Source organism: Lethenteron reissneri, chromosome 31, assembly GCF_015708825.2.
Source record: "Lethenteron reissneri isolate LAM-NWPU_2019-01 chromosome 31, ASM1570882v1, whole genome shotgun sequence".
NCBI lineage: Eukaryota > Metazoa > Chordata > Hyperoartia > Petromyzontiformes > Petromyzontidae > Lethenteron > Lethenteron reissneri.
Window position 1 is genome coordinate 12,606,451 of NC_083809.1, and position 144,179 is coordinate 12,750,629.

The 144,179-nt window shown below is 49.0% G+C and overlaps 3 protein-coding genes across 7 annotated transcripts; all 3 read left to right on the forward strand.

Moving 5' to 3' along the window:
* Positions 1–11,799: 11,799 nt before the first annotated feature.
* On the forward strand, positions 11,800–42,829 carry STAM (signal transducing adaptor molecule). 3 transcript variants are annotated; one of them, XM_061563602.1, is made up of 14 exons: positions 11,800–11,860; positions 14,821–14,905; positions 18,532–18,607; positions 18,983–19,078; positions 19,781–19,927; positions 21,316–21,406; positions 21,875–22,097; positions 27,156–27,250; positions 29,594–29,685; positions 30,819–30,906; positions 32,517–32,571; positions 33,556–33,706; positions 35,738–35,922; positions 37,487–42,829. In XM_061563602.1, exons 1-14 carry the CDS (start codon positions 11,821–11,823, stop codon positions 37,707–37,709), a joined length of 1,647 nt encoding a protein of 548 aa, XP_061419586.1. In that variant the 5' UTR covers positions 11,800–11,820; the 3' UTR covers positions 37,710–42,829. The 3 variants fall into 3 exon arrangements, with proteins under 3 accessions (XP_061419586.1, XP_061419587.1, XP_061419588.1); XM_061563603.1 differs by having other exon boundaries at positions 35,741–35,922; XM_061563604.1 differs by having other exon boundaries at positions 35,744–35,922.
* A 3,573-nt stretch (positions 42,830–46,402) lies between these two features.
* Positions 46,403–81,940, forward strand: LOC133349818 (serine/threonine-protein kinase OSR1-like). The gene is made up of 18 exons (XM_061563605.1): positions 46,403–46,568; positions 49,006–49,118; positions 49,238–49,346; positions 50,742–50,883; positions 50,983–51,038; positions 51,653–51,762; positions 54,738–54,839; positions 56,803–56,936; positions 57,751–57,799; positions 60,435–60,500; positions 62,932–63,054; positions 68,002–68,037; positions 68,643–68,804; positions 70,048–70,118; positions 70,244–70,296; positions 76,668–76,736; positions 78,665–78,729; positions 79,214–81,940. Exons 1-18 carry the CDS (start codon positions 46,487–46,489, stop codon positions 79,286–79,288), a joined length of 1,617 nt encoding a protein of 538 aa, XP_061419589.1. The 5' UTR covers positions 46,403–46,486; the 3' UTR covers positions 79,289–81,940.
* Positions 81,941–84,545: 2,605 nt separating this feature from the next.
* Positions 84,546–113,150, forward strand: LOC133349819 (very-long-chain (3R)-3-hydroxyacyl-CoA dehydratase 2-like). 3 transcript variants are annotated; one of them, XM_061563607.1, is made up of 7 exons: positions 84,546–84,873; positions 87,247–87,364; positions 89,250–89,268; positions 89,592–89,680; positions 107,204–107,325; positions 107,972–108,235; positions 111,984–113,150. In XM_061563607.1, exons 1-7 carry the CDS (start codon positions 84,704–84,706, stop codon positions 112,057–112,059), a joined length of 858 nt encoding a protein of 285 aa, XP_061419591.1. In that variant the 5' UTR covers positions 84,546–84,703; the 3' UTR covers positions 112,060–113,150. The 3 variants fall into 3 exon arrangements, with proteins under 3 accessions (XP_061419591.1, XP_061419592.1, XP_061419593.1); XM_061563608.1 differs by having other exon boundaries at positions 84,552–84,873; positions 107,972–108,150; XM_061563609.1 differs by lacking the exon at positions 84,546–84,873 and adding an exon at positions 85,260–85,808.
* The last annotated feature ends 31,029 nt before the right edge of the window (positions 113,151–144,179 follow it).

Below are 144,179 nucleotides of genomic sequence, written 5' to 3' on the forward strand. Positions count from 1 at the left end.
CGGCACCAGCTAACCAGCCTTGCCCTGATAAGGGCAGCGGTCTGGAAGCTCTTGGGCCGCGCCACTGGCTTACCCGGCTCGGCCCTTATAAGGACGGCGAGACCGGGGAGTCCCAGGGCCTAATCTCCGAGTCTTGGATCTTCACTGGTCAGCTTCGTGTCGAACTGCCTCGAGCTCTTTGGGTTCCACCTTTTATAGGGATCGCCTCCGAGGGCTGGGGGCGTGGGCAATAACTGATGCGGACGTCGGTGTGACCCCCCGTGTATGTGAGTGCCGACAGCCCTGTGTTTGTTGTCCGCCGTTTCTCCCGTAATAACCCCTACATCACCCCCCCCTGTACAGCTCGCAGCCGTCCCGGCTGCAACAATCCCTCAACCCCCAAGAATAAAGATTAACACCGTCAATACACGTGTGCCTCGTAACAGTAACAATAACAAGAACAAGCGTAACATCAACCGATGGTTCCCTAAAAAAAAAAACCCCCCACCCGGAACCGCAACACATATACAGAACGGTATAACAGCACATGCAATCAGCATATCGCGATCACACGCGTACATTGAAGCACAATAGCAAGCAAATCTGCAGGCGACCAACACACCATCAATCCCGTCGTAACTTTTCAACCACAACACAGTTATTCCCTCTCATGCAACGACCGCATCGCACACAGCACCTCGCAGCATAATACAGCCCAAAAAAAACATTTTTTTTTTCAATTAAGCCCATCGCGCACGGTGACCCACGAGATGGTACAGCACAGGATACCCGACGCTCCCACGTTAATAATTAACTTTACCATCAAGATAACAACTCCACGCAGCAGCGCACACACTCCCTTTGAAACTCAGCAACCACAGCAGACTCTCCGTCCATTCCCAACACACGCACACACTTACATGGACAGCAAGCAACAAGCAGATAGCGTGGTCATCGTTATTACACACACATACAACCATTAAAAAAACATATATACAATGAGCGGGTTCCGCAGCAACGGAACACGCGCGGAAAGCTAATCATAACAACCGGCGCGTTTTGGCGCGAGTCCGTGCAGCGGGCCCGTCACAAGGGGCCGGCTTGGTAGAGTCGGTGGCAGGTGTCGCATCAGCAGGTGCCTGGTCGTCCGGTTTCCCGGACGTGCCAGCGCCGCCCCCCACGGGGGAGGCTGGCAGCCCAGAGGGCTTCAGTCCTGGGGCTCCTGAAGACGGGACAGTCATTAGTGGATCAGAGGCTGGCATCGATCCCGCCCCCCCGGAGTCAGAGGACTCCCCACATGTTCGGCCATTTACGTGGGAGGAAGCGTGCGGAGCAAAAAATGGCTTTAACCGTGAAGGGTGCACAAACCACCGACGCTTCCCCCACTTAATGCGCACACATTGAGGCCGCACAACCTGCACAATTTCAACGGGGCCCTTCCATGGTCGCAACAACTTAGCCGAGGTGGCCAATGGCACCTGAGGGCAGTGCAACCATGCTCGGTCGCCCGGGTGCCATTCGTGCGTGTGAGTCCGGCGCGACCGCAATCTCTCGTTTTGTTTCTGGCGAGAGTCAGAGTTTTGCATGGCCGCCTGCCGTGCCTCCGCCAAGCGAAGGATGTTAAATTTAACATGGTCGGCGATTTTCGACTTAGCATGAGGCGCGGCAATCGTCAGCTGAGTCGCGACAGGCGGGTCAACCTCGCGACCATACATCAAAAAAAATGGCGAGAACCCGGTCGCCGCGTGAGGAGCCATCCTGTATGCCGCCAGGACTCCCCCGATCCGTAGATCCCAATCGTTTTGGGACTCAGATACCTGGTGGGATAGCATGGACGTAAGAGTCCTATGCAAGCGTTCCACCATCCCATCCGTTTGTGGATGGTAAGGCGAGGTACGAACTTTCTTTGTACCCAGAAGGCCACATACCTCGTGTAAAAGGGTACTAGTGAAATTCTTTCCCTGATCGGTCAACAACCGTTCCGGAGCGCCTTTGTCGAGGACGTAGCCCTGAACAAAAGCCTCCGCAACGGCCGCTGCGGACTGGTTGGCGAGGGGCCAAGCCATAGGCCATCGCGTGAAATATTCCACGCCAACCAGCAGGTACTTATTACCCCTCGGCGTGGAAGGAAACGGTCCCAAAATATCAAGGGCGACCAGCTCGTTAACCCGGGTGACCGAAATGGACTGGAGCGGTGGACTGGCTCCCTTCGCCGGCGGCTTCCGTTGTGCACACTGGGTACAGGACCGCAGCAGATCGTCCACGTCTCTTGCCATGCCCGGCCAAAAGTAATTAAGCTGGAGCATGGCAAGTGTTTTGAGGGTACCCAGGTGCAGGAGCCGTTCATGAGCAGCCCATACAGCCCTACCCCTCAACGTGGAAGGCACCACCAGCCTGTGACGGCGGATCGTCCCGTCCCAATGCATGAGTAAGCCCTGGCACCACCCCCATGAGTCAACGCCCGACTTCCCTTGACCTGATCCTTCCGCGCGACGTCGTAGCGCCAGGAGGGTCGCATCCTCCATTTGGAGGCGACCCCACTCAGTACTTGACAAGCCAAGTAGGGAATCACTCCCACCCTCCGAAATAGGACCAGCGTCCGAAGGAGTATCAACTGCGGCCGCAAGAACCCGATCCCGGCCGTCACTTGCCGATTTGCAACGGCCCGAACCCAAGAAACAAGTGCAATCCGGGGCGATCGGCAGGCGTGATAGGGCATCGGCGTTGGTGTGGCGAATCCCCTTCCGGTAAGTTGTCTCAAAATCGAAATCCTGCATGATCTCGAGCCATCGGGACAACTGCCCCGATGGCTGGTTAATTCGTAGGGCATACTGCAACGCTGCATGATCTGTACGGACGGTGAAATGCCGGCCGTACAGATATGGCCGGTACTGTTGGATAAAGAACACGATAGCCAACAGTTCGCGGCGGGTGACGCAGTACCGCTGCTCGGCCGGGGACAGTACTCTACTACCATAAGCCACAACGCGCTCCACGCCACCCACAATTTGTGACAGCACGCCTCCAATCCCGGTATTGCTTGCGTCCGTGTCGAGCACGAACGGCATGGAAAAATCGGGGTAGCTTAACGGCGGGGCCCCCACCAGGGCATCCCGAAGAGAGACAAAAGCGGCGTTCTCCACCGGCCCCCAATGAAATTTGACCCCTTTTGACGTCAAGGCATGTAGTGGCTTAGCGATGGAAGCAAAGTCCGCAACAAACCGGCGGTAATATGAAGCAAAGCCGATGAAGCTTCTAACCTCCCCCACCGAGGTGGGAATAGGCCAGGAGCTGACACAACGCGTTTTGGCGGGATCGGTTGAGATACCTGACCGGCCGACGATGTGACCCAAATATTTAACAGATTCGCGCAGCAAATGGCACTTTTGTGGCTTGAATTTCAAATTAGCAGCGCGCATTTTGAGAAAGACGGCCCGAAGCCTATCAAGGTGTTCCTCGAACGTCTTACTGAATACGATAACGTCATCCAGGTAAATCAAACACACCTCCCATTGCAAGCCAGCGAGGACCAATTCCATCAGGCGCTGGAACGTCGCGGGAGCAGAGTGTAATCCCATGGGTAAGCGATTGAATTGGAAGAGGCCGTGCGGCGTTCGGAAAGCTGTTTTGGGCCTGGATTCGTCGTCCAAGGGAAGTTGCCAAAATCCTGAGAGCAAATCCAAAGTGGAAAAGAATCGCGATCCCGCGAGGGCATCCAGCGATTCGTCCATTCGAGGAAGCGGATAAGCATCGGCCACCGAGATCTTATTTAATCGCCGGAAATCAACGCAGAACCTTAGGGACCCGTCGTGCTTTTTGACCAACACTATGGGTGCACCCCAAGGGCTGGTCGAGGGAGAAATGATGTCCGATTTCAACATGTCATCTACAGCCGATTTGACATGATCCTTTTCGGCGGGACTTAACCGAAAAGGATTTTGGCGGATAGGAGCGTTGTCACCGGTGTCAATATGGTGGCGTAGCAATTTGGTACATCCGATATCGTATTTGTGTTTACTGAAGACGTCGGAAAATTCTCGCAATAAGGCGCGTAATCTAGCACGTTGTGCGTCAGACAGGTCAGGTGACTCAGCACACAACGCATCCAGCCAAACCTCGTCAGCGTCTGAGGCTAATCGCGTTTGAGAATCGGTGGCCACCTGGCCAATGATCGGCGTTTCCGCAGGTACCGGAACCGCATGTGCGAACACGGTACCTTGCGAAACCACTGCCGTCCGTGTCCCGACATTGAGGACCGCGATAAACGGGTCCCCATCCCCTTTAACAATAGTCTGGGCCGTCACCAGATCTGGCCCACTCACCCCGGCTCTAGATGGTCCCAAAATAACGCCCCGGTCAGAGACTCCTTTATCGAACGGTCGACGCAAGCGCAGGGGTACCAACATCTGTGCCCCCGGGGGTACACGCACCGTCCGAGCAACAAGCGCCTGTACCGTAGCACAGGCAACACGCACGGCAGGGGTGGCAGGTAGGAACGTCATACGTCGGCCCGATGGAAGCTCGATGCATTGCTGGTCAATCAGAATTTTGATGGGCAATTTGGCCAAAAAGTCTGTCCCCAACAGGCACGGAATAGCCAGCGAGGAGGAGACGAACACCGGGCCAGATAGTTTAATGTCCCCTATCGAAATTTGCGCTCGAATTTGACCGATAATACCCAACGAGCCCCCATTCGCAGCGTAAAACGGTATATCGACAGGGAGCAACGGGCGACTCTGAACGGGCAGGATATTATAAATCAAATCTGAAATGATAGTTGCCGAAGCTCCCGTATCGACCAATAGCCGTACCTCCACCCCGTCAATATGCCCCGCGACAACGGACGACCCCGCTGATGCAGCCACAACTCGGTGAGCCAACTCGGACCATTGGCCCGGTTGGAGCGCCCTCCCCGACATGCCGCATCCCGACGCACCAGCACCCAACCCCCGAGAATTGTGTATCGGACCATGTGATAGGAAAGTGGGTGTGTGTGCAGGCCGAACATGTGGGGTGCCATGACTTGCCCGAGGATGTTGCGAAGGCTTGTGAGGAGGGCCGTCCGCAGCTCCAGGTCTCGCACCGCGCTGTCGAGGAGCCCGGCATCCGGACGCCACGTGGCCCCGGAGGCCACAATTATAGCAGACGACGAGCGTTCCAGAGGACTTGGGCTGGTCTCGGTGGCTTGGAACGTCCCGAGCCGGTCGCTCGGCAGATCGCCATCCTGCAGAACGATCCGCAGCGAAGGCTCCCTCCATTCCAGAAGAGGTTGCCGCCACGGTGTGTCGTGCAGCAGCTTTGTTCGCCTTCCTCCGCTGGGAGATGAGATTGGCGTGAATGTGCCTTGCAGCCCGCAGTGATGACATATCCGCATCGTCCTGCGCTAAGATGGTGAAGTCCAGATCGTCAGCCAGCAGCAAAATTTTCTCGGCCACCATCGCATCGATCCCCTCTTCATCCATACGCGGGAAAGCGTCTTTCGCCAATGACAGCAGGGCCAGTGCGATAAGCGAGTGGCGATTCCTTATCACCCTTCTGCCGTTCATAGAAGAGCTGGCGACAATCGGAGGGCGGCCCATAAACGGTGGCCAGCAGCTGCAGCGCCGACTGAATGGTGGAGCGTGCCGACTTGGGTGCAGCAGTGAGGGTGCCCAGGGCGTCGCCGTCCAATAACGCCGGGAGAGCACACAGCGCCTCGTTGTCCGACCAGCCTGCCATCTCTTGGTGGGCCAAGAACCGGCGCTGGAACCCCCCCCAATCGCCGTCGCTTGCAACAAATACCTGCAGGGCCGGCAGGCGTTGCTGGAATGTCGGCTCCGTCTCCGATTCCTCTTGCAGCGTCTCTTGCAGCATCCGTAGCGCGTCCCCGTACTGTATGGTCGGTGCTGGCGTCAGCTGGTGGTGACGTTTCAACCCCTGATAGGCTGCCACCGCGACCCGCCTCCGCCGATGACGTGGCGGCTGCTGGCTGGGCACCGTCTCCCTGCGTGACGAGCTGGGACTCCTCCCTCCGCCCCTACTGTCTTCGTGGCGGGATTTTCGAGTCGCCCCGCTGTTGTAAAGGCGGGAGTTTCTGGCGGGCGTTGTCCATCTTCCCGCCGCGTCGCTCCTCCCGGCCCCAGGCGAGTTATTTGTTCCAGCATAGCGGCCGCTGCATACAAGAGCTCCGCCAGCCGCGAGTGAGCCAACGCCAACTCGTCAGTCGACGTCCCGGCCCTCTCCGACGGCCCCGCCGATGTCGGAGCCGGCAGCAGTTGTGCAGGTACGTCGGCGGCGATGTCTTGCACTGCCCCTCCCTCGTCGTCATCCTCTCCTGGGTCTTGGGCACGAGTCTTCCGTCTCGTATCCATGCTTGGCCCACTTCCAACACCAGATGTAGTAAGTTGATGAGGAGACGATGAGGAAGTTGAGACACACTGTTTATTAACTCCGGGACAGATACAATAGTTGAAGGGGTATCGGCCCCTTCACCCGTACTATGGGAAACCCACCCTAGTACTAAGCCCTCTGTCCTGTCCCCCAGTCCTCCTCTACTGGGCTACGGGAGGCTGACTGATCTGGCCCTGGCAAGCACAGATCTCGGCACCAGCTAACCAGCCTTGCCCTGATAAGGGCAGCGGTCTGGAAGCTCTTGGGCCGCGCCACTGGCTTACCCGGCTCGGCCCTTATAAGGACGGCGAGACCGGGGAGTCCCAGGGCCTAATCTCCGAGTCTTGGATCTTCACTGGTCAGCTTCGTGTCGAACTGCCTCGAGCTCTTTGGGTTCCACCTTTTATAGGGATCGCCTCCGAGGGCTGGGGGCGTGGGCAATAACTGATGCGGACGTCGGTGTGACCCCCCGTGTATGTGAGTGCCGACAGCCCTGTGTTTGTTGTCCGCCGTTTCTCCCGTAATAACCCCTACATATGGATTGGGTCTCTTATATATGCATTAGTGTATGAAAAAATATAGCTTTTGGCATTTTTTTTTACGTTTCACAAAACCGCGGTGCATTTTTTATAATTGATTTGTCAACGGCTAACTAAGCTCTGGCTTTTTAGTGCAGCTTATTTGGTTGTAAGGGCAGCTAGCTGGCAAAAAAATGGCAGCTAACTAACTCATTTCTGTTAACAAGCTGAATCATATGGTCAGCTAGCTAGGGAAAATTGGCAACTAGCTAAAATAAAGGAATAGCTAGTTATGGTAAGTCAAATAACAAACGGCTTGTCAAAATATGATGCCCTTCAAACTGTCCTGTTATGCAGAATGAACTGACTTCGAGAAGGATCTGGAAAAGGGGCGTGGCCAAGGGCGGTCCTGGCTACACCGCAGCGGATAATATCCGAATCCCGTCTTTGATCGTGGTTGTTCACTTCTGGGAAGAAATCCTGTCTTCGTAGGTCCTTTGTTTCCGGTCTTCACGCACGTGGACCAGGCAGCATGTTGGCTGTCCTGGTCCGATTTACAGTGAGGGAAAAAAGTATTTGATCCCCTGCTGATTTTGTACGTTTGCCCACTGACAAAGAAATGATCAGTCTATAATTTTAATGGTAGGTTTATTTGAACAGTGAGAGACAGAATAACAATAAAAAAGATTCAGAAAAACACATGTCAAAAAGGTTATAAATTGATTTGCATTTTAATGAGGGAAATAAGTATTTGACCCCTCTGCAAAACATGACTTAGTACTTGGTGGCAAAACCCTTGTTGGCAATCACAGAGGTCAGACGTTTCTTGTAGTTGGCCACCAGGTTTGCACACATCTCAGGAGGGATTTTGTTCCACTCCTCTTTGCAGATCTTCTCCCAGTCATTAAGGTTTCAAGGCTGACGTTTGGCAACTCGAACCTTCAGCTCCCTCCATAGATTTTCTATGGGAATAAGGTCTGGAGACTGGCTAGGCCACTCCAGGACCTTAATGTGCTTCTTCTTGAGCCACTCCTTTGTTGCCTTGGCCGTGTGTTTTGGGTCATTGTCATGCTGGAATACCCATCCACGACCCATTTTCAATGCCTTGGCTGAGGGAAGGAGGTTCTCACCCAAGATTTGACGGTACATGGCCCCGTCCATCGTCCCTTTGATGCGGTGAAGTTGTCCTGTCCCCTTAGTAGAAAAACACCCCCAAAGCATAATGTTTTTACCTCCATGTTTGACGGTGGGGATGGTGTTCTTGCGGTCATAGGCAGCATTCCTCCTCCTCCAAACACGGCGAGTTGAGTTGATGCCAAAGAGCTCCATTTTGGTCTCATCTGACCACAACACTTTCACCCAGTTGTCCTCTGAATCATTCAGATGTTCATTGGCAAATTTCAGACGGGCATGTATATGTGCTTTCTTGAGCAGGGGGACTTTGCGGGCGCTGCAGGATTTCAGTTCTTCACGGCGTAGTGTGTTACCGTTTTCTTGGTGACTATGGTCCCAGCTGCCTTGAGATCATTGACAAGATCCTCCCATGTAGTTCTGGGCTGATTCCTCACCGTTCTCATGATCATTGCAACTCCATGAGGTGAGATCTTGCATGGAGCCCCAGGCAGAGGGAGATTGACAGTTCTTTTGTGTTTCTTTCATTTGCGAATGATCGCACCAACTGTTGTCACCTCACCAAGCTGCTTGGCGATGGTCTTGTAGCCCATTCTAGCCTTGTGCAGGTCTATAATCTTGTCCCTGACATCCTTGGAGAGCTCTTTGGTCTTGGCCATGGTGGAGAGTTTTGAATCTGATTGATTTGTTCTGTGAACAGGTGTCTTTTATACAAGTAACAAGCTGAGATTAGGAGCACTCACTTTAAGAATGTGCTCCTAATCTAAGCTCTGTTACCTGTATAAAAGACACCTGGGAGCCAGAAATCTTTCTGATTTAGAGGGGGTCAAATACTTATTTCCCTCATTAAAATGCAAATCAATTCTTCTTGGTTCTTTCATTAAAGTCACGTAGAAGGGAAGTAATAAAATAATAAAAATAAAACATAATAAAATAATTCTCACGACGTTTCGGCCACAACGCAAGCAGCCGTCCTCAGGTGAAAACCAGGTCTGTCGAGGTGACAGCGTCTGAATGAAACAGCACACGTGCTTGGAGCATATATATAAGCTGGGTTGGAAGGGGGGAAAAGGGGCGCCTTGACAAAATAATATGCATATCAATAGGAATTTAGCATATTTATGGGAAAGGCAGGTATGTGATTAGTACTACTTATGCCCGTGCATTATACAGGATTAGCAGCATCAAAGGGAGGGGATATGGGAAATGCAGGTATGTGATTAGTACTACTTATACCCGTGCATTATGCAGGATTAGCAGCATCAAAGGGAGGGGATATGGGAAATGCAGGTATGTGAATTGTACTACTTATGCCCGTGCATTATGCAGGATTAGCAGCATCAAAGGGAGGGGGATAGGGGTAGCATTAATAAAGGGAAGGGGTGTTAATAGTATGTAGCTGCAGTAACTAAAGCCACCACGTAAACAACTAAAGTATAAACTACATAGTATCATCAGTATACTAAATATCCTCTACAATAAGCTGAGTTACTAACAGTAAGTAATACATTACAATTCTACGTCGTAAAAAATATATATGCTTCCATCTAAACTTTATTCTCTTACATCACACGAGTCTACACCGTACTCTATACTGCCCAACATTAAATTATATACTGTATTGCTATAAACCACATTGTAATATTACACTATGTATTATTTTACCCCCCTAATGTATATCACACTGCTGTATATTGACTATACAATTACGATACTATATATTTTGTACATTGTATTAAGCATATAAATGTTATACTATTTGTTATTATACACTGTACCATTGGCCGTCGTGTGAAAGATACTAAGAGGAAGCAACTAAATATGCCAATGGGTGCGTAGTGGTAGGAAACTTGCAGCGGAGCAAATAATCCATTCCCTGCGGAGAATACAATGCCAGTGAGTGGAACGCGGTCTGAAAGTCGCCGTAAACGTGAACACAATCAGTTAAGATCCGAAATGGTTTATTACATCCTTCCAATGATTGCTAAGCCGGAATCCATCTTCTCGGTTGAAATTGTCTCTGTGTTTGTATATGTGGATTGCCTCATGAACAAATCTCTCATGGTAGCCAGATGGCTTGCAGAGAACCTCTGTCTTGAAGAAGTCAATGTCATGTGAGCCCACTGAATTGTAACAGTGATCTGCCACGGCTGAGGTGTTTGTCCTACCGTGTTTCAAGTCTGCTTTATGTTCACGGATGCGGACCGAGACATGTCATTTGGTTTCTCCAATGTAACTGCTACCAGAGGAAACTTAGTTTGTAGACGCCAGGGTACTGTATGTCTGGAACGACATATTTTACAGATGGGACCAGATCACGGATTTTATGTACTGTGTTGAATCGGACCTGGATCTTGTGTTTAATCAGGATTTTGCTAACCCCGAGCTCTCAAACTCTGATGGTGCATTGTCTTTGAGTTGTGCGCCTTTTGGCGTCATCTGGTCCAACACCATGTGAGACGAGGCTCTAAGGAAAGCTGTCTCGGGTGTGGACCAATCAATTTAAAGGACAGTGCATACATTACCAGAGTTGTGTTTTTTGTTTGCATTCCGACTGCAGGTATTGTGGTCTATGCAAACATGACTCCTTGTAAAAAAAGGTGTCAGTTTTGTTGCCAGATAAAAGGGTAAAAAAACAATTATCAAGAGTTGCAGTAGTCAAGGTGAGTGAAGACGAGGGAGTGAACCGGGAGTTTAGCAGCAGAGAGCGAGATGAGGGGACGGATTTGCCAATGCTGAATCGGTGCCAGTGGCGAGTGCGGACAGTGGCAGAGATCCAGTTGTAGAGCGAGAGTTGAAGATGAGCCCGAGGTCGCGGGCAGAGGAGACAGGAGGAGTGAGGGGGAAGGGAATGAGTTGTAGGACAGGGTGGAGGGGAGAAGGAAATTAACGTACATGTATTTCAGTTTTGGTAGACTTGCTGGAGGTCGTCTGCGTGATATCCAGGAGTGGTCAGTGACTCAGTCTGAAATAACATCGAGCGAGTGGCCTTAGCACGTACACTGGGCAACGTTTCGTGGGCAACGGCCCTGATCTATCGCACGTACAATGGCCATCGTCCTGTGATTGTTATTGACCGGCGTCTTCAGCCGTTTGCTGTCTCTGTTGCTGGGCCCGCTCGGAGCCCTGCACTCTGGAACGCCACGCGAGGAATCGATTCCGGAATCGGCGCGCAGTTGATTAACGAAGTGGGATGAATCAGCGAGTTTAAAGGGGAGTAATGCAGTCCCGCGAGGAATGGAATCGAGAGGGAGAGAATCGAAACCGTGGGGGATGCCGCGCCCCCCTGATGCGACGCCACCCGTCGGGAATCGATTCGCGTGTTTAGTCTACCGGGTGGATCGTGATGGGAATCGATGCAAGTGTAACGTCCAGCAGTAGAGAATGTGCGAATCGAATCGTAAACCACGATGACATGGAGGATCGATTGAAGGAATAACAGAATCGATACACTAAACGACAAACTCTACAGTGGGCGGCAATCGATCGGGAATTCGGGAATCGATTTTGCGGGGGGGAAACAAAACCGAGGCTCACGCGAACGCGCTTCTCGAATCGGACGATTGGCTCACGCGCGCGGCCGGATCGTTACGATTTCAATGGGGAACCTGCACTCGCTTGGGAATCGACAGTGGAGTCGGGGCTTTGTTTCGCCATCGATTCGCGGATCGCGCCTGGAGACCCGGGGCTGGCGAGACAAGGAGGAGGAGGAGACGAGAGGGGAGACGACGACGACGAGGAGGAGGGGGAGACGTGGAGGAGAGAAGACGAGGTGACGAGGAGGGGTGACAAGGAGGGGGGGGGAGGAGGAGACGAGGAGAAGATGCCGCTGTTCACATCCAACCCGTTCGACGCGGACGTGGGTAAGAACAAGACGGGCCCTGAGCCTGGCTAGTGGAGGGGGTGGAGAGCAGCACAACACCACCACCACCTAACCCTAACCCACCACTACCCACCCATACGTGTACAGCAACAACAACCATCCCCATACGTGTACAGCAACAACAACACCAACAACCCCCATACGTGTACAGCAACAACAACCACCCCCATACGTGTACACTCACACTTCATAATCAGGGTGATTCCACTCGCACCACTGCAGTGGCGTTTGTAACAACGCCATCCACAACAACAGCCACGGCAATATTGATAACAGTCCTAGCACAATGCTGTGTTATGCACAGTGCGATAGTGTCAGCATGTGTCCGTGTCTCCCTGTCCTCTGGTCCCCTTGCCATGTTTCCGTGTCTCCGTTTCACGTCTCCCGTGTCCCCTTTGTCCCCGTTTGTCCGTGTCCCTGTGTCTCCTTGTTCCCGGCATCCCCTAGTATCCATGTCTTCGCTTCATGTCTCCCGTGTCCCCATGTCTCCTCGTCATGTTTCCGTGTCCCCGTGTGGTTGTCTCCACGTCTCTGTGTTTCTCCATTTCTCGGCGCCTTTCTGTGCTGGCAATTGTCTACGAGGGGCTGACCGTCTTGTGGATGGGATGAATCTTCCATATCGGCCCCACCATTCCCTTGGCTCCAGAACCCCCGACCCCCAGACTCGGAGACACCCGGACCTTGCTTAGGATACAGCAGCCACTGCATCACGCATGCGGTGACAGCCTCTGATGCACAGGGGCAGACCCACGTCACGGGGGTGTGGGGGGTGTGAGGGTCATGGGGGTGTAGGGGGTGTGAGGGTCTGGGGGGTGTGAGGGTCATGGGGGTGTGAGGGTCACGGGGGTGTGAGGGTCATGGAGGTGTAGGGGGTGTGAGGGTCTGGGGGGTGTGAGGGTCATGGCGGTGTAGGGGGTGTGAGGGTCACGGGGGTGTGGGGGGTGTGAGGGTCACGGGGGTGTGAGGGTCATGGGGGTGTAGGGGGTGTGAGGGTCTGGGGGGTGTGAGGATCATGGCGGTGTAGGGGGTGTGAGGGTCATGGGGGTGTGGGGGTGTGAGGGTCACGTGGGGTGTGAGGGTCTGGGGGGTGTGAGGATCATGGCGGTGTAGGGGGTGTGAGGGTCACGGGGGTGTGAGGGTCACGGTGGTGTGGGGGTTGTGGGGGGTGTGAGGGTCACGGGGGTGTGGGGGGTGTGAGGGTCATGCGGGTGTAGGGGGTGTGAGGGTCACGGGGGTGTGAGGGTCACGGGTAGCCCTCGGCAAGGTAAGGTAAAAGTTCAACGGATAAAAAAAACAAGACAAACTTTACCCTACCTTTTACCTTACCACAATACAATCGCTCTACCCTACCTTTTACCCTTTAGCAGGTAAGGTAAAAGGTAAAAAGCAACGAGCCTACCTTTAACCTACCTTTTACCCTTATCCCATACAAATTACCCGATTACAGTGAAATTACTGGGGTACAACACATGAAAAAGGTTTATAACGATAAATGTTAGGTAGAGCGCTTTATACATATAGAATACTCTCGAATCGGGCGTTGAGGCTATCGACGACACCGTCCTCCATAACCTCCTCATCCCAGTCGTCTTGGTTGATGGCGATCTCATCAACAACCTGATCAAGTTCGTCATTGCCATCGTCCTCGGACGAGCGACAGGCAATAAGATTCTGCGCCGCTCCGGCCCAGTTAGACGGAACCTTCAGGCAGCCGATGCTGATGTCCCGACCTCGCTGCCTGGGGCGAGCACGTTGTGCTTCTTGATGTGGGCTTTCCACCCCGACGCGTTCGTGTGGGTGGAAAACCACTTGCGGCAGTGCGTGCTGTACATTGGGATCACCCTCCATCCAATGGTGCGTGTGTTCCCACTGGAACGCATGCCACTGCCTCTTTCGATTGCTGTTCGCAGCAACCCCAAAAATGCCGTTGCTGGTATCATCGTCCTCTATTACCTCTATCTCAAGAACGTGGACCGTCTCCATCTGGTCCGACATCAATTATCGCAATTTATAATGGAGGCCACGGACTGCGCCATGGAGCTTTTTTCGGTAAACAAGCTACTGTATTTACCGGGTAATTATTCGCGCTACCTTTACCCTACCAGGTAATTCTTATGAGCTACCTTTACACTACCCTTTACCTTACCCCTTGGCATGTCGAAACCTTTACCTTTACCATTTTACCCGGTAAAAAATGTAATTTACCTTACCTTGCCGAGGCCTAGTTACGGGGGTGTAGGAGGTGTGAGGATCATGGGGGTGTGGGGGGTGTGAGGGTCATGGGGGTGTAGGGGGTGTAAGGGTCATGGGGGTGTAGGGGGCGTGAGGGTCACTGGGGTGTAAGGGGTGTGAGGGTCACGGGGGGTGTGAGGGTCACGGGGGTGTAGGGGGTGTGAGGGTCACGGGGGTGTAAGGGGTATGAGGATCATGGGGGTGTAGGGGGTGTGAGGGTCATGGGGGTGTAGGGGGTGTAAGGGTCATGGGGGTGTAGGGGGCGTGAGGGTCACTGGGGTGTAAGGGGTGTGAGGGTCACGGGGGGTGTGAGGGTCACGGGGCTGTGAGGATCACAGAAACACCCAGACCCATCAACACGCTCTTCCTGTGCCAACACGACCACCGCTTAGCCACTGGAACCCACGACACTCAGGGGGGACATGAGAGAACCCACGATACTCAGGGGGGGCATCAAAGGCCTAAGTTGTAGGCAACACAATCCATTGTTGTACTGTACAATCCTCCAATGTCTATGTTCCTCACTTTCACAAGCCTGTAATGACCAGCGTGGTGAAGTATGGTCAAATACAATCCACGATCCACGCGGTGTTGGAATGCCCTCATCCAGCAGGTGATTGGCACAATGGGCTGTGCATGTGTGTGTGTTGTCTCATTCATGGGTACCGTGTCTCACTGTGTGTGGGCTGCTGGTTCTGGCCTGTGCAGAAAAAGCGACCAGTGAACTGAATACAACGGAGGACTGGGCTCTGATTCTCGACGTCTGTGACAAGATTGGACATTCTCCGCAAGGGTGAGGGAGAACCGTGGCCCCTTGGGCTCCACATGAGGATTGGAACCGACATTCTACCGCCCACATCACTCACTGGTCAATGCAGTGATCTATGCAATGACAAATGTATTGTATCATTTTGCATCAAACTAGGAGCATACCTGAAAGAAAGGGTCGTTGCCTGTAACATCGCCAGTTCACTAGCATTGATTCAAGGTAAACCTGACTGCTGATGAAACTCTTTCGAAACCAGTCCAGAGTTTGCTTGCATTGAATGAATGCTGCCGAAATTATGCACTCCCAGAAGGCCGAGCGGCCGATGGGTTCTGTAACTAATACCTCTGATTTATATTGAGGGACAGAGATCTGAAGGAGCCATATCTTCTGGGCATGTGTGTTGTTCGACAAGGGCATATTGGCGGTGGCACATTGAGTGCCTCAGTGTGATCGTACTGTATCTGAGATGCGGATGTGAATCCATTTAAACACACGCGTACTTCTAACATTCTACTGTTTTCCAGTCCGTTCCACCACCCAGAGAACGTGCGCTAATTTTCTATAGAATTCCTCCAGAAGAAATGTAAATCGACCCAGAGGGGATCGCAGAGTAAAAACTTGGAGGGTGGAGAATAGATTGTGGTGTGAAAGCCCTGTAGATATAATCAGGGAGAGGAGGTTGCTATGGGTCAGGTTGGTTCGCAGGATGCGGGAGGGTATTTTGAGATGGGCATTAGTAGAGTGGCACCCAGAGTTATCTCCATATATATAAAATGCAAAGTTGTGATTATGTGTGTCTGTTCAAAATGTTTAGCGTGCTTTCCGACATGCAACAAACTTGAAATATGCCATATGGGTACTTTCCAGACTGTACATCATGCAAAAATGATAAAAATACACTTTTTGGGGGGGGGAGCTCAATAATGCATATATTTTTTGCACGGCAAGTGAGCTGTTACGTCAAATCTGTCGTGTGACTCGCGCATGTGGAAGCGTAACACAGTGTAGTGTAGTGGCTAGTGCGCTGCGCTACGAACCCGGCGACCCGAGTTCGATTCCTGCTCACGGCCACCACCGGTGACGATTATTTTAACCGGTCCTGGGTCTCCCCTAGGTCGACTCAGCCTCAAACGAGTAACTGGTGTGGTGTGTGAACATCGTGGCCGGGCATGGTGAATCCAAGTCCCGGGCGAAGCCGGGTAGTAAGGCTAGTCTATATATATATATAAAAGGGAAATTTGTGAATATGTGTATCTGTTCGAAATGTTTCGCATACTTCCCAACATGCAACAAACTTTAAATTTGGCATGTGGGTAGCTTCCAGACTTTACGCAATGCAAAACGTATAAAAATAGACTTTTGTATTTTGGAGGGGGGGGGGGGGGGTGCACAATAATGGATATATTTTGCATGGCAAGTGAACGGTGACATCACATCTGTGATGTCACCGTTCTGTGATGTCACCCGCATGCGGAAGTGTTACGCAGTGTGCCTGTTGACATCACGCATCCCCCCCCAACCCTCCGTGTAGGCCATGTATTAATCCAAGTCTCGGGCGAAGCCGGGTAGTAAAGCTAGTGTGACCTAAAGCCGGCCAGATGGTGGTGGTGAGGTTGCCGGGATGGTTGCTGGATGTCTGGGGAGTGGGGTGGGTGGGCAGAGCAGTGTGATCTTGCAGAAGTGGGCGATTGTGAACCATGATGGCATCTATGGCATATTCATCTGCAATGCCCTCTTTGCTTTGAGCTTCATTACCGAGTTCATACCACATATAATGTGTGCTGAGTGTGCTGATTCAGCTTAACACCAATGTCTGGGAGTGCATGCTGGTTTTGCACAGTGAAATAAATTTATAAAAGCGCTTGGACAAAGAATTGTGGCAGTTTCTGTGTAGCTGCTGCTTTTGTGGTGGTGGTGTCGCTACCATTCCCATACGTGCACTTGTTCCGTGGCATAACATTTCCAGAGGTACAGTGGAGATCATTGCTATGTAAACCTGTCATGTCAAACCTCTAATAATATCCATTTTAACTTGTATATAACCCTGTCATGCGTTTGCATCACCAAAAACTGTAGAACTGTTAACGGGTGAAGGAAGTCAGAACCTATGGCACAATTTCCAAAGTCTCCGTGGTCCTATGTTGGGATGTTGGTCAACCCCCTGAATGAGTGTTTATCAGAATCACAATCTTTACTTTAGACTGAAGGAATCTAATGAGCTATGAAACGCTCCTTTACAGATGTCCAGTAGGGGTGAGTAAGCAAGTTACATCAATAAACAATGCAAGAAGCAATATGAGAGTAAGAGAGAAAAGTCAAGCAAGTCACCAAAAGTAAATAATTACATATAAATAGAACATTCAGTTAAACTTAACTACAGTGATCCCTCGTTTATCGCGGTTAATGGGGACCCGGAACCCCTCGCGATAGGTGAAAATCCGCGAAGTAGGATTGGCCCCCCTAGGAATTTCCGTATATATGTGTGTGGGTACCAGAATGTTTAAAATATGTATATTTATACTTTATATATATATTTTACTTAAATCTATTTAATCATAAAACCTTAATATTATACATTTACTCACTCACATATATTTTACTTAAATCTATTTAATTATAAAACCTTAATATTATACATTCTCTCTCTCTCTCTCATACGATACGTATTATGGTGTTCTACACTCACCAGTTAATTTCGAACACAACACTAAGATACGCGAGACACAGTTGACAGCGTGAACGAGAGTGGCGAGATACAACAAGGGAAGAAGCTGGGAGAGGATGCGATGATGCGCAGCCAATCAGCTCACGGGATACTGTACATCCACTCGTGCTCTCATTTGTCGATCTCGCGCCGGGAACCAATCACGTGCCTTGTCTGAGTGCCCGTGGGTATGTACAAAGCCTCTGAGAGAGTTTCTCTCGTTGTCTGGCATCCTGGGAAACCGTTTTTCTCGCGCATCACGATGAAACAACGCTGCTTTCCGCAATACGGCTGCCGATATGGCGGTATTTTAGAATTTTTATTTTTCGATGAATATTTTTGAAAAATCCGCGATGCACTGAGGCCACGAAACTTGAACCACGAAGTGGCGAGGGATTACTGTACATACATTCCTGCAGATTTGTCAACACCAAATTCAAGATTTGGCACAGCAGAAAAACAACAACAATCCAATACCACACCAAGACATTGCACTTAAATTGTAACTATTGGTACATGGGTAAGGTTAACAGTTTTGAAACACAGTTTCAAATGTGTATGTATTTGGCACTAACCTTATACATGTTCTAAGGCTGTAAGATATTGTATGTGTGTGTGCGCTTGCTTTATAGGCACACACAGGGGAGCAGTAATGCAGCTGTTTGCGTGCTACGAACCCAGTGACCCGAGTTCGATTCCCGCTCACGGCCAACACCGGTGATGATTATCTGAACCAGTGCTGGGCCTCCCCTAGGTTGACTCATCCACAAATGAGTACCTGGTGCGGTGTGTAAATATTATCACTGGGGAGACAAAGGTGGCCGGGCGTGGTGTTGGCCACCCACCTCCTCATGTGCCATGCTGGCCTTTATAGCTGCTCCCTAACAGCATTTGCCCTCATAGTCTATTAAAGTCTATAGGAGGGGTTTTTGTCTTTGCTTTACAGGCCCAAAGACTGCCTCCGGGCGACCATGAAGAGAGTGAATAACAAGGTTCCTCACGTGGCCATGCAGGCGTTGACTGTGAGTACTCTCTGCCTGTGTCGTGTGAGGCTACCGTGTACACCGCCTGGAGGCGATGATATAGTGACACGTTCTCTGGGGCCTCTCTGCTTGGAATACCTGCAGAGTGTGATGCATGCATAGCGCTTAATGCATCATATTTTTCCCCTGCCCAGGTGAGTAAGTGACACAAGTGTGTGAAGTATGTCATGGGTTCCTGTGGCCCCACTGTGAGTGAGTGTGTGTGTTCCGTGGCAGGCTTCCGTGGCCCCACCATGAGTGTATGTGTGCCGTGATGGGTTCCCATAGCCCCACCGTGAGTATGTGTGTGCATATGCCGTGCCGTGCTCCCATGGCCCCACCGTAAGTGAGTGTGTGTGTGTTGCACCTCTGCAGCTCCTGGGGGCCTGTGTGTCCAACTGTGGGAAGATCTTTCACTTGGAAGTCTGTTCAAGGGAATTTGCAAATGAAGTAAACAACGTCCTTAACAAGGTGAGCACACTTATGTATGTGCATGTATGTTGAACTTCTTTCGCACCGTATATAGCCAAACATGTTTATCAGAGGTGCGATGTGAGTATGTATGTGCACATGTTGTAAACGTAAAATACAATAATCCCTGCGTGCTGTCACACAGCAACAGCTGACATCCAGACAGAACCATCACCATATAGATAACACCGACATGATGGCCCCCATGTGAATATACGCTGGGACGTGATGGTGTGGTGTGACGCGAAGTCGTGATGATGTATGTGATGGTGCACCGTGACAGTAGTTTGGTGATGTGGTTTGATGATGTGATGTATGATATGGTGGTGTGATGGTGTTGTGTTAATGTGATGTTGTGGCATGATTGATTCCCCTAATTTCAGAGAAACGCACCCCATTCAACTATAACAATTAAGTCATTTGCCATATTACTTTTCAAATCTGGCAAATTTGGACCATAACGCAATGTCTGACGGTTTACATGCACATACTGCAGTAATAACCAGAGCGGCCTGCCGGATTCGAACTGTGAATCTCGACCGGACTCCCTCTGGGCCAAGTCACCACCTGCTTCATGTTCCCCAAGCGAGGGACCGTGTCTGCGACTCGCCCATGAAGGCCGTCGACACGGCATGACGTTTGCGTCTGTTCTCAGTTGGTTTTTGTACTACTGAGTGCTTGGACCGGCGTGTGTATGCACAGGCTCACCCCAAGGTGGGTGAGAAGCTGAAAGCCCTGATGATGGAGTGGGCCGAGGAGTTCAAAAACGACCCACAGCTCAGCCTCATTGCCGCCATGATCAAGAACCTGAAGGATCAGGGCGTGGCCTTCCCTGCCCCTGGCTCACAGGTCCCACACGCGTCCCCCATGCACCCCACACGCACGGTCGCTGGCCAGTGGCGCGGAGCACAGAGAGCAGGGCGAGACTGAGTGGCGAGATGTTAACTCCCTCACCTGGTATATACAGAAGGTTGTGGGTTCGATCCCAACCCTTGGCGCCTGCTGTATATTTGGAGTTTGCATGATCTCCTCGTGGTCGCGTGGATTTTTCTCCATGTCTGGTTTTTCCCTCCACATTTAGAAACATAAATTTACAATATTTGGCTGCGGTGAAGTGAGATACGGGGACACAGGGTGTGACTAGAGACGAGGCACAGAGTAGACGCTCGTGGAGAGGAAATCCAAAGAGCCGATTCCACGCTACATTGGGATTTTATTGATTAGGCGAACAGTACAGAGACAATGCAAGTTTCAGAGCATTTATAGCTCAGGTTGAGCAGCTATTCTCTGGTCTGACGCTGGTGAGACTAGGCAATCGAGAAGGCTGTCTCTGGTGTAGGCCAATCAGTTTCAAAGACAATGTATGTCTTATCAGAGCATGTTTGTTTGCATCTTCACCACAAGTACGTGTGGTCAATGCAGACTTGATGCTTTGCAAAAAGGTATAATCTATTTGGTGTTTGAAAATCTTAACACCTCCTGTTTTGATTTGAAGCTATCGGGACAGCAGGAATCCATACTCTCTGGTAAAGTCACATAGATAGAAAAAATAAAAGAGGAGAGTATACCTCCTGTTTTATTGCCAGAAAAGGGGAAACCCTATTCTTATTTTTCATACTTTGATATTGGCAAAAAAGGTCCCATGATATTATTATATTATATTTGTAACACTTGTTGGCACAGAAAAGCCTCACGGAGTCTCAAGACTTTTTTAAGAGGGTCCAGCCACAGCCTATTTTTCGTCACGGAATCTTTTAACGTTGACTATGAAACAGACGGCGCCGCGTAGCATTATACTCCCATTACCCACTATAGTATTAACCAGGACAGCCTCCTGGATATGAATTATGAACCCCTGCAGCAAGTAGCGAGCGTGCTACTACTGGGCCATGCCAGTAGCCTGTGTGTCTGCGTGATCCATGTGGTCGCGTCTGCATGTCCCGTGTGGTGGCCGTGCCCGTGTGTCCAGGTCACCCGTGTGGTGGCCATGCCCATGTGTCTGCAAGACCCATGTAGTGGCCGTGCCCGTGTATCCAGGTCAACCGTGTGGTGGCCATGCCCGTCTGTCTGTGTGACCCATGCGGTGCCGTGTGTCCAGGTGACCCGTGTGGTTGCCGTGCTAGTGTGTCCACGTGACCTGTGTGGTCACAGTGCCCACATGTATATGTGGTCGCCATGCCCGTCCCCTTACGTCCATGTGATCCGTGTGGTGGCCGTGCCCGTTTGCTGTGCTCCAGGCTGCGGAGCAGGCGAAGGCGAGTCCGGCGCTGGTGCCTAAGGATCCCGGCACCGTCACGGCCAAGCAGGAGGAAGACGACCTCGCCAAGGGTGAGTACGGGCGACTGGGGCCTCTCTCCCGTCCGACACTCCTGAGGTCACCACTCGCTTGGCTCTGAGCGCGATGATCGCCGCTGCCGGCTTATCAACTTCTCCGTTGTATCCGGGTGTTGTTGGTCACAGCTCTGTCAGTGGAATGGATTTGAGAGTATTTAATTTAACCAGGAGAGATCTCAAAAGATGAGGATAGTCTCATAATAGATTGGTGTGTGAGCGTTTAACAATGCTGTTGTAGCTGATGTTGTTGTAGATGCTGCTGCTGCTGTTATAGCTGCTGCTCCTGTAGTTGCTGCCAATGTAATTTTTGCTGCTGTAACTGTGGTTGCTGTTCTAGCTGATGCTGTTCTAACTGATGCTACTGTTGTAGCCAATGCAGCTTGTTGCTATAGCTGCTACGAGTGTCACATCAGTAGCAGCAGCAGCCACGGCTCAAACAATGTCCACGCTCTGCGCCCGCAGCCATCGAGCTGTCGTTGAAGGAAACCACGGGGTTGGCAGTGGGGACCCCCGTGAGTGCGGGGGCCTCGCTGTACCCCACGGCGACGGCACTGGGTGGCGCCGCGCTGGCCCGCAGCGCCGCTGGCGATGCGCGCAAGGTGCGTGCCATGTACGACTTCGAGGCGGCGGAGGACAACGAGCTGACGTTCCGCGCCGGCGACGTCATCTCCGTGCTGGATGACAGGTGACTGCCTACAACACCTACAACAATGAGCATTCAACGATCGTGTTGTATTTAGTTTGTCGGGCCAGCTGGCCAGGATTGGGCAAAAAAAGTAGCCCACTTTTCACCCACGCAATTGGAAAGCACACAGACTAAGTCTTTCTGACATAACAATAAAACTAACAATAGCATATTTAAGAATCACAGTTAAGAGACAAACTACATATACACTATTAAAGGCACTTTTACAGTGACCACTGCAGTAACTATATTCTTGGGTCTTTCGGTAAAGTCACGTAGATAGGTTCAAAGAAAATAACAAAAAATAACAAAAGACTACGACGCTTCGATCACAACACAAGTGGTCGTCTTCAGGAAAAGGGGGGTTAGCTTCCAAGGCAAATTGTTTATAAGGGTTTAAAATGGGCATAGCCCAAATGTCAGCAGCCAATGATAATGTAAGTGGTGGGCAGCCAACCCAACGGTGGTTGGTTTTCCACCAATCAAAGGGCTGCCAGGTGAAAATTAGCATGTTAAAGAGAGATTAGCATGTTAATGGGAGAGCGCAGCAACCAAGGGGTCGGCGCACAAAGTGACTGTGAAAGCGCAAGTTTGAAATGGGCGTAAAGCACAACCAACATCGGAAGGTGGTCGGATGGGAACAATATAGCCAATTATAACTTAAATTGGTTGATAACGTCCTTCCAATTTTTGCTCAGTTTGTACCCATCTTCTTGGTTGAAATTGTGTCTGTGTCTATATATATGGATGGTTTCATGAACGAATCTTTGTTGATAGCCAGTGGGCTTGCAAAGTACCTTCGTCTTAAAGAAATCAATTTGATCAAACAGACACAATTTCAACTGATAAGATTGGTACAAACTGAGCAATCATTGGAAGGACGTTATCAACCAGTTTAAGTCATATTTGGCTAGGCTATGATGTTCCCATCCTACCACCTTCCGATGATAGTTGTGCTTTTCAAACTTGCGCTTTCACAGTCACTTCGCGCGCCGACCCCCTTAGTTGCGGCGCTGCGATATCCCATTAACATGCTAATCTTTCTTTAACATGCTAATTTTCACCTGGCAGCCCTTTAATTGGTGGAAAACCAACCACCGTCGGGTTGGCTGTCCACCACTTACATTATCATTGGCTGCTGACATTTGGGCTACGCCCACTTCAAACCCTAAACACGTTCCTTCGGAGTGGGCAGGTAGGAACTTGGTTGGACAGCGCATTTGTGCACGACAGACAGACAAATAATCCCTGCTGGGCAGTGTGGAAGCTGTTGTTCCTACCTGTATAAGTGTAGTGTATCGTGTATAGTGTAGTGTGTAGGTTAAACGTTGAGTTTTATAAGGGCACCACGGGGTGATCAGCCCCTCCCCACCCAGCTGCACCCCTCCCACCCCCCACCCAGCCTCACCCTCCCCACCCAGCCCCTCCCCACCCAGCCCCTCCCTCCCCACCCAGCCCCTCCTCACCCTCCCCTCTCCACCCAGCCCCACCCCTCCCACTCCCAACTGAAGAACCTTAAGGCTGGGAATGTTGAAAGAAACACGAGGCAAAAAGATCTGCTTTTTTCTTTTCAAGGCTTCCATTTATGAATGGAGCCACCCTCCCCCAGTTCAATTTTGTGAATTAAACATGGCCCGTCTCCTCATTGGCCCGAGTCGCGGCGGTGCCAACCCTAACCCACCAACCCTAACCCACCGCTCCCATTGGTCGGCGCTTCCGAGCCAATGGGAGGGCTCTGGTAGGGCGGGGCCATGCACGACAGACAGACAAATAATACCTGGTGGGCAGTGTGGAACTGTAGTTCCTACCTGTATAAACAGTTTGCCTTGGAAGCTAACCCCCCTTTTCCTGAAGATGACCGCTTGTGTTGCGATCGAAACATCGTAGTTTATTGTGAATTTTTATTTTCTTTGAACCTATCTATGTGACTTTACCAAAAGATCCAAGAATATGAATCCCTGCAGTCACGAAAGCTTTAAATCAAGACTGCAGTAACTACTACATCTTAACATCTGCATTATTGCCGGAAAGTGTAAAGCCTGTTATATATTTTTTACAATAATGAATACGGCGCCTACCGCAGTAACCATTGTAGTATCCACAATATAAAAAGAAAAAGTGTTTTTCTCAACTTGGAGCTCCGTAAGAATCCCTACACCTCAAGCAAGGTCTTTGTCACCTGTATTTGCTGCTGATGCTGGCCGAGTCTCGCAATGAATAAATGCACCTCAATCGACATCATCCGATAGTGAATGCTCTTTCTCTGCTTTGTCGCTGGTGACATCAGTTCAGTTATTAGGTATAGCCCTGTGAGCCATTCGGCTCTTGAATCGGGTGCAACCACAACAAACAAAAACATGAACAAGAAACATCTTAAAGTGACTACGCGCAACAGAAAAATCCTGGAAAAAACAGCAAAGTCTTCCAGAAAAAGCACCGTATATCAACGATGCGTGCAAAAATCCCAGTGGGATGCAAGTCAAACAATAACAACCATACAACAATTTAGATTAAAGTTATCAGTCTAACTCTGTACTACAACAATCAAATATGGCTAAACCAAAACGTTTTCGAAATCACCAAAATAAAGCCATGAAAGCAACTGAGACAGTGATCATAGGAACTGTGACCGAATTTTCACAATGAACGACATAAACAACATGTACTACCAAACCCTGCAGCCATAGCTGGCTGCATGAGTCACTCCACAACAGCAGGAGCATCAGTCGGAGTATCAAAAAATTTCAATGTATCTTTAAAGATCAGCACACTATAGTCAAAACTCAAGATCATACTTTGCAGCGGTCATCCGGAGCGATACATTTGATTTCAGGCCACTGAATAGCAGTGGCAGCTAGGGGTGTTCAACTCCTCTAGAGTAGTTTTGAGTGAAGATCTCACAGGTAGTGATCCAAGTTGCAGTTTATTGGCGATAGCATTCCAGACCCTGGGCGCATCAATAGCAAAAGCCCTTCTTCCAGTATTTATACAGCAATAAGGAATGTGAAGCTGGTAAATGAGCGAAGACCTTAGGTCACATTTGTTCTTCGAAACAGTGAGGAGATCCAGCAGGTAGTCTGCGGATTTTTTTGTAAGTACATCGTGAATAAATAAGATCTGATGCACAAGCCGTCGATCATTAAGAGATGTTAAGTTTGACCCAATGTAGAGATCGCAGTGGTGGGTCCTATATGGGCAGTTCAATGCAAATCTTAAGGCCGAGTGATAAATTGAGTCAAGCTTCTTCAGTATAGTACTGGGGGCTGATTTATATACGATGTCACAGTAATCAAGTAGAGGCAGTATGGTAGCTTTTTATCAATTCCAAACGGAACATAGGGGGGAAGCAGTGCTTGTGTCGATACAGAAAACCAATTTTTTTTGTCTTTTTACCAATATAATCAATGTGATCTTGAAAAATCAGTTTTGATTCAAGGATGACCCCACGATACTTATAGATATTGACTTGCTCTATTTGATAATTATTTAAGGAATGTAATTGGGGAAAAAATGACTTCCTGATTTAGTCCTGGTGAGAAGCATAGCACCTTGGTTTTGGAGGTATTCAGGACTAGTTTAAGAGAAACTAGCTGACGTTGTAGTTTGTTGAAATCACCCTGGAGCTTAGCAATCACGTCATCCGGAGAGTGGCCAGCAGTAATTAGTATTGTGTCATCTGCAAAAAATTTACCCTGGAATGATCAAGGTCAGTGCCCAAGTCATTGACATAAAGAGAGAACAAGAGGGGGCCGAGGATGGAACCCTGTGGGAACCCCTTTTGTTATCTAAACACTGTTTGACCTCCAGCCATCTATGAATACAGTTTGGGTGCGAGAAGAGAGGTAATTTTTTAACCATTCCACTGCGGGTTTGGAGAAACAGAGGCAACTTAGTTTACTAAGCAGGATGTTGTGGTCGACTGTATCAAAGGCTTTGGACAAGTCAAGAAATAGACTGGCACATTACTGCTTATTAAATGTGATTCAGAGAGTCTAATGCAGCAGATTTGATGCTGTATTTTTTTCGAACCCAGATTGGTTTCGATGTAAGAGATTGTTGTTGGACAGGAAACTGCTAATTTGGTAGTTCAATAAAACGGGGACAAAATTTAGATAGGTTGGTAGTTATTTGGATCATCTTTAGGGCCCCCTTTGTGAAGTGGACAAAAATAGGAATGTTTCCATTCTAGAGGTACTGATGATTCTTTGATGGACAGGTTGAAAATATGGGCTATAGGTTTGTATATTAGGTGACCAACAGTTAGCAGAGCAAAGACGGGAATACTATCTGCTCCGGTAGAGGAGGACCCTTTGAGGTAGGAAAGTTGTTTCAGAACATTACTTTCGTGGATAGGCTGGAAACTAAATTTGTTCAATGTTTGGACAGGCGTGCAGGAAATTGTATGAGCTGAGCAGGGGTTACTCCCAATACATTATTAAAAAGGTCACCAGCATCACCTGTCTTCGTGATGCTAGCCATGCGCTATGAAAAGAATAGCGAGAATGCCAAATGTACAACACAACGTGATTATTTACTACTATAATGAGCCAAGAATGTCTGTGTGTCCCGCGCGTGACGTCACTCCACGTCCACCAGCCCCCCTTATTAATAATCATGAACAGGTTACGTCCTCCACATGGACCCCCCCCCCTCATTAATAATCATTAACGGGTGACGTCCTACAAATGGACAGCCCCCCCCCCCCATTAATAATTAGCAGGTGACGTCACTCCACATGGGGGGGCGAGGCGCCTCCTCCCCCCTCCTCAGCATCAACTTATAACCCTCACTACAAAGGCAGAACTCTCACGTCATGCGATCTCCCTAACGCTTTTAAGACATAGAAGTAAAAAGGACGTCATGATGAACAAGGGATTATAACCTTTAAATGAAATAAGTGTGTGTCACCGCAGCCTTACAAATTGTACACAAATGGATGCAATGAATATCACGTCGCGGTCTGCTTTTCGCTTGCAAGTTTCAGATTTACTGCAATACACCCGTCCTTGGACGGGCAAAAGGCGAGTAATTTTATATTGTTCATGCCTGTGTCTGCAGTGACCCCAACTGGTGGAAGGGCGAGACCCACAAGGGATCGGGGCTGTTCCCATCAAACTTCGTCTCAGCCGACCTGACGGCCGAGCCGGAAGCCCGTGAGTAGAGAGCGTCCGCCTCTCCCGTCCCACGGGTCAGCACGGGTCAGCACGGGACAGCACGGGTTAGAAAGGATCAACACGGGTTGGCAAGGATCAGCACGGGACAGCACGGGTTGGTATGGGACAGCAACGGGTTAGAAAGGATCAGTACGGGACAGCATGGGTCGGCTCGGGACAGCACGGGTTGGTATGGGACAGCAACGGGTTACCAAGGATCAATGCAGGTTAGTAAGGATCAGCACGGGAGAGCATGGGTCAGCCCGGGTCAGCACGGGACAGCATGGGAAAGCATGGGGCAGCACGGGTCACCTCGCTCCCTTCCTGTGAATGGCAGTGGATTATAATTCACGTGCTCACCAGAAACTGTGAGACCAAGGCTGGTAACCTGGCCCAACACTCATCCCTCACAGCAAGAAGTGCCTGAGGTTGATTCCTGACTCAATTCTGCGTGGAGTTTGTGTGTTTTCCTTTTATGCTGCAGAGTGAGTGACCGAGTGAGTGACAGTGAGTGAGTGAGTGAGAGAGTGAGTGACCGAGTGAGAGGATTTTTTTATGTTCTCCCCCTGTTCTGCAGAGAAAGCGTTTGAGCATGAGAGTGAGAATCAGTCAGTGATTTTCAGTGAAAAAAGGGGGATCGCACTGATGGCAACAACTACCAGAGCATCTCCCTGCTCAGTGTGAGGCCGGGAACGGTCCTGCCAAGGATTATTCAATATAACATTGTCAGACATGCTGAGGAGAGGCTTGAAGAACCCCAATCCTTCTAAGTAGGAGTGGCAGACCCTGCTATGAATGTGAAGCATGTTATTATAAGATAAGTGGCCTTACCATCAGCCCCACAAAAACAAACCACCTGCTTAGGTATTTTATCTCATCGAATAATCCCCGCCCTCCACTCCCCATGAGTGATGGGGCAGTTGTGGAAAGAGTGGAGAAGTTTCCATACCTGGGCAACGTGCTTACAACCAGCTCCAGTTTGGCAGTAGAGGTCTCCGAATCAGTCGAGAGGCATTTTTTCATCAGCTTTTTAATGCCGTGTGGAAGCCAACTGGTCGATTGCTCCATAAAAGAACGATGGGTCTACTCAGCACAGTTATGCCCCTCTCTTCCATATTCTTGCGAAATGTGGAGCCCTCAAGGAATATCTACGCCAGTTTGAAACATTTAGACTGGTCTGCGTACGATCCATCCTGGGTTTAACCAAACTTGGATTGTGTGAGGAACTCAAGGATCCTTGAAAGATCTGGACACAGTCCAATCGGTGAGTTCCTCCGGCAAGCAAGATGCATTGCCTGGGTCTTGAACTAAGCTAAACTAAACTATGTTATTCACCTGGTAAAGCCCACTGACTTGATAGGTATTTTTCAGAAGTAACCTGGCCACAAATGATAGTTCAACTAAGTCAGCTCAAAACAATTATCTATTTATTTTAAACTATTTTTAATTTACCAGGTAAAGCCCACTGAGTTAATAGCTCTGTTTCAGAAGCAAACTGGCCACAAATGATAGCTCAATGAAGTGGCGTGTCATGTGGAGATTGATAGCAACCAAATAAACTAAAACGCATGTTTCTACATGTGGAGGGAAAAAACGTAGGACCCAGAGAAAAATACATGAGACCACGTGGAGAACACGCAAACTCCAAACAGACAGGTGTCAGACTCACGCCTTTCTGCATACCAGGTAAAGGAGATAACATGTCGCCACTTTGCTGGCCTTGTAGCACGCATGTTGGCTGGATAGATGGGGCTAAACGGGCATGGCACGGGCTAAGGAAGAGATGGACTGATGTGATACAAAATAATGTGGAGCTGATTGGACTTGCCGATGACTGGTACCAGTGGTGTCAAGATCGAGCTCTGTGTAAGAGGCTCGTGAAGGATCCTCCTGGCTAATTGGAGGCACTCGCCCTCCAGCAATGATGGAGGATGGAGGAGCGACATTCACAACAAAGAGCAAAGCACCAAATGACTAAAACACAGCAAGTTGACACAGTGGGGAGCACAGGTGGTGCATCTACTGACAATCTCAGTCAACCCATGGCGCCTGGATCCTTTCTGAAACCTCCTGCCAGCGAATCCTCAACACTTCATGTGCCCTCAAAGTACACCTAGCCTGGCACAAGCGCTATGGTAACATCACCGCGACTAGTGGCAAACAATGGTTATTGTTGAGTGAGTTAGTGTGAGAGCTTGAGCGGAAGCGATCGTGTAATTACGTGAATGAGTTGAGTGAGAGTATGTGAGTGAGTGTAAGACGATGAGTGAGTGTGAGATCGTGATGGAGTGAGTGTGACTCAGTGTGAGAGAGTGTGAGGCGGCTGCATTGTTGTTTTAACAGCCGTAAAGACTGAGAAGAAAACGGTACAGTTCAGCGACGAGGTGAAGGTGGAAGCCATCGAGCCGGAGCCCGAGCCCTTGTTCATCGATGAAGTGAGCACCTCCCCCGAGCCAGCTCACCTTGCCACACGCGTTGCACTTGTGCAGCCCATTCTCAGCCCACTGATGGATGACGGCCTGCCTGCACTGTGTAAAATATGTAAAAAGACATTGCTGGCTGGCACGCGAGCAGGCAAGTGCGTGGTGGTGACGTCACAGCACACATCTGCATGATGTCGTCACCCGCATCCCACAGCGTTGAGCCGGGTGCATGCGTCGCGCGAACGTCATGCCTCTGCCCACCCACCCTCCACCCCAACCATGGATCCCACGCAAATGCTCAGCCAGTACTGGTTAATTATTATTGTTTACCAGAAAGCCTTGCTAATTCTCAACTATTTTTCAGGCATGTCCTGCCAAGTTTTTTGCAGTAGGTGCGATGTTGCTTTTGTTGTGTGATCCCAATTGAGTACTTTGCAAGGTAAAGTTTCAGCATTGGGATGTTTGTCCGATGCTAGTTACACTATTGGAGAAAAGTGGAAAACTCAGAGGAAATCCATGTGGAACATGGGGAGACCATACATACTCCACACAGAGAGGTGCCCTAGTCAGGAATTGAACCCATGACTTTTTAAAACTAAATGTTTTGTTTTAATTTTACCAGCTAATGCCCACTGAGCTATATAGCTCTTTTTTCCAGAAGCGACCTGGCCACAAATGACAACTCAGCAATGTAGCTTATCATGTGGAAATTTATAGCAGCCAAATACTCGGAATAAATGGCTCTAAATGTGGAGGGAAAAACCAGAGGACCCGGATAAAATCCACGCGACCGCAGGGAGAACACGCAAGCTCCAAATATACAGGCATCAGGGTTGGGATCGAACCCACGACTTCCTGTAAAGCAGTCGAGGTAGTTAACTTCTCACCACCGAGTGTTACCACTGCACCACTGTGCTGTCCACAGAAAAAGGTGGGCGTGGTGTCGACCACACCACCCCCTTGTGCACCATGTCCGCCTTCATTGCTGCTCACGCTTGCCCCCCAACAACGTGTTAACATTTCGATTTAAAGCTTTCGTGACTGCAGGGATTCATCTTCTTGGTTCTTTCGGTAAAGTCACGAAAGAACCAAGAAAACGTGTTAACAGCTACATGGGGAACCTTTGTGTGTGTGTGTGTGCGCAGGAGAAGATGGACACATTGCTGAGGATGTTGCAGAGCGCCGACCCGGCCGACGAGCGCCCCGACCCCCCTGAGCTGCTCTATTTGGAGGGTACGGCGCTGGCACCGTGCTGCCACTTGTTGTTAATTATTATTGTTGTTACGCTCATTTACCTAGGAAAGCCCCACCAAGCTTCTCTATTTCGGGAAGTTCCTGCCAGATTTCCGCAGGATGGCGATATTGCCTTGTGTTATATCCCAATTGAGTAAAGAGAGGGCATTTTTTCAACGTTCGGATATTTGGCCAATAGCACTTCCACTGCCCGTAGTCTTTAGCTACTACTGCAGCGCCTGTCCTTTATTTTCGCTCATCAGCTTTTAAACGCTTTGTATCACGGCAGTGCTCTTCGCTCTACAGTACGCAAGTCTTCCTCCATACACACACTCTCTTAATTTTGGAACTTTCGTGACTGCAGGAATTATTCTTTGGTTCTTTCGGTAAAGTACACACACTCTCTTATACACTCCTCTAGCAGCAGCAGTGGATCCCGACCCATGGGTGGTTGATCAGAAAATATTTTGTTGTGCATCTCAAGACTCATAAGAGCAAACACGAACATAAACAGGAAACAATTTTCGTGATGGCTAATGACGAATAACAATCTGTGACTTAAGAATTCATGCATTAAATCATCATAACATCTTCCAATAGATGGCACTTTTGTTGTATGTCTGTCGTATATTACAGGGTTAAATCCATCTTGTTGGTCAGAGCATTGCTGGTGGATCACAGAGCCCGTTGCGAGTCATCTGAATGGATGATCCGATTGCTTGGTGTATTGACCACTACTGAGTTACAGCAGAAACAGCGACAGCATCGGCAGCAGCAGCAGCTAAATGGCAACCTTACCCAAACTTTCAGTCAACGGCAGTTGTCCAATGAAGATACTGTCCCCTGCCATAAGAATGTGGAATTTCCAGCACTAGCTTGAGGCTGCTGACTGCAGTAGGAACCACCTCAGGCTGCTGCTCTAGAGAGGGAGGCACCGAGATGTGTGTCTGTCTGTCGCGATGAGCTCCTTCGCCGAGGCCACACGCAGACTCCAAGGTTACTTGTGCAGTGAGACCATCTTTGACATGGAGGGTTTCACAGCCAACATGATCCACTATGAATAATGCATGCCATGCTAGTCAGTTAGCTCAGATAAAGCAAAATAGCATTAAAATACATAAATTTGCAATGGTTAATATCTAGATTAAATCTGATTGGTTGGTATATTCCTGTGAGGTCAGGTGACACAGTTCTGACTTCCTGGCTTGTTTTTTTTACTTCCTGAACCTTATCCCTGGAGATGCTCAACGCAGTTTCAAGCGAAAGGTCGTTAATCTAATCACTAAATGTGGTTGTAATTTTATCGATGAGTGAGTGAGTGAATCGGTGAGTAGGGTAGGTGGGAGGGTGGGTGAGCGAGTGGGTGAGCGAGAAAGTGAGCTGAAACAGTAACGGTTGGGTCGGGTGGTGACAGGTCCTTGCGACACAAATTTGGTCAAATAATTACACATGGCAAAACCAATTATTGACCACGATATTGACAGCTGAATTCTACATGTCAACTTAAGCTGTGACGTGGATTTGGATATTCATGAAATGGCGACCTGACACCACTGACTGAGACTCGGACGCGCTCTCACTGGCTTTCCCTTGGTGCTGCTCTGCGTTAGAGTCGTGCCAGCACATGGGGCCTCTGATCGACCAAAAGCTGGAGGACATTGACCGGTGCGTACCCCTTTTGATTGAAGCATACACTTTGCACAATCCCCATCTCTTATCAATCTCTCCTGCATGGATACGAATTGAGGAGCAACTGTAATTCTGTAATTCCATATCTGGATTCTAGCTGCTGGCATCACATCCCAGCTAGGGTCTACCACCTGTGCCCTCAGAGATTGTTATCCGTGGACACAAGTTCACACAGAGACCTATAGATTCACAAAGAGAAACATCAGAATATTTAGAAGACTTAGAATATATATTTGTACTGGAGGAATGTATATCCAATGTTCCATAAAGCTCTTTTTCACAGATGCCCAGTAGACTTAAACCTAGGTACAGATTCTCATAGAAACCCATAGACTCGCACCGAGACACAAACCCACACGGATACTCTATGCATGTGACGTCATTAGATATTACATGACACTGTTTTTGTCGGGAACAGAGAAACTGATGTTGTGTTATCAATGTCACGTCCTGTTTTTTTATCAATCTGAAACAAGTATAATTCGGAAATGTTGTAATTCCCCTGGCTAGGCCTGATGTTGAGATTTCTCAGATAACTCAGCTCCGCCTCTCACTGTAAAACTATGGCAGTGATTAACCTGTCTCCCCTCCCTCTCACCTCCATGGTCTGTAGAAATATAAATTTCAGAATCAATGCTTCATCCCATTTGTGCTGTCTCACTGTTATCGTCCGTGTCGCGTGTTCTGTATTGAGCACACTCAAAGTCTAGAGGTTGACTATCGTACAGTGTGAGCGTGATCAGTGCACCCATGGCGCAAGCGCCATGGGTGCAAGAGTCAATTTAAATCATCGGATCGATTACCCGGCACAATCGCAACACGAACGCTACCCCCAAAACCGCCAGTGGAGCCGTGGAGCCGAGCCACTGTTATGTTTGATCCATAATACCTGTGCAGGTATTATGGATGATGTTGGTCGCGAAAGCCTACGTGTTAAACTGTTTTGTTTGATGTTCGCAGGAAACACTCTGAGCTGTCGGACATTAACGTGAAGGTGATGGAAGCGTTTGAGCTGTACAACCAGCTCATGAATGAGGCCCCCGGCTATGGCGTCTATGGGAAGGTGCAGCCGTCCCTGCAGCAGCAGCAGCAGCAGCACTACTACTCGCAGGTGAGGGGGGCCAAAGCCCAAGGAGCAGAATTCGAGGTGCAGGCTGCATTCAGAGGTATCCCGAGGGTAGCAGCTTATCGGGGCGACCTCCCCGGTCCACCGCGCTTTGGTGAGCCCTGCGCATCCATGTCACAGTGGTGCCAGATGGAATACCTCCGGTTTAGTTTGAAGGTGTCGGGGACTCACACGGTGGGATTTGCCCTGAGCCTCGCACCACCCTTACGGGCGGCCCTGGCTGCACACACCGGGCCTCGCCACCGGTCCCACGTGCGCTCGGCACCGCGCACGGGTGGAGACCCTCGCTTGATTCAGGAGATGCTGACGTCATACTCGCGTCACTCTGACGTCGCAGCGGTCGTGCGTTCGCTCCTGACGAACATTTGAGCTTCATTGCTCATCAGATTCATCCAGTATAAACAAATATTCTGATTTCGATATTCTGATTCTGACCGCCGTGGTTACTGCTGCGGTGTGTGTAAAACTCACTCACAGTGGCCGTTAAATATCCTATGATCGCATTCATAAAGAGTAGGCCATTGTGTGCCCGCAACACGGTCAAAATTGACAAACTTTGAAGAATAAGCTGCAAATTGCTAAGTTAGGATCACACACAGCAACATTACCCCCCTACTGTGAAATTACTGCAGGCTGTGTGAAACACAGCAGCGCCTTTGCGATGATCTCATTACGCTGTAAGAATGGAAATAAAACCAAACGTACTGAGTTATTGTTCAGAGCCAGGAAGAGCGGCGGGGAGAATCGCTGTGGAAACTGGCTTCAATCAGGGCCACTAGAGTGTCACACCCACTGCCCGTGTCTTCTACTGCACGAGAGGGCAGCCCTGCAATTCCCTATCTACACCACTGCTGGCGGAATGGCCTACACTAGAGGGAGCTGTAGAGAGCCCTTATAGAGGGTATTTGGCTTACTCTTCCACGCTGGCCCAGACGTATTGCAAGAGTACCCACACTCTACCACCACCACACGCAACCCGTAGATCAACTGACTACAGTGTACCCATTTATATCGCTGGGAGGGTAGAGGTGGTGGTGGTGGTGGTGGGGTTTCATAAATGTTGCTTCTGTACAACATTAATGTCCAGTGCGCTCACCATTGAATCCACCATGGCAGCCCCCTCGCTCGCGATGCTGTGTTGTTTCGTTCAAGAGCACTTCCGAAGTGTTTTGAGCTTCCGTGCTACATTCAAAATGTCGGTGTCAAGTTCCTCCGGCTGAGTAACACGTATTGTGCGCGTGAGCTGACTGTGAGCTCTGCGGCGTAAGGCCGGGCGAACATAGCATCCACATGTCTATTGTAACACTCTCGTACTCGAAGGGGCTGCGTGATTCTGCGCTAGAGCAAGCGGCTCGCAATCTGAAGGTTGCAAGTTCAAATTCTGATTGGGGGTCGACTCAGCCCATCATCCCTCCGGGGTAGAAAAATCAGTGCCACTTTGTCAACAGTGGTTGTCCTATGGATCGACTCACTCCACCGTATGAATGTAGAATTTCCACCACTGGCTCAGGGCTGTACACAGGAGAGGAAATGACAATGATTTGTTTTTGATAGAGCGCCCTTCAGGCCGGGCGTCTCAGAACCCTTTACATGCAAAACGTGACTTGCTGTCCCAGTGGGCACCTGGCCTCCAAACGCTCATTAGTCTGCCACTGGCGGTCAATAATTACTGCTGTGTGTGATCCAATTGAATAATTTGAGGATAATATTTCGAATTTGCCAAATTGTATACTTGGCGTTGGCACACAATGGCCTTCTCCCTTAGAACGATGTCAGGGGATCTCTTAAGGTCCACTGTGAAACAGACAACATGCATTTTTCTCTGGTTAATTCACCTGCAGTAATAACCAGGGAAACCCGCTGGAATCGAACTGCGAACCTCTGCAACAAGTGGCGAACGCCCTACCGCTGGGCCACATCACAGCCTCACCTCAACTCACGTTTGAGCGAGAAATCACTTTTGACTTTTGACACCACGTTCCTGTCCCCGTGTGTGTGTGTGTGACTTGGCACTAGCAGCAGCAGCAGCAGCAGCCGTACAGTGGCCCTGCTGCTGGCGCTGGCGGTGGTGGCGGATACATGGTGCCGGGCACGGCTCATAACTATCTCGGACCTGCCGATGGCGGCCAGGGTCCAAGTGCTGCCTCACTGCCTCCCACCCTGGGCCCGGGGGGGAGCCAACCCGGCCACGCCTACACCAAGTAAGTGTGGAGCACCGCCGGTGGCGTTGGCTACCACACACACTTTTTTTACACAGTTGCTGAGCACAGGTCCAATGGTCCAACACGCCAAATGTTCAGCAACAAACAGCACTATCATATGTGTAATAGCAAAAAGGGTAATGCATTTAGCAAATTGAGCTTGGGGAAAAAAGATAATTGGAGGGAATCCAAAGTGGAGCAGTGTAAGGGAAGAAGCTGCAAGTGATGTGTATTGAACTGCAGTGTGGTGAGGAGTGAGTGAATGAGTGTGAGTAATTGGATGGGTGGGTGTTTGAGTGAGGGAGTATGTTGTTGTGACCTGCAGTGTGGCAATGGTTGGACACGGTGTGATGGATGAGATGGAAGAGTCAGTCTACTAGACTGAGTCCTCAACATGGGTGCAGGATGCGTCACTTGGGCCATATTCTCAGTGAGACTCGGCTCTGGCTTGGCCTCTGTTTGACTTGTTGACATCACCTCGACATTTTAGATGCCCCACAGCACTAAAGTGCGCCGTACTGAGGACACAAAACTCACCTGATTCTCACTCAATCCCTGCGAATGCCCCAAACACCAGGAATTGTATTGTTTGTACGGCCTTGGTTACTTTCCCATGCAAATCGCAGTTCTAAGCCGTGGGTTTTTTACGATAACCTCACTTGCAGTTGTGTTTGACTCTGTTTACATACTCAGTAATCACCTTGGATCGCTTTTGAAGTTTATGAAAAATAATTTCATTATGGTTCACAAAAGTTATTTGTCCGAGCTAAGTAATCGGTGTGACTGAAATGTTAAGATGTTAGGTGGTACCCATATCCACTCTGGCCCTTGCACTGTTATAATTTTTTTTTATAATTTAGTACTTTTGGTATTCTTGCCATTGCTAACGCCCAAGGCTATTACGAAGACGCTATGTTTCACAGACAATGCCTGCAGTAATTTGACAGTAGGGAGTGATTTTTTTTCTCTGTGTGTAATTCCAGTTGAGTAATTTGTAGCTAATTTGTTATATTTGGCAAATTTGGACCATGCCGCCAGCACACAATGGCCTACTCTTTAAAACAACATTAAATGATCTTTAATATCCACTATGAAGCAGACTGTATTTCTATGGCGAATACACCCCATAGTAATAATCAGGGCTGCCTGATTATTACTGCAATGAGCGATGTATGCGCTACCGCTACTGGCCGTCTCATGCCCATCTGCAAGTCAGGTGCTGTCACCGTAAGCCCAGAGAGACAGCTGTCACTGGGTGTGCCTTTTCAAATGTTTGAGATGAGATATAAATCGCTTACCACGTGTACAGCGCTCCAAGACTACCCTGGCTTAAAGGGCACTCTTATCAAAAGCAATCATCGTCAATAATACCTAGGCTTTGTGTGACCAGCACCACTTTGATTCTACAACCCTGAAGCCCCAGGTGTATGTGTGAGAGAGCTTCGGGTGACTTCTGTACATTTTTATCACAGTTCCTTGTCTCATGTGCTGTGCGTATCCCATGGCGACGGTGAATGTGGGTGCTGTGTGTGTGAGTGTGCGTCCCGCTGTCGTCTTGTTGCAGTGCCCTGCCTGGCGCAGGCCACGTTGTGTACATGGGGCCGCCGGGCCCTGTCGGAGTAGAGGCCACGGGGTTCCCTCCCGGGAGCCTCCCAGCAGCCGGCGGCGTGGCCGGCACGTTCCCAGGGCCCGCTTACAGCAGCCTGCACAACGCACCGCATGCCGTGCAGCCGGTGCAGCCCCCGCCGCAGGCCCTGTATACACAGCAGCAGCAGCCCCTGCTCTAGAGCCCCCTCTGGGGCCCAGCAGCCCTCCTGTCTCACGCTCTGGGAGAACCTCGGCTTTCTTTGTAGGCAACACCATATCTGGAGAGAAGTTAACATCTGTGTAGACATCTCTCTGTCCGCTCGTTGTCTTCACGGAAATCAAGTCGAGTGAGTGGCATGCCTTAGGGTGACGGTTGTAGTTTGATGGCGATAGCGGAAAGTAGGGAGTATATAAGCCGCAGTCACTTTCTTTGAAAGGAGTCTTTGTATTGAAGCTGCCATGTTGATCATGCCCTGAACGCGTGCGTATGTGTGTGTTTGTGGTGCGCGTGTGTGCGTGCGTGTAGCCCTCTGTTGCCACTGTTATACAGTTGTGTAATAAGACACATCAGGTGAATGCTGCACCACGGGGCACCCTGTCTATCAGTAACACTATGCCTGATTAAACTGTAGGCCAGATTTGAATCGGTGTGTTTTAAAAAGCAAGCAAATTGACGATTTGTGATTAAAACGGAACTTGTACATAGCCACTGCGCTGCAGAGCAGCGGTTGGGACCCTTACTGCAGTGACTGCCGAGTATGCAGCCCTCGGAGTATGACGATAGCCTGCGCTGCTCCTCCTCTCGCACGGTGATTGCAGTAGAAGTTTCTCCGCCTCACATCTCCACCTCTGTGTAACATGCGCCTTCGTTTCCTGTACACGCACACCACTCCTAAATCCCATTTTCACTTGGACAGAACGTGTTGGGTAGGGCCGCGAGCAAGCAACTTGTTTGTCCAGCACCACGTGCCTGCACCACACTTGCCCGCTTCTATCCTCCCAGTGCTGATGTACGTTGCTCCAGCCAGGGTTTGGCCAGAGGCACATATGCCCATTGCATGGTCGCTGGTGCACAATGCCAATTATTGAACTCATTGCTCAATCTGCGCCACATCTCCCACGTCCGCCACTGCTCTGCTCCAGCTTCCTGCCGAGTCCCTCATCCATGTCTTCACGTCTTGACAGCTGCAGATCTTCAAGGTAAATCCATTGCCTGCAACCTCCAGATGACCCAACATGCCGCTGTCAAGAGCATGTCACCCCAATATTCCGATCCAGGGGCGGTTTCTTCATTAGGGCGATTGGGCGACGCACCACCAATGTCATTCAACCACAGAGTCACGCTAGCCGTCACTGTGCCTCTGGATATAGTCCAATCAGCGTCATGTCACGTTCTGTGGAGTACCGCCTCTTTTTGGGCGATTTCACTCCGGCTGAGAATCGCCCCGAGTGGCCCCATAGACTTACATTCAAAGATGTTTTTTTTTCGAACGGCGGGCGCTCCAATGCATTCTCTATGACTTCCGGGAGGGCTCGCCCTAACGTGCTTACGTCATCATACGTAAGCACGTTTCATTCAACAATATAATTTGTTGCCACCTAGTGGAATCTTTAATAAAATAAACTTGAGTGGATTCTATTAATAGTGAGTATAGAAACAAACAAGGAGATGTATTGTAAGAGTCACTTTATTTTTCATTAATATTAAAGAAGTGAAGTTGCCTTTAAATTGCTTAAGCTGTTAATGTATCCATTGCATGGGTGGACCTTATCCTTATCAATCATCCAGACATTTGCCCCCCCTGAGAGATTTTGCAGGAGCCGCCACTGTTCCGATCCCTTCACCAGCTCCCACTCGCCGTCTTCAAGATTCTCTATAGCCTCGTTACTGCCTACTTCTCTCTCTCATCCCGCACCCCCCCCACCTCTTCCCCCTTGCCTTCCTCTTACTCCCATTCATGCGCTCTATGCATGAGCAACCAAGACCTATCACGAGCGCAGGTTAAACTTCACTCGGGAAGTTGTTTATTCTCCTCTGCTGCCTCCATAGTTCTGAATTCCCATTCCCCCAGCTGTCTGTGCTGACAATTCTGCTCAAGTCTGGGCTCTCAAGAATACGATCTCCTCTCCTCCACCTCTTCCCTGTATTGCACGTCCCGCTGTTTTGTGTGTAGCGTTGCGAGTTGCGCCTGGGTGCTTTGTCCAAACTGATTGCGTTGTGGACCTTGGGTCACTGATAATGTCGTGGCTCAAGCTGACAACTCTACCGCTGCTTCTACTCTACACGGACGAGTGTGCACGTGCGCTCAGTGCGTGGCAGCATAACCGCACCTCGGCAAGGTGCTTTACCAAAGTACGAGGCGCGTTAAAGAGCCGGTGACGTGGCCACGGTGTTGGCACACGCTGCTCAGCGGGCGCCGGTGAATGCGCTGGCGAAGGTGTGCTCACCACTACATGCGCACATGCGGACCACTGCTGGACGAGGACCTCTCTACTCCATGGGGATCGTGGGGGTTATTTTACCAGATTTCACCACATTGGTCAGTGCGGCTTGGTGAAGGTGAGCATAGGACGGTACAATGGATGTTGCTGCATTGCTTTCTGCCACCCACAACCCCGCAGCTCCTGCTTGGCTTCTAAGATGCGATGAGGTTAGGTGCATTCCGGTGATGTCCCAATCATGAGAATGATACTTGTTTGTATTTGGCAGAGCTGCCCTCCTTCACTACGGGGGCTCTCCGCAGTGCTGTACACATGATAATTGACTCGCATCTCATGAACACATTCGAAAGGACGCACCAGGTGGCAGCTGCCCCATTATGGCATTAGTCTGCCAGTAGGGGCGATGATTACTGCTGTGTGTAAACCCACGAGAGATTTGTGGGTACATTTTTCACAGGCTTCACTGCCACACTAGCCGTTTGTGTCTCTTGGTCTTCGGTGCACAGCAACCGAGTGTATGTCCATTGTGAGGTAGCGCATCTACGTGACACGCGTCCCTGACATAGCAATGGGGACACTCGAAACCCTGGCTGAGATGAGATTCAAGTCGCGTTGGGATTTGAGTTGACCCCTGGCAACCTGAGTGGTCTTTTTAATATTCGTGTGTCAGCCTGGTCGTAGCCTGCAAACCATGTACCGCATGACACTCTCCGTATCGGTAGTATTCTGCCTTTATTATTTGTAAGATTCCCCCAAAAGTTAACAATGCCTTACCAATTGAGCTATAACCATTGATTAATATCGCGACTTTTAAGGTTTTAATTATCAACCGCATTTATTTCGACGAGCTTTTGGCTGCATCGATGTGTATTGGTGGCATGTGCTTTTTTCCAGTATTTGTGAAAGGTGACATTGCTAACTATATTAATTCCGGCACTGATGGTGTGACCCAAATCTGAACTTGGTAAAACTGTGGAAATTCAATGCCTCTTGTACAATTGCAGGAAGCCCTTGTCGGGAAACGGTTGGGCTAATCCATAGCCTGAGCTATCCCGATGGAACGACTGGCATACAACTGAAGAGATGTATTTAAAGATGTAATGTATATACATAATGTCCGAGCCGATGGTGAATATCATACACCTCGCTGTGCAGTGTTTAATTCGCGCCTCTGTAAGAAGCTCCAGGAATTGACTGCCCGTGTACATTTGGGTGTCCGACTTTTTGTATGTATTATTTTACTTGTATTCGCGAAAACAAATGTAGAACTCGCTTAAGATCCATGACTAATTTCATCATGAAACATTTTGACAAAGACTTGAGACGAATAAATTTAGAAAACTACTCTCGCAGCCGATTGCTTTTGTAAGTTTCATCGAATCACACTTGGAACTAGAAAAGCTCTTGACTAGGGCTGTCAAACCACAACTGGGAAACTGGTAACTGTTTTCAGAATCGGTTTCTGGCTAGGAAAGTCAGGAATCGGTCATCGATTCTGGTGGAACGTGATTGGCATGTGCGGACGAGCAAAAACCGCATGCCAGCCTAAGCCTTGTGCTTCACGTGCCCTCGTCTCTCAGTTACAAGCCTATTGAAATTGCTCGCTCACGCCATTGGTGGAAGGGCCGCCACTAGAGGGCTCTCTTCGACACTGACCAGACATCTTGGAAAAGGTGACGACCTCTAATTTGCAAGTCCGGTGTGCTGCTCACCGTCACCACCGCTGTGGCCGCTCCTTTCAGTTTTCAGAGGTGAAATTTTTCATGCGTGGCAAACTGGTAACGTTTTTTTCATGTAACTGCCAATCACAGTGAGGAGGGGGGGGGGGGTGCCGCACTGCGCGTGGACGTGCACACGGACACTGCCATCGCTCAGTGTGCCACTTCTGTGTTTGCGGACGGCAGTGACTCACGAATTGGAACAATCCACCTTCCTACACACAAGCTGATCTTATCGTTTCGTTTCCAAAGTCGAGGTCCTCGGGCGTGTTTCCACCTTTAGCTGCCAATATTTATTTCGTCTCGACCACCATCATCCTCGAGCAATGTCCTCCCAAACCCACTTTAGTTTATGTACAGTAATGTCGATAACACTCATCCATGTGCCTCTTTCCGTGTAATTCCAAGCATGCACCTCTCTGCTCGTTTGCACACTCTCCAGCCTTTGCTTACTTTTCTTTGTCATTGGTCATGTTTCTGATCCATATAACAGAAATGAGCACTGATGGAAAATATTCTTCTCTACGAACATTGGTCTTTTGATTTTCATTGTCAAGTTCAGTTTCCCAAAAGCACTCTGACCTGTTTAACACGTAGGCTGTCGCGACCAATATCCATAATAGAGGACTTTTTTGGGTTAGATCGCGTACATATATAAATGTGTCGTTAATACCCACCACCACCTGACACAGCCAACTAGTGAGGATTGTCACGTAAACATAACATGTCAATTCGTCACTAGTACAGCACACCGGTGTGTTAGAGAGCCATGACTATAAATGTTGGTGGTGGCGGGTTTTAACGACACATTTACGCAATCTAATCCAAAAAACCTCATGCATTCTGATCTATCACCGTCTATTTAATTTTTGTTACTGTATTTACTGAAACATAGGATCAAAATGTATCTTAAAAGGATGTACGTGGCCCTGAATATGAAATCCTTAATGACACGTGAAAGAGATTCTGATCCTGCCTCATCATATGGTTAGGAAGTGGCACGAGGAGTGTGACCATCATCCAGAGTCTCCAACTTCCACAACTCCCATGTCATTAGAGTTCACGCTGGAATCGCAGAAGACCACTACCTGAACAAAACACTTCTGAGACCTTTGCAACAGATCCACATGAGTTACATTCATCGTATTTAATAGAGCGCCCTCATAGATGCAGTAAACCACTTACATATTATTGCGAACACTTGAAAGGGCACCCCCAGTGGCAGCTGTTCCAGCACAAAGTGACTCAACATCTGGACTGTTAGTGGGCATGTCTGCCAGTCGGGGCATGATTGCTTGTGCAATCACAGTTGAGTATTGACTGACAATATTCAGCCCAACACTGGCAGATGGGTTCTTAGAGTGTTGACCAGAAGCAAATTGACCAGAGGCAAAGTCAGGGACAGGAGCTCCCACGTCTCTGAATATTTTTTTCAAGTGAACAAGAAAAATGTGTTAAAAATTCACTTATTGTAAAGCTTGGTTGTGGCAACGCCATTGACCTTGACTTTTGCAGTTACTAATTTAATTTACTGTACGGCGATCGTGTAACAAAAAAGGATTGGAATGTGATGCTGTTAAATGTAAACTCAGTGATGGAGGGCCTACGGTGACCTCTCGCTCTGTGCGGGATGGGCTGTGGGCCATGGGTAGACTCATTTCAGGAGTAAGCACGGCATCATCAGCCATGCTCAATCCACTGCTGAAGGCCCTCCCCAAGCTACCGCCACCTCACGATCCTACGATGTAACAGTCCACTCAGCACCTGCTCATTTAAGTTATTCCATCGCTCCAGCTCCTCGGTGGGCGTCCAGCCCTGGGCTGCCACTCCATTTTTCTTCCAGACCATCATCTATCATCTTGTCTGGCGAATTGTGTCCTGCCCAAGTCCACCGACTTTTTAAAATAGTTTAGATGTTTACCTGGGTATGTTCTCTAATCCATGTGTTCCTATTTTTGTCTTTCCATGTAAAACCAAGCACACATAGCATTGTCGCTGTCGGTATTTGTGCAGAACTCGATGAATAAAGCTAGGAAGAAACTTCCAAACTCGTGTTGTACTGCAGGAGTAATTAGGGTTTCTTGAACGGTTGATGAGAACAATAAAGTAGGCAAAGCAGCTTGTTCAAGGGGGGACTTGTACACCAACACACTTGCGCACAATCTCGCCCAACACTACCAAGGACAGTCAAACCTCTTCATTCGCAGATTTTTCTTTCACCAAATTTGATTGCCATGTTATATTTGAACAATAAGTCCTCGTTAAACGCGGTAGAAGCATTCCTGAAAAGTTCCGCTTGAAGCTAAAAACGCGTTTAGCGAAAAAAATTCCCGTAATATAACAATACAGTTTGGCGAGATACGATACACGCACACAGTAACATGGCAGGACAAATCGCTGAAGGTGCGCCGCCGCGTTACTATATTATTCCTTTGACTTCGCGGTTTGGCAGCTTCCCACTATGCTAGAATAATATTGTACTTGCACAGCACTGTATTGGATTGTGGCGCATGTGGCGCCATTCACACGGCTTACATTTGTACGCTTTACGTGCCCGTAGCCTTTTGTGCTACTTTTGCCCTGTTTATGGTGTGTTTTTTTTATTTCAATCATGGGATCTAAGCGTCCAGTTAGTGGAGGAAATGAGAGCGAGAGGTGAAAGGCAGGTGATGAGTTTTGCTCAAAAAGATGGAGTTGTTGGATAGACTTGCTGGTGGTGATGGTGCGTAGTCTGCTGTTGGTGTCATTTCATGGTAGACGAGTCAACAGTCAGATGTGTCGAGACACGCGAGAGGGCGATCAGGGGGAAGTGTAGCAGCAAGGGTAACGATGACCGCCAACGTTTAATCATCACGCCCCCATAATCATCCAAGGTAAATAAAACTTCCAGATTACAGTATAATTTATTGATGTTTTGTATTATTATATATTTGTATCGTGCTGTTTCATGAAATATATGGATAGTTATGTGTACAGGATTAATGTTACGAAACATTTTCATATTCTCCCGTTCAGTCGGACACAGGAACGTAATCCCAGATCTCTCCAGCCAAGCTCGGCTCTCTACAGTTACTCTCCATAAGACGTTTTCAACATTCCGGCACCGAACACCTGCACGCACGCACGCTTCCATTATGTCATATCAGATCCGGCTTCCAGAGGCGATCACAACAGCTTTGGAAACGCGTGCTCATAGCTGGCCCCTATTGGCGGCAGCTCGACGCCTCGTGTTCATCGCCGGTGAGCTTTGGGGACACTCACGTTGGCAATTTCTCAATGTGGGGATGGGGACATCATCTGCATTCTCTTGCACAGAGTGAGTTCGTGGGTAAGATTTTCCTGGCTCCCTTTTTCCCCAGTATTTTGTACTTAAGTTGCTTTATATAACGGACCCCTTACAATGGCGGAGCCAGGATTTTCAGGTAGGGGGGGGGGGCAACCCCTCCAGCAATGAAAAATGAAAGGAGTTGTTCGTAAGGACTTGTCCCTTGCTTTTTATTTGACGCGTGTGCGGCGATGGCGCAGCCATCGATCGAGGGTCGAATTTGAACCGTGTGTGATCGGCATAGCGCTCGCTGAAGGTGAATGCCTTCAGGGAGGTCGTGTACTGTTTTCGCAACTGTGCACAAGTCATTTATAACTGCTTTGCCGTTACTTATTGCCAATTATGACTCATCTCATAGAATCCCTGCCACAATAATATGCTACACAGTGGTAGTGGGGGTCGTAAAATTCCGATTTATCTATATATAAAAGGGAAATTTGTGAATGTGTGTGTTCGAAATGTTTAGCATATTTCCCAACATGCAACAAACTTGAAATTTGGAATGTGGATAGCTTCCAGACTGTACACAATGCAAAAGTATAAAAATAGACTTGTATTTTAGGGGGGGGAGGCGCAATAATGGATATATTTTTCACGGCAAGTGAGCGGTGACGTCACATCTGTGATGTCACCCGCATGGGGCAGCCTCACGCAGTGTGCCTGCTGACGTCACGCATCCCCCCACCCTCCGGGTGGGGAGGGGCTGGGTGGGGAGGGTGGGGAGGGGCTGGGTGGGGAGGGTGGGGAGGGGCTGGGTGGGGAGGGTGGGGAGGGGCTGGGTGGGGAGGGTGGGGCTGGGTGGGGGGTGGGGCTGGGTGGGGAGGGGCTGGTCACCCCGTGGTGCCCTTATAAAACTCAACGCTTAACCTACTCACGCCGGCTTGTGCCCGCCCTCACAGTCGGGCATATTTGCGGAATACACCACGCCGCCGTTGACCCTGGCCATTGACCGAGCAACCCAACGTTCCTACCAGCTCCCTCCGCAGGAATGTGTTCCAAGGCAAGAATCCAAGTCTCGGGCGAAGCCGGGTAGTAAATCGAGTTACTAATAAACCCCAATGATCCAATCGAAATCCCTAATTTCGATCGGATCATTGGGGGGGCATGTGCCCCCCCCCCCCACCACTGGCTCCGCTCGTGACCCCTTAGGTTTTGTGAATTGATACTGATATATTAATTTGACCCTATCTCTCAGAGAAGATGCATTGTTCTCTGAAGTTCACAGTTTTGGCCTGGTTGGTGTTAAACTTGGTCCAACACACACGGCTCCCCTGCGGTGGTGGGAACGCTGCACCACGTGACGCGAGGCCTTGGGATCTGAGGGGCGGGGCTGCGGGTGGAGGGGCGGGGCCATCAGTTGAGCGGAGCAACGGAGGGGCGGGGTGATGGAGGGGGCGGGGCTTTGTGTTGAGGGCCGCTGATTAAAGGGCGGGGCCGCGGGTGGAGGCAGAGGGGCGGACCCCGCCCCCCGTCTCAGCTCGTCATCATCATCATGGCGGAAGAGGGCGGCGGCGGTGGCGGTGCCGCGGCGTGGACGAACGCTCGGGATGACTACGAGTTGCAGGAGGTCATCGGTACGAGCCCTTTCGCCGCTACTTCTGTTGCCGCCGCTGCTGCTGTTTGTGTTGTTGTTGCCGCCGCTGTTTGTGTTGTTATTGCCGCTGCTGTTGCGGCTGCAGGGTCCTTGGAGCTGGTGGCTTGGGCGAGGCCTGGGCCTGGTGTGACTGAGACTGGGAGAGGGGAGAGAGTGCGAGAAGTGAGGGGAGAGAGGAGGAGGGGAGCGTGCGAGGGGAGATCTTGGGGAGGGGTGCGCAGACGGAAGGAGCAAGAGAGTGCGAGAAGTGGGAGTCGAGGGGTGAGTTTAGAGAGGTGAGACGGGTGGATGAGTGGGCGTGAGGTGTTGAGAGCGGGGAGAGTGAAGAGGTACGACCTCCTGTATCCCAGGCGAGGTAAGACAGGAGAAGGGCGGGGGTGCAGAGAGGTGAAACTGTGGGAGAGAGGGATTGGTTGAGAGAGGTGATGCAGAGAGATAAGCGGAGGTTTGAAAGCGATGAGCGGGGAAATAGAGAGAAAAGTGAAATAGGAGATACGGTAGAGGGGAGATGTCAAAGGGGAGAGGGGAGACGTGGAGAGTGGTTGAGCCATCACCTCTCACCCTTGCCAGGAGCCCTCGCCTGGGACCGGCCGAGTGCCTCGTTCCCACGGGCACTGCGACGCGGGCCGGACTGATGGGGAACCACAGTCCCGGGTTTAGACTCTCGCCTACCCTGCTCACTCAAGCCTATGGGCTGGGGAGAGCCATGTTAACTTCCTTTTTAACGCAAATATGAGTATACGAATGGGTTAGCTTCGGCTGTTTAAAAGCTAAAATCGTGAGTGTTCCGTTTGCTGCCGTGTGTTTGTACTAACGCGTTAAAGCAAGCGAATGGCGTCACCTGCCCCCGCCGTGAGAAGGGGCCCGTGTCAGGGCGGGCGCCCCGCGGGATCAGCTGGCCAGTTGCCGGCTCCGAGCCAGCCCGGTTCCTACCGGCGTGAAGCCACGGGGGCGCTCAGGGTTACACGCCGCTCTCCTCGTAGGGCACCGTCAAAACGATTGTGCAACACCCCTCCCTCTCCCCTCGGTGATCAAATTCCCACGACCCTCAACTCTGCCTTCCCCCGTGCAGATCTAACAACCCCCACCCCCCCTTGCACCGCGAGGAATCGGCCCAGCCCCCTTCCTCCGTGATGAAAATTCCTGCTCCTCCATGACTTCTGTCCTTCCACGACCATCCGCCCCAGATCCATCACGGGAATCAAATCCAGCTCGTGCGAGTTGCCCTGCCTACGTGACAAGGCCAGTGGTTTCTTTGAGGCTGTGCTCATCTGCCGTTCATACCCCCTAGCCGGTGATGGAAATTTTCGCGTTCCTATGGTGGGAGCAAGTGAACCTATAGTCCACCGATTAGCACGGTTGGCTACTTGGGGTGCGAAAGAAGTTTACTATACATACAACCACCGTTGGTCTTTTTTTACTTATTTTATCGACCCTAGGGAGCTGATGGTCCGAATTAACCCCCCCCCCAACCAGGATGTGAACTTGCAACCTTCTGATTATGCCCAACTCTCTTTGCTGCTGAGCCGCCTGGCCGGATTCTTGCACCATCTGTAATGGAATTGCATCTCATCTGTTTACACATTGGTACGGTAGTCACCCACGATCTTATTAATGTTTCGTAACTACATTTTGTAGTTATATTATGATCAGTAAAAGAAAAATCTGCCTGAGCTGATTTATGCAACAGGGAATTTATTATTTAACATTGATTTATGTTTGTGCAATATTTTCCATTTCACATAATTTTGGTGACCCAGGTCACTTGCAAATGAGGCGTATCCTGGTCCCTTCAGTTCTCACCTGGTTAAACACATTTTTTTTACCTGAAACTAGAACCCTTGTAAGTTATTGTCAGTCAGCCTTGTGTTGTGCAGATTGATGCTTTTCAATGTTGCACGTGCCTGGTGTGTGTGTTTAGGATGCGTTCCCATTGATCACTGTCCCTTGTTAATGCTTTCCAACTAAGATTGAATGCGTTTATGCAGTAGCGCTATCCGTCTTTAACTTAGAGCACGAAAACACACACATGATAGAACACAAACTAAACTTTAACCGTACTAAACTATTCAGGACTAACCATATTTAGCACCATTTATCAAAGGCTTGCACAACACACTTTGCAAATATGTCAACACATTTATCCCTGTTGGCTCCATACTGGCCATTAAATACTGAAGACTAAATCGGGATTGGAGAGCGTTACACAATGCATGTGAGTATTTTGCCCAGTGTCTATAAAATGTGTGCTTTGTGGATACATTTCTCCTGCCATAGTAATGTGGCATTTTCACTCCTGAGTCGGGGCTGTAAACAGGAGGATGAACACCAATGCTACAATGCTCTGATGACTGGGAACTCTCCCTGACTTGTATCCGTGCGTACGCATTATTTATCCAAATTTTGTCTCGGTTCAGGCAGCGGCGCCACTGCCGTCGTGCAGGCCGCCATGTGTGTCCCGCGGAAAGAGAGAGTCGCAATCAAACGCATCAACCTGGAGAAGTGCCAGACCAGCATGGACGAGCTCCTGGTGAGTCTGCTCACCTCGCTGCTTACCTCGCCACTCGCTTCACCCCCTGCTGTCCGGCGCTCTCATGGTCGCTGCTCGGCGTCCGGATTTCCATTCTAACCCATGACCTCCCATTTCAGAAAGAGATCCAGGCGATGAGCCAGTGCAACCATCCCAACGTGGTGAGCTACTACACGTCGTTCGTGGTGAAAGAGGAGCTGTGGCTGGTGATGCGGCTGCTGAGTGGAGGTATGGCCACCGCTGCACCTTGAGATCCACTTGGTATTCCCTCGGACTTTCTACAGCAGGATGGTCGCAGTGCAGCTTGCATTCGATTCCCGACTCCGCATCTTTCTGCATGGCGTTTATATGTTTTCCGCCTTTTCTGCAGCATGAGAGTGTGTGAGTTCGTGTGTGGAGTGGTGCTGGCCACCCACCCCCTCGTGTGCCGTGCCGGCTTCCATTGGTGCCCGCTAACAGTACTTTCCAAATCACTTTATTAAGACTATATTGGGGATCTTTGTGTTTTAGAGTTTGTTTCCCCCTGTTATACATGGGTTTTCTCCTTGGTTCTCCAGTTTCCTCCCAGAACTGAAAAACACTAACTGGTAATGCCCAAACATCTGAATGCTAAAACATTTCTTGAAAATTACTCGATTTGGATCACATACAAAGCAGCATAGCCTCCTTCTGCAAGCAAGCTTAATAATAAAAATTTAACCCGTAAAAACAAAGTTTTTCACTATAAATCCTTTATATGCGTGGCGGCTAGAGTCCTCTCGTCTTCTGGCTTGAGATGGCTGCCACCTATGGGTCAGATTATTGTCTGCCAGTATTAAGCAATTGGTAATTAAACATTTAATTTGTTTTCCCTAAACAGTGTAAAATTTTGGAAAAAAAATTTCACGAACATTAATTGTCTCGCACAACGAGTCTGTGTGCAAAATGTCAGCTCGATTGGATCACGGGAAGTGGGTTAAAAAATGACCGAAAGATTTGCATGGTCGTAAGCAAGCAAGCACGCAAGCAAGCAAGCGAACTTAATATAAAGGATTTAAAAATACTTGCACCCATTCTGTACAGTCGTCATATCAAGGGTGAAGAGGATGCTGATCACCCATTCCCAGTCTGTACTGTGATAAGGTAGCTACTGTGTGCTGTCAGGACATGAGGGTTGCTGTGTGTGTGTGTGTGATGAAATGTGTGTCCTGGGTGATGGTTTGTGTGTGGTATGCGGTGTGTCTGCGTGATGGGGTTGTGTTCTGTGTGTGATGTTATGTGCACCTAGCCTGACACTGGCGCTGTAGTGACGTCACTGTCATTTAGTGGCAAATGCCAGCTGTTGTTAATTAGTGTGATGTGGTGTATCCTGGGTGTGTCATATAGGAGGTGTGTTGATTGCAGGGAGTGAACCTGAGGTAGACAGTATTGTCCTGTGTACATAATTTAGTTGGCTGTGCTGTGTATGTGTGTGGTTATGGCTGGGACATCCTGTTCTCATGACACTGTACCAACCCACACTGAGCAGCATGGCGAAATATGGGTTAATAACCCCTACGAACTGCACGGCATAGCGAGCCCCTCATCCAGCAGTGGATTGAAGAGGGCTGTATGTGAGCATGAATGTTTCAATGATTGTTTCAGGTTCCATGCTGGACATGATAAAGCACATTGTTCAGAAGGGCGAACATAAATCAGGAGTGTTGGAGGAACCCGTCATCGCCTCGATCTTGAAGGAGGTTCTCGAAGGCTTGGACTACCTCCATCGCAATGGGCAGATCCACAGGTATTGTGATACCTGCCACCTGCACGCTCTTCTCTAAAGTGATTGAAAGACTTGTTTATGTGATCTACACAGTCTTAAGCCTGTGTGTTTTGGGAGCAGGGATGTGAAGGCAGGAAACATCCTTTTGGGTGAGGACGGCACCATTCAAATTGCAGGTAAATGGCTTCATGTGAGTAACTGGCACTTTTGTGGCATAAACATGAGTAACTCGAGACGAGCTGCATGTGCACCATAAATCAAAGCCTGCATGTGCACTGTAAATCAAAGCCCACATGTGTTTTTCATTGAAGATTTGTTGTCTGAGGTGGCCTGCACTGACGCAAGGGCAGAGAACTTGGCTAATCGCGTGTGCTTCTCAGCGTTGGCAGCACCCGCGGTGCCTTGCCAGTGACGCCGTTGAATTGGCCCCGTGTTGTTCTGTCGTCGAGCTCGCTGACTGTGACGTCCGTGCTCTCACATGAGAGTAAAGACCGGACACACGCTCTGAACCCTTCGGGGTGGTCATGTGGTCCCCGCAATGGTACTTTCGCCATTTGTTACAGAGTTTCACATTTCGAATCTGGCAGGCCGCCCTTGTTTATTACTGTAGGTGTATTAACCGTAACAAAAATACGCGTCGTCTGCTTCACTGTGGACGATAAAGATCCCTGGATGTCATTGAAAACGAGCGGGCCTTTGCATGCCGTTGTCATGGTCCTTCTGCTTTAAGAATAGCATGAATACCAAATGTACGAAGTTAATATTATTGCTAACTCTTGACTTTGGCCAGACTTTGGGGTGAGTGCGTTTCTGGCGACCGGTGGAGACGTGACGAGGAACAAGGTGCGCAAGACATTTGTGGGCACGCCCTGCTGGATGGCGCCCGAGGTCATGGAGCAGGTACGGTTGTGATCCCTGCCGCCCCCCCTCGTGCCCCCTCCTCTCCTCTCCGTGCGCAGTTGTATGGAAACTAGAGCCATTACAATCGTTATTGCTGCATAACCGGTAACCACTTTGCAAAAACCGATAAAAAAATACGAGTTTGCCGCAGCAGCTGCCATCGTGGTGGTGCGACGGTGAGCAGCGTTGGGCTTTGCAATCCAGAGGTTGCCGGTTTGATTTCATCTCCAGGCACTCCAGTTAAAACAATGGGGGCAAGCTTCTTCAATCCACTCAGCTCTGCCTCTGTTCCTGGTTACACCAGAGTTGAACGGCAGGTCTTCCAAGTGGGAGAGTAAACCAAATACTGTCTAGTGCAGACCCTTCTGCCAGCATTAGAGAGAGCAAGTGAGCAATTGCCCTGGTTGCACTTTTTTAACTGAGAAACACGGGCAACTGTACCATGTGACTTACGGAGCCATGCCTTTTGTATGGTTCGCTCGTGCCAATCGCTGAGATTCCCTTGGTTCCTGACTTGATGAAAACGCTTCCCTGCTTACTATTTATTGGTTAACACCCCTAATAGGAACATTCCTGAGACCGAAGAATAATCCGCACTGTGTCGCATGCTGCCATAGTTGTGTTGTGCCCTGGTTCTACCAACCACTGGGTTTGTTTAATCTATACTTTATCACGCTGTGCAGTGCTGGTCGGTGAAGTGAGGTAGCTGAGGATAGCTTTCACCCGCCACTGATGTTAACCATGGCTGGGAATCCAACACGGACCACAGGATTCGTAACGCAGGGGCGCTAACTGCTTTGTCACCGCTCCAGCTTTCATGATGATTGCCTCTCTTAATATTTCTGCATATGAAGTGCAGCGTTTTAAGATGGCGTGGGACCAATATAAATTAATGCATGGCACCTACTTAACCGGATTGCCCAAATGTCCCTCAGGCACGCCTTCTGGTCATGCCCAGATATTAAGAAATTCTCGACTATTATGAACTCAGTCCCTCAATTGAACAAGACTTAGTCCCTCAATTGAAACAACTCTATGGGGCCTGAAATAATATACTGTCAAGACGCCAGCATGCTTTACTGCAAACCTTTAACATCACGACTAGGAAGTCCGTCCTGGCATAATGGAGGGGACCATGAACCCTTCTTCATGGAAATGGTGGCTTGGGTACCCTCCTCCCCCTCGCGGGAACATAACACTTAAGCCACAAACTTAAAGGCAGGGGACGAGATTCGAGGTCAGATGATACCCATTCTTGTAGAGCCTCATACGAGGTGCCTATGCTTGCAGGTCAGGGGGAGGGGATAGGTGCAAGGAATGCTCCCCTCCCCCTCTATCCCTTGGAATGGACGGAAGTTAATTACTGCCTTGCGGGATTATAGAGGTTGATATGTTCACTCGGCGCGTGGAAGTTATTCCTTCCTAGGTGCTCCTCCCTTAACTTTTTCCATTTCCGCCCTCCTCCCACCTTCTTCCCCCTGCGCCCTCTACTGCCTTAAATTATTTTCCCCTACCATCCCCTCACTACACAAATACAAATTCCACGCTCATTGGGGCAGTGAGCCCAATCTCCTCGCTTCTCGAAGTTCTGGGGCATAGAGTTTGAGACTTATGTCCGTAAAAGTTCTGTACCCCCCTCCCCTACATCGTGGTTCGTGCTCTGCATTGTGCTCCTACTGAAATATATATTTTTAAAAGATGGCATGGCACCATTACAAATGAATTATTTGTGTTAATGAATTGTCAAAAGTAACCGATGAGGCTATTTTACACATGTTCTACAACTTCCCTGCTATGGCTAAGGTTAATTTTGTGCAACGGGCAAAAGTTTTTGAGACCGGGATAGGATATAATTTGCAAGCGTGACCCCTGGGTCACCAAAATGACAAACACAAATAAAATAAAGCACCGCAATGTACAGCTCGCAATGGTGTGAAATCGTAAACTCCCTGAAGTGCAAGTCACCTCGGGCAGATTATCCCTGGACTGATCATAGCTCGTTACAAATTAAATTACAGAAACCTTTAACAGATATTGGGTGACCTGTACTCATATGTAAAATAGACGAGGATATATGCCACATACAATTGTACGTGAAGTTATCGTAGAGGATCGACGGTATTGTGATTTGGATGGTAGAGTAACCAAGCACGTTTGCGAAGCATTGAAATTCATGACGTTTTAGGCATTTACAATGAAGTGAAAACTGTTTGTGTTTTTCTATCCTTGGCACAATGCACGGCCGTGCTGTGGGAACTTAGATATTGAGGGTTTTGGTCGGGAGTAAACTCTTTTGGTAGGGACAATGTTGTGTGACAGATAAACCTAACTAGATACATTACAGCAGCAGTGGCTAACGTGTGCATCCCGAGCCACGGGTGGATGACAATATATTATTGTTGTGGATCTTAGGACAATTCGGAACAAACAGGAAAAGCAGGCAACAATTATCGTTGCTTGCTTTCCACAAAGATAAATCCTTAATTCTTTGGGTCTTTCGGAAAAGTCACGTTGATAGGTTACCCAAGGAATATGAATTCCTGCAGTCATGAAAGCTTTAAGTCAAGATTTAACAATCCCTAACTAAAGAATGAATGCATTACAAACAATAACTTCTTCCAATAGATGGCGCTAATGCTCCCTAGTATATTGCAGGGTTAAATGTGTGTGATTTTTGGTAGTGTTTCTGGCAGTTCGCGGAGCGCATTCAGATTCACTAGAATGGTACCCGGTGCTTTGTGTATTCGCCATCACTGCATTACACATTTTTTGAATTACTAGTTGATAATCGTCATTCTCAAGTGGGAAGAATTTATTGACCTGTATCAACATTTTAAGATGAGGAGAGGTCCTGGAGCTTGAGTGTAGCTTTGTGTGATGCTATCTGTGGTTCGACACCTGATTCCGATTGCGTTATGCCATGGCTTGCACGGGACGCATTGTGTTTATGGGTGTTGTTGCTGCCCTGTGAATAGGTGCGAGGCTATGATTTCAAGGCAGACATCTGGAGTTTTGGCATCACCGCCATCGAGCTGGCATCCGGGGCTGCCCCATACCACAAGTACCCACCTATGAAGGTAAACAGGCACCTATTACTACCGCTTGTTTACCCTGCTGAATGCCTTGCTGAATCTCAAGACCTTATTTCAGGATAGGCCTTCAGTTGTTCACAATAGGGGGCAATATTATTGTGTGGGATCCAAATTGAGTTATTTGCAGGTAAATCTTCAGCATTGGGATGTTTGGCCAATAGCAGTTACATTGTGTGGGTTTTATTTTTTGCTAATGCAGAAAACAGGAGGACGTGGAGGAAATGCATACAGAACAGGGGGAGAACACACGCGTAAATGCATCCAAGTCGGCAATCAAAACCAGGGCCTTGTTTACTGCGAGGCATGAGTTTTTTTACCACTTCTCCACCCTGACGCCCAGCCTCGGATCGTAACTCTCACTGGCAGGACACCAGAACAAAATGTGGCTCTCGAAGAGCTGTGCACTTGGAGCTCTGCCTGTGGAAACTGCCCGACCAGGTTCTGAGTCGGCACATTGTCAGCTGCTTGAGGACATCGGATGTTGCCCATTGTGGGGTTTCGTTTTTACACAATTGCTGCGTTTAGGCACAAAGCCACAAAACATAATGCAGCCAGCAACAAACAGCACTGTCAAAGTTGTAATAGATAAGTGTAACACGTGTATTGAATCGAGCAAGGCTAATTTTGTTAGAAGTTGGGGCGGGGGAAATAGACGACGATGGAAGATAATTCCAGAGTGGAGCAGTGTAAGAGAAGAAGCGGAAATAAAAGTGAGGTGACCTGCAGTGTGGTGAGTGGGCAAATGAGTGGGTGAGCAAGTGAGTGAGCGGTTCATTTTTAAATCCTTTATATTAAGTTCGCATGCTTGCTTGCTTGCTTGCGTGCTTGCGTGCTTGCTTGCTGCTTACGACCGTGCAAATCTTTCGGTCGTTTTTTAACCCACTTCCCGTGATCCAATCGAGCTGACATTTTCCACACAGACTCGTTGTGCCAGACAATTAATGTTTGTGCAAAAAAATTCCCAAAATGTTACACTTTTTAGGCAAAAAAAAAATATTTTACATATATTCAAATATAACTCATTCTTGGCTTTGGCTGAACGTCACAGTATAAGAGCCCAGAGCGTAACTCCTCCACAGGCCGTGGCGGAGTAGCGCAGTTGGTAGCGCCCTCGCTTCCTATGCCAAAGGTCGTGGGATCGATCCCCGCGTCCTCCACAGGCGAATATTTTTTTAAATCCTTTATATTAAGTTCGCTGCCACGCATATAAAGGATTTATAGTGAAAAACTTTGTTTTTACGGGTTATACTTATTTTAAATCCTTTATATTAAGTTCGCTTGCTTGCTTGCGGGCTTGCATGCTTGCTTGCTTACGACCGTGCAAATCTTTCGGTCGTTTTTTAACCCACTTCCCGTGATCCAATCGAGCTGACATTTTGCACACAGACTCGTTGTGCGAGACAATTAATGTTCGTGAAAATTTTTTTCCTAAATTTTACACTGTTTAGGGAAAACAAATTAAATATTTAATTACCAATTGCTTAATACTGGCAGACAATCATCTGACCCATAGGTGGCAGCCATCTCAAGCCAGAGGACGAGAGGACTCTAGCCGCCACGCATATAAAGGATTTATAGTGAAAAACTTTGTTTTTACGGGTTATACTTATTGAGTGATCGGGTGAGTGGGTGGGTGTTTTTTTGTTGTGACCTGCACTGTGGTGGTGAAACAGTGTGATATGTGAGATGAAACTATCATTGTCCGGTTGACCCGAGCCCTCAACTTGGGTGGAGGAAACGATGAGTGAAGTTCACGCAAACAGTAACCATGGAAGTAGCCATAGCAGAGTGATAAGGCGGTGACTGACTGCCATTGAGCAAGTAACTGAGTGAATCGGGGCCCGATCGTCAATCAACATGATTGCATTGCATGGCCGTAGAGTCTGCGTTTACCATGGGCATTTTGATGGTGTGCATCCTGGACCAACAATCTGTAATATTTGTCCAGGTCCTGATGCTGACTCTGCAGAATGATCCGCCCACCCTGGAAACTGGCGTTGAGGACAAGGAGATGGTTAAAAAGTATGGGAAGTCCTTCAGAAAGCTGATTTCCCAGTGCTTACAGAAGGACCCTGCTAAAAGGTGAGTTGGTGGAGGCCGTAGTCCACACGCTAATATCAAAGCCATTTTTTGCTAAAATGAGCATTGAGGCATTGGTGCTCATTTCCTGTTTGCAGGCTTGAGGAAGTGGTGGAAATTCCATATTCCTATGGCAGTGGTGAGTCTGTGTAGGACAACTGCCGTTGATTTTCCCACAAAGTGGTCGTTATTTTATCAACCCTATAGGGAGGATGGGCTGAGTCATCTCCCAACCAGGAGTTGAACTCGTGACCTTCCAATTGCGAGCCACTCGCTCGATTGCCGAGCCACCAGTTGCCTGATTGTGAGGGTGCGTGTTTGATTGTGGGTTGTTTTAAGTAATGTGAGGAGCGGTAGTGTATCGGTTAGCGCACTGCGCTATGAACCCAGTCATGGGCCTCCCCTAGGTCGACTCGGCCGGAAATGAGTACTTGGTGGTGCGGTGTAAACATCGCCACTGGGAAGACAAAGGCGGTCAGGCATGGTGCTGGCCACCCACCACCTCGTGTGCTGTGTGCTGGCTTTCATAGGTGCTTGCGAACAGCACTTGCCTCAACAGTCTGTTAAGGCTCTACGGGTGATCTTTGTCTTTGATTGACATAATGAATGTGATTATTGTTGTGGTGCGGTGTTTGTCTTGCAAAACTCCATTCTCCCCCTGCTTGAGTCATAGGTTTCTGACCGAGGCAGGCTCTCGACCGCCAAATGAAACTCAGCCTCGTGGCGACGTGGTTCGGGCTGCATTCACTGCACTGGGGAAGGCCGCACTGTGACGTGTTTGTGTGTGTGTGTGCTCCCACCCGTGTGCTTTCTGCAGACCCACGGCAGCTGAGCTACTCAAGAGCAAGTTCTTCCAGAAAGCAAAGGTGAGCTTCAACTGCCCTGGTTCGTGTGACCAAGCTTGTGAATGATTGGTGTTCGATAAGGGGCCATGTTGTAATATTGTTCGGTTTAACGGAGCGATTCCACGCTCAAATAGCATCGAAGCTGGTGCTATTCGTGCTGAGCCAGTTGTGAAACTTTTTGCATTCTTAAAATGAGGGTGAGTATATCCAGAGGACAACCACGTTTCACCTCCCCCACAGAGTGGTGTTCATATCAACCCTGGAAGGATGATGGTCTGAGTCAACCCCCAACCAGGAATGAACTCACAACATATAAATAAACAATAAAACATCAATTCATTGGCTTTAAATACAGTAAAACCTCTTTGCTGATTTTTCTTTCATAAAATTAGATTATTCGCTATTTCACAGTTCTCTACCGGTTTCACTTTTGTGCCTTTTCCCTTTGGCTATTCGCGATTTAGCAGCATCCGCATCATGGTGAAGGGATACCTATACTTTTGCAGTACAGTAGCGAAATGTGGCCCATGTGCCGCCATCCACATGGCCGAAGTTTTTGCGCTTCAAGTGCCCTATTTTTTTGTGTTTTTTTTTTTTTTCCATCGTGTGGTCTAAGTATTCAGTGAGTGGAAGAAGTGAGAACGAGAGGTAAAAGACAAAGAGAAGGTGATGAGTTTAGCTCAAAGATGGAGTTGTTGGATAGACTTGCTCGTGGTGATGTTCCGTTGTCTGCTGTTGGTGCCATTGTGTGGTGGTAGACGAGTCAACAGTGCGATTTGTAGAGAGACACGAGGGCAATCGGAGGAAAGAGTGGCGGCAAGTGTAACGATGACTGCCAAAGTAGAATGATCATCGTCACGTCCCCATCATTCTAGGCAAATAATACTTCCAGATTGAGTGTAATTTATTGATGTGTTATGTATTAAATATATTTGGATTATTCTGTTTAAACATTGATGTTTTTTATGTGTACAAGATTATTGTTATGAAACATTTTTATTTTCTCCCATTTCGATTTAAAGCTTTCGTGACTGCAGGGATTCATCTTCTTGGTTCTTTCGGTAAAGTCACGTAGAAGGGAAGTAATAAAATAATAAAAATAAAACACAATAAAATTATTCTCATGACGTTTCGGCCACAACGCAAGCAGCCGTCCTCAGGTGAAAACCAGGTCTGTCGAGGGGACAGAGTCTGAATGAAACAGCACACGAGCTTGGAGCATATATATAAGCTGGGCGCCTAGACAAAGGAATTTGCATATCAAGAGGAATTTAGCATATTTATGGGAAATGCAGGAATGTGATTAGTACTACATATGCATGTGCATTATGCAGGATTAACAGCATCAAAGGGAGAGGATATGGGAAATGCAGGTATGTGAATAGTGCTAATTTCAGCATCAAAGGGAGGGGATACGGGTAGCATTAATAAAGGGAAGGAGTGTTAATTACTGCAGCTACATACTATTAACACTCCTTCCCTTTATTAATGCTACCCCTATCCCCTCCCTTTGATGCTGAATTAGCACTATTCACATACCTGCATTTCCCATATCCTCTCCCTTTGATGCTGTTAATCCTGCATAATGCACATGCATATGTAGTACTAGTCACATTCCTGCATTTCCCATAAATATGCTACATTCCTCTTGATATGCAAATTCCTTTGTCTAGGCACCCAGCTTATATATATGCTCCAAGCTCGTGTGCTGTTTCATTCAGACTCTGTCGCCTCGACAGACCTGGTTTTCACCTGAGGACGGCTGCTTGCGTTGTGGCCGAAACGTCGTGAGAATTATTTAATTGTGTTTTATTTTTATTATTTTATTATTTCTTTTCTACGTGACTTTACCGAAAGAACCAAGAAGATTTCTCCCATTTGTTCAATCGGACACGGGAACCGAATCCCACCCCCCTTTCCCCGCATATAAACATAGCAGCTACATTAGCAAATTCTACTTTCATGCAGATTTTCAATAACCTAACCCTCATGGATGTCGAGGCTTGACTATTGGCCTGGAGCTGATGGGCCAGTTGATTTATGTATTTGTGGAGACGCAGGAGGGAGTACTGCTCATTTATCCTTTTACCCAGGACGCTGCACAGTGATGCAATGAATGTGTGTCACGGTGTTGAGTTTTGCATTGAACAGGGCCCCATCATTTAGATGGCGTGCTCTCGCCAGTAATACCTGGAAAACCTTGCAGCATTTGTATAAGAAGCCTGACTGCTGATGAGATCCAGAAAGCCGAAACCGCTCCAGAGTTTGCTTGCTTAAACAAATGCTGCTGGATAATATTGTCATAGAAGGCTGAAAGGGTGACCGACTAAACACATACATTTTATCTTAATGTGGAGACGCGGAACATAATTTTTCTTGGACATTACAAAACCCGACGAGCCTGTGTCCAAGCGTAGGCTATTTGAGCTGTTACTGAATAATAATAATGAGAATAATCATGTTATTTTTATGTTCCACTAAATGTAACCGTGCACTCACCTGTGTGCTTGCCTTTATCCTCAACTGAGTCCTTATCTGTGTGCTCACCTAAGACCTCACCTGCTTACGTAATGGATATTTAATTGCTATCGCACTGAGCTCAGGGGAAAGGGATTGACGTTGTTTTCACTGCGATTTGTAATGTTGTGCTTCTCAGAATAAGGAATACCTGGCGGAGAAGCTGTTGCACAAAGCTCCGACAATCACCCAGAGGTCCAAGAAGGTATCTTAATCACGGTCTCCATTCATGCCCTTTCCTGCTGCTGGAATTATAATAATTACATTTTAACATAGCGGCGTCATTCATGCAAATTGCATCTCAAGATGCCGTAGAATTTGTGACGTGTGCAATTTTCGCACAGAGGCGAGGGAAACCACAGACAAGCGCTTGGGAAGGCAGCCAGAGCTGCCGCTAGCATTCGCTGCTCAATCTCTGTGGACCTATCCTGGGATGTTTGGCCACCTCCCATTAAGTTGCCGAGTGCTGTTACATTTCCCCCTTCCAAAACCGCACCACTGGTCTTTCATGCCAGTGTGGCTGGGGGCCCCATATCAGGCTGGTTCAATACACATTGCGTATCAGTGCTGGGGGAGGCCACGTTACGGTTGTCGGCACCGAATTTGGAGTTGACTGAATTAACTCCCAAGTATGGAAGTGTGGAGGTGGTTTGAATGAATGGCGCTGCGCTGCACAGTGCCCAAGCTCACTTTCTTGAAACGGAGAAGCTGCCCCATGTGAAACCGAGCTCCGTGCTCTGAGCCGGCTATAGAAACAAAGGAATGGCATTGAATGTTATTTGTAGAAGTGCAACCCTTTGTCAGACCATTTCTGGATGCGCTTTTGAGATCCTAGGATGGAATGCGCATTTTTTATTTTAATTATTATTGTGAGCCCCCCCACCACACCTTGTAGGTCGTGGGGGTGGTTTTCACTTTGTGGGGGGCAGTTGTGCCGTAGTTGGCGTGCTGTGCTGACTCACCCGGCAACTCCAGTTCGGTTGCAGCTCTTGACCGATAACAGTGACGGATATCTGAACAGGTCCTGGGTCTCCCTAGATCAACTCCACCTCAAAGGAGTACCTGGTGCGATGTTTAAACACCATTGGGGAGTCAAAGGCTGCCGGGCGTGAGGTTCGCCACCCCCTCGTGCTTTACCAGCCCTCACAGGCACTCGCGAATAGCTCTTGCCCCATCAGTCTGCCAAGGCTATTGGGGGGTAGGGATCTTTGTCTCTGTACTTTACTAGGCTAGTCGGTGTGGGTTTGAAGAGTGGCATAGAAGTACAAAATCAAGTATTTTGCTGTTCTCTGCTGCCCACCAACTAACCCCACAAGCCTGTATCACCTGGAACAACAGGTTAACCCAAATACTATCCAGATTCAACCCATTCCTGACCTGGGCACCTTTATTTGTGGAATTTGTATGTTCTCTCCCTGTTATGCGTGAGTTTTATCGGGGTTCTCCAATTCCCTCCAAAGATAAAAATATAACCCAACCCCACTGTCATTGATGTTAGCCATACATCCCAATGCATGTTCCTCCAGAAAAAAGAGTTTCCAACTCTGCAAGGCTTTTCTGGGTAAATAGTAAACCTGTTTAGCTTCTGAGGTCTAATGACATGGGGTGTTCCAGGTTATTGGTCAGGGCGTGGGTGGCCAGCATATGCACCTATGTGTTTATTGTAGACCAACACGTGCACAGTCTTCAGAGTAAAACCACAAACCCAGAAAGCCTCGCTGAGTCTCAAGACGCTCTTTCATGAGGCCCCTGCCAAGTCTGGCAGTAGGGGGGCAATGTTTCTGCTGTGTATGTGATCTAAATTGAATATTTTTCAGGTAATTTTGCAGTTGTGGGATGATTTGGCCAATACTGGTTACAACATTGGGTGTGTGGGTTTAGCTGTGGGAGGAAACCAGAGAGCCCGGAGGAAATGAATGCAGAATGGGCATGTACACACTGGGTAAGTTCCTCCGTATAGCCTTAAAAGGTGAAGCTAGTTGTAATTACTGGCGAAATGTCTCAGATTGTAAATGTTGTGGCTTGGCTCTCCAACACACCAGTGTGCTGTACTCGTGACGAATTGGCATGTTCTGTTTACCTGACAACCCTTACTAGTTGGCTGTGTTGGGTGGTGCGGGTTTTAATGACACATTTATATATTTACGCGGTCTAACCCAAAAAAAACTTATGGAAGCCTTTAAAGACTGTTAGAATAACTGCTGTTGCAGAGCACCTATGAAGGCTGGCACAGCACATGAGGGCGTGGGTGGCCAGCATCACACCCAGCTGCCTTTGTCTCCCTAGTGGCAATGTTTACACACAACACGAGGTACTCATTTGAGGCCGAGTCAACCTAGGGAAAGTCCAGGACTGGTTCGGATAATTGTCACCGGTGTTGACCATGAGCAGGAATCGGGCTTGGGTTGCTGGGTTCATCGCGCTGTGGGATAACTACTGCGCCACCGCTCCCAGCCCTCCGAGCACTCCACACTCTACAGTACAGAGGGTGAAGACATAATCCCCACACAGAAAGACACCTCAACCGGAAATATTATCAAGGCGCTTGTTGCTGTGAGGCAGCACGAGTATGACCAACCTGCTTCTTGCTTCTGCCAGACGTGTGGTGTAGCCGGTGCTCTTTCCCGCTCTGTCAGGTGCGCCGCGTCCCGGGATCCAGCGGACACCTTCACAAGACAGAGGACGGCGGCTGGGAGTGGAGTGACAACGAGCTGGACGAGGAGAGCGAGGAGGGGCAGGCGGCCACCATCCAGGAGCGGGTGGGTGCCACCACAGCCCAGCACAGGCTTGGTCCTTCTCTGAGCTAAGAGGAGGAGGAAGCTCCTTGCTGTGCAGTTAACGGATTCTTTCGGTGAAGTCACGTAGGTAGAGAAATAATAAAAAAAATTATAATAGATCACGACGTTTCGATCGCCGCACAAGCAATTGTCTTCAGGTGGGAGAGAGAAACAGGCTGCTGAAACAAGTTCTTTCTATAGAGCCGGAAGGGGGGCGGTTGCCGCATCGGGCAAGAAGGTAGTGGCTAGAGATTGTGCCTAAGCGAGTGGGAAATCCAAAGATGGGAACCGAGATGGGGGGGGGGGGGGAAGGGAGTAAGTTGTGGTTGATGCACCTCCACGACGACAAAGAGCTGAGGAGGTGGCCATTGTTTTGTGAGAGATGAGCATGTCAATGTGTAGTGACGGTATATCCGCCACTAGGGGGCTAGAACGCTGAACAGGGTGAAGGAAAGGCAGCGTTGAACAGGGTGATAGGAAAGGCGCGGAGATGATTGAGGGTCGAGTGTAATGACGGTATATCCGCGACTAGGGGGATAGAGCGCGCAACAGGAGACGCACAGACGGAGAGACGCACAGACGGAGAGACGCGCAGACGGAGAGACGCGCAGACGGAGAGACGCGCAGACGGAGAGACGCGCAGACGGAGAGACGCGCAGACGGAGAGACGCGCAGACGGAGAGACGCGCAGACGGAGAGACGCGCAGACGGAGAGACGCGCAGACGGAGAGACGCGCAGACGGAGAGACGCGCAGACGGAGAGACGCGCAGACGGAGAGACGCGCAGACGGAGAGACGCGCAGACGGAGAGACGCGCAGACGGAGAGACGCGCAGACGGAGAGACGCGCAGACGGAGAGACGCGCAGACGGAGAGACGCGCAGACGGAGAGACGCGCAGACGGAGAGACGCGCAGACGGAGAGACGCGCAGACGGAGAGACGCGCAGACGGAGAGACGCGCAGACGGAGAGACGCGCAGACGGAGAGACGCGCAGACGGAGAGACGCTCAGACGGAGAGACGCTCAGACGGAGAGACGCTCAGACGGAGAGACGCTCAGACGGAGAGACGCGCAGACGGAGAGACGCGCAGACGGAGAGACGCGCAGACGGAGAGACGCGCAGACGGAGAGACGCGCAGACGGAGAGACGCGCAGACGGAGAGACGCGCAGACGGAGAGACGCGCAGACGGAGAGACGCGCAGACGGAGAGACGCGCAGACGGAGAGACGCGCAGACGGAGAGACGCGCAGACGGAGAGACGCACAGACGGAGAGACGCACAGACGGAGAGACGCACAGACGGAGAGACGCACAGACGGAGAGACGCACAGACGGAGAGACGCACAGACGGAGAGACGCACAGACGGAGAGACGCACAGACGGAGAGACGCACAGACGGAGAGACGCACAGACGGAGAGACGCACAGACGGAGAGACGCACAGACGGAGAGACGCACAGACGGAGAGACGCACAGACGGAGAGACGCACAGACGGAGAGACGCACAGACGGAGAGACGCACAGACGGAGAGACGCACAGACGGAGAGACGCACAGACGGAGAGACGCACAGACGGAGAGACGCACAGACGGAGAGACGCACAGACGGAGAGACGCACAGACGGAGAGACGCACAGACGGTTATAGTCTGATAAAAAAAACGAGAGCCACCGCCACATCGAGGGAAAGGGGGCAACGTTTGCTTTGTTAGTGAGACATTTAGCCTGTTAAAGTAAAGACATTTAACTTGGTAATGTAACTCAGAGAGTCGGAAATAACTGCTGACAATGGCAGGTAGGATGGCGATCGAAACGTCGTGATCTATTATTATTGTTTTTCTACTTGCGTGACTTTACCGAAAGAACCAAAGTGTATGGATTCCTGCAGTCATGAAAGCTTCAAATCATAACGGATGTTACGCAATAGTAATTGTGTTAATTTGTATTTGCATATTCTTAGGTTTTTTTGGTAAAGTCACGTAGGTAAAACATCAAAATTTATAAAAATAAATAAAATAAAACAAAAATCACGACGTTTCGGAGGCAACACAAGTCTCCGTCATCAGGTGGGACCGTCACAGCCGGATTAGCTGCATCAAGTGAGGCAATGATTCAAGATGTAATCCCTTAAAAAAGCAAGTTGAGGGGGAGGAGAGGGGGGGGGGAGCTAATCAGAATGTGGTAGCCAATGAATGGAACGTATCGGGAGGGAGGGGGGGCGGGGCTCAAAGACGGCACGGAGTACCAACGTACAACGCATCGGGAGGGCGAGGGGGGGGCGGGGCCACCTGATGACGGAGACTTGTGTTGCCTCCGAAACGTCGTGATTTTTGTTTTATTTTATTTATTTTTATTAATTTTGATGTTTTACCTACGTGACTTTACCGAAAAAACCTAAGAATATGAATCCTTGCAGTCACGAAAGCTTCAAATCTAGAATTGGTATTTGCACCTTGCTAATAGCGCTGTGTTTAAAGAGATTCTGCAGTAGTTGTGCAGTTGTGGGTGATGCTACTGTGTATTAAGATCACCTGTGCAATTATAAATTATTTTCTCTAATTTGTACAGCGACGCTGGCACACGTTGGCCTACTCAAATGATGTCACGGGATCATTAATGGCCACTGAAGCAGGCGGCGTTTGTTTGTTCACACACACACACCATAGTAATGACCAGGGCGGCCTGCCGGATTTAAACCGCGAGCCTTCTCGGCAAGCAACGAACACGCTACTGCCGGGCCCTGCCATCGCCCCATGAATAGCGACGGAGCGTTGGGCCCCAAGCAGCATGCGGGGCCCTGCATTGATAGAACAACAGTGGTGAACCAAACATTAGTGAGATTTCAATCCCAATGAGCATAAGTGAGAATTCATCTCTCATTCCTATCTTATCTGCATTTTTCTTATCTTATTTCACGACATCTAGCCTTTGTCTACTTATCACTCATACAATTACATCTCTTAACTTTATCTTCTCTCAGCTAACTACATCTTTTGTCCACATTTCTCTTGTCTGACTGCATCTTGTCTATTGTCTATCTGAAAGGGTTGGAGCACAAAAATACATTCTGCTTAGGGGGGGCCCCCAATGGTCTAGCACCATGACTGCTGCAGCCAATCGGTAACCTGAACCCTCTACCCCACCTACTTTCCGTCTCCTTTAACCCGTCTCTATTGACGTGTATGTCGTTTTACCGCACCGTTCATTGGGCCTGTTACCACACTACTTGGGCTCCAAACGTGATCGTGGTTGGTGGCAGCAGTGTGTGACCCCCTCTGCTGGGAGGGTCGTGGTAGTGCATGTGCCTGGAAGTTGATCTCACTGCCACACGAGGGCTGACACGGATGGTGCAGCGCAAATGCTGCCGTGGCGTGGAGTGACGTCACATCCTTGGGGATTCGTGTCACGAGATCGGTTTCTCGGCCAAAGTTTGAACACGAAAGGGAGGTTTTTGGTTCCCTCCCAGCCAATTGGAAGTAAAGGATAAATTTAGGTTTTACATTTAAGGTGCGAGTTACAAACGTGTTCTGTTTACGCATTTGAGTATGAGATGAAAATAAAAAAACTTAATTTTTGGCAGCTACGAGTTAAGGTTATTCGATATTTTAACATGTTAAACACTTTGTACATGTGACAATTGAATTTGGCTGTCGGGTAATGGAGGGTCTTATGACACAGATGTGGTCAGATTGATTGTGTGCCATAACCCATGAATCAATAATGATTTATATTTGATCTTTGTTAACCTTGCTCAAGGCTGCATGGTCCACTTTGCTGTGCAGACGCTCTCCTATGAGCCAGATGGGGCACACGCTGCTTTAATCCGCCAAGTGTCAGAGGCAAAACGTGACTCGTCTCGCAGCGCCATTCAAGAATAAATTCCTTCTTGTAATTGTGGTGAATTTTAGCACTTCTCGTGGCTGTCAATCATATGAACTCCTAAAGTATAATGCATGAGATTCCAAAAACGCTGGTTCATACACATGTGGCTTTATGCGTGCGACGTGCGTTTTATAGCTTCGTATAATTTCACCACAAATACAGTCTTGTTTTCGACTGTGAAATTTGGCCTGAAACTGATGCAGTCTGCCAGCTCTCCAGCAGTGGCGAGACATTGGATTGTGATTATGATAGTGAGCTGTTGATGTGGTCCTTCATTGTCCCATGTGTTTGTTCAAGACACCGCTCTAACTTGAAAGATGCTCTGCTGTGCTGTTCTGAGCTAGGCTCGTTCCCCAAGCCTTGGCCAAGAATGTTCTTGTCAAGCAGCTACGTTAATGACTGATGTGGTGGGGTTTGTTTACACGGTGATGTGGAGGAAATTAGTTACAATATTTATTGTGTTCAATACAGCCTTGACACATGGACCCATTTATTAGGAGAGTTGATGCTATTTAAAAATGTAAAAATATTCTACTTTTGGTCAAATATGTTTTTAGATTTATAAATAACATTGTTACTTGTTAAAATGTAAGTAATTTTTTTCTAACTACGTGATAACTCAAGAGGTCAGGATAATTTTACTTTGCAAGAGTCACCTGGGGTATGAGCCTGCCAGTATGGGTGCTGATTGCTATTTATAATCCAAATTGAGTATTTATCGGTGTCATTTTCGCATTTGACAAATTTGGACCGTGACACCGGTACACGATGGTCTACTCTTTTGCGAATGACATCGGGGCATCTTTAACATCCACTGTGAAGAAAGACGGAGTGTAATATTATGGTTCTTACACCCGCCGTAATAACCAGGGTGACCACTGGATTCGAACCTCGAACTTCTGCAATGAGCGGCGAACGTGTTTCCATTGGGGCACGCCACCCACCCTGCAGTAAGGAGAAACAAAAACATGATTTAAAATAAAAAAGTGTGTCAAATGTGCGCTTGATGTTGATGACATATCTGACTGCTCTTTTTATTTACATTTACAGTCCCCGCGAGTAAAGGAACCGGAGTTGAGTTTGGAGGTACGTGACTCCGTTTTAAATGTTTACATGTTTAGTGTGGCCCATGGAAACCCCGTGAGATATATTACTGTCCTTCCATGGATAGCCTGCCAAAGCCAGACAGCCTTGCTCCACATGGAAAATTTGTGTTGGGCCAACACTGATGGACGCAATCTCAAATTGCCTTGTGCATAAAGCCCTTTGGGCCATTTACAAGGGCCGCTTGTGTTCGCTGGGCTGCACGGCCAGCGCCAGTGTGTCGACTTGCACGTGTCATATGTGCACACGTTTCTTTACATATACACAGAGGCTCTTGTCTGGTACACACATGGGTACGTGTGTGTTCCATGCATTCCTCTGCCTATATGTATGCATGTTCTTGCGTGTGTGCAAATGCGCTGGTGTCTACATTAGTATGTGTGCTTATGTGCACACGCATGTTGTAAGAGAAGTGTTGTGACCTTCAGTGTGACAGTTGAACACAGTATGGATGAGATAAAATGGTTTGGTTAACCAGAATCCTCAACATGAATAGAGGAATCGGTGAGCGAAGTTAATGGGAACAGAAGCCATGACCGTAGTGCGATTTGAGATGCGAGACAACCAACGCAGGCTCTCTGTTGCAGGGAACGATGAACAACATCACTGTCGCGGAGCACGCCCCGGCCTCCCAGCCGGGCAGCGACGGCCCGGCCGCCCTCCTCACCGTCCCCACAGCTCTCCCTCCCGGCACGGCCGCCCCTCCTGCCGCCACGAACGCGGCAGACGCCACAGGGGGAACGTCAACGGTATGCTTCGAATGCAGCGATAGTAAAGTCTTGTATTCACTTGGGAAGGCATCACTGAGGCTCAAGACATTTTTCATGAGCAATCCTACGCTGGGGATATTTGGCCAAAAAAAAACAGACCGTATGGCTCCTTTCCAAAATATGGCTTTTCGCACAATATGAAAGGATGTTTTTCACACCGGATCCAATCAGTCACACAGCCGTCTGGGAGTGCATTATTTCGGTGGCATTGATTCATTACAATCAACCTTTGGACCGGGTTTTAACAGTGTCTGATCAGCATAGGCTTGAGCCAATGCTGATGGACTGCCAGATGTTTATAGGCAAGGATCCTAGCTGTAAGATATGGGTCCTAGTTCACACACAAAACTATCGTGTGGATTTTATACACGTGTGTTCTTTTTCAAAGACCGTTTTGCACTTGTGAGCAAATCTTAATGCAGTGGAGAAATCCCTTGGATATCCGCATGGGTAGGTCGCGGAACCCAGTTGCTATACTGCCATTGCCTGGCCAACTCGCAACCCCCAGTAGGCTTGGGTCTCTAATCTTGTTTGGCCCTCAAACTCTCGCCTTCAGAGCACTGGGTTACCAGTGTGAGCCCCACCATTCTCCGTCACTGCTGTGAACACTGCAAGTAATGTTCCTGGTGGTGAACACTGGAGTTGGTGTTGATGTTAATTATTTTTGTAAAGCAAGCATTATAATTGCTTTGGTGCTAAGTTTAAATCCCCATTGTAAGGGTAAATAAATAATTGGGTAACCAAAATGACTCATCCCCATATCTGCCTCTCCGGAAAAAACTAAATGTAAGTATTTTTTACACATCAGCCTTCTAGGGAGTGCTTAATTTCAGCAGCATTCGCTCAGTACAATTCATTGTTTCATCAGGCTTCGTTTGCTTGAACCACTACTAGATGTTTATGAGCAACGTTCCTTTCTGGTGGATATGGGTTCTAGCTTGACATCAGACTACATAATATATAACGCAAAATAAATGTTACCGTAGCAGAACAATATATTGTGAATATATGTTGATGCAGTGATTGCCAATGTGATGTGCCAAGAAAGTTATTAGGAATTGAGGATAAGACAGATATGAAAACTAAGATGGTTTGAATGCTGGATTTTTTAGATAATTGTGGCAAAGGTAGCATGTACAGATGAAGTCGTGTCCAGGGCAGGGCGTGTCCAGGGCAGGGCATGTGTGGTGCAGTAATGTGAGTGGTGGTGTGTGTTGTGCAGTTGTCGCTGCACAGCACGGAGCCTTTGCCTGGGAGCGAGAGCAAGCCTGTCTCCTTGGTGCTGAGGCTCCGGTAAGGCCTACTCGAGTCGCACGCATGCAGACTGAACACTGAGTGCTTGTCACATGACAAACGACGCCTTGCTGTGTTGTTTCGATGGGTAACAGCAATCGGTGTGTGCTGTTATGTTGCCGCAGAAATTCCAAGAGAGAGTTGAACGACATCCGCTTTGAATTCACTCGTGGTAAAGGTGAGTCCCCCGCTTCTGCGTCTCGCGTTACAGCAGAATCTGTGCAACGATCATGGGGTTTGGCATACAGAAGGAAGCGATGGGAGGGGGGGGTGGGGATTGTGGTCACAACAGCAGCATTTGTGCAAGAGGAGCTCTTGACGTTTAAACGCACACTGACGCACGAGTTACTGTTGTAGCTCGTGTCGCTCTCACCCCCATGCACTGCGGCTACTGACTCCGCACACCTGTGGAGCGGTTCTGCGAAGTTCACACGTGCGTGGATGTGTTATATCTATGGGACCTTTTTGCCAGGATCAAATATGATGAAAAAATAATAGGTTTTACCCTTTATGGCAATAAAACAGGTGTTAAAATGTTCACACACCAAATAAAATAACCTTATAGCTCGACCCAAGCTATAAGTATTCTGATACTTGCATTGTCTTTGTACTGTTTGCCTTTTGGCGTTCTCTAGTCCAACACCGGTGAGACAAGGCCATAAAGAAGGCTGGCTGGTGTAGGCCAATTAGTTTTAAAGACGATGCATATATTATCAGAGCATGTGTATTTCCATGTTTTTACAAAAGTATGTGTGGTTAATGCAGACTTTATACCTTGCAAAAGCTATATATTTGGTGTTTGAACATCTTAACGGATGTATCTATACAGTGAGGGAAAAAAGTATTTGATCCCCTGCTGATTTTGTACGTTTGCCCACTGACAAAGAAATGATCAGTCTATAATTTCAATGGTAGGTTTATTTGAACAGTGAGAGACAGAATAACAACAACAAAATCCAGAAAAACGCATGTCAAAAATGTTATAATTTATTTGCATTTTAATGAGGGAAATAAGTATTTGTCCCCCTCTCAATCAGAAAGAGATTTCTGTCTCCCAGGTGTCTTTTATACAGGTAACGAGCTGAGATTAGGAGCACACTCTTAAAGGGAGTGCTCCTAATCTCAGCTTGTTACCTGTATAAAAGACACCTGTTCACAGAAGCAATCAATCAGATTCCAAACTCTCCACCATGGCCAAGACCAAAGAGCTCTCCAAGGATGTCGGGGACAAGATGGTAGACCTACACAAGGCTGGAATGAGCTACAAGACCATCGCCAAGCAGCTTGGCGAGAAGATGACAGCATATTCTTAGGTTTTTCGGTAAAGTCACGTAGGTAAAACATTAAAATTAATAAAAGTAAAATAAAATATTTTTTTATATATTTGATACAGCTGTCGTGGCTGTGATGGTTCCACCTGAAGACGGAAGCTTGTGTTGCCTCCGAAACGTCGTGATTTTTATTTTATTTTACTTTTATTAATTTTAATGTTTTACCTACGTGACTTTACCGAAAAACCTAAGAATATGAATCCTTGCAGTCACGAAAGCTTCAAATCTAAGATGACAGCAGTTGGTGCGATTATTCGCAAATGGAAGAAACACAAAAGAACTGTCAATCTCCCTCGGCGTGGGGCTCCAGGCAAGATCTCACCTTGTGGAGTTGCAATGATCATGAGAACGGTGAGGAATCAGCCCAGAACTACACGGGAGGATCTTGTCAATGATCTCAAGGCAGCTGGGACCATAGTCACCAAGAAAACAGTTGGTAACACACTACGCCGTGAAGGACTGAAATCCTGCAGCGCCCGCAAGGTCACCCTGCTCAAGAAAGCACATATACATGCCCGTCTGAAGTTTGCCAATGAACATCTGAATGATTCAGAGGACAACTGGGTGAAAGTGTTGTGGTCAGATGAGACCAAAATGGAGCTCTTTGGCATCAACTCAACTCGCCGTGTTTGGAGGAGGAGGAATGCTGCCTATGACCCCAAGAACACCATTCCCACCATCAAACATGGAGGTGAAAACATTATGCTTTGGGGGTGTTTTTATGTTCTTAGGTTTTTTCCGGTAAAGTCACATAGGTAAAACATCAAAATTAATGAAAATAAAATAAAATAAAAAAAATAAAAATCACGACGTTTCGGAGGCAACACAAGTCTCCGTCATCAGATGGGACCGTCACAGCCGGATTAGCTGCATCAAGTGAGGCAATGATTCAAGATGTAATCCCTTAAAAGCAAGTTGAGGGGGGAGGAGAGGGGGGGGGAGCTCATCAGAATGTGGTAGCCAATGAATGGAACGTATCGGGAGGGAGGGGGGCGGGGCTCAAAGACGGCACAGAGTGCCACGTACAACGCATCGGGAGGGGGAGGGGGGCGGGGCCAAAAGGATGGACGACGGCTTGGACGCGTTTGCTGCTGCACACGCCAACGCATTGGACAGAGAGGGGGAGGGGGGGCCTGATACACATGATAGAAAAAGAACGAAAATGCCCATGTTTATACCAATGCTGGCTGAACAATGAAGAGAGTACTGTTAAACACTGGGGATGTTAACACTCGGTAAAGTGAAGTAAAATAGTGCCTGTCAGATAAGATGGTCCAAAAAAGTGTAATTAAGTCTTTTTTGCGTGGTTGATAACATCTTTCCAATGATTACTAAGTTTGTACCCATCATCACGGGTGAAATTATGTCTGTTTGTATATTTGTATGGCTTTGTGTACAAACCTTTGATGGTAGCCGGGAGGTTTGCAGAGAACCTTGGTCTCGGAAAAGACAATTTCATGAGAGCCCACCGAGTTGTAGCAATGATCGGCAACGGCCAAAGAATCAATTCTGCCGTGTTTCAGATCTGACTTGTGCTCGCGGACACGATCAGAAACATGACGTTTCGTTTCTCCAATGTAGCAATCACCACAAATGCAACTCAATTTGTAGACTCCAGGATACTGTAAGTCAGGAACGACATCCTTCACAGATGGAATCAGATCACGGATTTTATGCACTGTACTGAATCGGACTTGGATCTTATGTTTGTTTAGAATTTTGGAGATCTTTTTGGTCACGCCTGCTATGTATGGTAACGTGATAGTTTTGGTCAGAGTTTCATGTGGCTGTTTCTGTGTGGTGGGAGAGAGAGCTTGGCGGATAGTACGGTCAGAGTATCCGTTCATCCTGAGGGCCCGATGTACATGTCTTAATTCACCGGTCAGGTGGTGTTGGTCAGAATTGCCATGGGCTCTGTGGTATAGCGTTTTGATGAGAGCATTCTTTTGAGATGGGTGGTGGTGGGAATCCGGTTTCAAGTAGGAATCTGTGTGGGTGGCTTTCCTGTAGACAGAATGTCCCAAGGATCCGTCAGGCCTCCTCTCAAACAGAATATCCAAGAATGGTAGTTTACCGTCTTTCTCCACTTCCATGGTGAATCTGATGGATGGGTGTCTAGAATTGATGTGGTCCAAGAAGTGGTTCAATGCTGGGAGGCCATGTGGCCAGATGACGAAAGTGTCATCCACATACCTCTTCCACAGGGAAGGACGCAGGGTGTGGAAGAGGTATGTGGATGACACTTTCGTCATCTGGCCACATGGCCTCCCAGCATTGAACCACTTCTTGGACCACATCAATTCTAGACACCCATCCATCAGATTCACCATGGAAGTGGAGAAAGACGGTAAACTACCATTCTTGGATATTCTGTTTGAGAGGAGGCCTGACGGATCCTTGGGACATTCTGTCTACAGGAAAGTCACCCACACAGATTCCTACTTGAAACCGGATTCCCACCACCACCCATCTCAAAAGAATTCTCTCATCAAAACGCTATACCACAGAGCCCATGGCAATTCTGACCAACACCACCTGACCGGTGAATTAAGACATAGTACATCGGGCCCTCAGGATGAACGGATACTCTGACCGTACTATCCGCCAAGCTCTCTCCCACCACACAGAAACAGCCACATGAAACTCCGACCAAAACTATCACGTTACCATACATAGCAGGCGTGACCAAAAAGGTCTCCAAAATTCTAAACAAACATAAGATCCAAGTCCGATTCAGTACAGTGCATAAAATCCGTGATCTGATTCCATCTGTGAAGGATGTCGTTCCTGACTTACAGTATCCTGGAGTCTACAAATTGAGTTGCATTTGTGGTGATTGCTACATTGGAGAAACGAAACGTCATGTTTCTGTACCGTGTCCGCGAGCACAAGTCAAATCGGAAACACGGCAGAACTGATTCTTCGGCCGTTGCCGATCATTGCTACAACTCGGTGGGCTCTCATGAAATTGTCTTTTCCGAGACCAAGGTTCTCTGCAAACCTCCCGGCTACCAATCAAAGGTTTGTACACGAAGCCATACAAATATACAAACACAGACATAATTTCAACAGTGATGATGGGTACAAACGTAGTAATAATTGGAAAGATGTTATCAACCACGCAAAAAAGACTTGATTACACTTTTTTGGACCATCTTATCTGACAGGCACTATTTTACTTCACTTTACCGAGTGTTAACATCCCCAGTGTTTAACAGTACTCTCTTCATTGTTCAGCCAGCATTGGTATAAACATGGGCATTTTCGTTCTTTTTCTATCATGTGTATCAGGCCCCCCTCCCCCTCTCTGTCCAATGCGTTGGCGTGTGCAGCAGCAACCGCGTCCAAGCCGTCGTCCATCCTTTTGGCCCCGCCCCCCTCCCCCTCCCGATGCGTTGTACGTGGCACTCCTGTGCCGTCTTTGAGCCCCGCCCCCCTCCCTCCCGATACGTTCCATTCATTGGCTACCACATTCTGATGAGCTCCCCCCCCCCCCTCTCCTCCCCCCTCAACTTGCTTTTAAGGGATTACATCTTGAATCATTGCCTCACTTGATGCAGCTAATCCGGCTGTGACGGTCCCACCTGATGATGGAGACTTGTGTTGCCTCCGAAACGTCGTGATTTTTATTTTATTTTATTTTCATTAATTTTGATGTTTTACCTACGTGACTTTACCGAAAAAACCTAAGAATATGAATCCTTGCAGTCACGAAAGCTTCAAATCTGGTGTTTTTATGCTAATGGGACAGGACAACTTCACCGCATCAAAGGGACTATGGATGGGGTCATGTACTGTCAAATCTTGGGTGAGAACCTCCTTCCCTCAGCCAGGGCATTGAAAATTGGTCGTGGATGGGTATTCCAGCATGACAATGACCCAAAGCACACGGCCAAGGCAACAAAGGAGTGGCTCAAGAAGAAGCACATTAAGGTCCTGGAGTGGCCTAGCCAGTCTCCAGACCTTATTCCCATAGAAAATCTATGGAGGGAGCTGAAGGTTCGAGTTGCCAAACGTCAGCCTCGAAACCTTAATGACTTGGAGAAGATCTGCAAAGAGGAGTAGGACAAAATCCCTCCTGAGATGTGTGCAAACCTGGTGGCCAACTACAATAAACGTCTGACCTCTGTGATTGCCAACAAGGGTTTTGCCACCAAGTACTAAGTCATGTTTTGCAGAGGGGTCAAATACTTATTTCCCTCATTAAAATGCAAATCAATTAATAACATTTTTGACATGCGTTTTTCCTGGAGTTTGTTGTTGTTATTCTGTCTCTCACTGTTCAAATAAACCTACCATTAAAATTATAGACTGATCATTTCTTTGTCAGTGGGCAAACGTACAAAATCAGCAGGGGATCAAATACTTTTCTCCCTCACTGTATATAGTTTGTGCACTGCATTTAAAACCCTGTGACCTGAGCTCAATTCCCCCTCGTGATAAAATAACAGTGGCGAATATTTGAACCGATCCTGAGTTTCCCCTAGGTTAACTCGGCCTCAAATGCTGTGTAAACAACAGCATTTGGGAGACGAAAGGGCATGGTGTTGGCCACCCACCTTAAATAGATGTTCACTATGAGTACTTGCCCCAAGGCAGTTCAGGGGATATTGTCTTTGTGTAAGTATGCATGCGTGTATGTGTGTACCTGTGCTCCTTGTATGGGATGGGTGCTTCGATTGAGCGGCATCATTCGTAACTTGTGTTGTGTTAGCATTTACACGGCAAGCACCGTCCATTGTGTAGCAGATTGGCACGGCCTGGCATCAGTCATGGACCCGACAGTGTGATGCATAAGCAGGGCCGTGATGTAATAATAATCATGATGATCTGGCGTTTAAAGCTTTGGCATCTCACAGCGCCGCCCATGTCTTGAGCGACAGAGTTGGGGAGCACACCTTTACTTGCAGACTGTGCTGATTAGATGCTGCTTCATGGTGTATGGTGGAATTGAGTGGGTTTTTTTGTCACTTGATGGTGTTGAATATTGTGTAATGATATTGAATGGTGTTTGATTGCATTTGGTAGTGTTCTATAGATGTAATGGTGTGGTAGTGTGCGATTGCATGTGGTGTGTGCCATGCCGGCCTTCATAGGTGCTCTCTTAACAGCACTTGCCCCAACAGGTCTGTTAAGGCTACACTGGGGATCTTTGTCTTGGTGTGTGATTGCATGTGTATGGCATGGTGTGTGATTGTGTGGTGATGGTGTGTCGCAGACACCGCTGATGGGGTGTCTCAGGAGCTCGTGTCTGCAGGGCTGGTGGACGGCCGGGACGTTATTGTCGGTGAGTAATTGGCCCGAGTTGTTGGTTTCTTATCACAGACTGCAACGTTTCTTTAGTAATGCAAACGAAAATGTGAAAAAATTATTAATCACGAGATAAAATGTCTCATTAGTTCAGTCAAAGCAGACAGTTTCGGCCTTCATTTACCCAGGAGATGAAACCATTCCACTGAGAAACATTGGCTCCTCCCTTGTCATGTCGCTGCATCCACGGGGGTGTCTTTGCAATGCGAGGTGTAAATGTATAAATAGCTGAGCTTGCATAGTCAAGAATGAATGGGTGGGGGTTGTCCATTTGGAGGACGTCATCTTTGATTATTATTAATGAGGGGGGCTGTTCGATGTGGAGTGACGTCACCTGCTCATGATTATTAATGAGGGGGGAGGGTCCATGTGGAGGACGTAACCTGTTCATGATTATTAATGAGGGGGGCTGGTCGACGTGGAGTGACGTCACGAGCGTTGCACAGACATTCTTGGCTCATAGTAGGTAATAATAATGGGGGGGGTGTCCATTTGGAGGATGTCACCTGCTCATGAATATTAATGAGGGGGGCTGGTCGATGTGGAGTGACGTCACGAGCATTAAGGACAGACATTCCTGAGTGATTATAGTAGGTAATATAATCCTAGGACACCGCGAATACGACGGGCCTGCTCGCAGATTTCAGGATCAACAGTCTCGCGGATTTCTGGGGCAGCTACGAGTCATCCACGGATTACAGAAATTTGCGGATTATTGGAATACAGAGTATTGCTGAATGTGCATGATTCATTATAACCACTCATGAATGTACAGTGATCTTATGTAGTTGCTTTTCACTGCGACCTGTAGCAAATGACTTACCCTTCCTTACCCCGACTGTTATACAGTCAAGAGATCGGTATACAGGCTCGTCTCGGCTTAATGAGTGAGATACATTTCCGCAAACATTTATCGGTTAAATGAAGACTCATTAAACGATTGTCGTTTTCCTATTGTCTCACTCCCGTTCTTAACAGCTGAGAAACGTTTCGGCCCCAAAATTCTCCGCTCTTGAAGAACTTTTTTCACATGAGAAATACAAATTCAAATTGTTGAATAAAGTAGTACAACATCAAATATAACACCACACATGGAAAACCACAGTGCTTGCAGGTGCCTGGAATTTGTTGTTTGAAGGGTAGATGTTAGTGGTTGGAGGAAGCAGCAGGGACCATGCAGGACCGCTGGTTTAAATATCACTCGCCACTTATGTTAGCCGTGGCTGGGAATCGAACCAGGGTGACTGGGTTCGTAGCCACGATGCAGGGATACAGATGAAGCGCAACTTCCGATCCTCCGTAGCTGCAATTTGCGTCGCCACCCATTACAGTGCCACCACGAGGCACCCTCCCCCACGCGACGAAATGCGGGCATACACCACAGGATAGTTGCTAAAAAAAACAGCTGTGTGCCACACGCCCTCTGCTGCCACAGGACACATTTATCAATCGGTCTCCACTCGAGAAACAAACATTTTGTTAATTTTGCGAACAAATGAGTCAATTCAAATTACTCTTTATAGTGAAGTCTCGAAGAAAGAATGCGCGTTAAACGAGTCTAGCCTATAGTCTCAAGAGTTGACTACGTGTTTAATGGGGAGTCATCATTCGTGGCACTTACTCGCAGTATCACGCACAGCTCTTGGTACATTGCTGATGCCCGTGCAGATCCATGGTGATGACTACATTGAATGTGTAGTCATCCCATGTCACTCGTCGGTGATATCGAGGTGGACTGAGGAATGGTGCACCCAAAACATTAAGAACCGCTTCCTCGTCACCAACCCCCTACTGGCTTGCACCTGCCCCGCCGTCACGGCCCGCGCTGCCAAACAAGTTTCGTACCGACCAGTGTCTTGTGGTGCACACCATCGCCGCATGCGTCTGTGCGTGCGCCGTGTTTAGTCGCTGCCAACCTGCAGAAGATTGTTGACGACCCGCAGACGAACAAGTCGCTGACGTTCAAGCTGGTGAGTGTTGTGAGCGACGTCGCTATTGGTGGCGCTGGCTGGTTTAAATATCACCATAATCGCTCAACAAACTCGAATTATATGGTGATGTGTGACCTGCGCATGGGTGGTGTGTGTGTGTAAAATTCTTGTTTAAAACACGTGTGTAACCTGTGTCGCACGCGTGCTTGTGTGTGTGTAAGTTGTGGGGAGCGGTAGTGTCGCGGTTAATGCGCTGCGCTATGAACCCAACTTGCCGAGTGCGATTCCTGCTCACGGCTAACACCAGTAACGATTATCTGAACCGGTCCTGGGCCTCTTCCTAGGTCGACTCAGCCTCATGAGTACCTGGTGCAGTGTGTGTAAACATCGCCACTGGGGAGACACAGGCAGTCGGGCGTGGTGTTGGCTACCCACCCCCTCGCATGCCGTGCTGGCCTTCATAGGTGCCCCAACAGTCTGTTAAAGCTATACGGGAAATATTTGTTTCTGTCACGTGTTTTAGGCGTCGGGCTGCGAGGGCTCCGAGATCCCGGACGACGTGAAACTCATCGGCTTCGCGCAGCTCAGCATCAGCTAGGAGCGCAGCGATGGCACCTCCACCGGTGTCTCCCGCGCCAGCAGCACGACCCGAACACCGCTCTTCTCTCCTTTCCTTTTTTATCATTGATTTTCTCCGGATGGCCACAGTTTTATTTGAATAACATTGGGCTCATTGTAAATATAAAAAACTAATCATTTAACGATGACATTTTGTCCACGACGTGCAAACTCACTCATAGGTGCGCTGCACATGGCTGCTGCGGCGACACGGTGTTAGTCTTTATAAGGCTTCGCATGAACTCCCTCGGCATCTTCACTTTTCAATCTCCCCCAGAGGCAAGGGCAACAGATATGCCATAAGATTTTTAGACTATGCATAGTATATAAAATGTTAAACCAATTTAAAGGAGAATTAAAATAATGTAAGTATTGTTGACCAAGAGTGCACAGCTTTTCGTGGGGAGACACAAATATGAGAATGAAGACACTCCATCCTTTACGAGCAACATGAGCCTGCCAACTCAACGGGCTAGTTAAGCTATATCCCCATAGCCGTCATCCCAACCCGAACTGCAAAGCTAGCCAGCTAGCCGCAATGCATACCCTAGCCGTAGCTCTTACCCAGCTAACTGTAATCCCACCCATGCCCCCTAACCGTATCCTTTCTATCTGTGATTAACCAAAACAATTAGCCACGACCTTCACCCAGCAAACTGCAATACTCTTGATCTGACCCCTTCCCTGCTTGCGAGGCAGCTTTTGCTGCCTACGTGGATAGCCCCTGTCCCAGCCGGCCACAGCCCGGATCACCCCGGGCGGCTACGATGATCGAGCTGGCAAGGCCGCCGTCGCCCAGGCCCCGCCGTGTTGGGAAGAAGCACCTTTAGGTGTGGGCAACATAGTACTTAGAACCCTCTGCTTTTATAGAACGTATTAATAACAAGTCGGCATGAGAGTACAACACTAAAAGAAACGTGAACACGTATAATTAATTACACTAACGGGGTTAGTGGAGGTGCGATGGCAAGATTGTGGATTCGGGTGAATCTTGGTGGAGCGGTGGCACCGGACGGCGCGAATTGTGACGGCGTGCACGGAGGGAGGATTGCTTTAGAGGTGCAGGCTGCCATGCGCCGCTGTCCGCTAGGCCGGAGAAGTGAGCATCCTTCATCGTGCGAGTGCGTGAGCCGGGGCTGATGGCAGCGTGGCCCCTCGGAGACTCGCTTTACTCTAGACGTGCCGTCTATGCGTGTGTGTTATTCAACAATACGTGTCAATTCCCGCTGGTTTCCACAATAATAAAACATACGTTTGCTCTACAACATTGGATGTTACATCTTATTTAAGGGATCACGGAGAACACTGCAGTCTTGTTCATTGGGATCGTTAATTTCAAGTTGAAAAAATATTGTTCAAGCAAACACCGTGTGTATTTATGCAATTTGTCACCTGTATTGGATGATACTAGGCTCAAAACGAATACCATGAGACGCGTTACTCCAGCACTTGTGGAAACTAAAGCAATGTTCGTGTTGAACAGCTTGCGTCGACGCAAATTTGTATCCCAGGTTGTGTTTAAGGGGGCAAGCGTGGTGCTCGTTGCAGCGCAGCTCGCATGAGTGGCTCCTCCCTTTGCGCGGTGGCCTTCCCACACTCGACAGCGCCTTTTGTCTCGCCGCTATCGGAACGCTCGCGATAATCCACGGAGCAGCATTGCTTGGAGGGCTTACGGATGGTGCTCCGCTGCTGAGACCGTTCCCATTTCTGACACGAGCGGAGCCCGAGCGGTTGCACTTTGACACAGAGCGGTAGGCTCAGAGGAGTGATAGACGGTAAGAGATTTAGTGTCGTCTCGGGTTTCCAAATCGATCCCCAGAATTATGTCCCATCGCAACTCCGGGAACCTCCGGAGTGCACATTGCAGTGTGTACTGACCTAGGTGGTTAGGTGAGTAGATTAGTGTGAGTTGAATTCATCTTTACATGTCCAGATCAATATTCTTACAGATACCTTACAGTGTTTGGGACCCTAAGGGATCATGGCATTTGGCTTAATTTATAAATCAATGGAAACTGCCTCATTGGCCAGTATGGGCATGACTAATGCACCTGCACTCAGCTGGGTTTCGTACCAACGCTGGGAATCAGAAACTGAATGGGGAAATGGTTGCTTTCATTGCACGCATTGCAGCACCATTCAAAACTGTGCCCCAATCATATAAAGGGGGGGGGGGGGGGGGTTGGGGGTGGGCTGCAAACAGGGTCAGGCTTTTCTGAAAAGCGCTTTATGTTATTTGCAATGTGACATTTTACGTTGGTTGTTGATTTAACCGTTCACATTTAAAGGTGTACCTTTTTTTTAAAGAATGTGCTTCACTGATGTGAATGGGCAGGGAGATGCAGGATGCAGTGCCGTGGCAGTGGAGGCTCGTGCAATGCAGGCCTTGTGGGCCCTCGTGCCGAGGCGACGTTCCCGCGTTAAAATCTGGCCCGGCCACTGCTGCCCCGCAGCTGCTTTTTGGATATTGTGCCTATTGCTTATGAAAGAAAAAAGATCACTTAAGTGAAATTTAAAAGGTGGATTACTCATCACTATGGTTTAGGCTATGGTTATTCTTCACTGCTATGGTTTAGACTGTAAAAGTGTGGACCCTTTCAGTTATGTGAAAAAATAAAAGTCCTATTAAGTTTTTCGTTTTGATTGTGTGCGTGGGAGAGGGGGTGCTGTGAAGAGTGCTGGTTTGTGCAGGCTGCTCCTGCTGCCTTACACAACAGCACAGCTACTTGGACCAGAGAGCTTCGGGGGGGTTCCTGCAGGATTCGAAGGATGCCCTGGTCCCCCCCCTCCCCCTCTTTAAGAACAGGGTGGGGGGGGGGCTGCACTTTTTAACAACCACCAAGGGCAATCTTCATCTGCAAACTCCAGCAAATTGCGCACTTCAGTTGGTGGCTGGCGTTATAAGTGGACTGCGACCCTCCAAAGCGGTGTTTCTCAAAAATTGTTTGCCCCGTGGACTACCCATGATAAAACGCATTAACTTATCTTTAAATAGCAGCAATACAAAATAATTTATATTACTGAAACATTTTTTAAAAAGTAGCTATAAGGTTTTTTAAGAGGGGTGTCTGGGACCCTTAGATATTAGGGTTTGGGTAGTTTCATCGGGGTCATTTATCTAACTTTATTTTAAATGAAATATCAGTAAAATATAGTGTTTGAAACGAAAGGAAAACTGTCATTATTTCCGGATCAACCTGCATTTATAGCAGCTTGCGGACCACACTGAGAACCACAGCTCTAAAGAATCGCGCCGCCCCCATGGTCGTCCCCGTGATACGTTGATCAAACATCTCTCGAGATACCGGTGTATTCTAGATTTGAAGCTTTCGTGACTGCAAGGATTCATACTCTTAGTATTTTTCGGTAAAGTCACCGGTGTATGGCAGCAAAAGCAGTTTATGCAAACGCTGTCGCAAGAGGTCACGTTTGGTGCAACGGTCCTTCGCTAACTATGCATGATGAATGAAGAAGGGATTCTTCCTCTGCTAGGAAAGGTCTTGGCAATGATAATTTGACATCGTCTTGCTAGGCTTGCGAACCCCCCAATGTGGTCTTGCAAAGACAATATATTGTCTGGTCTAGCAGTTGTGGGTTTTTTTTTTAACAGGACCTACACTTCTGTACAGGCCTGGTCAATGCCAATGCTACCAAAAATACTTTGGGTTTTGGGGACTGACCGTCTGCACACAATAGTTAAGGACTTTCACGATGATGGTAGAGTTGGGTAAAGTCAATGGAAGGGCTATTTCCTGTCTACCTTGGTGTGGTCGTGATGTCGGCTGGTTCCTAAGCTATTTGAAGTCTTGAGCACGCATCTAGAAATATTCTGTAGCTGTACCAGTCGGATGTTGGTGCAGACACAGTGAGAGGTCCATTGGCTGCAGGTGGCCAAGGGATTGTTGTCGACTGGTCAACCCTGCTCGCTGTGCTGATGACTTTGTAATTGCTGCTCACTGAGAATTCGGAGACTCGTGGAGGTCTCCCTGATATACATCCACAGCCGTATTAGCTGCAGTGCAGAACTTCAACTTCCCCTCGGCATTGAGCTGTGATGGAGGAAGATGCCAACCCCAGCTGCGAGCGATCAAATTCGTACAACTTTTAATTGCTAGCTCAACCCAGGCTGCATAATGCAGCATCGAATGTCTGTCATCTATGTACGTTGAACTTCTTTCGAAAAAGTACGTAGCCAATCGTGCTGAGAGGTGTGGGGAAGGACAACAAACTAAACACAAAGCAGTTCTCAAGAAAGAAGTATCCAATCTAGATTTAAAAGTGCATAGCTCGAGTGGCTTCCTAATATCGGAAGAGCGTTCCAGACGGTCACAGAAGCGCATCTGAAAGCGCGCGATGCAGTGGCCGTCTTTTTTGATGGCCAGCCAAAAGTCGCTGCTGCGAGGACGACCGCAATTCGCGTGATGGTTTACGCTCATTGAGATGATCAGCAAGGTCTTGTGTGTGATGCGCGCGACCTTAATGTGTGACCTGTCCTGTTGCTCCACACGAAGCGCCGAGGATTCTCATACACAATAATTGTCTTTTTTGTCTACGCTTCCTAAACGTGGACCCTTTACAGCCAGCACACGATGCTGGCTTTACACATTCAAGCCGACCTGCCTCAGTTTGAGTTGAACGAGGCTTTGATCGTGAGGAGTTTACATCAACAACAAAGCGAAGGAGCCAATAAGCAAGCCTTCAACACTCCACGTTGCTTCGAAGTTGCACCCGAAGAGTGGCGCAAAAGCACCGTGATGAGATCACTTATTGGCGGAGGGGTCGCCGTTGTGTGCACGTGTGTATGGAAGTCTATAAGCTGTGCCAATGCTGCTCGCGTGCAGGGAGTACACGTGGCGTGGCGAAATGAACGCTCAGGAACAGCACCGTGGGGATCGCGTCACGTCGCGATCTCTACACCCGTCCACTGATGGTCACGGCACATTGACAACGTTGCGAGGTGGAATGCGTGAAGCGCAGGGTGGTGGCGCTTGTGGTGGGCAGCCGTTGTTGTAGAGGAAATATGGTCCGAGATAAACGTATTGCAAATGTTTATCGGCACCAAATGTCGGTACAAATCTATTCCCGACACCCGAACACAGATGCCAATTACGGGACAGGTGGCAACCGACCTCGTCAAGGACACTGCTGGGGCAGCTGGAGGCAGTCACCACCTCCTCCCTCATCTCGTCCTCTCCTCCCTCCCCCTTCATCTCCCCTTTCCTCCCCTCCCGCCGTCCTCCCCTCACCTCTCTCCCTCCTCTCCTTTTTCTCCCATTGCCCGCTCATCCTCTCCTTCCTCGCCTCCCCCCTTCCTCCTCTAACTCTGCCCTCTCCCCGCACTCCCCGTGCCCTCGTCTCGCCGGACTCGCTGCTGCTGCTGCGGCTACTCGGGGCTATGGTTCCGGGCGAGGCGGGCGCTGCCGTTGAGGCGGCGTCGCTAGCGAATGGCGACAACAAGAGGGGGGCAACGGCGGCCGCGGCGGCGGTGGCGCCCGTGGCCCCGGCGGGGAGCACCGGCGTGGCGACCGCGTGGCTCATCTTCTACAACGTGGCCATGACGGCAGGGTGGGTCCCCTCGGCGCGCTCCCCTCTCGACAGAGCCGATGCGTCGTACGCACGGTGCACCCCTCTCCCCCAACCTCCCTTCAGTGTGTGGAACTTCGCGGGAGAACCTGGCGGGTCCCGTTAAAATTAACCGCGGGACCTCGGTGGGATCGGGGACCTGGTCCCCTACGCGGAAGGGGGGGGGGGGGGTCCGGGCCCCCCGCCCGCACCGCCTGGGCTCCTGCTGACGGGCGAATTGCGCGGCCAAAAATAGCGACACGGGAGCCGAGTTCAAGACAGCTGCTCCCATCGAGAGGAGGAGGAGCTGCTGGGGGGAAGGGCGGAAGGAGGGACAGCCGGACAGGTGCCCGCGGGCATGGTCATCTCATCGGGGGGATTGGGTGCAGGGTCCCTCTCCATTCTTACACACAGTCCCAACGCTTACTCACCACGGACACACGGCTCCAACACTGACTCACACCACGGACACGACCACAACACTGACTCACACCACGGACACACGACCACAACACTGACTCACACCACGGACACACGACCACAACATTGACTCACACCACGGACACATGGAACCAACACTGACTCACACCACGGACAGACGGCTCCGACACTGACTCACACCACGGACACACGACCACAACACTGACTCACACCTCGGACACATGGAACCAACACTGACTCACACCACGGACACACAGTCCCAACGCTGACTCATACCACGGACACATGGAACCAACACTGACTCACACCACGGACACACGACCACAACACCGACTCACAACACGGACCCACGGCCACAACATCTACGAATGGATCACAGAAGTTCTGCGGTGCCTCCAACCGAAGGCTTCCTTTGAACACCACGTGGCACGCTATTCTGCGAGAGATCCACCGGTCGAACAATCGGAACGTACAGGAGGAGCCCCTTGAATATGGCGGTGGGTCACGTTCTTGGAAAAAAACGCGATATTCAATACTTCGGCCTTACCTAAATAATGGGGCGGGCTACACGGCAACGAAATAGACGCAACACAATTTAAATAAGCACTGTACTGCAGAGGTGTGGACTCGAGTCATGTGACTTGGACTCGAGTCAGACTCGAGTCATGAATTTGATGACTTCAGACTCGACTTGGACTTGCATAACAATGACTTTGTCCCACCTCTGAGGTGTGGACTCGAGTCATGTGACTTGGACTCGAGTCAGACTCGAGTCATGAATTTGATGACTTCAGACTCGACTTGGACTTGCATAACAATGACTTTGTCCCACCTCTGCTGTACTGTATGCCACAAATTTTAAACAAAATTATTGAAATAAACACGTATAAACCCTATACAAGACACATTCCTGGAGAATAAATAGTATAAATACTGAATAAATACCGTACTTCCAAATGATGATTCAAAGCGAATGTGTGTGTTCGTGATGGTTAACGCACTGTGCTATGAACCGGGCAACTCAAGTTCAATTCCCGCTCACGACCAACACCAGTGACGATTATCTGAACCGGTTTTGGGCCTGCCCTAGATCGACCCAGCCTAAAAATAGTACCTGGTTTGGTGTGTAAACATCGCCACTGGGGAGACGAAGGCGGTGGGGCGTGGTGCTGCCCCCCCCCCCGTGCCGTGCCGGGGTGGGGAGCTGGCACGCTGCCTGCCGGACTGCGCAGTCACCAATGGAGAGGTCAGGTGGGAGAGGCGGGGGGGCTGAATCGGCCACTGAACGGCATGGCGAGTTCGTCTATCCTAGCTGATGAACAGTAAGGGTTTTTTTGGGTTAGATCGCGTAAATATATAAATGTGTCGGTAAACCCGCCACCACCAGACAGCCAACTAGTGAGGGTTGTCACGTAAACAGAACGTGTCAATTCGTCACTAGTCCAGCACACCGGTTGTGTGTTGGAGAGCCAAGCCACATTTATAATCTGAGTACGACGTTTCGCCAGTAATTACAACTTGCTTCATCAGGCGAGTTGTAATTTCTGGCGAAACGTCGTACTCAGATTGTAAATGTTGTGGCTTGGCTCTCCAGCACATCGGTGTGCTGTACTCGTGACGAATTGGCCTGTTTTGTTTACGTGACAAACCTTACTAGTTGGCTGTCGGGTGGTGGCAGGTGTAACGACACATTTATATATTTACGCGATCTAACCCAAAAAAATACATGTGTTGTGGATGACATTAATCGCGAAAGCCTGCTACGTGTTAAACGAACAGTAAGGGTCTTTCCTATAATTTCTGATAATACCACAGCCCACCGTAGCCCGGTGCTCGCACTGCTGTAGATGGGTCATGATCGCCGTGCATGGTGGTGGTTCAGAATCTGTCTATTGATCGTCAGCCCTGCTGCATTGTGTGCACGTGGTGGTGTAGATGGATCGTGATGTCGGGGGTGATGCTGAAGCACGCGCTGCTGCAGGGCACCGTGCGCGGCGTCTATCGCAGTGTCGAAAAGCCGCTCAAGCTCTTCCAGACCGCGTCTGTCCTCGAGGTGCCGGTCCGCGACGCTCACAGCAGCAACTGCAACAGCAGCCATGCGCTCATCCTTCGTTTGAACTAGGGATGTTGAACGCAAACCGATAACCGTTTCGAGAACTGCCTACCGGTTCTAAAAGTCACGCACCGGTAACCAATTCCAGTGGTTTTTTTAGCCATGAATGCACTGAGTAAACTTGCCATAGCCGTGTAGCCATTACACGGCTATGGCAGCTCCCCTTGTTACCCAGGTTAAAAGTTAATTAGTTTACATTTAATGCTGGACAATTCTACGTGTGTGATAGAAACCGGTACCCGGTTTTTACCACTTTTTTCACGTGGTCACGGTTATGCAAACATTGATTTTAACAACCCTATCTTCTTGGTTCTTTCGGTATAGTCACGTAGAAGGGAAGTAATACAATAATAAAAATAAAACATAATAAAATAATTCTCACGACGTTTCGGCTACAACGCAAGTAGCCGTCCTCAGGTGAAACCAGGTCTGTCGAGGCGACAGCGTCTGAATGAAACAGCACACGTGCTTGGAGCATATATATAAGCTGGGTTGGAAGGGGGGGGGGGGAAGGAGGCGCCTTGACAAAAGAATTTGCATATCAAGAGGAATCCACCATACCCATGGGAAATGCAGGTATGTGATTAGTACTACTTGTGTAAGTGCATTATGCAGGATTAGCAGCATCCAAGGGAGGAGATATGGGAAATTCAGATATGTGATTAGTACTACTTGTGTAAGTGCATTATGCAGGATTAGCAGCATCCAAGGGAGGGGATATGGGAAATGCAGATATGTGATTAGTGCTACTTTGCCCGTGCATGATGCAGGATTAGCAGCATCACAGGAAGGGGATAGGGGTAGCATTAATAATGGGAAGAAGTGTTAATAGTATCTAGCTGCAGTAATTTAATGTTTGTGTTTGTCTATGGCAATATATAGTACGGTGTAGAATCGTGTGATGTAAGAGAATAAAATTTAGATGGAAGCATATTATATTTTATGACGTAGAATTATAATGTATTACTTACTGTTAGTAACTCAGCTTATTGTAGAGTATATCTAGTATAATGATGATACTATGTAGTTTATACTTTAGTTGTTTACTTGGTGGTTTTAGTTACTGCAGCTAGATACTATTAACACTTCTTCCCTTTATTAATGCTACCCCTATCCCCTTCCTGTGATGCTGCTAATCCTGCATCATGCACGGGCAAAGTAGCACTAATCACATATCTGCATTTCCCATATCCCCTCCCTTGGATGCTGCTAATCCTGCATAATGCACTTACACAAGTAGTACTAATCACATACCTGCATTTCCCATGGGTATGCTGGATTCCTCTTGATATGCAAATTCTTTTGTCAAGGCGCCTCCTCCCCCCCCCCTTCCAACCCAGCTTATATATATGCTCCAAGCACGTGTGCTGTTTCATTCAGACGCTGTCGCCTCGACAGACCTGGTTTCACCTGAGGACGGCTACTTGCGTTGTGGCCGAAACGTCGTGAGAATTATTTTATTATGTTTTATTTTTATTATTTTATTACTTCCCTTCTACGTGACTTTACCGAAAGAACCAAGAAGATGAATCCCTGCAGTCACGAAAGCTTTAAATCGAAATTTAACAACCCTAATCAAACCAATCTCTCATCGCGCTCCCACGTGTTATCGGATTTACAGCGTGTGGGTTTGTCGTGATTATTCTGAGTTTTACTCCACGTGCTGGGAGCTTCCTCAGCAACTAAAGCGTAACGTCGGACGTTGTGCGGAAACGCACGCGGTGACAGCCCGAATGCACAAGGGGGCGCTGCACAGCACCACCACAGCGCGCAACTCGCCGTCCCAGTAGACGTCTCTAATTGGGAATTTTGCTGTCCTTGGCAGGTCCTCTACTCCTTTTTCGGTGAGTAATACACTCACTGACAATTCGTGTTCTTCCGTTTCGAGGGACTCGATGCACACTTCTGAACCAATCACAAGGAAAACCTAGCATGGCTAACCAACGCCAAGAACCACATCTGTATCATTTCGGGTGAGATTGACAATGAAACACTTTCACAGAGGTCGGGAGTTTTTTTAAAGGGAATGTTATGCTGCTTTAACCACCGCCAAGCGTGTTCTTGCCGGTTAGAGCACGAGTTTGTGCGTTCAGTTGTTCCTGAATAACACGGAGGCTCCCTGAACAGATCGGCCTGCCAGCTTGTTGTTATCGCTCTCTGCCCCCAGGCATCGTGCCGTCGAGTGTGACGCTCAAGGCGTTCCACGTGTCCTCGCGAATCTTCCTACTGTGGGCCGTGGTGCACAGTGTGAGAGAGGTACCGAAATTATAAACGCCTCCTTTGAACTTAAAGCTTTTGTGACTGCAGGAATTCATGTTCTTGGGTCTTTCGGTAAAGTCACATCGATAGGTTCAAAGAAAATAACAAAAAACTACGACGTTTCGATCGCAACACAAGCAATCGTCATCAGGAGAAAAAATAGCAGGAAAGCTGCTGAGGCAGGATGTTTTAAATCATCCTGCCTCAGCAGCTTTCCCGATATTTTTTCTCCTGATGACGATTGCTTGTGTTGCGATTGAAACGTAGTTTTTGTTTATTTTTTGTTATTTTCGTTGAACCTATCTATGTGACTTTACCGAAAGACCCAAGAATATGAACGCCGCCTTTCTACCATTTGTCTCTCCACGATGTTGTTTTACATGACCCATTGTCCTTGATGGAGTGCATCTTAGCTTAACTAATTCTATAGATGAACACGCTGAGCCAATTTTTACAGTGTCTCATCATCAGAATAGTTAGGCTATAGTGAGCCAATGCTTGTGAGCTGCCATGTGTACCCTCTCTGTGGGATATGGACCCTGCGAAATACATGTCCTCAAATTTTTCTCTCTATATACAAAAATATTTTTTCTCCAACTTTTTGGTCTCATGGACTTTTGGGAGTGCTCATTATCAGCAGAATTAGTAAAATACATGCACACTCTGGACTGGTTTCGACATTCAGTGTCTCATCAACACCCATACTCGGGTGCTGCGATATAACGATATATCACATATTAGATCCACAATAATCGTGTTTCTGTTTTTCTAACGATCATCATATTGCAATCACCGTTGCTCATCCTACTTTTCTAAACTATTTTACTTTCTGAGGTGGCAACATAGAAGTCACGTGAGATACGAGAGGCTTGAACTGATTTAGATGGAGAGATACAGATGTACCCCGATACACGTTAATTTAATTTACGGTGATTCATTATGTTCGTCATAAATTAACACATTTTTACTTCTCGTTTGTCTAAATTATATAGTAAACCCTCGCTATGCGCGCATTCTCGATTCGCGAGTTTCGCATATCCGTGAGTTACTAAATGTTTACCGATTCCCTATTCGCGACACCGGGGAGGTATGCGCAGAATGTTACATTGGAAACTGCGAACATTTGGCACGCCTCATCGGCTGCCCGCTTAGTCCTCAGCACTTGCAGCAATCCCGCTCTATACTCGCTATTGTGCATTTTGACTTTATACGTACTTAGTCTATTCGTTTATACATATTGGTGTAAATGAGTCGACTGTGAGGTCCATTAAAAATAAGGCGAATGCAATTGGATAAAGTGTATGCGGCGAGTGCTCCCCAAACACCTGCATCTCCCGAGGGAGTCATCCTCCTGAATTCTTCACCACCACCTCCATCGTTGTCAAATGATGATCAAACATAATAAAAACACATTGTTCTTTTATAATGTATTATTTACTTATTATCATTCTTATTAAACATTTACCATTCCCCCCCCGCCCTCCAAATTATCGCTCGTACTAGGGACGTCACCCCATTTTCCCCCATTGGAACGAGGTTTCTGCATTCGTGAATTCTGCATTCGCGAGCGTTTTCAAAAACGTAACGCTCGCGAATTGTGAGGGTTTGCTGTACAATCTTGGTGGGGTGAAATTTTTTTAAACTAAATGCGCGTTTTGTCGTTTGTACGTTCGTGCATTTAATACCGTTCCAGGCCATTCTGGCCGCCACCATTTGTAGCTTCACCACGTGTTGTTTACAAGCCGGGTAGTGCAAACTACTGTACCACCATGCTTTGAACTGTACGTACTGTAGGTACAGTACTCCCCAACAGGGGGAGGAATACGCTCCTCCTGCCCCTCCCCCACCCTCCCTGTCAGCCCCCAACCTCAACACCTCACAACCACGTGTATGGCAGTTTCAAGTTATAATGCAGTGTGTTATTAATCCCTGTCTAGTTATTCTCCATATTTAAGTATGAAAATATCTTAGTATATGTTGAAAAGTGTTATTTTAGTAGGCTTTGAATCAGAAAATATTTTCTTAGGAACGCATCTTTGGTTGACGTACTGGGATATATTTCAGTTTCCAAGTGTGTCTCGCTTAACGAGCGAGATGCATTCCACGAAACTTGCTCGGTAAGTGAAAATTCATGAAACGATCGTCATTTTCCCATTGACCCCCAAGTTAAAAGCTGAGATAAGTTTCAGCCCCAACTTTTTCCACTCTTGAACAACGTTAAATGTGTAAAGGAGAGCCGACACAAGATTGCAGGGGTTTCGTCTTTTAATCCTTTTCTCCCATCCACACCTGTCCCCAGCCGTCCCAATCTCGTTCCCGCCCATTAGGCCCCCCTTTCCCACCCGTTCTCCCCTTATATCTACTCGATCACCCCTCCCACTAACCCTCCTATTGGTGGAAATCCTTCCCCTGACCCCCCTACATCACCCCCCCCCCCCCCCCCCCGGAGAAAAAAAATACCGTCCTCGGTTCTGCCTCCTCCATGGACCATTTAAGTCTCCCCATGCCTCCCCCCACTGACAGTGACGACAGCCCTTAACCCCCCCACAACCATACAATGCAATATAACACAACAAAATCAATTGCGCGGCCTGCCCAGGTCTCCAGCCAGCGTCCCGTAACAGCCCGGACATCCACAGGCAGCAGATGACCGTGGCGGCCCCCTCCTTCGAAGGCCCTCTCGTCACGGTCCCTGGTTCGGTGGTGCCGGTGTCGCCTTGCCTGGCGCCGCTGTCTCTCCTGCCCCCGCTCGTGCCACCGCTTTGTCAGGCCTCACATGGGGTGCTGTAGGTGACAAGGGAACACAGGGCACCGAACCCCCTGCCGGTCGGCGCTTGGTGATCGGCGACCTTAGCCTGGGTAGGGATGATGATGATGATGTTGGCAGTGATGTTGGTGGTGATGTTAGTGAAGATGACGGTGGAGAGATGTATGGCTTAAGGCGGGTGGGGTGTACAAACCATCGTCGCTTACCCAGTTGGACCTGGACGCACTGCGGTCGGAGTGCTTTAATGACCTCGACCGGCCCTTTCCACGGTCGGTGCAGCTTTGGTGAGAGGCCAACCGGCACCTGAGGACAGTGTAGCCATGCCTGGTCTCCGACTTTAAAGGGCTTGGCTGTCACTGTCCTCTCCCGTATCCGTACATTACTCTCTTGGCTCGTGGCCGATGCGGCCTCAGCGGCTTGGCGGGCCTCTCTCAAATAAATGAGGGAGGTCTTTAGTGCCTTCAGCCATGCGTCAGCTCTTGCGGGAATGTCCGTCAGCTGCACCTCAATAGGCGGAACGGGATCCCGTCCGTACATCAGGAAAAACGGCGAGAACCCCGTCACCGCGTGCGGGGCCACCCTGTACGCCACTAAGACCGATGGAATGTGGAGGTCCCAGTCGGAATGGTTTTCGTCCACCACTTGGGACAGCATGGCCGCTATGGTGCGGTTAAGCCGCTCTACCATCCCATCGGTCTGGGGATGATACGGAGATGTTCGGACCTTTTTAGTGCCCAGGATAGAGCAGACGTCCTTCAATAGCTGTGAGGAGAAATTCCTGCCCTGATCCGTGAGCAACCGCTCCGGTGCCCCCTTATCAAGGACATAGCCTCCCACGAAGGCATCGGCGATGGTCTGTGCCGTTTGGTCCGGGAGGGCCCACGCCATCGGCCACCTCGTGCAGTACTCGACTCCAACCAACAGGTATTTTTTTCCCCGTGGCGTGACTGGCAGTGGTCCCAGGATGTCCAACGCAACCAATTCGTTGACCCTGGTCACCGTGATGGGCTGTAGGGGCGCCCGGCTTTCGCCGCGCACATTCGACGCAGGTAGCGACCCATCGATGCACGTCAGCGGTCATACCTGGCCAAAAGTACCGACCCTTTAATGTGTACAGTGTCTTCCGCCCCGCCAGGTGCAGCAGCTGGCGGCCGTGTACGTCCATAACCAATTGTTGACGCAGCGACTCCGGAACTACCAGGCATCGCCGGCGCCCTGTCGGGTCCCATCGCATGAGGAGGTCCTCCCATACGATGTACTCCTCCCCCCCTGCCTCTGCTGAGGCGCGTAGCGTTTGCAGTGGGGCTTCCTCCAGCTGTAGCCGTCTCCAATCGTCCAAGGTCAGCCCCAGGTCGTGGTCGGTCAGCTGGACCTCACCCTGTGCGCCCTCCGCCGTGCGTACGGGAGCGATGACCGTCCCCTCCGGCCTCGCCTCCTTGCAGCGTGCCCCGCCTGTGGTGCATGCACAAGGGCCCTGGGGTGCCAGTCGGGACAATGCGTCTGCGTTGGCATGTCTGGTCCCTTTGCGATGCACTACTTGGTACCTGTGCTCCTGCAGGCGCTCTATCCATCTGGCCAGCTGGCCCGAAGGCTGGTCGATGCGGAGCGAATACTGCCAGGAGTTCCCTACGTGTGACGCAGTAGCGCTGCTCCGCTGATGAAAGCACGCGACTACCGTAGGCGATAACCACCTCCCGATCCTGCTGGACTTGCGACAAAACACTGCCGATGCCCACATCGCTGGCGTCCGTGTCCAGGATAAAGGGGAGGCCAAAATCCGGAAAGGCCAATGGTGGTGCATCTGTCAGACGTGAACGCAGCTGCTGGAATGCCTCTTCCTCCAGAGGGCCCCAATAAAACCTCTGGTTCTTCACCGTCAACACGTGCAAGGGCTTGGCAATGGTTGCGAAGTTGGGTACAAACCGGCGGTAGTAAGAAACGAAACCCACAAACCGGCGTACCTCTGGAACCGTTGTGGGAACAGCCCAGGCCCTCACGCAGGCCGTATTTTCCGGGTCTGTAGCCACTCCAGACTCACTGACGACGTGGCCCAAGTAGCGTACCGACGACTGCATAAGGTGGCACTTCGACGGCTTGAGCTTCAAGTTCGCGTTCCGGAACCGCAGGAATACCTGACGTAATCGGTCAATGTGTTCCTCGAATGATCGGCTGAAGACAATGACGTCATCCAGGTAGATGAGGCACATTTCCCATTGGAGGCCTGCTAAGGCCAACTCCATTATGCGTTGGAACGTCGCCGGCGCAGTCTGGAGGCCCATAGGCAGGCAGTTGAACTCGAACAGGCCCTGTGGTGTCCGGAACGCTGTTTTAGGCCGGGAGTCCGCGTCTAGTGGGACCTGCCCCCCAAGGACTCGAGGATGGAGAAATTATGTCGGCCCGCAGCATCTCCTGCACCGCTTGTTGAATGTGCCCTTTTTCCATTGGGCTCATTCTATATGTGTTTTGGCACAGGGGTGCGGCATTTCCCGTGTTGATGTGGTGCTGCGACAGATTTGTGCGCCCTAGGTCGAACGGTCTCCGGCTGAACACGTCTGAGAACTCATGCAATAACGAGTGCAGCTGCTGTTTCTGGTCGGGTGGCAATCCCGGCTCAGGCCCCATCAGCTGGTCCATCCACGATTCGGCCCCTCTGTCCTGGGACTGGCTGATGCTGCCTACAAGCTCGGGCTCTGTCCCTGGGGCTCCTAGTGACAAGGGACTAACGTGGGCCAGAACTGTTCCCTCCTGCACCGTCGCTGTTCTATCAGAGGTGTTCAGCACCTGAATGAACAGATGCTGGTTCCTCTGTACAATAGTTTCGGCTCCCACCAGCGCATGGCGATCCATGGCAGCTGACGCCGGAGACACCAGGATGGGTGAGTTTGGTCGGGCTGTCACGAGAGGGGACCGATATCGCAGCGGAATTAGCATCTGGGCTGCCGGGGGAATGGAGACAGACTTACTGACCAGAGCCTGCACGTAGGGTACACCCCGGCTGGCCCCCTCCGCCTTTAGGAAATGGAGATGAGTTCCTTGGACTTCCACCCGCCCATTGGCCAGATCGATTTTCATTGGCATCCGCCTCAGAAAGTCCGTCCCCAACAGGCAGGGTACGGGCAACGTTGCGGAGACAAGGATGGGTCCTGCTACCGAAAGCTGCCCAATCTGTATCGGGGCTTCAACCTGGCTCAGGAAGCCCATGCTGCCTCCATTTGCTGCAATGAACGTTGTCTTGACGGGGACTAAAGGTCGGATTTTATCCGGCAGCATCTCGTGCATGGTGCTCGAGATGATCGTGGCTGATGCCCCCGTATCAACCAAGATACGTGCCGACACTCCCGCGATTTCACCGACCAGGACCGAGGTTCCTGACGTGGCCGCTACCACCCGCCTTGCCAGCTTCCTCCATTGTGTGGCTGAGTCCGGCCACTGACCAAGCGGCGTCTCGTTATCCTGTGGTGCATGGTGAGATGATGGGGGATGGATGTGAATGGACCGAAGATGGGGTTCCTCCCTTTGGAGTGCGTCGCAGCAGGGTGAGCGTGCCCTTGTTACATAGTGTGGGCTTCCCCCTGGGTTATGGGGCTGGGCTCTCTATGTGGTGCAAATTTCCCCCCCTTGGTGACGTAGGATGGGCCTCCCTTGTGGTGTGGGGGGGCCCCCCCATTGTAGGGGGTGATGGGGACTGGGGGGTGGGCCTTCCCGTGAGCCCCTCCCTTCTCCCCTCCCTTTCCTTTGTCACGGGGGCGTGGTCCCCCTGGTTCCATCTCGCTCTGCCGCAAAGCGGTGGTGAGGCGGGCCGTGGAACTGCTCCAGGGCGCAATGTCAATTTTGTGTGCTGCCTCAGCCCAAGGGCCGTTGCCCCTGGCAACTCGCCGGCTTCGCAGGTAACTGGTGACGTCACTTCCGGTTGCGACGTCACGCCCGCCCGCGACGTCACGCCCGCCCACGACATCACGCCCGCCCGCGACGTCACGCCCGCCCGTGACGCCATGCCCGCCCGCGACGTCACGCCCGCCCGCGACGTCACGCCCGGCCGCGACGTCACTTCCACCCGCGACGTCCCTCCCGGCCTCGGCGCGATTCCCGGCGCGGTCCCCGGCCTCGGCGCGATCCCCGGCGCGGTCCCCGGCCCCGGCGCGATTCCCGGCGGGGTCCACGGCCCCGGCGCAATTCCCGGCGCGATCCGCGACACCACTTTCGGCCACGACGTCACTTCCGGATGCAACGTCACGTCCGTTCACGACGCCACTCCGGGTCGCGACGCCACTTCTGGTCGCGACGCGATCACCGGCCCCGGCGCTATCCCCGGCGCGATCCCCTTCCCCCGACCAGGACAGTGGGGACCGGGAAACGACACCGACGGCGCCCACCCCGAGGAGACTCCCGGTGAGTTCGCGGCGTCGGGGTTGTAATTGCTCGGCCCGACCGAGAGGCCGGGCGGGACGGCGTCACTCGCCTGGATCCTGTCGGCGTTCGGCCCCGGCAGGTTCCAGGTGGCGTTGGCAGCCTCCGGCTCCGTGCGGCACCCCCTCGCCACATGCCCCTCTCGACCACAATGGTGGCAGACCCACGGGGCGTTCCGTCGGGGGGGCTCGGCGCGATGTTGTAGAGGCGGCTGCCAGCGACGCGGCAGCTGGTCGCGCCCCTGGTCCCTCTGCTCCGCCAGTCCCCGGATCGCCGCGTACACCTCCCGCAACGATGGCTCCGGCTCAGACGTCGGGGGTCCGTTCCCAGCTGCCCCACAGGCAGCCTGTGGCGACGGTGCAGGTTCGGCGGTTGGTGTCGCTGGACCCAGTAGCGCCGCGGCAACGGCTCGGCTGTTCCCCTCCGCCACGCCAGCCACCCGGCCCACGGGTGGCGCCCGGCCCATGACCTGCTCGTGGGCTTGGATGGTCCGGGCAGCCCACAGCGAGGTGCGTTCCTCCGGCGTCACCACGGGCATTACAACGCCAGCGCGGCAAGCGTAGGCGATGAGGTGCTCGACCACGAGGTCCTCGAGCGCTTCTTCAGCCAGGCGAGGGAAAGCCCTCCTCGCCAACACGAGCAGCGCACCCCTGTAGGCTAAAGGGGATTCTCTAGCCCCTCGCTGGCAGTCCTGGAACTGTTTAAAGGCTCCTTCCGCCGGGCAATAGATCTCCCCTAAAGCCTCGTAGGCCGCCTGTAGCGTGGTCTTGCTGTGCGAGGGAAGGGAGGTGTAAGAGGAGAGTGCCTCTTCGCCCAGAACGGATGGCAGCGCTCGTAGTGCCTCTTCGTCTGTCCACTCGAGAGCGTGGAAGGCAGCCTCGAATCGGCGGACAAACCCCTCCCAATCGTCTTCCTCGGCCACGAACTTGTCGACGGGCCCCAGCCGACGCGGCCGTCCTGCCACCTGCTCTCCATGTTGGGTGTTTATCCCTGGGGGTTTTGGCGGGAGCGGCGGCGGCTGGCGTGACGAGGTTGGTTGCGGCTCCTGCCCGGCCGGCTGGTTGGCCTCCGGGTCCCGTGGCCTCTCCTCCCGTAGTACGCGTGGGAGTGGGGGTCCCGGTGCTGGTGGGCCCCCCATAGGGAGCCTCTGCAGTAGCTCCTGGAGTGCCCTCTTCACGCAGGCCATGCGGTCCTCCATGGGGTCCTCCAGGCGATCCAGGCCCCCTGCTGCTGCTTCTGATAGCAGGCCCCCTTATTACCCGGGATGGGAAGGATCCCCGGCCCCTGCTTCCTCTTCTCTTGGCTCTTTTCCGCGGGGATTCTTCTTTGTAGCCATTGTAGATCCCACCGCTGCCACCAGATGTAAAGGAGAGCCGACACAGGATTGCAGGGGTTTCGTCTTTTAATCCTTTTCTCCCATCCACACCTGTCCCCAGCCGTCCCAATCTCGTTGCCGCCCATTAGGCCCCCCTTTCCCGCCCATTCTCCCATTATATCTACTCGATCACCAGCTCCCACTAACCCTCCTATTGGTGGAAATCCTTCCCCTGACACCCCTACAAATGTGAGAAATATACATTATAATCTTGACTTAAAGCTTTCGTGACTGCAAGAATTCATATTCTTTTGGTCTTTCAGTAAAGTCACGTAGATAGGTTCAAAGAAATGAACACAAACTACGAAGTTTCGATTGCAGCACAAGCGGTCGTCCACTTGTGTTGCGACCTGCTTGTGTTGCGATCGAAACGTAGGTTTTGTTAATTTCCTTGAACCTATCTACGTGACTTTACCGAAAGACCCAAAGAATATAAATTACTAGTGGGAAGTACTCAGCGTTGCTCGGGCGAAAAAGACAGACACACACATCGACCTACACACACTTACAGACATTGACCCACACACACAAAGACATCGACTTACACACACATACATATGGACTCACAGACATCGACTTTAGATACACACACACGGAGTTACACACACACATGGACAACAACAACCGCCATTCGCCACTAAGTGGCGGTGACGTCACCACGACGCTTGTGCCAGGCTATGTGCACCTTGAGGCCACGTGAAGTGTCGAACGCCCACTGGCAGGAGGTCACGGGGCAGATCCAGATGCCACAGGTCGACTGAGACGACTGGCTGATGCACCACCTGTGACCCCTACTGTGCCAACTAGCTCCGCTCATTGTTGTGAGCGTTGCTCCTCCGCCCTCCGTTGTTGTCGGAGGGCAACTGCCTCCAACTGCCCACTAACGTCTTTCACGAGCCTCCTCCACAGAGGCCGATCTTGACACCGCTGGTACCAGTTATCGGCAAGTCCACTCAGCTCCACATCCTCCTGTACCTCATCACTCCATCTCTTCTCTAGCCCGTGCCGCGCCTGTTTAGCCCCCTCGATCCGGCCGAACAAAAGCTGTTTAGGCATGCGGAGGCTGGGCATGCGGGCTACATGACCCAGCCAACGCAACCTTGCCTGCCGGAGGAGCTCACTAATGGGACTTTGTCCAGATCTTTCAAGGATTTGTGAGCTCCTCACACAATCCAGCCAGGTTAAACCCAGGATGGATCGTAGGCAGGCCAGCCTAAATGTTTCCAATTGGCGAAGATGCTCCATGAGGGGGGTCCATGTTTCGCAAGCATAGAGAACGGAGGGAATGACCATCGCCGAGAAGACCTGAAGCTTCGTGCGGAGCGACAGACTAGGTAGCTTCCACACAGCATTACGCAGCTGATAAAAAGATTTCCCCTCCCCCAGGACTTCACAGAAATGCTCAGCAAATCTGCAAACCTGTTCCTGGTGGTCGGAGATCACCGTTTTTTCCCCTAATGATGGTAATTGGTGTGGCGCTGCAGGTTAATTTTTTGATGGAGTTAAATAGGGATTTGTGATCGCGGGCCATTGAGGCAGACTCCATCTCAGCAACCTGCGACCACCACCCATCCTTGCAGCATCTTACGGCTCTCCGAACCTCCGTGCGAAGGCTGTGGTAAGCCTCCTCATTCTCTGACGTGGGATGCTGTAGATGATTAGAGTGGGCCTGTCACTTTTTCTCGGTCATCCTGAACACCTCCTCTGTCAGCCAGGGTCTTTGGGGAGGTCTGGACCATGTACCCAAAGCAGCTATTGCAGCTGCCTGAGTCACAGTCCTAAACCTCGCCCATTTACCCTCGACATCTGGAGGAGTGGGGGACGATGCCAACCCCAGCCGCAAGCAATGATGAAATTCTCGCAACTTTCATCACCTAGCTGAGACCAGGCCACCTTAGGTTTGAATGGGGTCCTGGGTCTACACCCACCACCGGAGTGGAAGAATGGCAGGCACATCTTACAGATGACAAGTCGATGGTCAGAGGGAAGATCAGCTCTCTGGTAGGTCCTGGTATCAAGGACATGGGCCCACATCTGCTGTTCCATCACTATGTCGTCCAGCAGGAGTTCTTGCTTGGACCCGGCATGCATCCATGATGTTGTGTGGATGTGCCGGTGCCGGAACAGTGTGTTGGTAATTACAAGCCCATGGGCTGCACAAAAATCTAGCAGCCTCCTGCCGTTGTTATTGGGCTGATCTGGCCCATGCCTTCCAATCGCTTCAGACCAAGTGCCAGCATCATGACCAACTTGGGCATTGAAGTCAAACAACAAGATGACTCTATCCCGAGGGACCACTTTAGCTTGCACCTGTGACAGGCGGTCATAGAAGGCATCTGACTAATCGGCCTTGCCTGCATCCCTCCATGGATGTTCGTCTTCGGTGGGGGCATAAGTAACCACTATCACCACTCCTCGCCTCCGGTTGATGGGAAGGCGAGCCCAAAGTAGCCTGGGGCTTACAGCTTCCCACACCTCACCGCCATGCTCCCACGCCCCCTTCATTCTTTTGTTCAGAAGAAAAGCCACTCCCTGTTGTTTGGTATTCTCCTGCCCCGAGTAGAGGACTGTCCACCCCTCATGGTGGCAGGAGCCAGAGCCGGTCCACTGGACCTCATGAATACCACAGAGATCCAGGCGGTACTGTTCCAGCTCCCGACAGAGGAGTGGCAGCCTCTCATCCGCAGTGAGCGTTCGAACATTCCACGTGGCCATCCGGTAGTGGCTTTTTGTTGTTTCTAACACACACACACATGCACCTACACACACACACAAAGAAATGGACTTACACACTCACATGGAGGCACACACACACACATCGACTGACACACACACACATTGACTCTCACACACACACATGGACCCTCACACACACATCGACTCATGCACACACACATAGACTTTCAGACACATATCGACTGACACACACACACATCGACTCACACAAACAGACACATCGACTCACACGCACACATGTACTTAGACAGACATAACCAATTAAGAAATGTACTATTTTAATTGTAAAATCTTAGTTGTCTACGCATACACAAAACATGCACACATCGACTCACGCACACACACATAGGACTCACACACACACATCGACTAAAACACACTCATGGACTCACACACACAGACACGTCGACTCACACATGCGCACATATCGATGCAGACACACACATGATAATTTAAGATAGAAGTAACCTAATTGTAAAATATTAGTTGTGTACACACACAGCACGCACACACATTGACTAACACACACACAGCGACTGACACACAGTGATATAAACACATGTACACACACATCGAGTCGCACACACATCGACTGATACACATGTAATGAGTGGCTCCGACACAGTAGAACTTCAAGTTATTTTTTAATAAATTCTTCGGTACAGCTTCAGGTTCTCTCTTTTTCGCTGCGGATGTTAGCCACTTGGGTGGCTGCGCTGCCCCGCGCCACGTGGCGCTCACCCGCTCACCAACACGCCGCTGGCTGATGACGCGCTGGGAGTGGCTGAGCAGCTGAAAGTCGAGCCGCCACGTGGCAGGTGGAGATGCGGGGCAGCAGCGACGGGGAGCTCCTCTTGATCTTCACACACCGACCCCGCACGCTGCTGCACCCCTGGCTTATATTCACCTCCCGGTGACTAAGCCCCGCCTCCGGCCACGCCCCTCTTGGAACCTTCGGGAACGTTCCCGAGGCTTCCCTGGAGGATCCGCCCCATCAACTTTACCCCAGATATAATCTCTACTGTAGATAAGCCGTAGCTGTATAACCAATGTATGCCCCACAATATTACGGGAGATGGTGCTCACATTACATCACCCACCCCCGTGATGAAAAATCTTGCCGTCCCGGCTAAGGAAGGGTAAAACGTAATATATAGCGCCATCAACACCAAGTATGGAACAACTGGAAGTAGAAGAAGGAACAAAATGGTAAACACTATATGCATGACAACAACGCCTCGGAAATTTAAAATATCACACAATTCAGAACCCAGGACTACTCAAGAAAACTGCGACATTCTGGACCGTGTCCGCATAGCCGGCCCATCCGCCAGTGGCAGAACAAGCCAAGAGACACCGGCCGGTGGAAGGAATGGGCCAGGAGAGGGCAGGACAGCCGGATTCGGCGCAGGTGGGCACAGCGGGACAGAAACCTCCTCCAGTCCTTCTGTCTCAATTAAGGGCGATGTGGGCGGCAAAGAAACAGACTTCGGAAGATCACCTTGCACAGGGGCAGCAGACCTGTTGGCCACGTCAGGCACCGGGATTCTGGGATTTTGAGATGACGATGGCCCAACGGGAGCAACAAAAAGTTTCATTCGCTACGGGTGAACGAACCAACGCCGGCGACCAGTGGCGAACGTGGGCACACTGAGGACGCAAAACCTCGACAATCGTCACAGGGCCCTGCCATGGTTTGTGGAGTTTGGGAGAGGTGCCCATGGACACCTGGGGGCAATGGAGCCATGCCGTATCCCCAACCGACCATGGCATGTCGGTTTTAGATCTCTGCGTACAATGCTCATTCCGAGCCTGGGTCTTAGAAGTATTCAGTCTGGCAGCCTCCCACGCCTCCGAAAGGTGCCTAAGGGACTCTTGGATGTGGTCAGAGAGAGTCGACGTAGGAGGTCCGACCGGGGAACCCAATTGAACATCAACAGGCAGCACGTTCTCCCTCCCATACATGAAGAAGAATGGCGAATATCCCGTCGAAGCGTGAGGCGCCATGCGGTAGGCCGAGAGGACGCAGTATCTGCAGATCCCAGTCAACCTGCCGCTAATTAACTGTCTGGCACAACATTGCGGACAAGGTACGATTTAACTGCTCAACCATACCATCCGTCTGAGGGTAGTATGGAGACGTAGAGATCTTACGTGTAACCAAAGCAGTACACACGTCACACAACAGCTTCAAAGTGAAATTCCTTCCCTGATAGGTGAGCAACTTTTCCGGCGCCCCTTTATCCATCACATAGCCATTCACAAAGGCGTCAACGATGGATAAAGTGGATTGATCTGGCAAGGGCAACACCACAGGCCAGCGGGAAAAATATTCCACGCCGATGAGAAGATATTTATTCCCACGAGGCGTCAAAGGGAACGGGCCCAACCCATCTAGGGCAACCAATTCATTGACGCGCATGACAGAGATGGTATGTAAAGGTGGAATGTAATGCTGCCGGGCACACTCAGTGCACGCTCGAAGTGCACTAATGATGTCAGATGTCATACCCGGCCAATAGTAATCCCTCTGAAGGGTATATGCTATCTTGCCACATTAATAACCCCTCATGGGCAAAAACCCGACCCTCCTTGCCAGATCCTGACTCACCCGCGAGCGAGCCAGCGAAATCAATATGGGCCCCGACGCACGAATATCCCCAATGGCGATACACGCGTCAACCTTGCCAATGATGCCAATACTACCCCCGTTAGCCGCAACACAAACATCATATACCGGGCGAACATTCGACGCAGGAATCGACAACAATTGAAAAATAACATCGGAAATGATCGTAGCAGATGCCCCCGTGTCAACCAAAACGCGTACATCAACACCCTGAATGGTGTCAGCGACTGTCGATGATCCCATCGCCGCAGCAACAACCCTACGAGCCAATTTCCTCCATTGTGTCTGCGAAGCCGGCCACCTCTTAGCAACGGTACCCGAGGCCGATCCATACACACACATCGAGTCGCACACACATAGACTGATACACATGTAATGAGTGGCTCCGACACGGTAGAACTTCAAGTTATTTACTAATAAATTCTTCGGTACAGCTTCAGGTTCTCTCTTTCGCTGTGGATGTTAGCCACTCGGGTGGCTGCGCTGCCCCGTGCCACGTGGCGCTCACCAACACGCCGCTAGCTGACGGCGCGCTGGGAGCGGCTGAGCGGCTGAAAGTCGAGCCGCCATGTGGCAGGTGGAGGTGGCGGGGTAGCAGCGACGGGGAGCTCCTCTTGATCTTCACACGCCAACCCCACATGCTGCTGCGCCCCTGGCTTATATTCACCCCCCGGTGACTAAGCTCCGCCTTCAATCCCACGCCTGGTGATGCACGTTATCCACCCAGGAGCGCCTCACAGAGGCTTGTGTTGAACCAATGTTGCTAAATCCATAATATATGTTTTTTGGGTTAGATCGCGTAAATATAAGTGTATCGTTAAACCGGCATCACCTGACACAGCTAATTAGTAAGGTTTGTCACATAAACAGAACATGCCAATTCGTTACTAGTCCAGCACACTGGTGTGTTGGTAAGCAAATCCACAAAAATTATAATTTTAGTACGATGTTTCGCTAGTAATTACAACTAGCATCATCAGGCGGACTGCCAGATTTGTGGAGAATCATATTTCGTTCCTGAAATAGAGGGATAGATGTGATGGCGTCACTTGCGAGCCCTTCACGTGTGAAGGGAGGGATTAATGAATCTTATCTATGCCCCACCCCCTCTCTATCCTCCCGCCGCCGATCTCCCCCTGCGCAGCAGTCGTTTATGACTCTTGGGCTACGCCCATTTCTACCCTTGAGAAGCAGCCTGCATCAGCAGCTTGCCTCCTACCTTATATAACCTCTTGTTGCAGCAGCTCTTTCTCCTTTGTCAGCAGTTCCCCTGCTGTGTTGGTCTCACCTGATGATGGTTGCGTGTGTTGCGATCGAAACGTCGTGATCTATTATTTTTCTACCGACGTGACTTTACCGAAATAACCAAAGAGTATGAATGCATCTTCTTGGTTCTTTCGGTAAAGTCACGTAGAAGGAAAATAATAAAATAAAACATAATAAAATAATTCTCACGACGTTTCGGCCACAACGCAAGCAGCCGTCTTCAGGTGGAGAACATGTCTGTCAAGGAGACAGAGTCTGAATGCTCTCCTTGACAGACCTGTTCTCCACCTGAAGACGGCTGCTTGCGTTGTGGCCGAAACGTCGTGAGAATTATTTTATTATGTTTTATTTTATTATTTTCCTTCTACGTGACTTTACCGAAAGAACCAAGAAGATGAATCCCTGCAGTCACGAAAGCTTTAAATCGAAAAGTATGAATGCATATAAATTATGTTGCTGAACTTGTGAACTCCCAGAAGGCCGTGTAGCTGACAGGTTGTGTACAAAAATGCGTGGGGTGACATATAATAGGAAGGAGGGAAAGTGCCGACTTATTCTGTTGCTTATGTTCTCAGCAAAGATGCTTGTGATTACTCTGTGTTGTATATCAGATGATTTTGCATTGAGCTTTAAAAGAGGGTCCCTGCCTAAAAACATCTGGAAGTTCACCAGCATTGGTTCAAGCAGAGCCTGACTGAATATTGAAGCCGTTTTTTATTGTGTTGAACCAACGCTGCTGAAGTTATACCCTCCCTGAAGGCCATGCGCCTGATGGGATTTGTATAAAAACACTTATTACACGCTTTCTTTTAACTCACTCTGTCTGTTGTTGTTGTCGTTGTTATATCCTCAAATCTTGTAACTCAATTTTAACCCACTTCCCAATGTGGTATCGACTGCAAACTTGGTATACTTATGTCATACTGATGACAATACTCATAATCAACGTTTTTGGGTTTAGATCGCGTTATTTATAAATGTGTCGTAACCCTCCACCACCCGACACGGCCAATCAGCGAAACGTCGTACTCAAATTGTAAATTGTTGTGGTTTCACGCTTCAACACACCGGTGGGCTAAAGCAGTGAACTAATTGTCTTTTGTCAACGTGACACTTTTTTACTGATTGGCCGTGTCGGGTGGTGGAGGGTTACGACACATTTATAAATAACGCGATCTAAACCCAAAAACGTTGATTATGAATAATATTGGTCGCGAAAGCCTACGTGTTAAACTGATGACAATACTATATTCTATCATAAAAAAATAAAAATATATATTTTTAAACTTTATTTTTTATATGTTATGTTTCGGCTTGGGTCTAATTGTCCATGGTCAACTGACATTGCCTGTAATTGGCCATGGTTCCTTATGCTATGGCAAGCTTCGGGGCCACTTCCTGGAGTCGTGGAGTTCTGCCATTACTAGTACATTTCATAAAAGCATGTTTAAAAAAAAGTATTTTTTTAATATTACTTTTTTTTTTACATGAACCTCAAGGCAATGTAGGTAGAGGCCTGCATTGCGATATTTGTTCCCTTTATAATGACCATTGACGAGCAGCTTGTGGGAGGAAACCGGAGATGATGCTTCACCTCGCAGCTCCACAGACACAACACAGCACCTCCCCAGCCTCGGAGGCAGTCACCTGCACGTTTGATACATACCAGCCTCAAACCCTGCTCGGACGATTTTGGTTGATATGGGAAGGCACATTTTGATTGCCCACGTAGCCCCCCCGTGGGCGTTACGCGAGACGAATTCTGCCCAGGGGTCCGTGTTGTCAGCCTCACTGGCAGTGATCATTGGCCAATGATCTCTGATGGCCACATTGGCTGAGAATGCAGCATGTGAACCTGAAGTGCAGACATCATACGATTAATAAATTAGTGGCACGGGTTAGGCCACAATGGATTTGACCAATTTGTGTCTTGAAAACCCTCCACCACCTGATATAGCCAAAGAAAAAGTAATGTGTACTCGCGTTTAACAGGGTGCCGATTATTTTTTCCTCTGGCTAATACCGTTAAAGTTAGAGAGCAATTCGATGAAAAACGTTTCACTAGAAACTTCGTCTTGCATCATCAAGACAAGATCCAGATGAACAATACAGAAAGTCAGAATATCACATCACCCTTGAATGGCCTAAACGAAAAATCTATTGTGAATAGCATACGCGTGCAGTCTAGCACACGTGTATATAACCTGGCCGCCTGGCTGTTGTGCTTGACTGTTGCACGGAGATTGTTTTCACCATTGTGGGATCCCCCCCCGCGCCGAGTCCCGCTCCCTGGTGCGCTGTTGCTGCTGCTGGTGACATCTGCTACTGCTGCCACTGTAGGTGCAGAACGAGGAGAGCACGCTGCTATTCATCGTGACGTGGATGGTGACGGAGATCGTGCGCTACTCCTTCTATACGTTCACGCTTCTGCAGTACATCCCGTACTGCGTCAAGTGGGCGAGGTGTGCGCCACACTCTCCTGAGCCTCCTCCAGCGTGGCTTGTCACAGGTTACCGCGAGCCAGTTTGAGGAGACTGTGAGAGTTGTGGAGTCTGTCACCTCTTGATTTGATTTGAGTTTGTTACCCCATTGGGTTGTTGTATTACATGTGCGCTATCCAGGAAGTTATAATATCAGATCATCATTATGTTGCCAAATCTATACATTGCATTTGTAAATAAAGAGCACTGCTCGACTGGAATTCTCTCCCACTATCGCATTTCTCGAGCTCGTAAAACCATGCTGTATTCAACGAACCTCTTAACTCTTACAACAATAATCGCGCTGGTTATTGCTGGCCGCTTGACAGTATTGATCAGTGTCCAGCAACTGTGAAAAAAAACGAACCGTAACATTCTTCGTCTCATCAGCAGTCAGGCTTGTTAACAAATGCTGCATGGATTAGCAAGACGACTCCATATAAACTATGGAACTCCCGATGTGCGCAATGTTCACCATATTGTACAAAAACTCGTCGTGTGTTGCGATAGAGCATTACGGGTAACGGTGGTGAACAACAAGCGAATTCATGCACGACACCGGGGGCAGCGCCTGACGCCCGCGGCATCTAGCGGCTGCACAAGTGCTGATGAGCCCCCGTGTGTGCAGATACTCGTTCTTCATTGTGCTCTACCCGTTGGGTGTGCTGGGCGAGCTGCTGACGATCCACGCGGCGCTGCCCCACGTGCAGCGCAAGGGGCTCTACTCCATCACGATGCCCAACGCGCACAACTTCTCCTTCGACTACCACACCTTCCTCATTGCCATCATGATCGCCTACGTGCCTGGTGCGCTTGGCCATCACAGCTGGGTCTGGCGGATAGCAGTGGGGGCATGGAAGGGGTGCTATACCGACAAGGTCAAATCAATCAGGTCATCCCGCACACGAGTGCCTCTCACGTGACCGCATTCCCTCCAATGTTAAATATTGCCGTGCACTCCAGTAGTGACCCCTGTGCCTCAGCAAGAAGCCCCTGGGGTTGATTCCACCAGAAATGGGCCACTCTCTGTGGAGTTTGTGCTTCTCTTCCTCTGTTCTGCATGGGTTTCATCTGGGTTCTGCGGTCTCCTCTCATTGCTAATCCCATACACAACATAGTCACTGGTATTGGCCAAAGTGTCTCAATGCTGAAAAAGTACTGTACCTGCAAATTACTTCAATTGGGATTACGCACAGCAGTAGCAGTGCCAATATTGCCCACTTACAATGAAAAACTTGAGACTCAGTGAGGCTTTCCTGGATAAACAAGCATCATAAGAATACAATTAGTTAAAATCGATTAATATGCATGAAATTGTACGTATTAAAATTAAATCTAGATTTGAAGTTTTCTTGACTGCAGGGATCCATACTGTTTTGTTCTTTCGGTAAAGTCACGTAGGTATAAAATAAAATTAATCACGACGTTTCGGGCGCAACACAAGCATCCGTCATCAGTGGGACACCCATAGCAAGAAACAATTGCTGAAGTGGGCAAAAGGGGTGCTTGTGTCAAGAGGCTATATAGGTAAGAGAGGGGGGGGGGCGGAGCCAGGGAGGAGAGATAGAGAGGGTGGGGGTGTGGGGTAGGGAGGATGGGGTGCTGCAAGTGCGGCAAAATTCCGGGGCTAGGAAGTAAGCGGGGCTGGGGGTAGGAGGAAAATAAGCACAGCAAAATGCCGGGGCTGGGAAGTAAGCATGGCTGGGGGTAGGAAACTAGCACGGTAAAATCCCGGGGCTGGGAAGTAAGCGGGGCTGTGGGTAGGAGGCTGAAGAAAACTGGAGATGCAGATATGAAGGCAAACTATAAAGCAGTTAAGGTTTTACCTGGTTAATAACATAATTCCAATGATTGCTCAATTTGTATCCATCTTCTCGGTTTAAGTTATATCTATGTTTATATATCTGGATGGCTTCATGAACAAATCTTTGATAGTAGCTGGAAGGTTTGCAGAGCACCTTGGTCTCGGAAAAAACGATATCATGAGAGCCCACAGTGTTATAGCAATGGTCAGCCACAGCAGAGGTATTAGTCCTGCCGTGTTTCAGATCTGCCTTGTGCTCGCGAACACGGTCCGATACATGCAGTTTCGTTTCCCCAATGTAAGAATCACCACAGGAGCAACTTAGTTTGTAGAGGAGAAATAGGTTTGCGAATAATGCGGTCCGAGTACCCATTCATCTTGAGGGCCTGGTGTACGTGTTCCAGTTCACTGGCTAGGTGGTGTTGGTCAAAAATGCAGTGGACCCTATGGTGTAGTGTTTTGATGAGGGAATTCTTCTGTGCCGGATGGTGGTAGGAATCAGGTTTCAGATAGGAATCTGTGTGGGTGGCTTTCCTGTAGACAAAGTGTCCCAACGAGCCATCAGGTCTCTTCTCGAACAAAACATCAGGAATGGTAGCTTATCATCCTTCTCCACTTCCATGGTGAATTTGATAAATGGGTGTATGGAATTGATGTGGTTGAGAAATTGGTTCAGTGCTGGCAGGCCATGTGGCCAAATGACAAAGTGTCATCCACATATCTCTTCCACAAGGAAGGACGTAGGGTGGATGTCTGGATGGCATCTGTTTCAAATTTCTCCATGAAAACATTCGCTATCACTGGTGATAAGGGGAAACCCATAGGGGTACCTTCATTTTGTTTGTAGAAAGTAAGGCAGTGCCTAACCAGAGTAGGAACATCAGCGTTCAGTCCATGTTGAACTAAATCTTCAATTACAGTGAGGGAAAAAGTATTTGATCCCCTGCTGATTTTGTACGTTTGCCCACTAACAAAGAAATGATCAGTCTATAATTTTAATGGTAGGTTTATTTGAACAGTGAGAGACAGAATAACAACAACAAAATCCAGAAAAACGCATGTCAAAAATGTTATCAATTTATTTGCATTTTAATGAGGGAAATAAGTATTTGTCCCCCTCTCAATCAGAAAGATTTCTGTCTCCCAGGTGTCTTTTATACAGGTAACGAGCTGAGATTAGGAGCACACTCTTAAAGGGAGTGCTCCTAATCTCAGCTTGTTACCTGTATAAAAGACACCTGTTCACAGAAGCAATCAATCAGATTCCAAACTCTCCACCATGGCCAAGACCAAAGAGCTCTCCAAGGATGTCGGGGACAAGATTGTAGACCTACACAAGGTTGGAATGGGCTACAAGACCATCGTCAAGCAGCTTGGTGAAAAGGTGACAACAGTTGGTGCGATTATTCGCAAATGGAAGAAACACAAAAGAACTGTCAATCTCCCTCGGCGTGGGGCTCCAGGCAAGATCTCACCTCGTGGAGTTCCAATGATCATGAGAACGGTGAGGAATCAGCCCAGAACTACACGGGAGGATCTTGTCAATGATCTCAAGGCAGCTGGGACCACAATCACCAAGAAAACAGTTGGTAACACACTACGCCGTGAAGGACTGAAATCCTGCAGCGCCCGCAAGGTTCCCCTGCTCAAGAAAGCACACATACATGCCCGTCTGACGTTTGCCAATGAACATCTGAATGATTCAGAGGACAACTGGGTGAAAGTGTTGTGGTCAGATGAGACCAAAATGGAGCTCTTTGACATCAACTCAACTCGCCGTGTTTGGAGGAGGAGGAATGCTTCCTATGACCCCAAGAACATCATCCCCACCGCCAAACATGGAGGTGGAAATATTATGCTTTGGGGGGGGGTTTTTCTGCTAAGGGGACAGGACAACTTCACCGCATCAAAGGGACGATGGACGGGGCCATGTACCGTCAAATCTTGGGTGAGAACCTCCTTCCCTCAGCCAGGGCATTGAAAATGGGTCGTGGATGGGTATTCAAGCATGACAATGACCCAAAACACACGGCCAAGGCAACAAAGGAGTGGCTCAAGAAGAAGCACATTAAGGTCCTGGAGTGGCCTAGCCAGTCTCCAGACCTTAATCCCATAGAAAATCTGTGGAGGGAGCTGAAGGTTCGAGTTGCCAAACGTCAGCCTCGAACCCTTAATGACCTGATGGCCAACTACAAGAAACGTCTGACCTCTGTGATTGCCAACAAGGGTTTTGCCACCAAGTACTAAGTCATGTTTTGCAGAGGGGTCAAATACTTATTTCCCTTATTAAAATGCAAATCAATTTATAACCTTTTTGACATGCGTTTTTCCTGGATGTTGTTGTTGTTATTCTGTCTCTCACTGTTCAAATAAACCTACCATTAAAATTATAGACTGATCATTTCTTTGTCAGTGGGCAAGCGTACAAAATCAGCAGAGGATCAAATACGTTTTCCCTCCCTGTATATAGCCTCTCGACACAAGCACCCCTTTTGCCCACTTCAGCAATTGTTTCTTGTTGTGGTTGTCCCATCGAATGACGGACGCTTGTGTTGCGCCTGAAATGTCTTGATTTAATTTATTTCATTTTATACCTACGTGACTTTACCGAAAGAACCAAAGAGTATATTAAAATGCTATTATTTGGACTCATGCCTCTATTATGTGTTTTTATCTCAGTAAACTGACTAAATGTGACAAAACATACGAGGAGGGTAGACTGATGCCATGCTTAGTCTGTCATTCGGTGGTTATGTTTCCAGCTGCTTCCACCTCTCTGCTGTCGTCTGCTTCATCCCCTGCCCGGTCCCTTCCCCTGGTGTGTGTTGATCCGCAGGCTTCATTCAGCTCTACGCGCATCTGTTGCGGGAGAGGCGGCTGGTGCTGAGAGTCGTGCAGGAGCACAAGGTTGACTGAGCCTGGCCGCGCGGAACCCCCCGACCCCAATTGTGACCCCGACCCCGCCGCGCATGAGCTCGCGTGTGTTTTGCATGGTCCCGCGGAGAGTGAGCTCCTACTTGAATTGGACAAGTCACGTTTGGCCTTCTGAGGCGACTTTCCAACGTGGGCACACAAGAGAATGATCCCTCCTCTTGTAACTGAACAATGGAGTACACCTCGTTGTCATAGTAGTGGTAGGCCATGTGTGCTGGCGCCACGGTACAAGATCATAATATTTGATAAACTATTGGCAAATGTCTTAATTGGAAAGAGACTATAGCAACATCGCCCCCCCCCCCGACTTGTCAGATGCTAATGCCCATTTGTAGGCCTGTGCTCTGGGCACCTGACGCCACCGCACGAGGACAGCTGCCAGCGGGATCCCTTGAGTTAGACTGCGGCAGGGCTTTGGAATGGTGGAGATGAGATGTGAAGTAAGGCGGTTTGAGTTCCCGAGGTATTCAAGCAAGTGCCCCATCAATGCAAATCCATACACTTAATTGGTGGTCTGTTTAAACGTGGCTGCATGTGCCATAGGCAATAATTGTGGTCTGCTTGCAAGGACACAGGAGGATAAGGAGTCGGTGCAGGGGTGGCATGGTTCGCAAAGCTGATCCGTGTAGCTTCCCCTCTCCCAGAGCCGCCATGCGGCAGAGGTGGGACAAAGTCATTGTTATGCAAGTCCAAGTCGAGTCTGAAGTCATCAAATTCATGACTCGAGTCTGACTCGAGTCCAAGTCACATGACTCGAGTCCACACCTCAGAGGTGGGACAAAGTCATTGTTATGCAAGTCCAAGTCGAGTCTGAAGTCATCAAATTCATGACTCGAGTCTGACTCGAGTCCAAGTCACATGACTCGAGTCCACACCTCTGCCATGCGGTACGGTTAGAGACGAAACGAGGCTTCTTGGTTGAATGCTTTCAAAGGCAGCTTTTACCTTCTCATGCAATGGATCCATTTCATTGTTGAAATTATCTCCGGGTTGTTATTTATTACAGAACACTTTGGATTGCTGATTTATGCAGTCTATTTCTCAAAATATACGGATTCGATGTGTCCAAGGAGTTGTGCTGTCATGTTTTTTTACTCTTGAGTGTCTAAGCAGCAGTGCCACTGACCCGGTCCTTAAAGGCCGCAGAGGCTTTCCGGTCTTCATTCTGTCTGAGATCTCAATTATTGAATCTCTTGAATAATTATCTTAACCAGACCCAGTTTTCATACCGTTTTCAGCTGTACACTAAGCAGTTGAAGATTTCGAGTTGCAGCTCTTGAGAACCAGAGTTGTGCCCCGAGGTTTTTCCTAAGACCTAAGTCTTCTAGGGACATTCGAATTCCCGATTTTTATCAGTTGTATAATAGTAATACAGGCATACCTCAATTAGCACGACCCCATAGAACACTGATTCATTATAGCTCTCTTTGTCCTGGAGAACATTTTTACCAAAAAATTAAGAAAATTCAAAAATCGAAACAGTGCTCAGGAGTGATAACACGCAAGAGTGCTGGCTGAGGAAATGTACCCGCCCCAATCATTGTCTCAGCCAATGAGAGTGACGCACGCTCTTAGCTAACCAGACCCCACCCCCCGCAATTAATTACGATTAATAGTCACGATTACGTATATATTTTTGATATTACAGGTGTAGTGGTGTACTTGGAGACACACACTCTGGAGTTTGAGGCAACACGTTTATTAACAACTTTCCCTCACGAGATAACTCTAAACGTATACTGGTTCTATAGTTAGGTGTGGCTACACTGTTAACTATGTGAATAGCGAGTTAACTACACAAACGGGTCACTGAGCCTAATACGCTGCCTGACCCACGATGCCGAGCGAAGACCGAAGACTCGGAGACGACGAGGCGCAGGACCCCAGGATTCATACAGCAGGCTCCCGGCTCCCCCTCACGAGCGCTCGAGCCCCCTTCCGGGCCCCCTTGCTACCCTGTCTCCAGGACTACGCCCCCTAGGGCCTGCTCGCATGCCGCACTCGCTCCGGCCCTCCGAGAGAGGTTGCACGCGCACAGCCGCACTCCTGGGGTAGTAGCTGGTGCTGTCTAGTGCCATCATTAACGCCACTACACAGCCATTCCTCGACTTACGAACACGCGATTTATGAACGCCCGCACTTACGAAGCAGCTTACATGAAATATATATTTTCACACTGACTTGAAACGCAGACTCGCACCTGCAAATTGAACCGAGGAACTATTTTGTACAGTGGAGCGATTTCCCACGAGATGTAATGAGTCAGCCTCGCACTGGGAGTAATTGTTTGTGTGTGCGCATGCACACGTGTGTGTGTGAGAAAGTGTGTGGGGAGCGGTAGTGCAGCGATTAGCACTCTGCGCTACGAAAGCGGCGACCCGAGTTCGATTCCCGCTCACGGCGAACACCAGTGAAGATTATCTGAAGCTGTTCTGGGCCTCCCCCTTGGTCGACTCATCATCAAATGAGTACCTGGTGTGGTATATAAACATTTCCACTGGGGAGACAGGAGGTCGGGCGAGGTGCTGATCACCCACCCCCTCGTGTACCGTTCCGGCCTTCACAGGTGCTCGCCAATAGCACTTGCCCCAAAGATCTGTTAAGGCTATATGGCGGATCTTTGTGTTTTGTCTTTGTGTGTGTGCACGCGTGCCCCCGTGTGTACAATTGTGGTTACTCATTGCGCCCTTTTTGACAAGCAAGCCAACATCAGGACTCAAAGTAAGTGAAAATGAAAGTTTTTTTAATTTGTTACTTTATATTTTATTTTCTATACAGTATTTTTTACAATGTTACATGCAAATCTACAATATTTATTTATGAGATTAATAATGCTTCCCTTTTTTGTTGAACCTTAACATGTTTCATAACACTGACCAAATGGACATTTATATACACAACACATTACTGTATTGTGTTCTGACTTACGAACCATCCGACATTCGAATGGGCATCAGGACCTAATTGTGGTCGTAAGCCGATGACTGTTCTAAATTACCTTTAGCCAAGTGAGAATTCACGAGGGCAGAGTAGAGAGTCTCGGACTCCCCCCAAAAGAATCTTCACATAAATTAGGACTGAGGGCATCACTAAGATCACGGAGGTCCTGGAGTTCTCAGAGAAAGACCCCGGATTGTGAGCGCAGCAGCAGCTCCTCCAACCTCATCTCCCACCGCTGTCTTTTAGGAGGAGTACGTTAGAATCCACTCATGAGTACACTACATACTGTTGATATAATTTAGAATTTGTATTTATTAAATAATGTTACCATTTGTATTATTAGTGCGATTACTGATACCCCAATGAACCCCTGATATATTGCTCATACAAAAGAAATAACATCGGCAATGCATCCCCATATATGTGTAGTGACATAGCGTTGACTGTTGTACAGCAGCTGCAGCTGGGCATGAGCGGGAAGACTATGCTCAGCTCCGCAGAGCTAATACCGCTGACAGCTAACGATGCTGTTAGGCTCTTAATTAATGAGGTATGTGTCCTAATGGACTCATACATTTTTTTAATATTGCACCGTTACCCTCAATGTACATCAGCATATGCTTTGCTTATACTTTTTAAAATTATACATCATTTCTTAAATGCATAAAAATCTGATAAATAAAAACCAGGGTAAAAACAACCGCAATACAAAATACATTAAAAACAGTGCACACATATAAGGGGCCGTCCATAAATGACGTCACGCGATTTTGGACGATTTTTGACCCCCCTCTCGTCACACGGCGTCACAAAAAGTCAGACCCCACCTCAAATATGACGTCACAAAGCTCTGCCCCCCCCCCAAACCATATTTCCATTTTGAAAATAAAACATGCTTTAATTCGCTTTAAACTATTGTCATTGTAGTGCATATTTAATGTGGCGCTGCACTCTGATGTTGTAGGAGAAAACATTTATTTTAAAAATCTATTTAATTAAGTAGAACGTGTTGTCTACATTTACTTAAAGTTGCGCATTTTGATGTCACGTCATATTTCTCACCCCCCCCCCTCGTCATGCATCGTCACAAATGTCTGACACCCCACCCCCCCAAATGCGTGATGTCATTTATGGATGGCCCCTAAATAAACATGAAATCACATTTCCTGAAACAAAAGTTTGTAAGGACAAGTCACTTCTTCATCGTGAAAATGTCTTGGTGACATTAAGTTACAGAAACGTCAACATGGATTAATGTTTATTATTGCACTTGTATGTAAATAGACAAGGTGTAACGGTGTGGATGGATCCTGTCGCCTCGGGGTGGGGGGGGGTGCTATTGTGGAGGGGAAAATCCTCCAAGCCCACCGTCTCCGGAAGCCAAGGCGCCACAAAGTCTGACCTTGACTGGGGGCGGGACACGAATTGGCCAGTCAGGGGAGGCCAATTGGTGTGGGGCGAGGGGCAGTCGACGGGGCTGTGCGTGAGTGTTCGGTATGAATCCTTGCAGTCACGAAAGCTTCAAATCTAGAATTGTGCGTGATTGTTTGAAGGGCTTGTGTGGTTCCGCACTGCACGTACCAAGTTGATTGACAGAGGCTGTGAGGGCGGGACTAAATTTGTATATTTGTCCGGGCCGGCATTACTTAGTTGCTGCAGCACGCTGATGTTGTATGAGGGGCTCGGTGGCTGGGACTGTTGTCGGTGCTGCTGCAGTTGTGTGGACTGGGCGGTGCACGGTGCTGTTGGTGCGCGGAGTCGCTTTGTGCAGTGCTGCGGGGTGGACGCGTCGGTGGCTGGGACAGCTGTTGCACCAGTGGCGGCTCGTCAATAGAGGGCGCAGGGGCGCCGCCCCCATCAATATTCAAGAAATATACATATACAAAATTTATCAAAAAATACATAAATAAAATATTTTTTTCATACGATGTGCCGGCTGGTAGTAAGAAAAGCATCAGCATTTAATAAAAACTGGCTTTAATCGGTCAACTATTTTCTATGTTTTTCAATGTGTTTCATGCGGGGTGCCGGACAAATGGATGTCTATGTGAGACTTAAAATTTTCGGACAGCATGTGACCTGAAGCTGGTCTCTAATTGGTTTCTTAAAGATTCTCCTCGGGGCGCAAGTCGTTGCGTCCCTGGCCAATCAGAATTGGATACATGTTATTTTATCCAATCTGATTGGTTCTCGTCACCTGTCATTCAAATTTACGCTCTGGGCCACTACTGCGAGTGCGCAGGCGACACCACTTTGACACTTGCTAGGCTGATCAAATTTTTTGTGTAAACAATGGCAGCAGTTCATCCAAATTCTGTAATTTATTTACAAAAAAACCCTTTCACAAGGCTTTCGCTGGAAGAAATAAAAAAGATAAAGGATCTCGGACCGGACCAACCCGATTTACAAATCCAGCAGCAGGCCAGTGACAGAGGACGAAGCTACACACGAAGCTTCACCCGCGCTTGTTATGAGAAACGGAGGTGGCTGGCTGGATGTGATGTTAGCAATTCTCTTTTTTGTTTTCCCTGTCTTTTATTTCAAAGTGTCGGCACTGAAGTTTTGTGGACAACGACGGGGGTAAGAGACCTCAAACATCTCTCTGACAAATGCAAACGTCATGAAAGTAGCCGCAGCCATATTGATAATAGCATGAAACTAACGTTTTTATGTTCAAGTAGGAAACATGCTTTTTGGTACTTTGGTCTGAAATGTATATAAAAGAGAAACATTTATGTTCAAGTAGGAAACATGCTTTTTGGTACTTGGGTCTGAAATGTATATAAAAGAGAAACATTTATGTTCAAGTAGGAAACATGCTTTTTGGTACTTCTTTTGGTCTGAAATGTAAATAAAGATCATCAAAATTTATATTCAAGTAGTCAAAATGGTTTTTGGTACTGCTTTATATTTATTTGCCCCCCTCAATAAAATAAAAAAATGCGCCCCCCAAAAAATAAATATCACCAGCCGCCACTGTGTTGCACCGAGTCGCTGTGAGCGCTGTTTTGGGTGCGAGCCGGGACCCGGGCCTGCTGAAGTGTTGAGTCGCTCAGAGCACTGCTGGAAGCTCCAAAACCAAGTCCCGATAGTGCAGCTGCGTTGAGTTGTTCAGAGCCCTGTTGAAAGCGCCAACCAAGTCCTGAGACTGCCGTTACGTACCCTGGGCTTCTGCCACGTTGTCTCTTCACCTAAGAATGGTGTGTTCGTAAGGCTGGGTGCGAACGGTCGTCACGTTTTGCTGAATCTGTTTTGTCACCACAGTGTTCTGTGATTGTCAACACGCAGGAACGCTGTGTTAAGCTGTGAGCTACAGGGTTGAACAAGTGTGTGTTTGTTACTGTTGCCAAGAGTTTGAAGAGTTGGTTGTACTCGGAGTTGTGATTGTCGACACATGGGGGCGCTGTGTTAAGCTGAACTACGGGGTTATGTTAAATGTGTGCTGTTGCCAAGAGTTTTGAAGAGTTGGTTATATTGTCAGGAAATCCACCACAGTCCGTGCCCGTGTGCATAGTGCATCAATAGTGCATATCGAACCAAGGCATAGTTAATACATTCCAAAACTTGTTAAGATTCTCTGTATTACGGATGGAGTCATTGTCAATCTTTCTGTCACCGTTAAATTACATTTAAAAGTTCACATTGGTGCTCTATAATATTGAGGGCATTGCATGGGAGAGAAATGGATTGGAACTCCTCTCCCATATTAAAAAAATGAGCAACCCTCACACAAGGATATATATTCGGTTATATATTTATGATAACTAAACAGCAATGCACATAGAACATTGTTGTAAAGGGAACAATCTCCAAACTTGGTATTCTTGGAAACAACTGACATTCTATAACCCTTCCAGTTATTGTTCAAAATGTTCACGTTACATACAAAAAAATCACGCACACCTGTTGGTAATGTCTTGGAACATACCGTAAAATAAATTAAAACCGGTGCATATAGCTCTACATCGACACAGGGAACCAGTCACATTTATCAAGGTCGGTGATGCACAAATACTATATTGCTAAACATGATTACAAAGTACATATCCCATTAATCAACACAAATTGCCTTAACAAAATCACACTCACAAATACTACATCATTATTAAAATGCTATTATTTGTAAAAAAAAAAGTTCAGCTTGGTTTTCTTTTTGGCCACTACATTTTTGGCTAGGGATTAAACAATGCCCATAAATGGGAATGCGTCTGCATGCTGTCAAAGAGACTCTTTAACTGGATTGTAACACTTAGCAAAGCATATAAATGTCTTACGTGAGCTATCGTAAAATATCCTGACACAAGGCAGTAAGTTTGAGTTTTATGTGTTTGAATATTGTCTGCTTGTATAAATTTAGACAATTTTCAGCATTTTTTCCCCCAAATGTAAACTTGCCATTACACATGTTGGCGAAATGGATGAGTCATTTGTATACAGAACGTTAGACAAGCCCACACGGGCATTACTATTCATGATGTTACGTGTACACATAACAATGCATAAATTAGCCACATTATTCGTGCCAAGGTGGAATTGATATCCTGGTTTGAAGACCTGGGAACAACCATTGAGTATTTCCAATATCTAACACAGATTAACAGTTTTGATTTGAAGCTTTCGTGACTGCAGGGATTCATATTCTTGGTTCTTTCGGTAAAGTCACGTAGAAGGGAAATAATAAAATAAAACAAATCTCTATATTTAATATTTTAATTATTTCCATTCTACGCGACTTTACCGAAAGAACCAAGAAGATGAATCCCTGCAGTCACGAAAGCTTTAAATCGAGACAAGTAAAACTTGTTTTTCATCATTTCAGAAGATCAGCCCGAGTTTCGACTAAGTTTATTAATTAGGGTTCACAGTGTGAATAGATGGTGATAACAGTCACTTCCATAATTAGGATAATGTTCTGTGCCTTTTAAAAATACAATTATAAAGTACACCTTTCGGACGCACCAATCAGTGCATTCATTACTAAAATTCCACTGGAAATGCTTACCGGTTCCTGACATTCCTAACCGGAAATCGATTCTAAAACTAGTTTACCGGTTGTCATTTAATTAATGCTGGTCTTTAAAGGTACTTTTGTAAAGATTGTTTTATGCTCGTGTTTTTTTTGTTACTTAATCTGCACAACCTATTTGGAGAAAATGTAACAATCACGTGACAAAGGGGCGTTATGGCATGTATTCATTTTACCAACCTGAAGTAAAAAAATAATAAAATTGTTTGCAAAAAAATGTGTTGGGATTTAAACCTAATGCCAAGGTCTCTGTCGCCAATACCCACTGCCTGACTTGCAATACCTGAGAGCGCTGTTCATGAAAAGTCACTCGGTGACACAAAACTGACTTTGCAATACAGTAATCCCTCGCCAACCGCGGATGTTCGGTTCCTGGAAAATCCCGTGGTAGGCAAATCCGCGGTTGGAAAAGTACACGGCCGCTGTCAGACTCGTCATAGCTAAACTCGGGTTGCCTGTTTATGAACTAAACACCGAATACAATGCATTACATTACACAATAACAATAAAAAACATAAAACATAAATAAACGTTGCATTAACTTTACATACCTTTAATTTCAACGATAACGACGACGTCAAAGAGATGATGGGGGAAGGGTTTAATAAACGGTTTATTATTTGTTTCCCAATTTATCAATCGTGGCCTGGAAATGTGGGTATCCACGTGTAAACACGGTGTTCAGGAAGTCACATGATGCATGTGTCATGTCATTGCATCACAGGGTGACATCACTGCATTGCGTAACGCCATTGTTACAAATTTCGCGGGACCGTGGTTCTGGCGCTACAGCTCCACCCCGGAACGCGCAAGCGATGGTCCGTTCATTTTATTCAGGAGGCGTAGCACCGCCGTTTAAAAAAAAAATGCAATGTACTCACCGCAGAGAACCGCAGCGACACGACCGCACTTCACGACAACTGGCGCAAAACTGTGCCACACGCCCTCCTCCGTTGCCTGGTGGGAGCCTCCGTACGTCTTTCCGACATAAATACGTGCTGTGCCGATAGTTATTAAATGTTTTGTTCCGATTCTGCGAAAGGGTTAATTTTGCCCTTAATTGTGGACCTGAAGCGTTGCGGTGAGTGTTGCATCTGTGGCCCAGAAGAAGAGAGGGTGGGCTGAGCCCCTCTAACCCGACCTTCCCCCATCACTGCATTGACACTGTCATCACTGTTAATACTGGTAGGAACCAACTGGTTCCACCAGCCCACAGGGGATTATTTTGTCCGTCCGTCGTGCATTCAAAAATGGGAGGGGTCGGGCTGGGTGGAGAGGGGAGGGGCTGGGTGGGGAGGGTGGGGCTGGGTGGGGGGGGTGGGAGGGGTGGGGCGGGGAGGGGCTGGTCACGCCGTGGTGCCCTTATAAAACTCAATGGCCAGCTTAAACTCAACGTTTAAGCTACTCACGCCGGCTTGTGCCTGCCCTCACCACGCCGCCGTTGACCCTGGCCATTGACCGAGGAACCCAACGTTCCTACCAGCTCCCTCCGCAGGAATGTATTATAAAATGCATGTAAAATTTATGTAATGTTTACGTGTTATGTTATTGTGTAATGTACTATATTTTATTCAGTGTTTAGTTCTAACCCCCTATTTTACTTTACCACCCGCAGATTGCCCGCGTTATTGCTCTATGCTGTAAATTATATTAATGATTTTACATTGAATTGTGCTTAGATATAGTGTACGATGTTTTGCTCTAGTATCGGAAGCGAAATCCTTAAAAGGCGCAATCGGCTGTGTTAATGGTGAAAAACGCTCATTTTTTAATATGCATTATATACTATGAGAGTTGCTTTCTTAGGATGGCATCATTATGTAATACTGGTGGTATTGATGTAGGCCCACGTCTACAGCCTGCTTTCCTGAATTTTCACCTGGGATTGGAGTGGCCTGCTCGGCTGATTGTAGTCTCCTGGCCTCCTCTCTGACTATCCCCTTGCAGTTAGCCAGACCCAATCAGAGGGGAGGGGGGATTCGGGAGACTACATTACAATTACACTCCACCGTTTTCACGTTGTTTTTTGAAATATGTTTTTATATCATCTTTTGATTTAATTGTGCACAACTTATCTTCAACTGACCCTCTGAAAAACCAATATCCCTGATTTCCTTGGGGTTTTATTCTTTTATCTTTTATAAGCTCTTTCACACTCTTCTTAGATATCATGTACACCATGAAGCAATCATAATGAAGACCTATACACACTAAATCATCAAAGTCATATTTTGGATCAATATGTTGCCATCTGAAATCTTCTTCTTGCACCCAATACCTAGAGGACTTTATTTCTATTTTCTTCTCCGTCCCTCCTGTGGAATACGTTGCGTCGTGCTGTCTATGAGATGCCTTGCCCAGCCCCAACATTTCGATGACACATTGTTGAATTGTTGTTCCAAAATATGAACCATGTAAAGTAACTAATTTTAAAACATGTTCATTTGCTTTTTGTGACCTATAGAACGTGTCTTGTGTTATTTTCCAATTAATTCCCTTGTACACGTCTGTTTTGATTACATTATTAATATGGAAAAAATCTGTGGAAGAGTCCGTTTCAGCACCTTGATTTGCAGTGGACCTGGATCGGGTAAAGAAGGACTGAAAGTTAGCAAAAACACTTTAATAAATTGTAACGTCCATTAACACTTGTGTAGATTCACTCCTTTTGAATTAGTTAATTAATCGATTATGAGAGCCTGCGCTCAAACGCAAGCTGTTAGGATGCTGCAACGGCTCACGCGTTCGAATGTGAACCTCGCCTCGTGCGATCGGCTAACCGCAAGTGGCTTACGGATTCATAGGTCGTGAGTGGGAGCCGCCTTTTGGATTCGTTTGAAGGGCGAAAAGCCCGGGAAAGGGGTTCTTAGTCCTCTACACGTATGTCATGCTGTTGGCGACACGTCGTACCAAGAGTTGCTTAGGTTATTGCCAAATTCACGGGATTTATTGTTTCACATGCGTCTATGTGCAGTTGAAGACCACTTCAGCAAGCTAATTGTTAATCATGATGATTTATAATTCTATAGCATCTTTCACCTGGAGGTCACAAAACAAAACTTTAGCATTTAAGAAATATGTTGTCAAAGTTATAACTTTTGTCGAATCGATTCAAATTTTGGATGATGCCTATTAGACATGCTGCACTATAACTACAAAAAAGTAGATATCTCCCATTGCATCTACAAATACAGGGAGTGGAGTAGCTACTGCCTACTCAGTGGCCTACCAGACATGGCATACACAGCGGAACTGTTGCGTAGTATTTACCTGGAAGCCATTATTGTGGGAATCCTTGGGGTTTTTCTATTGAGAACTTGACAAAGCGTATCCACAACTCTTTTCTTAAACATCACAAATGTGCAGTGAATATGTGCGATGTTCCACGATAGTTAATTTCCTAAGGGAAACACAATCTGGGGTTAATGCGAACAAGAGAAGCAGCGTCCACTGTGACAAGACTGAAAATGCATTCAAAGTGACTTCCGTTTCAAATAATTAGAGGAAATCAACGCCATATTTGCATATGCTTCTTCGGGTTAGAGTCGCTCTTGGCATGTTTGGATAAATCTTTGTGCACCTAAAGCATCATGGACGAAATTAAATAATCTCCATGGTGCTGTTGTAACCTTTGAATTGGCCATAAAGTGCTTCTTATTTACACACCAGTGTGTTGCATGTTATTCTGTCCTAAATATGCTTGCAAAATATAATAATTCAGGCGTTACTGTATTAATACCATACTCGGCTAACGTTGATGTACTTTTCAATACAATATATGTAAAAAAAAATCAGCTTTTTAACCATTTTCCCACAAACAGATATTTATTGGTTTAACACATAGGCTTTCGCGACCAATATCCATAATAGGTTTTTTGGGTTAGATCGCGTAAATATGTAATTACTAACCTCTATGGGGAGGATACTTTTCTTCAAACTGATGAAGCTAGTTGTAATTACTGGCGAAACGTCGTACTCGGATTGTAAATGTTGGCTTGGCTCTCCAACACACCGGTGTGTTGTACTAGTGACGAATTGGCATGTTCTGTTTACGTGACAACCCTTACTAGTTGGCTGTCGGGTGGTGACCGGGTTCTAACAACACATTTATATGTTTAGGCGATCTAACCTAAAAAACCTCTTATGGAAGAAATTACTCGAGCACTTAACTAGAAACAATGCCTGTGTTTGCATCGTTTGATGTGTGTGATGGTAGAGAAAATACTCACGGTGACGAGGTGACGTTCACAGAGAGGAAGCTATTTGCTGGAGTCTTGCTGTACTGTCTTGCGGTGGAGCTTTAAATAGCCATGAGTTTTACGCGTGATAGGTGGCATGGTTATTGTGATACCCTTTTGTGCTTGGTTGAATGGTGACACCCAGTGACTGGTTTTACAAGAACGAGGAAAAAGGTATGTCTAGCTGCAATGACGCTCGGATATTTCACCAGTCTATTGTGATACTGAGAAGAGGAAGTTCTGGATGTCACAGGCTTTATCTCAGTCGTATGGCATTTGACGAGCAACTCACAACATTCAATCTCTACCTCCTGTGTAAGCATATTTTCGCAGTGGTCTCTTATGTGATGCACAGATCGGACTCTTTTATATTCCATTTGTGAAGCAAATGTCCACAGCTACCGTGTGTTCAGATACAATTGTAGTGAGTCCAACTGAGTCGCAGACGTTGTCTTGGTAGCAACACTATTACATAAACTCAACACAACAAAACATAACCTACATTCAGGTGTTGAACGCCAATCTAACCACGCTACGGCAGAACTAGACACGGTCCCGCTATCCCGGTCCGGACCACGAGCTGGGTCCCGGACCGCGTGGCTAGAGGCTTCTTCAACCCGACGTGGATCTTCTTCACTAACAGTCAAGAACCCCGAGCCCCACGTGGGCCCCCGTTATATCGGGCTGGGGCTGGCTCTGCCTCTCACCCCGCCTACCTTCTCGATCTCTCCGGCCCTTTCCCGAAGGCTGCCAAGACCTCCGCTATACCACGTGACCACCCAGCGGCCCCCATCCACCGGTGGCCTCCCTCCAATATCATCCGGTCACGTGTCGGCAGGTCAACCAGCGTATTATGCCTCAACGTAACCCTGGCTGGCTGACTCTCTCGCTGCCTCACCGGGAGCCTGCACCGCACACTGTACGTGGTGCCTCTGCGCTAACCAGTGCTCACCCAAGCCCCGCTAGGGCTGGTACTACGCCCAGTAACCGGGCTGCACTTAATGACAACATTATCTGCCGTGGTCTCGCAAGCCCGGCACCACACGGTGATATTCACAGCCACTACACAATTAAGCACAGCCCATTGTTTTCTATGCAGGCTAAAGCCAGATAAATTATGTGCCAAACCTTTGAGTTACTTCTTCAGGATTTCTTAGGCCATCCAGCTTTAGAACGACAAATCAATGATGTCTTTGTCGGTCATCAGGGGTCAAAAAAGTGTTTGGGACATTACTCGGATCACCGGCACAGATCATATGTCCTGTATATATATAGGTATCTGTATTCTTAAAGTACAGCGGATTCTTTCCTAATGTTCAATGGAAACCATGGTAGTGGCACAGATTAAGTGCGCCTCTTATTTTTTATCCTCATGGCATTGATTTGTCTGTCGAGTTTTATATGCAGACTGTTACACCAGACTGGTCATCAATATTCTGTTCTCAAGAGAACCGGCGCTTGTGTCGACATCCGGAGATATGTGTTGTTTTCCCATAATGCACCTGCTAATTTCTGTATTATGATATGCAGGAGTTTGTTTTGTTGCAGGTGTTTTCTAAGTATTACTGGTAGCTGAGGGTCTGGCCTAATGTTACGCCTAGGCACTTTGGTTTGCTTTTCTGCATGAGAGGAAAATCACAGAATCCCACATGAGATTTAGTCACATTGGTTCGTTGAAGTGGATTGTGCTTTGGGCCTCACACATCGATTCTTGATATAGCTATCCAACATTGGAAATCTCCTGCGATTGTCCCATGTTGGCACCTCAAAAGAAACAATGCGATGAAAATATACATATATAGTTCACATTGATGAATTTGTACAATCTGGTTGGAGGGATGTCGTAAAGATTCAAAAAGGGTTGAGCCTGAGCAAACCACGTCACAGTCGATTGTTCAGCTTCTGTAAGCAAATGGTTTTGTTTGCTTATATGTGGATTATCAGCGTTAGCAGATGTTCACAGCAGTTATGCCCGTATTAGCAGAAAGCTTTGGGAGTCATCAGCCTTCATTCTCTGCTTAAGATGGCTATGGCTTCTATAATTTTCGGCAATTTGCCAGTATCGATCCAGACCTCCGACTGCACTAACTTTTTGAAGTCCATCCAGGATGTATTTACCCCCCCCCCCCCCCGCTGTATTGTTTTGCATTTGGATACCCTTCGTACGGATCAATTGGTCCTCTAATATGGGCTTTGGTTTATGGTTGTAACAAGGCGTAAACATTTTTTTCCATTGCATGCAAGTTTTTAAACTAATTATCTTGTCCTTCACAACAGACTTCACTGTAACACCGGGATAGATCAAATTAAGTATTGGCGGTACACCGGTGCACGGTTTTGAAAATAAAGCACATTTTTCGCGCAATAGTCCTTTATTTTCCCACGGTTCGCAACCCCGGTCAGAAAATCTTGTGGAGTGCGTCAAAATCAATTTTCCTGATGTCGAAGCAGTTGGAAGACGAACATTAAGAGCAGCTGAACATGACGCTTCACAGTCTGTTGCCGTATTGCAGCACCCAGCCTGATGGCTATTGGCTCCGTGTTCCAAAGGCAGATTTGACTCATGCCCTAGACTTGATCGGACAGTTCCTCGATCTAACGGACCCAAATAAACGGTGAGTCTTTACCTTTTTTTAGCAAGTTTCAGTCGACTGAATAAACCTTCGAATCGCGTCAAACTTGGTTACAGAGTCAACTAAAGACTGATAAACCGATTTGCTGATTCAAATGTTGATTTTCAACTGTATTATGAGGACTGGTATGTTATGCTGCACTAGTGTACTGCCAATACGTCCAAATGTAGAAATTATAAAAGAGCTGGTGATACGGACTTTACGTGTTGTCTGGAAAATTTTGTCTCAAAACAATACACTTCTTTACAAATGCATTTCCTCCCACTGTATCCTGAAGAAGAATGTTTTTATCATATGTAATGTTTAGCACACTTGACTTGGCAACCCATAGGTCGCTGGATTGATCTGTGTGGCAATGGAAGCAATGAGCAGGTTTCTTAAATCTATCCAACTAGCTGTATAAATGGGTATACCACAGCCAAGCGCCAGGTTGTATCTGGTGTGGTAAAGCGTGGGTATTCGCACCTCTTCCAAGGCGTTTAGCCAGCGTGGAAGAGTAGGAAAAATACCCTCAAGATGGGCTTTCCAAAGCGCCATCCAGTGGAGGCTTTACCAACAGAGTTATACATTTCTACCAATTTAGCTATCGACAACATGACATGAGATGAGATATCTCTGGTCCACCATACCGGGGCAGGATATCCCCACCCTACGCTGCCACTTGACAGTAATGTTCATTGCATGACAGAGCTGCGAGTTTAGGCAAATTTAGTGGAAAACCAAATGTATTATCATTGGGCTGTTTTGTTTGTTTGCAGTCAATGACGACTTCAAGTGATGACTACAGATGCAAACGGCAACGAGATGGCAATCGTTGCACATCAGAAATGTATCAACAAAAATACACTGCTACGGGCTCAGCAAATACATCTGGTCTACAATGTTGATAGATATTAGTCTCAACATATTTTTCCAGCTACGTTTAGGGAAATTTACGCGAACATCATTTGTTGTGCTTTTATCGAAACTTCGACACTGTACGTGGATTAAAAGTGCACTTCACCTGGCACAAGCGCTGTGGTGACGTCACCGCGATGTAGTGGCGAATGGTATGTATATAATTTTTCTAAATACGTTACAATGTTACACTTCGCAATGTGGCGATATCTGTTTACCCTGACTTGGCAAATGTAATTGAGATTTTGGTCGTCCATCCGTGGAAGCGGATACGCATCTACCACTGAGACTTTGTTCAATTTTCGTAAATCAATGCACAATCAGACTTCCGTCCTGCTTTTTAACCAATACCACCGGTGCTCCCTAGGGCTTTGTTGACGGTGAGATAATATCTGCCACCAATATTTCCTTTACTGCCAGCTGTACATTTTCCTTATCGAAATGAGTTATGCGGATAGGAGCAGCATCGCCCATATCAATGTGATGCTGTAGCAGTGAGGTACGACCAATGTCGAATTTGCTCTTGCTAAAAATGTCAGAAAATTATTGTAGCAACGACCGCAAATTGTTGCGTTGTGCCTCCATGGTTGGAGAAACAGGTTTGCGAACAATGCGGTCCGAGTACCCATTCATCTTGAGGGCCTGGTGTACGTGTTCCAGTTCACTGGCTAGGTGGTGTTGGTCAAAAATGCAGTGGGCCCTATGGTGTAGTGTTTTGATGAGGGAATTCTGTGCCGGATGGTGGTGGGAATCAGGTTTCAGATAGGAATCTGTGTGGGTGGCTTTCCTGTAGACAAAGTGTCCCAACGAGCCATCAGGTCTCTTCTCAAACATAACATCCAGGAATGGTAGCTTACCATCCTTCTCCACTTCCATGGTGAATTTGATGGATGGGTGTATGGAATTAATGTGGTGGAGAAATTGGTTCAATGCTGGAAGGCCATGTGGCCAAATGACGAAAGTGTCATATACATGTCTCTTGCACAAGGAAGGACGTAGGGTGGATGTCTGGATGGCATCTGTTTCAAATTTCTCCATGAAAACATTCGCTATCACTGGTGATAAGGGGGAACCCATGGGGGTACCTTCATTTTGTTTTTAGAAAGTACCATTCCAGGTGAAGTAAGTATTTATAAGGCAGTGCCTAACCAGAATAGGAACATCAGGATTCAGTCCATGTTGGACTAAATCTCCAATTATTGCTAAGGTGTCAGACACAGGAACCTTGGTGAACAGAGAAACTACATCAAAGCTGACGAGAAAATCATCTGGGGACAGTGAAATGCCCTTAATTAGAGAGACCAAGTGAGCTGAGTTATGTACTGCTGAAGTCGTTTTGCCAGTGAATGGAAGCAAGGTTTCAGACAGAAAACAGGCCAGTTTTTAGGTAGGTGAATTGATAGTGGAAACGATGGGCCGAAGTGGAGTACCTTATTTATGGATCTTAGGAAGACCATATAATCTGGGTGGTCTAGCAGCAAAAGGTTTTAGGGAGAGCAGTTTCACTGGTTCGATTAGAGAAGTTGAACTGGTAATGATATTGTTGTTTTTTGTAGCCAGGCTGTTAGTAGGATCTTTGTTGATTTTGGTGTAACTGCCATCATTAAGAAAGTCCTGAATTGTGTTGTATGTAGTTTTATCCATGATGACAGTAGCATTGCCCTTGTCGGCCGAGAGAATGTCATCTCTCCTTTTAAATTTTGCGAGTTCAGAGCACTCATCCTTGCTGATGTTACTAATGGGTTTCTTAGCATTTTTTAAGGATGGTGGCAATTTCAGATCTAGCCACATCTGTCGGGATGTGTCCCAAGCCTTTGAGGGCTACGTCGACATCGCTCAACTGGGGCGCACCTGCCCAGGCTACTACCCGAGGCCGATAGTTCATGCTGTCATGAGCTTGCAGGCACCTGTCCTCCCATAGGGACGTTTGCGCTTCTTCATCAATGACAGGCAGCACGATCCCCGTCTCCTGCACCAACATCAGCAATTTCTCTATCGTTAGAGTCCAGTGCAGCCAGATCCATACGCTGATATGCCTCCTGGGAATTAAGGGCCAGAACCAGCGTTCGGCAATCAAAGCTGTATCGGAGGCGGCAGAAGGCAGCAGTCAGTGGCTCTGGATGAAGAGGAAAGACCCCAGCTGGGCCCCAAAGTGAGAGGGCCAGGAGGTATGCAGTCAACAATGCTTGACTCAGGGAGGAGGACGCCCCTGCCATGCATAGTCCCATGGGATGTTGGCTACCAACAACAAGGCAACTCCTATGACTAATTGGGAATGGGACGCAAGCGTAGGATTGATCACCCTGTCGCTGGCCGCCTTTGGGGAGGGTGTATAGTATGAAAGGCCGAAACACCCTAGGAACCAAAGGGTCACTACTGACGATGCGCTCCCCAAATTTCACCAGGCTCACTGTTCATGAACTCTTGGAAGTGCTTGCACAAAGGATAGTAACATCTCATCCTGTGTTCTTTGGAATCTGCCCAAGTACCATCAAAGCGCTGTGGTAAGCGAGGGGCGTTTCAGCTTCCCCCCACCTCCGTTGCAGGAACTTCTGCCGCGTGTTGGATGGTGGCTCGAAGACGGCTGCCATCTCCCTGTAGGCTCGTTAAAGTGGAGCCCTCGACTCGATTGGAACGGCTCGGAATGTCGCAAGAGCGTCGTCGTCGAGGGCCATTGGCAGGACCCGCAGAGCCTCCTCCGTCAAACCTATGGACTGGTAGGCTGCCTCAAAACGGCGAGTAAAAGCAACCCAGTCCCTGCCCACAGCAACAAATTCTTTGACGGGGGGGGGGGGGGGGGGGGCAGCCGTCGCGGCCGATTTGATGCTCTCTATTGCGATTGCGTCCTCGGAGCCGGTTTGGTCGCTCCCCGGGACACTGTTGCCATGGCGGCCAGTTGCCGCGTCATGTCGGTCGCAGGAAAAATGGCGGCCGCTTTCTGCGTTGCGTACGCCGTGGTCGCGGCAGCATTTGTGTTTGACGATGGCACTAGCTCCGCCGCAACAAGCGTGGTGGCTGGCGATCGCGCGGGCTCTGCAGTTGCGTCTCGTCCCGCGCTCTCCCCGGCCCCCCTGCTCGCCGCCACCTGCAGTGAGAGCTGCGCAACGGCTGTAAGGAGCAGGCCGAGCCGTCCTGCAACCTCCTGCCACCCCTCCGTAGTTTGTGTCTGCGACTGCTGGTGTCTGGCTCCGTCTTCTCCTGCCATTGCCGATTGTTCCAGGGTTTCATTCAATGTGGAAAGAAAACCCAGAGGACACGGAGAAAAAATACAGGCGTCAGGGTCAGAATCAAACCCACGACCTGTATACTAGACGAGGTAATTAACATCTTGCCACCGTGGCACCCATACATTGGGCCCCGCATTCGCTGTTCCATACCTATGTAATGCGGGCGCGGGCGACCTCCCGGATGTGACGTCACGGAGAGGTGGAGTTAGGTGACGTGGGAGGAAAGGTTAAGGTTCTTAAGGGAGGAGACCGGAAGAGGAAGGCAGAACGAGTGGGACTGGACCAGAGTAAGGCCACGTGGGCAAAGCCAAGGGGTGGCAGCGGCGGCCAGCGGTGGCCAGCTAAGGGAGCAGCCAGCGGAGCTGCGAGAGAAGACAGCGGTGGGGCGGCTGGAGAGAAGGCGGACGAGGAGCTGCGGGGAACACAGCCGGCGAGGCTGTGTGTGAGGGAGAGGCTACGAGAGCGACGAGAGGAGAGAGAGGCTGAGAGAACGACGAGGGGAGAAACTGCAGGAGAGCAGTATCAGTGTCAGTATAGAGTCTTATAGAAGGACAGCCGTGCGGGTTAAGAGAGAAGAACCGAATAAAGGACACAAAGCCAGACATCGTGGTCGAGTCCTTTATTACATTGGTGTCGGAAGTGCAACGGCATGTCGAAACAAGTGAGAAAGAAAAATGTTCCAGCGCCGGCATCGGCTTCTTCGTCCGAAGACGAAGACTTCCCTCCAAACATGGATCCTGCCAGGGTGGTGGAGGAGAGCCCTGCTGAAACGAGTGCGGGGACGGGAGTGGAAGATGTAGCCACAGTGTCAGGGCCGCCGACACCATCAGACGCTGATCGGCGATGGCTGCAGGTGGCTGAGCAACTGGAGACTCTCAAGGACGCCCTGGGCCAATTGTGTCATCTCGTCACCCCAAGCACGGCGACGGAGAGAGCGGAGAGTGCTCCACAGGCCGCCACGGGTTCTTCACTCCCGGCGCCATGGGCCACGCGGCAGGAGGCCGCCATCTTGCGCGTGCCGCGGCGGGAATCCGCCATCTTGACCACGCCGCGATTCGACGCCATTTTGAATTTGCCTCCGGAGGAACCATCGGCGGAGGGCGGGGTGAAGCGAAGTCGGAGTCGCCATCTCACCACGGTCAAGGAATTCGCCATTGGGGGCGACTGGAGCGCTTTCGCCTGCAGATTTTTAGCGGCGGTCCGTTCTGCGAGATGGACCGATGCTGAGGCCTTGGAAGTGTTGCCGACTCTTCTGGACGACGAATCTGTTCGTTTTTTTCGCTCCATTAAGGCCGAGAAGAAGAGGACATTATATGGAGTTTTTCAAGAAATGGCCGACGCCTACGAGCCACCTGACGACGCGCATCGGCGATTCGCTCAACGACAACGAGCGCCCGAGGAGTCGCCTGTGGCGTACAGGGGTGCAGTGCTTGATTTGGCTATGGCCGCGTATCCAGATACAACACCTGACCTGCTCGAGCCTCTCATCTTGGGCAAGATGCTCGAGCTGTCGCGGGATCTTGGGATTCCCATGCCGGTGTGCGGGCATGAGAAGCTCACCTCCCGGGCGGCGGCGAAATGTCTGGATGCACAATTCAACCTACGACGATGGAAACAGGTCACGGCGTGGACAGGGGGGCCCGTCGCGGAGGGTGGCGCTCTGGGTTGGGACCCTACGAAGTCGGTATACGTGCCGGATGAGCGGGGCCCTCAGGAGCTGACGGCCGCCTCGGTGCCATGGTCAGGCCGCGGTGGACCGGCCTCTCGTGCTGCACCGCCGATACGCGGGCGGCGCGATGCAAGGCCTGCGCTTCGGCGCAACGACGCCGATTGCTTCCGCTGCGGACGGAAGGGCCACTACGCGAAGGACTGCTGGGCCCGCATCCCGGGTCCGCCACAACAGGAGGCCTCATTACCGGCCAAGCCGCCCAAGGATCCACCGAAACAGGCAAGTCGGCACGCACCAGACACCCGGCAAGGCTTTACACCTCACCCATCACCTTCGTTGTGCGGTCATAGTGTTGTTGTTAAAGAGGGACCTTCGACGGGGCCTTGTCGCTCTGTGACGCAGTGGCGCAAATTGGCACGGAGGGTTGTTGCGGCCGCTACGGGTTCGTCCACCGTGCCGGGGTCTATACAAGGGGTGGACGTGCGCATTTTGGTCGATTCCGGGGCGTCCGCGACTATTATTTCGGATGTCATTTTTCATCTGTTAGGCATCCCACCCGGGGCCGTGCGTCCGGTTTACGGGTCGTGCGTCGCTGCGAACGGGGGTAGTATGGGCATCGTGGGCCAGGTGGACGCTAAAATATCTATTGGGGATGTGTCGGCCTCGGGCGTTGTGTTGATTTCAAGATCCTTGGCAGTTCCCTGTTTATTGGGCACTGATTTTCTGGCTAAGATGCCTATTTTGATCAAAATTAATGAGAATTGTATTGAACTGCCGGGTGGCCGTCAAATTTCGTTTCTGCCGTCGCCCTGGGGGCGACCTGCTTCGGCCGTACAAGTGCAGGCGCTATCCGTGGCATCTGTTGATATTCCACCTGGTTCACAGATGCTTATTCCCCTGCGGTATCGGAAGCCCCTGCCTGGTCGGCTGGGAGCGGTTGGGATCTTGTTGTCACCTTCAGCCTCGATAACGGCCGGATCGGCGCTGGTCGGAGCGCAGACCATCGTCCGGCCAGATCAATTACCGTTTTTGCAGGTGCTCAATGCGGGTACGGAAAATGTCTGTGTCCCAGCCGGCACGGTTGTGGCACATGCCACCACGGCATTTACGGCTCACGATTGTTCGCATAGCCAGGGAGTGGTTGCTGGTGTTTCCGAGCCTGTGGCTTCGGATGACCGCTGGATTGCTAGCTTATGTGACGGAAATTCTTCCCTGTCTGTGGATCAACGGGGTGCGCTTCATAAATTGTTATTGACGTATTCCGATGTGTTCAGCTCCAATGATTTGGATTTGGGACGCACCTCATTGCTTCACCATCACATTGCTACAGGCGACGCTGCCCCTATTCGGTTGAATTCGCACCGAATGAGTCCGGCCGAGCGAGAACACGTTCAGGGGGCAGTGGAGGATATGTTGGCTGCGGATATTATATCGCCGTCGAACAGCCCATGGGGCGCGCCTGTGGTTTTGGTTAAGAAAAAGGATGGCAAATTGCGATTCTGTGTTGACTTTCGAAAATTGAATAAGATATCGGTGGCAGATGCGTATCCCCTGCCGCGTATGGACGACTCCCTCGACGCATTGTCGGGGGCTAAGTATTTCTCTACACTGGACCTCTCTTCGGGATTTTGGCAGCTTCCCCTTGACGAGCCCTCACGGGAGAAGACCGCATTCCGTACGCCGCAGGGGTTGTTTCAATTTAACTGCCTTCCGATGGGGCTGAATGCGGCCCCTGCCACATTTCAAAGGCTCATGGAACTCGTTTTGACGGGGTTGCAGTGGGAGACATGTCTCATATATTTGGACGATATCATCGTCTTCAGCCGCACATTTGATGAACATTTAAGGCGGCTGGAGACGGTGTTCGCGAGGATGCGCTCCGCGAACTTGAAATTTAAACCAAAGAAATGTCACCTACTGCAACGGTCCGTCCGTTATTTGGGGCACATCGTGAGTGCTGAGGGGGTGTCTACGGACCCGGAAAAAACGGCGTGCGTCCGAGATTGGCCGACTCCGGTCACCGTGGGGGATGTACGTCGCTTTCTGGGATTTGCCTCGTATTATCGAAGATTTGTACCGAATTTTGCGACCATCGCGAGGCCCTTGCACCTCCTTACGGGTAAGGGACGTAAGTTTGCATGGGGACCGCCGGAAGAGGCGGCCTTTCAGAGTCTGCGTAATCTGTTGGCTACCGCCCCAACATTGGATTATCCGGATTTCAATCAACCGTTCATTCTTGATACGGATGCGAGCGACACAGGTATTGGCGCGGTGTTGTCTCAGTCTAAAGGGGGCGTAGAGCGCGTCGTTGCGTATGGTAGCCGGGTCCTGTCGCCCGCGGAAACACGCTACTGTGTCACTCGCAGGGAACTCTTAGCCGTTGTTTTTTTCCTACGTCAGTTTCGACCGTACCTGTACGGCCGTTCCTTTATCGTACGTACGGATCATGCGGCCTTGCAATATGCCCTTAAAATGGATCAACCTTCCGGCCAGCTGTCGCGTTGGTTGGACACGCTGCAAGAATTTTCATTTCAAATTCACCATCGTAAAGGGGTGCGCCATGCGAACGCAGACGCACTTTCTAGGTTGCCGCAGCGCTCCCCTTGCAAATGTGCGTCGGGGACGCAGAGATGTGCGCCCAGCCTACCCCCCCCTCAGCCGGTGGTATTGGCTGTGGAGAAGTCGGATGCTACTGTGGAACCGGGGCCGACTGATGGGGTTTTGAATCTGCCACGGTCTGTTTGGATAAGGGAGCAAATGATGGATGAGTCGTTAGTGTCCTTGCGGAAGCGATCCAAAGTGGAGGTTGGGGGTCCGGTTACGGAGGGTGCGCCGGAAACCTCGGTCCGAGATGGTCTGCTTATGTGGAGGGAAAGTCTCCAGGAACACTGGCGTCTAGTGGTGCCTGCGTCCCTCCGATACGAGTTGATTAGAACTCTCCATTGTGACACGCTATTACATCTGGGTGTGCAGAAGACCTTGTTGACGTTGCAACGTCATTATTTTTGGCACGGCATGTCGACGGATGTCGTGGGGCACGTCCGCGCGTGCCCTGACTGTGCCCGGCGTAAGCCTCCTAAACATCCTTATGTGCCACCCTTACAGTCAATTCGGGTGTCTCGGGTCAATGAATTGGTGGCACTGGACATTTTGGGACCTTTCCCACCTTCGGCGAGGGGTAATAAATATTTGCTGGTCGGGGTTGAGTACCTCTCCCGTTGGCCGATGGCCTGGCCGTTGCCCGATCAATCGGCCGCGGCCATTACCGACGCCTTTTTGTTCGGATATGTTATGGACAAGGGTGCGCCGGAGAGACTCCTTACGGATCAGGGCCGAAATTTTTCTTCGAAATTATTGGCGGAAGTATGCGCGGGCCTAGGGACTAAGAAGGTCCGGACATCCCCATACCATCCGCAAACGGATGGTATGGTTGAGCGGCTAAACCGGACATTGTCTGCCATGCTGTGCCACACGGTGAGTGAGCAACAATCGGATTGGGACCTGCACATCCCGGGGGTGCTTTCGGCGTACAGGATGACTCCTCATGCGGCTACGGGTTATTCGCCATTTTACCTTATGTATGGTCGGGAAAACGTGCCGCCAATGGATGTGCAGATGGGAACCGGTGTGAGGGGACCTTGTAAACCGCTTCCTGACTACATTCGGGACACTGTTCGCCGGGTCTCGGAGGCGCGGGAGAGTGCCCGTGTGGCTACGGCCAAAGCTCAGGCCCGAAATGAGAGGTACGCACGGCGTTCCAAAGGGGAGTGCCCCTGGAAGGTTGGGGACCTGGCCTGGCTCCATTGCCCGCAGGTGCGGCCGGGTACCTCTCCCAAATTTCACAAACCTTGGCGAGGGCCTGTCCGCCTCATTGAGGTTCCTAATCCTCAGTCGGCGCGTGTTCAAATTGGTTCTCGCCGCTGGTTTGTTCACACGTCGCGCTTGAAACCGTATGTTGCTCCCCTACATGATGCATCATCTCCCAATGTTGCCTTGCCGGGGTCTGTTGCTGCCGACTCTCCCCCGCCTGCGTCCATTGATCTTGCTAGAGCGCCTGTCGTACCTGTTCCAGGCAGGCCGGCCTTGACACCGGAGGGGACGAGGCGCTCTGCTCGGAGGGTGCCTGCCAGATCTGCGGGTCCTTCGAGCCCTGCAGCCCTTCCGACCCCGCTGCAGACGCATCCGCGGGACAAGCCCAAGACTGATCCTTCAAGGACACGGGACGTTGGTGGACTTCCAACAGCGACAGGGGGATTTCACCCTGTCGCTCCTCAAACTCAATCACGTTCCCGTTCCGCGGATGGGCCGCCGACCGTCCGGGACGGGCCGGCGACCCGCACACGCTCTAAATCCCTTGTGTTTCGTTGATTGTTATGTTGTATTGTTCTTACTGTGTATTTATTGCCTGCTTCTGCTACGTTATTGATTGTTGAGTTGTGTTGATTGTTCTTACTGTTATATTGCATGCTTGGTGTCCTTTGGTGTGTTACGCTCGGGTTCGCCCGCATTACTGTTGGTGTTGTTCAGCCGAGGTCGGCTGGGTTTTTCTCCACGGGGGAGGGTGGTGTAATGCGGGCGCGGGCGACCTCCCGGATGTGACGTCACGGAGAGGTGGAGTTAGGTGACGTGGGAGGAAAGGTTAAGGTTCTTAAGGGAGGAGACCGGAAGAGGAAGGCAGAACGAGTGGGACTGGACCAGAGTAAGGCCACGTGGGCAAAGCCAAGGGGTGGCAGCGGCGGCCAGCGGTGGCCAGCTAAGGGAGCAGCCAGCGGAGCTGCGAGAGAAGACAGCGGTGGGGCGGCTGGAGAGAAGGCGGACGAGGAGCTGCGGGGAACACAGCCGGCGAGGCTGTGTGTGAGGGAGAGGCTACGAGAGCGACGAGAGGAGAGAGAGGCTGAGAGAACGACGAGGGGAGAAACTGCAGGAGAGCAGTATCAGTGTCAGTATAGAGTCTTATAGAAGGACAGCCGTGCGGGTTAAGAGAGAAGAACCGAATAAAGGACACAAAGCCAGACATCGTGGTCGAGTCCTTTATTACACCTATGTAGTCTAGCAGATGTTTTTGCAACCATATATACATATATATGTAGTGACAGGATTCCATCTGGTGGTCATAGGGGCTAACTACGTGTATGGGTGCGTTATAGAACGACACTTATGCAAGCGACCACAAGGGGGGCGTAACTGGGCCAAGGGTCAAGGAGGGGATCGACCTGGAAGCTCCTGGAACCCACGAGAGAGTTCCAGAAGAGGGGCATGGCCAAGGGTGGGGCTCGGCTACGCTGGGTGAATATAAGGGAAAGGCAAACGGAGGTTCGGGTCCTGGCTGTCGTTGCTGTCATCGCTGCCATCTCTTTGTTGTCATCGTCGCTGCATAGCCGGCCGGCTATACAGTCTTCATCATCGTCATCACTATATAGTCATTCAGCTATATAGTTGTATATCACCGACGTCACTTTATGGGTGGCTAAGCTATAAGTCAGTCAGCACTTATGCTACTCTGTGATCCGGTCCTTAAAGTATTAAGAAATAAATCAGAAACCCTTTACAAGTTGTGTCTCGCAAGTCGTCTCATTACTCATACATACAGACACACGCACAAGTACACACACATCGGTACAAAGACGGATACATATGTAGTGGGTACAAATGGAGAGAGACTCCTCTGGAGGCAACACATTTATTATAACAATAACAAAAGGCCTAACACAAAGGGGTATCTGCCCCTTTCACCAGGTAACCAAAGGAGGCAATCGAGCCCTAACACAACTAGGGAGTCTTATCAGAGACCGGACCCCGACTCGGGTCCGGGTCTTGTCTTCGGGGCTTCTCTTCAGGGTGATGGTTTCAGATCTTCAGGTGTACAACAGCAGCCGGACCCGTTCAGGGATCCGGCTTATATTGTCAGTCCTGGGGCTTACTCCGCCCCTAGCCATGCCTCCCTTCTAGAGCCTTCAAGAGGGACCTGCTCCTGGTCCCGTGGTACTCCAGCCCCCTCTTTTGGGCCCCTCGGCCGGTACCTCCGGTCACTAGGCCTCCGGGTTCATACGGAGTGCCATTGCCCCCTGTGCACTGTTCCTGGCACTCTCGCCCCCTAACCTCCAGAGGCTGGCACTGCACGTGGAGTGCAGTGCCATCCATCCTCGATTGGCAATCCTAGCCAGCCCCCTGCTAGGGCCGGTACTGCATTTCCACTGCACTGCTGTAGATGGTGTGAACGGTGTCACTACACATATACTCAGGTATACACTGTGACGATCGGGTTGGGAATTATTGCCTCCCAAAAGTGAAAAAGGATAAACTCCGATCATGCCGAAACCATGAGCTCAGACAACCTAAATAGGCATCTATGAACACGAAATGGAGTCCAGTCACAACTTGGTGTTCTCAAAATATATTCTAGGCCTCATCTGAATTTGTCATGATCCAATGTAAAATAAACCATACAAGTTTTTGTCTCAATCCATGGACCTATCTAGCTAGCCAAATTCCAAGGCATGATTCAAAGCAAAGATAAAACAACTGGCGTTTGCAAATTAATTGGCGTCGAAACGAGTCGACCTGGTAAGGGAGTTTTCCTCCATTTCAACACCAAGACAAACACTTGTCGGGCAGGGCAGACATCACTGATCCTTGCAGGTAACAAAATTGTTGTTGACTACAGCCTTTTCTTCCTGGAGCCTCTAAGCCTTTGATATCTTCTTCTTGGTTCTTTCGGTAAAGTCACGTAGAAGGGAAGCAATAAAATAATAAAAACAAAACACAATCAAATAATTCTCACGACGTTTCGGCCACAACGCAAGCAGCCGTCCTCAGGTGAAGAATGGAACACCACCAAGCTTGGAGCGTATATTTAAGCTGGGTTGGAGGGGGGGAGGTTGGGAAGAAGAGCGCCTTGACAAAATCATTTGCATATCAAGAGGAATTTAGCATATGGAAAATGCGTAGGAGGTGGGCGGGGGGTTTTCAAATTAATATTATGCCCGTGCATTATGCAGGATTATCAGCATCAAAGGGAGGGGGAAGGGGGGTAGCATTAACAAAGGAAAGGAATGTTAATAGTATGTAGCTGCAGTTACTAAACAACCACGTAAAAAGACTAAAGTATAAACTACATAAACAACTAAAGTATAAACTACATAGCATCATCAGTATACTTACTATACTCAACAATAAGCTGAGTTACTAACAGTAAGTAATACATTACAATTCTACGTCGTAAAATTTATATAATATGCTTCCATCTAAACTTTATTCTCTTACATCACACGAGTCTACACCGTACTATATACTGCCATAGACAAACCCAAAATTAAATTATATACTGTATTGCTATATACATTTTAATATAACACTATGTATTATTCTACCCACCCTAATGTGTATCACACTGCTATATGTTTACTATACAATTACGATACTATATATTACTTTGTACATTGTATTAAACATATAAATGTTATACTATTTGTTATTATACACTGTACCATTGACCGTCGCATCAATGAGTGAGTCGTGGGGGGAAACTTGCAGCGGAGCAATGAATCCATTCCCTATTTATATAGCCTCTCTTCCTCTCCTCTTTATGCCAATATTTGTTTTGTGGGGGTTTCGCCCAATTCCCTATCCATGCCTTTCATTTTTTCTCTGGGTGTGGTCCCTTTCTTGACCCCTGCATTCAATATTGGCATGTCCCTGCACGACCTCTACAAAGAACAACACGAGGATTTCCACAGGTTTCACAGGTTACAGGGCAATGAATTAACGCAAGTCATGTGAACGAGATCACTGTTGATGGCATAAGAAAGTACTTTGTCAACACAGTCCGAATAGCTTGTGATGAAACTCCAGACTCGAGTGTCCTGTCAAGGAAGCAAGTCTTGGACACAGGCCTAAACACATGGCGGCTGAGGTTGCAAGCTCAGGTTTCAGACACGAGTTGAGCAGATTCGCCGGTTTCAGTCAGCACAAGTCGAGCAAGTGCGGAGGTCATAACCTCGGAGGTCGCAGACAGGCTGAGCAGGGCTGCACGGGTCATGAGCTTACAGGTCTCGACACAAGCAGAGCAAACTGTAGAGGTTTGCAAGCTCATAGAGCACTAAGGTTTTGGGCACTTACCTAAAACGTTGGACAGCTCTCAGGGTTCGAAGGCATTTAGCACGGATTGAGCAGAGTTGCCCCATCACCCTCGCCGGGCAGGTGGGGCGCTACGTTTGCCCCCTCCACTCCCTTCTCCACCGCTTTGCTCAGCTGCCGCCGGATCCCCGCTGATCGGGTGATCGGTTCTCCCGCGCTAGCGCCCTCTTGGAGAGACGTGGCTATAGCGCTGGTTCACCGCCACACGAGGTTACTCCACACGCGCCCGTACACCAACGTTAATACGCCCCTGCCAGTGATCAAATATTAATAGGCACCCGCACCAAGCCTGATGCTACACGGCGGCGTGAATGCACACAATCGTCTTCGGGTGGTGATATGCTAAACGGCCGAGCGAATATGCGCGCTGGCGGGTGGTTAATCGCTGCCCCGCACCCGCGCTAAGACGTGCTCTAAAGTGGCAGCGCGAACGCGTGCGATTCTGCGGCCGGTTTATCTCCTAACCCGTGCACGCACTATTAGGCCGCTGTCGGTAGCCTAAAAGAGGCCTAGAAATAGGGTTTCGTTCCACCAAGTGGGGCACTACCTACTTTTTTATATTTAACATCAGAAATATATAGAGATTCCTTAGGAAAAAGTTCTCCGCACACAACCTTCCAGTTTTTGAGAAAAATGATGCTAAAGGTGCCCATTTTGAAAAAAAGGGAAACCATAGGGAATTTTGCACTTTCAAACCTGTTTATCATATAAACCCAAAAATGCAGAATTACCACTTGAAGTACAAAATAAACCAGTTTGAAATGTGTGATATACCTGAAGTTGCTATCTATGCACAGTAAACATAAGATTATCAAGAAAACTTCTACTGTAGCATTAACATCCCAATTACTTCTCATTATGTTGTTCCAATTCAAATAGAATTAAGCCAAAATATAATATATAAAAAACACTTTTCAAAACAACACATTTAATGGTGAATTGTCAATTCGCATACACGAGCAGTAACTGCACTACATGTACATATTCACAGGAATGATTATTGTAAACAAGATTTAATTTTGATTGATTTATATTAAATATATATGTCCTATATTAATTGTATTATCATATACACATCACTAAATATCAAGATCACTGTCCTCACTATCAGATTCACATGAAACAATATCCTCAGTTAATCTCACATTGTCACAATGAACACATTTACATAGGTCAGTGCAGGCCAGGCCAGCCTTGTGGCATGAGCACCTTCCACCTGTACAAGTACCAGACTTACACCCACAGTGGAGTGATCCCAAAATCTGTTGAGGAGCTGGATCTTTAGTCATCCATGATATGATGAGATCACCATCCTTTACAATCCATCTAAAGTCGTCTGGACTGGGAGCATTTATAAAAGGATCCAATGCTCTCCTGTGGATTGCAGCTTGGTAGTTAGCACGCTTGAAGTGCTCTGTAAGTGCATCTTTTGTTGGAGGTAATGCCTGTTCGGAAGAGGCCTGGACACAGAACCTATTGTATCTGGCCAAATTAACATCTGATACCTTTTCTCCATACAGCTCACACACAAAACGTTCTATGGTCACAAATGTGGTGCTGTCCATTTCAAATTGCTTCCCAAGAGCAACAAATGCACTGATGTACTCTGCATTTCCAGACACTATATTTAGTGGTTTCTCTTTTCCTTTCCCATAAAAGGAACTAGTTGAGTCACAGCCAGTGAATGTGTGTAGTCCTATCAGTGCCTCTGTTAGTGAAGGACCCAAAGCAGAACCAATAGCCTGGAGATCTAACATTCTTTGCCTGTCTTTTGTTCCTGTCAGAAAGTACATCTTTGCTGAGGGAAGCTTAGCCATTATTGAAAGTGAAATGATAGCAACATCAGTGTCAGGACTCTGGATGATTATCTTATTATAAAGTTCACTCCAGGCATGTTTTGCATGAAGTAGGAGCCTCGTGTCAGTTTCTTCATGGTCACAAGTCAAAGATTCTACCTCTTTGACAGACATAATGCCATCTTTAAGAGTGAGTTGATGACATACATTTCTGTGTGCCACAAAGATAGCTATGTCTTTTCCAGCTGCTTGTAAAGGCACCGTTCTCCATGTCTCAAAGAGAAAGTCTGTCAAGGCTTCTTTATTTTCACCACTGGATAGTAACTTGTTCCACTGACTTGGAGTATTCTGCTTGATGCTGTATATTTGCAGTAATTGTTGTCCAGCAACAGCACGTCTTGATCGTTCAGGATTTTTGATGCTCACTGCCGGGTAGCGATCAATGACAAAATCGACCCTTGGACAACTGAACTTTCTACCCATCGTAATCATAAGTTGAAGATGATCATCAGCAAGCTCACTGAATGTGTCTGGTATATTCTTGAGACTCCTGATCAATGCCATGCCATCTATCAGTAGGGCACCATTATCACCAACAGTCTTGTTCACATGACAGTCCTTGATCTTTGATTCTAAACAAGCTAGAAGAGCAGCCTTATTTGTTTTGGCTAATGAACCATCAGTGCTTGCTAGCGGGGATGAGATATTGCCAAGTGAATATGTCAGAATCTCTTTCAAGTTTACAGACCGGGATTGACTTATCACTAACAGTCGTGCAAAGAGTCTCCTGTCATTTTTTAGAATGACTTAATTTCCATCTTTTATCTTGGATGATTTCTTCATTTGATCCCCAAACGTAGTGAGCTTCAAGGACTTTATTGGAGAGAAGAAGTCTGTTTTTGATGACTGGACTCGATCTTGGATGAAAATTTTCAGAGCTGTTTCACCTTTATCACAAACACTTTGTATAATCATCTCTGACAGTCTTTGTAGTGTAATAAAGGACTCCTTCACACGATGTAAGTCTCCGTTGGTCCTTTATTTGGGTTCTTCTCTTCCGCACCCCCTCTGGCCTCCTCCTCGGACCAGCGTCGTCCCTCACGCACCCCGCTCACTCGCTTCTTCCGTGTGGCTCTCGCCCACGCCGGGTCCGCCCGGCTTCCTCCGTGTGCTCCTCCGCACACGCTGCCAGCCACACCGCTGCTGCGGGTGCTCCGCACTCCCTGCTGGCCCCTCGCTATCTACGTGCGACCCCGCACACTCCGCTAGCCACCCCGCTAGCCCCGTGTGCCCTGCACACTCTTCTCTCCTCACTCCGTGCGACTCCACACCCTCCGCTAGCCACTCCGCTAGCCCGTGTGCCCCGCACACTCTGCTGGCCACCCCGCTGGCCCGTGCCCCATCAGCCACGTGGCTGATGGCGCGGCGGCCACTCAACGTGGTCCCGCCTACTCACTCCATCGACTCGCCCCGATCTCTTCCGGGCTCCCCTCTATAACCTCTCTCTCACGTGACCCTGACTCCTCCCTTCCGGAT

What these genes read in the sequence shown, in the direction of transcription:
- STAM (XM_061563602.1), top strand. Translation starts at nt 11,821, where the DNA reads ATGCCGCTGTTCACATCCAACCCGTTCGACGCGGACGTGG. An exon ending in TAAACAACGTCCTTAACAAG is followed by an intron (nt 19,079 to 19,780) that starts GTGAGCACACTT and finishes GTGTATGCACAG; the next exon opens with GCTCACCCCAAGGTGGGTGA. An exon ending in GGAAGACGACCTCGCCAAGG is followed by an intron (nt 21,407 to 21,874) that starts GTGAGTACGGGC and finishes CTGCGCCCGCAG; the next exon opens with CCATCGAGCTGTCGTTGAAG.
- LOC133349818 (XM_061563605.1), top strand. Translation starts at nt 46,487, where the DNA reads ATGGCGGAAGAGGGCGGCGGCGGTGGCGGTGCCGCGGCGTGGACGAAC. An exon ending in CGAGTTGCAGGAGGTCATCG is followed by an intron (nt 46,569 to 49,005) that starts GTACGAGCCCTT and finishes GTCTCGGTTCAG; the next exon opens with GCAGCGGCGCCACTGCCGTC. An exon ending in CGGCACCATTCAAATTGCAG is followed by an intron (nt 51,039 to 51,652) that starts GTAAATGGCTTC and finishes GACTTTGGCCAG; the next exon opens with ACTTTGGGGTGAGTGCGTTT.
- LOC133349819 (XM_061563607.1), top strand. Translation starts at nt 84,704, where the DNA reads ATGGTTCCGGGCGAGGCGGGCGCTGCCGTTGAGGCGGCGTCGCTAGCG. An exon ending in TGGTGCACAGTGTGAGAGAG is followed by an intron (nt 89,681 to 107,203) that starts GTACCGAAATTA and finishes CTGCCACTGTAG; the next exon opens with GTGCAGAACGAGGAGAGCAC. An exon ending in TACTGCGTCAAGTGGGCGAG is followed by an intron (nt 107,326 to 107,971) that starts GTGTGCGCCACA and finishes CCGTGTGTGCAG; the next exon opens with ATACTCGTTCTTCATTGTGC.